Genomic DNA, 143,529 nt, shown 5'->3' with positions numbered 1-143,529 from the left:
GAACAGCTGCCGGTCCAACCCTAATCCGCCAGCTCTCCTCAGCAGCGCGCATGCTGGTTCCCTCCAGCCAACATCAGTGTGGTACAGCAGTCTCTGCACCGCCTTTAGTCGGAAAGCAGCCATCCTGCTCTCCAGTTCCACCAGGCCCTGTCCTCCTTCGTGGACGGTCATGTACAAAACTGCTGCCTTCAGCCAGTGATGTCCCGACCAAAGAAGTCCACCAGCTTGCGTTGCAGGTCTGCAAGCAGACCGGCGGGGGTTGAGGACAGCCAGTTTATGCCACAAGGAAGATGCCACCAGGTTGTTGATTATCAGCACCCTCCCTCTATATGACACTTGGGACAGGAGCCACCTCCACCTGGCCAGTCTTGACACCACTGCCTGTGACAGCCCCTCCCAGTTCTTGCTGACCCACCTCTCCGAGCCCAGGTACACCCCCAACACTTTAAGCCCTTCACAACCCCACTGCAAACCCCCTGGAAGCAGAGGAGGAGCCCTATCCCCCATGCCCCACATAACAGAGCTTTGCTCTTTCCCCAGTTACCTTAGCTGATGAAGCTCCCTCGTACACCTTCAGACTGGTCTCTAGTTCCTGCATATCTTGCCCATCCCTGACCATCACAGAAACATCATCTGCATATGCTGAGACTGCTATTCCTGTCACCACATCCATGCCTGTCCAGCACACTCCCCGCAGTCTCCTGCGTAGCAGTCCTAAAAAGGCTCAATGGCTAGTGTGTACAGCTGCCCAGATAGAGGGCATCCTTGTCTAATCCCCGTCTCACCCAGACTGGCCTACTGAGCCCCCTCCCACCTTAACCATACATGACGCCCCAGCATACAACAGCTTCACACAGGTCACAAAACTCTTCCCAAACCCAAACACAGACATCACATTAAACAGATACTCATGATCCACTCTATCAAAAGCCTTCTCTTGATCTAAAGAGACCAGTCCAAAGTTCACATTAGAACCTCTCGACAAGTCCAACATGTCCCTAATCAAGAACAAGTTGTCCGTGATTGAGCGTCCCGGTACACAATATGTCTGGTCCTTGTGTATTATAGAGTCCAGATGGGACTTCAGTCTGTTAGAGAGGACCTTGGCAAAAATCTTGTAGTCCGCACAGAGTAATGCCACAGGCCTCCAGTTCTTAAGTTCACACAAGTCCCCTTTTTTGGGCAGGAGAGTCAGAGCCGCCCGACGGCAGCTCATCGGCAACTCTCCTACCCCGACGCATTCACGCAACACGCAAAGAAATCCTGTCCAATTGTTCCCCAGAATTTTTGTAAAATTCCACTGGAAGTCCATCGACCCCGGGTGCACGACCGGGGGACATCTGGGTTACTGCCTCTGCCAGTTCATGTGACAACAGAGGAATGTCCATTTCATCCCTCTGTGCCCGAGAGAGCTTAGGGAGTCCTTCGAACAAGACCTGAGCACACATAGGATCACACATTTCTGCCCTATACAATTCAGTATAAAACTCCACAGTCCGCTCCCGCATCTCCCCCACCACAGAGGTCACCCTCCCATCAGACAGCCGTAGACAATGCATACCCTTGGCTTCACTGCTCTGTCTTTCCAAACCAAAGAAGAAGGAGCTGGGAGCATCCATCTCCTTGAGCATGGAGAACCTAGCTCTTACAAGTGCTCCCTTTGCTTTAACCTGGAAAAAACTGCCCAGGTCCCTACGTGGTCGGCTAAGTTAGCCTGGAGGCCTACATTGCCTTGCCCCACCATCTCTACCTCCATCTCACTAATACACCGCTCTAGTTCCCCCAATACTCTCCTAGCCTCTGAGGATGAGAGAGCTGTGTACTGTTGACAGAAAAGCCGAATTTGCACTTTCCCCACATCCCACCATTGACTCAGAGACTCATACTCCTCTCTTCGCTGCCCCCATCTTTCCCAAAAGTCTGGAAACCTGAGCAAAAGGTGGCATCTTGTAAGAGCTTTACATTGAACTTCCAATAAGATGCCTGCCGGGGCCCTGGTGAAATAGACAGCCGAGCCATGGTTATGTGGTGATCCGAAAACCCCACTGGGAGAATGGTAGCACCCAGCAGCCTATTGCTCTGATTCCTGGACATGTAAAAACGATCAAGTCGAGCTGCACTCACCCTAGCCCCAAAAACCTTCACCCACGTATACTGTCTTGTGTTTGGATGTTTAGTTCTCCAAACATCCACTAGGTCAAACTGATTAAAGATGTCCCTTAACACTCCCACTGACACTGAATGAGGCTCTTCCCCATTTCTGTCTTTTGTAAAATCCATTGTACAGTTCCAGTCACCTCCGATCACCAGCGTCTCCTCAGGCGCTACTTGTGAAGTTCCTGTCTAAGACTCCCAAATAGAACCCCTCTTTCTCTCCCTGTGTTAGGCGCATACACATTTATAAAGACAAAAACCATGTTGTTAATTTCTGCTTTAACAACAAGCAACCTACCCCTACACACCTCCTTTGAGGAGCAAATTTTTACAGCCAGACCCGGTGCAAAAGGACTGCCACCCCTGCACTAAGATTTGTCCCATGGCTCAACACACTTGCCCCTTTCCACCAGAGCCCCCAATCAACTTCATTCACCACATCACTATGAGTCTCCTGCAGAAACAACACCTGTACTTTTTTTTGTTTTACATATTCACCCAACACACTCCTCTTTCCCGCATCTCTGGCGCCATTTATATTGAGCGAGCCTACCCGAAGAGTCTCCATAAGAAGTGGGAGAAAAGCCAGCAGAGAAATAGACCAATAGCAAAGCTCAAAAAGCCCCAGTGTCAGTAAGAAATTAAACATTTAAACAGTGTCTGAAGGTAAACCTTTACGCACTATTGTGACCCACTTCCTCAACCTAAACCGTTTCCTGGGTGAGAGGGCACCATGCCCCTCATTTCTCATAGCATGTTGTACTGATCTTACAAACTTTCTAGGATCAGGAAAAAAAAGTCTCAAGATTAACTTTTTTCCCCTTAGTCTCATTCAGGAACCTTGTCAGTTCTCTCAACGTGTACTTAGACCCCTCTGGTTGACTGGCTGTCAGCTCCGGGCCAATTGAAGAGGAGTCTGAAAAAAATAACTCCTCATCCTCTTCCTCAGACTCACTTTCCTCCTCTTCTCTATCTCCCACCCTGACCACCTGCCCTTTCTCTCTGTTTAGGGCCTCACCCACAGCAACAGGCAACATTTCCATGGTACCTTTATCCACATCCTTTTTCCTTTTCCTCTTGACACCCTCCTCCTCCCCCTAATCTCTTACACTTCCCCACTATACTCTCCTCATCCACTAGAATAACCTGACTAGACGCAGTATCATCTGCACCACCCTCTATAGCATGACTAGGGCCAGCCTCAGCTACACCACCCTCCATAGCATGACTAGGGCCAGCCTCAGCTACACCACCCTCCATAGCATGACTAGGCCCAGCATCATCTGCACCACCCTCCATAGCATGTCTAGGCCCAGCCTCAGCTACCCCACCATCTCTAGTCTGACTAGACCCAGCCACTGCTTCTCCACCATCTCTAGCCTGACTAGCCCCTGCCTCATCTACACCACCATCTCTAGCCTGACTAGACCCAGCCTCATCTACACCACCATCTCTAGACTGACTAGGCCCAGCCTCTGCTGTCTGCATCTCCTTACCCCCTGCATTTTGACCTCGATTTCCCCACTTGCACCCTCACTCCGTCTATGGCCTTTATGTGGGCACGCAAAGCTCTTGTGCCCCAAATCCCCACATTCAAAACACCGTAGACTATCTGTGCTGGCAAAACCTGCATAGAGCCCCTCCCCATGCCTCACTTTGAAATGCACATTTAGCTGTTGTTCATTATTGTTCAGAAACATAAACACTTGCCTCCTGAACGAAACAACGTGCTTAACGGCATCTGCCTGAAAACCTGCTGACAGTACACGGAAACCGCTAGCAAACTTACCAAAACGACTCAGCTCTTTCCTAATTTGATCGTCCGTAATAAACGGAGGCAAATTTGCCACTACAACTCTTGTTGAAGGGGTAGAGAGAGGTGAAATTGACACCAACACATCTCTTACAAATATTCCGCTAGCAATTAGCCTACCGACCAAATTTGCCCTTTTCATGAACACAACCACAGCTTTGTTCATTCTAGAAGCAGAATGTATAAACTCAGCTCCTACCTGTTCGCCGACCGCGAGCAGAACCTCCTCCACCTTAACTCCGTTCTCAGGAACACACCTGAATCCATGCTGTATCGACAGCGTCTCGTCCGCGCTAGGCTGAGAAGCCATTGCGCACACTACACCTTCCACCCCCCCCGGAAAGTTACTCTGTCCTCTTCCACCCTAACTTTGAAAAAAAAACTTTGGATACCGCTAAAAACAAATATTGCATTAACCCTCCACCATAGAAAATAACATGTAAAGAAAAGAATCAAGAAAGTTAGTTAGGATAGAGCTTTCCACACCAAACACTCAAACTCCAAAAACACCCAGCATGCACCGAGAGAGAGAGAGAGAGAGAGAGGGAGAGAGAAAGAGAGAGAGAGAGAGAGAAAGAGAGAGCGAAAGGTTCCAGGGAAACAGGAGAGATATGTGAGGTTGTCTGAATTCCCCTCACATCCTCTCATCTCCACACAGCCCCATTCAGCAGGCAGCAGGCATGCAGTGGCTGGGATTTGGGTTAAGAGGGCCTGGTGGGGAGCAACAGTGAATTCCAATTACCACTCACTCCCCTCCTCCCTCCTCCCCTTGATGCGCTGCTTAACCACTGTTCACAGCAGACAAACACATCACATTAAGAGAGCTACCACTCAGATAATGAATATACACACCAACTGAAGAGTTGTGAATACAACAGCATGGAAGTCCATGTCAGTGGAAACGTAGAGAGTAGTGAGGCTGAGGGTGGAGAATCAACGCTCCCAGTGGCGGAGTTGGAGCACAGAGTGTACAAAACAGTTAGAGGTGTGTCATTGCTGTAGTGTACAGAAAGGCTATGCTAGTGCACTGTATTTATGAAAGGTCGTGGCCCAGTGGCCTTCTAATCCTACAATACCATATACCAGTGGAAAGTTGCCCTAAGAAATTGTCCAAGACTCCAGCCACCCTAGTCATAGACTGTTCTCTCTGCTACGGCACGGCAAGCGTTACCGTAGCGCCAAGTCTAGGTCCAAGAGGCTTCTAAACATCTTCTACCCCCAAGCCATAAGACTGCTGAACATCGAATCAAATGTCTATCCAGACTATTTGCATTGCCCCCCCTCTTTTACACCTCTGCTACTCTCTGTTGTTATCATCTATCATCACTTTAATAACTCTACCTACATGTACATATTACCTCAACTAACCGGTGCCCCCGCACATTACCGTACCAGGACCCCCTGTACATAGTCTCGCTATTGTTATTTTACTGCTGCTCTTTAATTACTTGTTATTTTATTTCTTATTCTTATCCGTATTTTTATTTTTTTACTGCATTGTTGGTTAGGGACTCGTAAGTATTTCACTGTAACCTGTTCTATTCGGCACATGTGACTAATAACATTTCAGTTGATTTGATTGGAAGGTTTAGGTGAGATTGTATAATTAAGCCTCCAAATCAGCAAATTGAACTTTGAACTTTGTATGTTTTTGACTTTTTCTGTGTGCTTTGTATATATAATACTGTATAATAGAGGATGTCCAAACTCAATAAAGTCAATAAATAGTCAACTTTAACCTGTAAGTATGGCGGGAGATTATGTGTGTGTAAATGTGGGCATGTTTAACTATACTTATGGGGACCAGAAGTCCCTACAAGTATAGTAAACGAACAAAAAGCTAACCAACTGGGGACATTTTGTTAGTCCCCACTAGGTCAAATGCTATTTCTATGGGGTTTAGTGTTGAGGTTACAATTAGTGTTAGGGTTACAATTAGGTTTAGGGTTAAGTTTAGAGTTATGGTTAAGGTTAGGTTTTGGGGTTAAGGTTAGGGTTAAGGTTAGAGTAAGAGTTAGAGGTTAGGGAAAATAGGATTTTGAATGGGATTGAATTGTGTGTCCCCACAAGGTTAGTTGTACAAGACTGTGTGTGTGTGTGTATGCCAGGAGTGCCCGATCCACAGCTGGAGAAGAGTCTATCCCCATGAAAAGCAGCATTGTGGAGGGGTCCATCTTCTCAAGAGACTTCAATAAATGCAAATGTGTTTGTGTTGCTGACTCTGTCCATTGTGAGCACCACCACAATCAGTCTCTCTGTTCAGGCCTCAGAGGGTTGAAGACTGCATTTCCAAACAACATCCAAAGGGAAGTACAAATGTGTCTCTCTGTGTCCCACTCATGTAGAGCAGTGGATGGAGAATTCTGACGTTACCAGGGAATCATTTATTAAAGTAGACTACTTTGTTATCAATGCTCTACTGAACCCACCTGCACAAAGCAGCACATTGCAAACACAGTTGGTGACCTACAACAGTCATCCTGAATATGGTCATGACACAGAGCAGAGGGAGAATTACTGAGGTGCTTTATGGGACGATAGATCCACAGCCATGTTAACTGATGCCATTCCTTTGATCGTATCTAGTCAGCAGCTTAGAACATGGTGAAAGACACAGAGACAGAGACAGAGAGTGAGAGACACAGAGACAGAGACAGAGAGACACAGAGACAGAGAGCAAGCGACACAGAGACAGAGACAGGAAGCAAGAGACACAGAGACATAAGCAGAGCGAGAGACATAGAGACAGAGACAGGAAGCAAGAGAGACAGAGACAGAGAGTGAGAGACACAGAGACAAAGACATAGACAGAGAGTGAGAGACACAGACATAGACAGAGAGTGAGAGACACAGAGACAGAGCGAGAGACACAGAGACAGAGACAGGAAGCAAGAGACACAGAGACAGAGAGACACAGAGACAGAGAGCGAGAGAAACTCCTGGCCCATGGGGTTGTGTATGTCTCTGTGCTTTGACTCCAGGGAAATTGGGGCTCCAAGCTGTGTGACTCCTGGCTCTGACTCAGATGGTCTGGCGTGGGGATTTCCGCAGCGAGCCTGTCCAGGGTCGATAGCTACATCCTCCCACTCACTAAGGCCCAGTGGGGGGTAGGGAGAGAGAGATGGAGAGAAAGAGAGAGAGAGAGAGAGAGAGAGAGAGAGAGAGAAAGGAGGTCTGAATGACTGACTGAGAACCATGCTGTGTTAGACTGTGAACTCCACTCCACAAACACAGCCTCAGGACAGTGGTGCATGAAAAAAAACAGAGAAGGGAGTGATTTTCCAGCAGACCGATTCAAATCTGCCACAGCTCAGCCGTGACTAATGCCCCACTCAGGGCTTCTGCCTGTGACTGCGCCCGAATACCACGGAAATAACTCAAAATCTATGTTTGAGAAGCAATGCAGCGCTAAGATCTACTTAGATTTTTGTGTTGTGGCAAATCTTCTTTGAACACTTTGTTGGTCTAAGGTCTGAGCAGCAACAGTATTGGTTCTCTCTATATCCAGCCCTCTGTCATCTCCCTGTCTCTCTGCCTGGCTCCTGACTCCACCGATAAGGGCTTCACTGACATGCTTTATAGGTGCTTAATGCTTACAGCTCCCTCACCTAGAGGGGTCAGGGAAAGACGCTGCACACTGCACCGAAAGCTCTGAAAAAAGAATGAATTGGAAACAGATTTTAATAGAAACCGAGAGCAGATTAAAAATGATTATGGCAGAGGGGATAAGAGCACGTCCTATAAAGCTGATGATTATCCATCTTTAGTTCTGTTGACGATAATGGCAGGCGTCCGCAAACAGGAAGGCAAAGACAGCACCAATATGTGTGGCTGTATGTTGTTGACTAATGTTCCCAACTGACTAATGAGCACAGTACTGTTGTGTGTTCAAACGATAAAACAGTCAAGTATAGCAAAGTGCATCATTCCTTACTCACAGTACACTAAGACGGATGCCTAGTCAACAGTGGGAACAGGAACACCACTTCCAAATACCCTAAGTTCCCCTAGCGTGTTTAATGCAGGGTGGGGTACAATTAAGGAGCTAAAATAAGCGAAGGAGTAAACCGACCTATACAGAGCTATAGTGTGGTTGAGACCCCACAGGAGCAGCAGGAAGGAGAGCTGGAGGGTGGTTACAACTGCCATACCATCGATGGGAAATCACAGCAATTATCAAGATGACGTTGCAACATCAGCTCAATTAGGACTCTAAACTCACAACCAAACAGTCATTTACGGTACCCTCCATCTGTCATGTATTTCACCTCTCTCTACTTTCTCTCTCTCTCTCTGTCTCTCCAGGCAGTGACTTATTCTAAGCACCATGTTTCAAGGCATGTGAAAAGGACTGCTGTTTTGATCCTCACCATTTCTACCTGACCCAGTCTGAAAGTCTGTGTTTTAAGAGAATTATGAGAGTTACAGTTGGTCTTGTGCTCTTCTGTTGTTTTTACAGCCAGGTCACGTCTCTCTCTCTCTACTTTTAGACCGAGACTGATAATAGACGTTTTTCCTGGGCTCACATTAATGGCCCCTGGGCAGACAGAACAGACAGCCCACTGTTGGGATGGCAGGACCGTCGCTGCACCCATCAAGCACCGCGTCTGTCCTCCTCTTACACCCTACACCATTCCCACAGAGCAGACGCCATCACATGACCTCACTGGGAGGCTACCTCATCACAATTACCCTAGGTAACCACAATCAGGTCACTGCATGGGCAATGCCTGGCCTTGCTCTTATCTTCCTAGAACAGACTGACTTGCTCACAGGTCCCAGTGGTCACAGCACTGGGGAATGTCTCACCTTCACACCTCAAAATGGTGCCTCCCTCCCAGCTAAAGAGCACACCAAAACAATGCTGCTCAGCATAGCTTCCACTTAAAGCTGGACTCCTTAATGGTGAAGCAGCCACCTCCGTTTGCAATATTACAACAACAAAGACATTCCTGCAAACTGTTTTCCCAGAAGAGCACAATATGTACTGCATGTTTTACCATGCTGGGCAACTCTCCTCAGTTCGCAAACAAAATCAATAACAACGGTGGTGGGGCAGCCAGGGGCGCTGTTTCCCCCTACTGCAGATTCCATCTTTAAGTATTGCATGTCAAAATCAACTAAATTCAAACAAAGTCCTTTAGCGACATTGTTTGGGGTTGATCTGTAACAGCCTGTGGCAGCTGTACCCAAATAATGGAAGCCTTTTTGTAGGTTGTGCCCCTTGACCCATGGAAAACTTCCAAGGTAAGTCAAAAAGCAATATTTTTGACCTTGTATTTACTAAAATAAAGTATTACTGAATTATGAAAGCTATCCGTTTGCGATTTCAGCACCACAGCTGGGCCAGTCAGTCAGTCAGTCAGTCAGAATGCTGTCTCTGACTGTGATTACAAAGACACTGATTACTACCCATTTATACAGAGATAAAACATTGGCTCCTTCACAACTCCAATCAGCAACCTCATTTCCTACTCACTCTAAAATGGTGCTTATGCTTGGCCAATTGGAGTAAAATATGGTGCCCCCACATAACATTGTTTCAGGCATTTCTTTGTTGTAACACATTTCACATGACTGTATGTTTGTTTATTCCATGTGTAACTCTGTGTTGTTGTATGTGTCGAACTGCTTTGCTTTATCTTGGCCAGGTCGCAGTTGTAAATGAGAACCTGTTCTCAACTAGCCTACCTGGTTAAATAAAGGTGAAGTAAAAAATATAAAAATTCCTCAATCCTATAACACCACCACAAGCCCATGAGACCCCAGGCCTCAAAACGTCACTCACAATAATTTACACAACATCCATCACAACTGCACTGAGCAGTATAGCCACAAACAACAGGTCTGGCTGCCCCATGCCACCGTGGAGGACAGTCTTTCATGATCCATCCAGGATCAGGGTGGGTTGGCAGTAATCATAACTAATCCTGTGAGGCAAGCCAGTGGGCATTTAGCCAGCATGGCAGAACAGAGCAGAACTATAGCTGGACTGACAAAGGAACAGCTCTTGTTAAGACTGACTGGATGGGCAAGGTAGGTTTGGCTTTGTGAAATGCCCATGGGGACATGGGTTGGGATCATGTATACAGGCTTAACATAACCACTTCAGGTTTTTTTTAACGGGCCGCCTAAGTCCAAACAGTCAAAGTATATATATATATATACTGAACAAAAATATAAACGCAACATGTAAAGTGTTGGTCCCATGTTTCATGAGCTGAAATAAAAGATCCCAGAAATGTTCCATACGCACACAAAGCTTATTTCTCTCAAATTCTATTCACAAATTTGTTAACATCCCCGTTAATGAGCATTTCTCATTTGCCAAGATAATCTATACACCTGACAGATGTGACATATCAAGAAGCTGATTTAATAGCATGATTTTTACACAGGTGCACCTTGGGCTAGGGACAATAAAAGGCCAATCTAAAATGTGAAGTTTTGTCGCACAATGCCACAGATGTCTGAAGTTTTAAGGGAGCATGCAATTGGCATGCTGACTGCAGGAATGTCCACCAGAGAGGTTGCCAGAGAATTTAATGTTTAATTCTCTACCATAAGCCGCCTCCAACGTCGTTTTAAAGAATTTGGCAGTACGCCCCAACCGTCCTCACAACCGCTGACAAAGTGTAGCCACGCCAGCCCAGGACCTGCACATCCGGCTTCTTCAACTGCGGGTTCGTCTGAGACCAGCCACCTGAATAGCTGATGAAACTGAAGAGTATATCTGTCTGTAATAAAGCCCTTTTGTGGGGAAAAACAAATTCTGCTTGGCTGGGCCTGGCTCCCCAGTGGGTAGGCCTATGCCCTCCCAGGCCCATGCATGTCTGCCCAGTCATGCGCCCTTGCACAGTCATGTGAAATACATAGATTAGGGGCTGATGAATTTATTTAAATGGTCTGATTTCCTTATATGAACTGTAACTCGGTAAAATCGTTGAAATTGTTGAATGTTGCGTTTATATTTTTGTTCAGTATTTATACAAAATAATACTTTTCGGGATGGTAAAACATTTTCAGTGTAAAATTCAATGACTAAAACCAGATATAATGTCTGTAAAAAAAGATAATAGACCTATATATCTTAAATAAGGTCATCTTTGAGAACTAACAATAATCTAAATGAAAAACTAGACAGTTGGAATTTCCTAAAATGTCATGGCATTTGGGCCCCCATTGATTTTGTTATAATGTTTGAGTCACTCAGATAGCATAAGAACACAGCATACGCCATGACAAAATGTGAAGAAATGCAGGAAACTAGCTTTAAACTGGTAAAAATGGCTCTCCACCCCATGGCAAAATGATGTCTCTGCAGTCAAGAGAGCCTCTAAAATGTTCAGTCGGAGATCGTGCCATTGACCACGCCCACCACCTAAGCCCGATTTTGATTCAGAAAAAAATTGTGCACTCCATCTCTACAGCTGGGCAGAGTGCAGCCAAGTCTAAGGGAGGATAGGATATATTTCCACAGAGCCAGTTTAATCCTGGAGTGAAGGGCTGGGACTGGGGGTGAGGGTGGGTTTTGGGTGTAATGCCACCATGGGAGTGGGTCAGGACAGAAATGTCCAGGGTCTCCTAATCCTATTATCAATGGAGCTATCAGCAACGACAGCTGGAGACAAAACTGTTTCTGTTTGCGTGATGAGGAGCCCACCTAAAGAAGAACCATAGTGTTTTTTTCTCTTTTTAATATACAGGGCAACAGGTGTCTGGGGCTTAGTCGGCCTGAGTGTGGAGGACGTCTTTGATGCCATTAAAGAAATGTACTGACAGAGGAAATGTTTCCACTCTCCTGCGCGATCAATAAAAAGCCATTTGGCAAAAAGCAGAGAATCATTGAACATACATAATGACCAGCTGGCTGCAACCACTCACAGAGAGTTCACAGAGATCTTCTTGAGCATTGATAAGGACAGCAGAAAACCAAAATATATAAAAAAAATGCATGAGAGGATGGCTGCAATGTAAGTCTATAAGGGTGGTTGGTTTCAATGCATAAGACCCAAATACCCAGGGGGATTCCTGCTTTACACTCAGTGAAGCTGTCTGGGGAGCAGGGAGTAAGCAAATAAACAAACATCAAATCAATACATGAGAGAGAGAAAGAGATGGAGGATGACTAAGTGGGGGGGGAGAGAGAGAGAGAGAGAGAGAGAGAGAGAGAGAGAGAGAGAGAGACGGAGGACGACTAAGTGGGGGGGGGGGGGGGGGGGGAGAGACCAATACACCCTGTTGGACTAAGCCCTACTATATGCACTGGATAATATGGATAATGTGTGAGAGGGGGAAACTGAGGGAAAGAGAAAGAGTGAGATCAGTCTTATGGACTGAAAGAAAGGGAGAGGTCTTATAAGGACTGAGTAATGTGCTGTAGCTCTGCTCATTTGTGACCCCCATCCCTTCCAAAAAAAACATACTGCCCTCCAGTAAAGCCTTGTTGAGGTATTGAGGGGAAATAGAACAATCAAGCCCAATCACTATGCAGAGTATAGGTCTGCTCCGATAGGGACGTCGATCATTGCCAACGTGCCTGCTTGATCTCAATCAGCAATCAATCAATTTTGATATTTTGGTCATTAATTAGTAGTTTGACCAATCAGATCAGGTCTGAAAACGAGTTGATATGAAAAGATCTGATGTGATTGGTCAAAAGAACAATTTGTGGAAAAATATCAGAATTGGGCTGCCTGTGTAAATGTGACAGGTTAAAGGACATATTCATAGCCTGTCATACATTGGAAAGTATTAGTAAGTTCATAGTATGTGAGGATCTTAAAACATCTAAGGTTAAAATATGCATTCAGTATTAGTTGATAGAGATTGATAACATTCATATAATTGTGTTAAAGTTCAAATCTGTCAAAGGGTACGAATTGTGAGAGTAATGTGTAAACGTTATATTGATTACTTTATTTTGTGGTGCCTAAAAGTGTTAATCTGTGATCTACGAAATGCTTGTAATCTATGAGCCGGAGATCGATTGCTCTGGTCTCCACCCATATTCCTGGGGAAATTCGCGGTCTTTTTCTCATTGAACTAAATATTGACTTGAGAATACAACACCGTATCACTCTCGTGATTATTTTCTCCCCTGTTTTCAGGGGCGTAACATAAACATGTATATTTGACCACATCTGTACACTGAAAGTTGATTACATGTAATACACTAACTTAAAATAGAATGTGTAGTTTTATTTCTTATTATTTGAACTTTGTACTGGACCACTGACTTTGGTCTGAACCAAACTCGGTGGGTTACCTGCAAGGCTGCTGCAGACAGATATTAATGTGTTGGGTTCTGGCTTGAGTTCAACATGGCCTCTAATTTGTAACAATTCCCTCCTATGCAGTTTCCTGAACTGAGATGACACCTGTGTAAGCAGCATAAGGTAACATGACCTGTTTAATTAGGTCCTTGACTCTGACACCCTCCACTGTAACTCACCTGAGTGGAACAACTATGTACCACAAGAAATGGCCCTCTAATGCTCCATACAGGTATCTTCCATATGGCATAAGGTATAACAAGTAAATATATGTGTGTACAGTATTTGTTGGTCTACACATCATCAATACGTCATTACTTTTGCCGGACATATTTGTGCAGGTGTAGACTGCTTTGGTAACACACACAATAAGCACCTGCCATTATTATGCCCTGTTAGACCATTGCAAACATGGGGGACAGAAAACACAGACCTAACGTTTCAAGGTGCTGGTGTGGGTGTGGACGACAGGCTCAGTCGGTTATAGTGGGCTACTACCTGTCTAACTTTGGCCCGATGTACTAGTAGAGTACCTGTCCACCATCAGTCCCTGTCGTGCAAAGACGTCACCACGAACCCAATTAGAAGAAATAGTCTACAAATATGACATGCACGCATCTCTTCGAATAGGACAAACACAGGCTAATATAATATGTTAAATCAAGAAAAACCCCTGTCCAATGCTAACTTGGAAAACTTACTTGCATCGAGTCGTTGTTAGCCATCTGGTGTCTTGTGTATCACACAGGCTACCACAGCGGTGGGATGACAAATTCTTCAATGTAGCTAATGAATTCTTGATTATCAAATCATTTTAGTGATCTACGACACCATCAAATCAGTTCCTGTCCGTTTGGAGTTATTTGCAGTCAAAGAGCAGGCCAACATTGGCGAATACCCTCAGCACTTTAAAACGACAGTGAACTGTACGGAGAGTTAACGGGCGCCTGTCTCTGCCCAGATGAGCGAGAGCATCGACAAAATAAACGTTGTAGGCCTCTCATTCTCTTCTTTAGTCCATGTTCCAAAAGAGCAAGAAGTTACGTATCACCGTGTCCACCTTTCAACTATGTTGTGTAGTTTGAAGGCTGACGTTGACTGGTTCATCTGACATTCTACCCCATGTAATTGGAGAACATGACAGCTACAGAAATAATACTAAATGGACATAATTCAATTGTTCACTCACTCTCGAAAATCTACATTATTATTAGGCTATTATTTCCACGCATTGCATCGTCAAGCCTATAATCGGTTTATGAACAAGAACCGTTATGTCTACATAACATAGCCTCCCGCTTACGTAGCCTACCGCTCACCTTATCCTTTCCAGTTTAAATCCAGGCGAAATATCTATAAACCACAAAAAAATACCTGACATTTTGTTACTGTGAGAAAAATGAATGCTATCCTACGCCACTCCTCCCTTGCTGAGAGCTCTTTTGTGCGCGCCTGGTCGTCAATCAACAGTATAAAAACGGTCTGATGCTCGTTGCTCGTGGGGGCAACTAACCAGTGAGGGTAGCTGAGCGCAAGTGAGGGGCGCGCGTCGTATTGGTCATGTGATCTTTACAATTGCAATAAACTTGTTGGCGATAAATCACAATTTTGTGCCTTTGGTAATTTCATAGAGCGAGCCCTCCTTCACCACTTGGCACATCTAAAAACGACTTATCGGTGATATCGCCTTATTCATATGGGCCGAGTATGCTTACCTTACCATTCATTGTTCATTTGTCGTAGTGGAACTAAATGGATTGAGAAAGACTTAATGGTATGGATTTAATATTGTACAGGGTAGGCTAAGCGACTCTTTTCCGACTCTGGCTATCACTGAATGAGACTAGCGAAGCCTAGTGGTTAGCTGGCCAAACTGTAGATCAAACTACATGACATTTCGTCTCTGAAAGGTTGCAACCTAGAATCAGGGGTAGACGTAACATAGTAAACGAAAATCCGTGACTCAAATTACTATGATATGTTACATTATGTGTGGGTGTCCAACATCCATTTCGTATGATATGCTACGAATTACCATTCGTATGTTATGTTACGAATTGCAATTTGGCCAATATGTTACAAATTTTAAATATGTATGATATGTTACAAATTCCAATTTGTTGTCACTAAAGTTAGCTAGGTGGAAAATGCTAACATTAGCTAGGCTAGGGTTTAAGGTTAGGAGTTAGGTTAAAGGACAAAGTAGTTGCAAAGTAGTAAGTAGTTGCAAAGTTGCTAAAATGCTACAGTTGTCTGTGATGAGATTTGAATACACAACCTTTGGATTGCTAGACATTTGCATTATACACCCACCGATCCACCTTCCTTTTATTGTTGCCTTTAGTAACCTTCGGTCTTATATAACCATACCAAATGTAACATATCATATACTTTTAGCCTAGTGGTTAGAGCGTTGGGCCAGTAACCAAAAGGTTGCTGGATCGAATCCCAGAGCCGACAATGGCAAAATCTGTTGTTCTGCCCGAGTAAGGCAGTTAACCCACTGTTCCCCGGGCGCTGAAGACGTGGATGTCGATTAAGGCAGCCCCCCGCACCTCTCTGATTCAGAGAGGTTGGATTAAATACAGAAGACACATTTCAGTTGAAGGCATTCAGTTGTACAACTGACTAGGTATCCCCCTTTCCCTAATTTAAGTGTTCTGTTTACTATGTTACTTCTAGTATGAGGAAACCTGAACATGGTACATTGTGAGAGGCAACCGATCACATATAGCCTACTTCAGTGGAGGAAACCCCTCTGTCTAGACAAGAAGCACAACATGGCATCGGTCTTTCACAGTAGGTTATGCTGTCAGCATTTCAATGCGTTTGTTGCCATTGCCAACCTAGTTACAAAATAGCAAAAAATAGAAAGAGCTAGTTGAAAGTCATTTTATTTCTAAATGGTTATATTAACGTACTTAACAATGATACATGTATCAGACACAAGCCTAAAAAATATCTTAAATAGTAAATTACTATACAGTAGGCCTATCACAGTCTACAAACACTACTCAAATATAAACCACCTTAATAGCAAAAGTTTAATAATCAAATCCTTTTAGCAAAATTGATCAAGAGTCGATGACTGAGGTGGAAAATAATATTAGATTTTCCAAACTCTGATTAGGCCTATAATGTACTTAATAGTATGCCTCTGGTGATTATTTGAACTATAAATGTTTGATGATGGACAGTCATGTCTATACAGATGTAGGATCTTCATTTGAGAAAAGAATCCTGCGGCAACAGGAAATGTGAATTATTATGCGGATTATAATTAAGGGAAAATCTAAGTGGAAAAGTGGAAATGTCAAACCTCAGAAGTCTTTATAAACCTCAAAAACACTACATGCTTTAAATGTCCTGCATAGCAGGAAAGTTCTCCTGCAACAGGGTGATTCAATTAAGACCCTACACCTGTAGCTACTGTCTGGAATAGATTATTGCATATCATTGCATGTCGTACTAGGAATACAGTACTACAGCTACTTGATTTCTTTCTTTTCTAAAAATGTATTGGTGCAGTAAATGCATTGTATCCATAGCATTCATCTTCACATAGTATCATTTGGGATGTATTTATGAACTGTTGTCCAACATCCAGCACACTCCCCACCCACCTCTAACCACAGGCATAGTTTGATTGGGTCAGGATTGCATCATGGGGTTCACCTTGTCCCCGACACAGCTGTTTACACAACATTAGCGAGCCCATTCAATCCGACCCACGGGTAGTTTGAGTTTGTTTTGGGTGGGGAAAAATAGTTTTTTGAAAAAGTCTAAAACCAAATCAAAACTGTGTAGAAATGATAATGGATGTACATGTATAGGCTCTTCACTCTGTCCAGCTTGATAACAGTAATTGAAACAAATGCTAGACAGCGACAAATTCAAATATTTTTGGACAGTGGACTATTTTTTTTGCAAGAAAATAATACATTTTTAATGCGTCCCTCCGGACGCGGTGAAGATCGAATGCGGCCCACGGGCAAAATGAGTTGGACACCCCTGGTTTAAAGAACTGAATGCATTACATAAATATCCTTTTCACAAACGCTGCATTCAAACTGAAATAAGCTGTCATACACAGCATCACATACATTTATAATATCACCATGTGGATACATACATATATACTTTTTAAAATATTAGCCTACCTGTCAAAATAGTTTAATAGATGTGCTTGCACAATACTAACATTTTATATCCCACTGTACTGATAATGGATAGAAGACAGATTACATGGGGTTACAGTATTTGTTTACAGTAGTACTAACAGTAGTACTAACTCAACCATTAGGTGTCAGTGTTCATCTACCTCTATTTACAAATGGAACTAAAAGAAGACATACAGTATACTAGCCTTTAATAATTAATGCAAATAAAAAAATAATGGACACTACATATACCTGTATAGATGATAAAATTAGAACCAATTTGCATAAATAAACTAAAATTCTCATTAAGTCTAAACTAAATGATGTGCAACTGATATTACTAATATTGCACAATTCACCATACATTTCTGATTGCACATAACAGTAGAATTATATAAAAATTGCTTTAAATTTGACATCCCGACTGACACCCTACCCAGCTATTGTGCAGCCTTCCCAAGTAGGATGTACATACATGACATACTATAGTAGACCTGCCACCAAGGTAGTACAAGCAGGAATCAAAACTGCTGCGTATTCAGAACTCCAAAACAGACACCGGTGGCTCATAGTTTAAATCAATTTGTTGATAAATCAACTGTTTACATGGAGATAGATGAAGGATATTCATTTGACAAATGTAGCTTTGTTTGAGGCTTCAGGAACCTAGTTTCCCCCTCCTTTGAGACATTATGGCATTTGTCATACACAGCACTTCTTTAGTACAATGTTAAAGTCCTTCCAACACTTCATATCCAGTTTCCCATCTCACAACATTGCCTCGTCACTACTGCAAATAACTCCCTCTCCTGGGGCGTTTAATAAATGGCAATGTATGTTGATGTAATTCTCTGAACAGTTAGTTACATTTTTATCAGTGCTCTGAGTGTTGTGCTCTCTCTGTGTGGTAGTGTCGCTGCCTCAGACTTCTGTTTCTCTCCTATCATGACATCATTTGTAACCTCGGGAAACCCATTGAATAAAGGCCGACCCAAGAAATGAGGTTATAGCTTTGGAATGCAGGGTGAGACCCCCCACCACCACTACTGTGTGAAAGGCAGAGCAGAACAAGGACGTCCTTCTCTCACCCTCCCTCTTTTCCTGTGTGATTGACAGCCCAATTATTTTGAGACATTGCGCTCTCCTTAAAAGGGTGTTCTTCTACAGACAAAGGATTGTGTCAATTCAAAGCAGTCAATTTGGTCCAGACCATAGCTAGCAGCAGTATTTTCTCCACAAACAAAACAGCTTCTCTGAGGATTTGAAGCTGATGATAATTTAACACAACCAAATCTAATCTAGTCCCACTTACCTGTAACATTTAAATTAATCAACAAGTGTACTATCATAACTATCGCTCAGAATAAGGTTCATACTGTACAGTTAATCAAATTTGGATTTACACATAGTATTTTATCTCTCTCTCATATATATTATAGTATACCTACAGTGCCTTGCGAAACTATTCGGCCCCCTTGAACTTTGCGACCTTTTGCCACATTTCAGGCTTCAAACATAAAGATATAAAACTATTTTTTTGTGAAGAATCAACAACAAGTGGGACACAATCATGAAGTGGAACGACATTTATTGGATATTTCAAACTTTTTTAACAAATCAAAAATGGAAAAATTGGGCGTGCAGAATTATTCAGCCCCTTTAATTTTAGTGCAGCAAACTCTCCAGAAGTTCAGTGAGGATCTCTGAATGACCCAATGTTGACCTAAATGACTAATGATGATAAATACAATCCACCTGTGTGTAATCAAGTCTCCGTATAAATGCACCTGCACTGTGATAGTCTCAGAGGTCCGTTAAAAGTGCAGAGAGCATCATGAAGAACAAGGAACACACCAGGCAGGTCCGGGATACTGTTGTGAAGAAGTTTAAAGCCGGATTTGGATACAAAAAGATTTCCCAAGCTTTAAACATCCCAAGGAGCACTGTGCAAGCGATAATATTGAAATGGAAGGAGTATCAGACCACTGCAAATCTACCAAGACCTGGCCGTCCCTCTAAACTTTCAGCTCATACAAGGAGAAGACTGATCAGAGATGCAGCCAAGAGGCCCATGATCACTCTGGATGAACTGCAGAGATCTACAGCTGAGGTGGGACACTCTGTCCATAGGACAACAATCAGTCGTATATTGCACAAATCTGGCCTTTATGGAAGAGTGGCAAGAAGAAAGCCATTTCTTAAAGATATCCATAAAAAGTGTTGTTTAAAGTTTGCCACAAGCCACCTGGGAGACACACCAAACATGTGGAAGAAGGTGCTCTGGTCAGATGAAACCAAAATTGAACTTTTTGGCAACAATGCAAAACGTTATGTTTGGCATAAAAGCAACACAGCTCATCACCCTGAACACACCATCCCCACTGTCAAACATGGTGGTGGCAGCATCATGGTTTGGGCCTGCTTTTCTTCAGAAGGGACAGGGAAGATGGTTAAAATTGATGGGAAGATGGATGGAGCCAAATACAGGACCATTCTGGAAGAAAACCTGATGGGGTCTGCAAAAGACCTGAGACTGGGACGGAGATTTGTCTTCCAACAAGACAATGATCCAAAACATAAAGCAAAATCTACAATGGAATGGTTCAAAAATAAACATATCCAGGTGTTAGAATGGCCAAGTCAAAGTCCAGACCTGAATCCAATCGAGAATCTGTGGAAAGAACTGAAAACTGCTGTTCACAAATGCTCTCCATCCAACCTCACTGAGCTCGAGCTGTTTTGCAAGGAGGAATGGGAAAAAATGTCAGTGCAAAACTGATAGAGACATACCCCAAGCAACTTACAGCTGTAATTGCAGCAAAAGGTGGCGCTACAAAGTATTAACTTAAGGGGGCTGAATAATTTCGCACGCCCAATTTTTCAGTTTTTGATTTGTTAAAAAAGTTTGAAATATCCAATAAATGTCGTTCCACTTCATGATTGTGTCCCACTTGTTGTTGATTCTTCACAAAAAAATAGTTATATCTTTATGTTTGAAGCCTGAAATGTGGCAAAAGGTCGCAAAGTTCAAGGGGGCCGAATACTTTCGCAAGGCACTGTATGTGTATTATTAAAGTATATTAGTTGCAGTACCAATGGGGGATGTGCCATTCTTAGTTCTCCACTGATGAGTAATAATATATACCATTCTCTGAAGATTAGTTTGACAATAGAGTGAATGTGGATTTCTATGTAGATATGAAGTTAGAATGTATAGCATGCTCTTTTTGTGAGATGGTGTGGTTTGATCAGTGTACAGTGTACCTCGCTGTTATTTTGGCCCATGTCATGAATTTATAGTGTGGAGATGTAGTGCCAACTTGTGTCGTGTGAATACAGTATGCAGTGCATAGATATGACAGTGATGAGTGGTGTGTCATCCTCCTTCCCTGGCTTTCAGTGCTGTGTCTCCAGCTCCACCACGGTCCAGTCTCCCTGGGGGGAGCTGCCCTGGCTGTCTGGGGAGTAGCTGCTGACAGAGGTGACAGTGGCAGAGGGGGGACTGAGCGGGGACAGCAGGTAGGGCCACATGCTGCTCTCCAGGGGGCTCAGGGTGCCCCCACTGCCCACAGGCAGCAGGAACAGAGGGGGGCAGCCCCTGTCTCCAGACATCAGCAGGGTTTGGTTGATAAGCTGCTGGACGATGTCCACCTTCTTGCTCCAGTCCAGATCCGTTGGAGGAATGGGACGCGGCCCCTGCTGGCGTGAGTCTGGCCAAGTCTGCTTGGATGTCCACTTCTCCTGCTGCATCCTTGTTTCCCTCTCTCTGTTCTGCTCTCTTTCCTCACTCTCGTCCTCGCTGGTTTCCATGGCCTCATAGATGGTGCATAGCCCAGAGGATGGGGAGAGCATGACTGCAGACGGACTCCTCAACTGCTGCTGCTGTTGTTGTTTCTGCTGCTGTCTGAGCTGTTGTTTGAGTTGTTGCTCCAGCTCTAGCTGCCACTGCAGTACCTGGCGGCGGTGTCTGTGCTCCTGCTGCTGCTGCTGGAGTTGGAGCTGGAGGAGCTCCCGACGCTGCCTCTCCAGCCGCATCTGCTGCTCCTGCCTCAGACACTCCTCCTCCAGCCACTGCCTCTTCTGCCTCTCCTGCTCTCTCAGGTGCTTCTGGTGCTGTTCCAGCCTGCACAGCTGACCGTTGGCTACAGCTGCAGACTGGAAGGACCTGGAGGTGGTGTCGGTGGGTCTCCTGTTGCACTGCTGCTCTGCGAGGTAGTGGGCGTTCACTACGAGATGAGGAAGCTGGATGTGGTCCTCTTCCTGTAGGCCCATGGTTGGCTCATCCCCCCGTAGGCCCATGGTTGGCGCATCCCGATTCTTCTCCTCCAGTAGGCCCACGGGTGGCTCGCTCTGCTTCTGTTGTGACTGGTGGGACTCCTCGGTCTCCGCTTCGTCACTCTTGGGCCCTCCTGCCAGACAGTCAAGATAACTTGGGATGTGCGTTAGAGACGCATGCACCAAAAAGGAGGGGTAGGACAGAATCCAGGGCCAGAGGATTCAAGGAGAAGAATCAAAAGGAGTGGAGGGAAGACGCAAAGCAAAATGAGGGAAGTGCTGAGGGATTGACGTCTTTACACAAAGAAATAAAGTAAACAAAAACCTGTTTCGATCGAGTTGAAAAAGGACAAATAAATGAAGTTTGACCACAGTTTACTATTCTGTTAGGTGTGTTATAATACTTAGATGAGCCAATACATAAGTCTTTGTATTCTGTTATTTTTGAGTATACATTTGTGATGTGGGAGGACATACCAAATTCTTACTGATCAGACCGTCACATCGAATCTTTGTGGTCTGGCTTCAAATGTCCCCGAGGGTAATAGCGACTGAGTAGTGGAAAACGAGTGGAGGATGGCATGCATCCTGGACTCATCCTAAATCCTCCCTTATCTTATTGGAACATGTAATGACTCATTATTAACATGACATCTGTCTAATTGGAGTACTTGCCAACATCTATGACCTAATCTAATACATATTACATAACCCATCTACTATATAGAAACAGTATTACAGTCAAATGAGGTCTAGAGTTTGCTCTCAAATAATTTGGAACAAAGGTTATGAAGATGATATTGAGTTGAGGTTTCACTATAATTGTTCAATTGTGGAGACACTTCATGGATTTATCAACAGCTACTACAGTACATGTCTATACATTTAATATGATACGACATTTCACAGTTCTAAAATCCTCGGAAACCCAGAACTAAAATCTCACGTAATTGCGTCAGAGTTTAGGTAATTTAGATAAATTTGCAACCCATTCATACAATGTAATAAATTGGTGCGCAACATTGTTGGAAATCATTTTGTTTTAAGTCTTTGCCCTCAAGATGCTGGCCTGATACTCAGAATAACTATATGTAGTAGAGGTCGATCGGAATGGCCGATTAATTAGGGCCGATTTCAAGTTTTCATAACAATCGGATTTTACACTTTTTTATTTTTACACCTTTCTTTATTATTTATTTAACTAGGCAAGTCAGTTAAGAACATATTCTTATTTTCAATGACGGCCTAGGAACGAACGGTGGGTTAACTGCCTCGTTCAGGGGCAGAAAGACAGATTTTCACCTTGTCAGCTCAGGGGATCCAATCTTGCAACCTTACAGTTATAACTAGTCCAAAGCAATAACGACCTGCCTCTTCTCTCTCGTTGCACTCAACAAGGAGACTGCCTGTTACGCAAATGCAGTAAACCAAGGTAAGTTGCTAGCTAGCATTAAACTTATCTTATAAAAAACAATCATAATCACTAGTTAACTACACATGGTTGATGATATTACTAGATATTATGTAGCGTGTCCTGTGTTGCATATAATCTGACTGAGCATACAAGTATCTAAGTATCTGACTGAGCGGTGGTAGGCAGAAGCAGGCTCGTAAACATTCATTCAAACAGCACTTTCGTGCGTTTTGCCAGCAGCTCTTCGTTGTGCGTCAAGCATTGCGCTGTTTATGACTTCAAACCTATCAACTCCCGAGATGAGGCTAATGTGACCGAAGTGAAATGGCTAGCTGGTTAGCGTGCTCTAATAGCGTTTCAAACTTCACTCGCTTTGAGCCTGTGGTTGATTCCCTTGCTCTGCATGGGTAACGCTGCTTCGATGTGGTGGCTGTTGTCGTTGTGTTGCTGGTTCGAGCCCAGGGAGAGGGAAGGAAGCTCTACTGTTACACTGGCAATACTAAAGTGCCTATAAGAATATCCAATAGTCAAAGGTTAATGAAATACAAATGGTATAAAGGGAAATAGTCCTATAATAACTACAACCTAAAACTCCTTAACTGGGAATATTGAAGACTCATATTAAAAGGAACCACCAGCTTGTCTTCCTGAGCAAGGAACTGAAACGCTTTCTTACATAGCACATATTGCACTTTTACGTTCTTCTCCAACACTTTGTTTTTGTATTATTTAAACCAAATTGAACATGTTTCATTATCTACTTGAGGCTAAATACATTTTATTGATGTATTATATTAAGTTAAAATAAGTGTTAATTCAGTATTGTTGTAATTGTCATTATTACAAATACATTTAAAATATAAAATCGTCCGATTGCTCGGTATCGGCGTTTTTGGTCCTCCAATAATCGGTATTGGTGTTGAAAAATCATAATCGGTTGACCTCTAATATGTAGCCCTAATATGGGATAAAGATCACATGACTAGGAGCAATTAATCTCCTTTGGCTCTATGGTCTGGCATTTAACCACCATCAATCCAAAAATGAATTGACACATTTAAAAATGTCCCAGCGAAATATCCCCACAAAGGCTAGATTTTGATAACAAGAGAATTAACATGAAAGACCTGACAAGCCGGGGATTAGGCAAAGAAAATGGGGAACAAGGGATTAACCATTTTACTTAAGAACTAAATCATAAACTACTCTGATAAAGTTTTTGACCAACCAGATAGTTTCTTCATATGTGTGGTGTCACCACATACACCTGACTGTTTTGAAAAGCATTCTATCCCACATTTTTTTTAAAAATCAACTCAGCCAACACAAGGATGCCCCTGGGACCTGCTCGGCTAATTACCAAAAACATGCACCTCAACATTGACCATGCCTTACTCAAGGGCAGCCATGGCCCCAACAGACACATACAGTACTATACATGCAACAGAGCGTTCCCAAAGCAACATCATGAGACGCCTGTATGTTCATGATAGGCCTACTGGGCAAAACACCAAATCTGGCATTTATTTTATTTTAGGAAGACCATAATGGTGAAGGTAGGAGAGAAGGAACAAGGGATGCTCTGATTTCAGGACTGACAAACATAGGGATCCAAGGGCTTTCCTTGTCTGGGTTGAGCAGGAGCAGGCAGATCTCTCATCCGCTTCTTCTTAACCACCACATTCAGGTGGGTGTGGGGTAATGCCAGTGTGTGTGTGTGTGTGTGTTGGGTGGAGCATTCGGGAGGATACAGGCAGGTTTGAGCTTCACGTCGCAGAGGAAGAGGATTTAAAACCTTCAGGACATACAGTAAAGGGACCCAGGAGGAGGAGTCTTCCCTGGTGTCTGTTTGGGGACTACCACCTACCAAGGACATTTACAAATGTGGTGTTGGTCTGCGTTGAATCCATGGAGGTCAGAGAGAAACATATACATGCTGGAAAACAGGGTATGGGACACCAGGTGGATTGCCTCCTAACCAAAATTCCATTGCGCATCAACACCATTCCACAGATAAAACGTCACTTCCTGATGGGAAGTGATTCCCATGGTGAGGACAGTGATGTCATTGAAATACATAAAACTGACAATTGAGACATGCTACGCTAATGGGAAATAACAAGAAACAGGAACGTGCCTTGCAATGATGTTTAATGGAATTTTGAAAAACCTACTTAGCGTGAACCATTCATTTATGAACAACCCTACTGTATAATGGTTTAATCAGATACAATTTCAATGTTAGTACATGCAAGTTGGAATATGCAATATCACTAAAAGCGTTTTCAGTGAGAAAAGCATTCTAAAATGCAGAGGAACGCACGGTTTTTCCCCCAGAAATAGTTGTTAGTTGGTTCTGAAGCACAAACGATCAACTAAGAGGCATGAACACTTAAAACAGATGCCTCAAAAAACACCGTACACGACAACTTTACTTGCCATGGTAATCTATGCAGGGAGAGGCAAACTTCCTGTAGCGCAAATTAAAACGAGACAAACTTCAAATTGAACACTCCCATACCGACCTCAACAAAACTATAAGGTGAGGAAAGCCATGTTTAAATATCTAGTCTTTATTCAATACTAAAATGGTGTTGAAAACAAGACAAACTTGTAAAAAAAAAAAAAGAAGAGTAGGATATCTCTACGGTGCAGGATCAAATGGAGCGTGTACATAGGGGAGGGAGAACCGGGTTCCAACAAAACAAGTACAAAAACAAAAGAACTGACATTTGTTTGGTAAAAACAATAGGATAAATACACATGTAGGTAGAGTCCATTCTCCTTTTCTTATAAGAGCTTTGTCCCAACGGACCAGTCAGTCAATGCCCCCTCAGGGGTTACGGAGTACGCAGTGTTACTTAAAAAGAACATTCTAATAGAAAATGGTAGCTAGTGTACATATAAAGTAGTGCCATACATTCATAACCATAATAGTAGTATGAAAGAGGGAGGCTTCACTGATCTACAGTCTTTTTCATTCCCCTTGCCTTTTGTTTCCTACCATCATTTGCTTGTTTTTCTAAACCATCTAACCCACCTCGAGAGAAAAACTAAGAACAACAAGGGGGAGGGGTGCGAGGGAGAAGGTGCATTCCAGGGGTAGGGACTTATACGTTACCTGCCAGAAAGCTATCAGTCTTATCGCATATAGCAGAGTAGTAGGGTGGCTGGCCCTCGCTGGCCTCCCCGGCATGCTGGGGCCCCAGGCGGAGGGTGTCCTCCAGGGTGTTGACCTCCAGGTCGTCAGCATCCATCTTCCCCCCCAGCATGTAGTGGTGCTGGTCCCCAGGCTGGCCCAGGGGCAGCAGGTCTACAGGGCCTCCCAGCAGCTCCTCTGACTGGGCGGCCGCTGCTGGCAGGGTCAGCTCCTTGATGAGAGAGGGTCCTTGGCCTCCTCGGGCAACTGGTCCTCGTTCTCCAGGGAGAAGATGCCGGGACTCTTACCGCAGCTCTCGGCAGTGGAGTGGGCGTTGGAGTTGGACATGGTGCAGTCGAAGCCGTAAGACGCCACAGAGTTGGCAGACTGGGGTGTGCCGCCACCCCCGTCCTCCTCCTCTCCTCCGGCCGGCGCCTCCACCACCTCCTCATCCTCTTCCAGGGCAGGCAGGATACGGGCGGAGGGTGGACTGTCGAACTCAGCGCTGTCATCCATGGTGACGGGGACATCTGGGTCATTGATCTGCATCTCACCCTCCATGTCGCTGGCCTCGTCTCCAGAGGTGGAGGGGGAGGAGGGGGCAGAGGCAGGGGCAGTAGGAGGGCCTGTTCCCAGGACCTCGTCAGCAGGGAGCGTCTCAGCCTCCTCCTCCTCGTCACCTCGCTCCAGATGGATGCCCAAGTCCTGTTCCAGGTCAGGTTGCACATTGGATGGCACGGGAGTCTGCTGCTTGTCAGAGCGTGACTCCACCCCGGAGCTGCTGTCATAGTCACGGAGCTCCTCGGGAGTGCTGGTTTCACTGCTGCTGTGGACGGCCAGGGCCGTGCCACTCAGGGTGCTGGACTGAGACATGCCCACAGCAGGGGGGCCTGGGGGGGCAGAGGCCTCCACTGGGGAAGAGCTCTCCATCTCCTCGGGGGCAGTCTGGGGCTCTGAGGGCTGCTCTGACTGGAGCATCAGAGAGGGGGCACTGAGATCCAACCAGGCCTGGGCAGAGGACTGGGTGGGCGTCTCAGGGCCGTCAGCCCCGTGGTCAGACAGGGGGCTGGAGGCGGTGTGGGGGGAGGAGAGGTGGGGCTGGGCCCAGGGGTCAGTGAAGGGGTTTGTCTGACCCCAGGCTGAGGAAGGTGGGACGGTCGAACGGTTGAGGTTATCCAAACGGTCCTCCTCTGTGTAGTCATCCTCATCTGCATTCCCACAGCTCTCCAGTCCACTCTCCGTCACCCCTTCGCTGGGCATCTCCACATCATCATCCTCCTCATCCTCTTGCTGACACACGTTCTGGTGGTCCACTGCCCGCTCTGAGCTCACATCCATATCATCAACTCGCTCCTCATCGTTGGACAGGGTCTCCACATTGGGGGAGCCCATGAAGGCCCCTTCTCCATCGGAGCCCTTGAGGCTGGAGTCTACCAGGACGTCGGAGCTCTGGGTACCCTGTAGCAGGCCCGTATGCTGGGTGCTGCTAATCTCTGATGACCCCTGCAGGCGGCTGCTCACATCCTCAGAGTCCATCCCTGACAAACGGTCATCCCCATGCTGACAAACGGTCATCCCCATGCCAACCGGTGGAACCACTGAAGCCTGCAGGTTTGGCCTCCTCTGAGGGCTGAGAGCTACTCATGTCAAACAGTGATGTCGGCTTGCACACTTTCCTATCCTCATATTCCTCTTCATCTTCCTCCTCATCGATGGACAGGGTCTCCACATTGGGGGAGCCCATGAAGGCCCCTTCTCCCTCTGAGCCCTTGAGGCCAGAGTCTACCAGGACTGTCCTCTCCTCTTCCTCCTCATCATCATCTCCGTTGATCTCCTCACCCTGCAGCAGGCCCGTATGCTGGGTGCTACTAATCTCTGATGACCCCTGCAGGCGGCTGCTCACATCCTCAGAGTCCATCCCTGACAAACGGTCATCCCCATGCCAACCGGTGGAACCACTGAAGCCTGCAGGTTTGGCCTCCTCTGAGGGCTGAGAGCTACTCATGTCAAACAGTGATGTCGGCTTGCACACTTTCCTATCCTCATATTCCTCTTCATCTTCCTCCTCATCGTTGGACAGGAACCACTGAAGCCTGCAGGTTTGGCCTCCTCTGAGGGCTGAGAGCTACTCATGTCAAACAGTGATGTCGCTTGCACACTTTCCTATCCTCATATCCCTCTTCATCTTCCTCCTCTCCACATTGGGGGAGCCGGATGAAGGCCCATGAAGGCCCCTTCTCCATCGGAGCCCTTGAGGCTGGAGTCTACCAGGGCGTCGGAGCTCTGGGTACCTTGCAGCAGGCCCATATGCTGGGTGCTACTAATCTCTGATGACCCCTGCAGGCGACTGCTCACATCCTCAGAGTCCATCCCTGACAAGACGTCATCCCCATGCCAACCGGTGGCACCACCGAAGCCTGCAGGATTGGTCTCCTCTGAGGGCTGAGAGCTACTCATGTCCAACAGTAATGTCGGCTTGCCCACTGTCCTCTCCTCTTCCTCCTCATCATCATCATCTTCGTTGATCTCCTCATCTGCCTTCTCCACTGCCTCTTCCTGGTCCTGAGAGGGAGAGACCAGGACCTCTGAGGTGAACTCATCCATGGGCTGAGACATTATGCTGAATGCAGGAGGGGCTGAAGAGGAGGGCATGAGAAGGTCCTCCTGCTGCTCATCTGGCTGGACCTTCACCTCCTCCTGGACAGGGCTCTGTGGAGCCATGGCAGACTGGTTCTGGGCCCAGGAGTCTGACTGGAATATCACCTCCTCCTGGACCGGGCTCTGTGGAGCCATGGCAGACTGGTTCTGGGCCCAGCAGTCTGCCTGGAATATCACCTCCTCCTGGACCGGGCTTTGTGGAGCCATGGCAGACTGGTTCTGGGCCCAGCAGTCTGCCTGGAATATCACCTCCTCCTGGACCGGGCTCTGTGGAGCCATGGCAGACTGGTTCTGGGAACTGGGTTCTGGCTGGACGTGCATGTCCAGCAGAGCAGAGGCATTCTGGGGCTCCCTGACCGGGGACATGGGCCCAATGGGGGAGCATGGAGGAGACATGACCGTGGTGCCCAGGGGAGACACGGTGTCTGCTGGCTCTTCCAGGAGGACCAGGTCCAGCTGAGCTGACAGCTGAGAGATAAAGGCCTCTGGGGCCTCTTCTGGCTGGCTGGCCTGAGGGGGCACCGTCTCCTTCTCCTCTGGGACTGCAGCCACCACTGCTTCTTCCGAGGTTGCTATGGAGACCACAGCAGCCAAGGCAGCTGCAGATATGGTGGCAGCAACAGCGGCGTCCTGGGTCTGACCCTCTTTAGTCGCGGGCTCTGCCGCCATCGTGGGCTTGGGGCCACGCTTCACTGCCATGGGAGTGTTGCTGCCCACAGTCTTCTTAGGGGTGGAAGCCTTCCCTGCTGGCTTGCTACTAGGGGTCTTGGGGCCAGCACTGACATCCTTTGAAGGCGTGGGCTTGCTTGGCGTCTTCTTGGTGTCTGCGGCCTTGCTGCTGGCAGCTGGCTTCTTGGGGGTGGAGTCTGGCTTGGATGCGGAGGCTGATTTGGGAGTCTCAGGTTTGGTGGTCTTGGCTGGTGAGGTGCGAGTGAGAGGAGCCGCTGCAGGCTTCTTGGTGGCTGATTTGGTAACATCTGGAGGAAGAGTATAACAAGTAGATGTTTGTGAAGAGGAAAAGGACAAGGGTTGGATGGAAACTTAATTATGATGAACAAATGATCTAATATAGATATATTTTGAAAAATGTAACAGTGTAATGCTAGTAATAAAAAGTTTAAACCTTTGTAATTAAAAAAGAAATTGAACCAAAACTGATGTCCCCTCTTACCTTTCTTGATGGGAGTTGCGGTTTTTGAGGGCTGTGATGTTGGGATCCGTCCAGCAGAGGGTGTTGTAGAGCCGGCTTTGGCAGAGGCTGGTCTGGGAGTGGTGGAGGTGGTTTTAGCCGTGGGGGTGCCAGGCTTGGCTGTGGATGTGGAGCTCTTGGCTGTGCTGGCTGTGGCTGGCCTGGCTGCAGCAGAGGCAGGGCGAGATCCTGGAGCAGCAGTGGCAGGCCTGAGGGAGAACAGGAGAGCGGTGGGGTCAGAATCACTGAGAACGGATTTCAAACCAGGGGGGTCATCTACCAGACACCATGAACCAGTATTTCTGTAGAGGTGATAAAATATTGAAATGGAGACATGACTGCGAGGGCTATATATTTAAATACAAATAAAGTGACAAACACCAATGTTTAAACAGACTCTTTTGCGTCGTCAAGCGAACGTTGGTCCCTCGAGTTCCACATGCTGGTAACCCCTGGGCCATAAATCACAGAGCAAGAGGCCCTGTCGACTGTATTCACAAGTCATTCTGTTAGTCACTTCTACAGCCCTGCCAGACACTAGACTTCCTCAGGAACACAGCACAGACAGGTCATAAACCAAGTGACGACGGAGAAAACACAACAAGAACATGAGAGGACGAAGAGGAGTCAACTTCCATTCACTCCACATCTCTTCAATGCCTGGAGTGGCTGGCCCCGACAGGGCACTAATACAGTAACTCACCCAGTCAACCCAGCAACCCCCTCCCCACATCACCCTGAGGCATCTGAAGCAGTGCAGTCTGGGAGAAGAGTCACACCACACATACAGAGTGGAGCCCCCCCAACTGCCAAGCCCACCCCCATCCTCCTCCCTGCTACATCCAGCCCACCTCTCCTGACATGAGGGTAATGTGCACTCTGGTCAAGTAGCTTCCACGTCAGGCCAGTGCAAAGTAGCCGACATGCAGTGACACAGTCGTGAGATCTCGTTAGCCTACGCTGCACTGCACCACCGCCTCTAAATAAAGAACAGAGTTAGCATCGGCGGCGGGGAGAGGGAAGATCGCTGCGGTCATGTTCATCTTTAATTCAGATGGAGCACTGAAATAACTTGCTCAAATCCCTGTTGGAACTATGGATGGTGTTAAAAGCATATTTCATTGTACAAGAGCAAACGCCGGCAGGTTTTTACACGGTAAGGAAACCCAGAGTGCCACACACACCCTGTCAAGTGTAGGCCTGATGGAACACACACCCTGTCAAGTGTAGGCCTGATGGAACACACAGCCTGTCAAGTGTAGGCCTGATGGAACACACAGCCTGTCAAGTGTAGGCCTGATGGAACACACAGCCTGTCAAGTGTAGGCCTGATGGAACACACACCCTGTCAAGTGTAGGCCTGATGGAACACACACCCTGTCAAGTGTAGGCCTGATGGAACACACACCCTGTCAAGTGTAGGCCTGATGGAACACACACCCTGTCAAGTGTAGGCCTGATGGAACACAGCCTGTCAGGCCTGATGGAACACACAGCCTGTCAAGTGTAGGCCTGATGGAACACACACCCTGTCAAGTGTAGGCCTGATGGAACACACACCCTGTCAAGTGTAGGCCTGATGGAACACACAGCCTGTCAAGTGTAGGCCTGATGGAACACACACCCTGTCAAGTGTAGGCCTGATGGAACACACAGCCTGTCAAGTATATGCCTGATGGAACACACAGCCTGTCTGGTAACATCTAGCCACGACATGACGTCCACTGGACACTAGCAATGGATTACAGCCATGCACAGCTTCCTTCCATGTACAGTATGAGTTGTCATAGGTAGAGAATGAAGAGCGGTGAAGAGGGAGGGAAGCAGCTGATGACCCTGTACAGTATGAGTTGTCATACATAGGTAGAGAATGAAGAGTGGTGAAGAGGGAGGGAAGCAGCTGATGACCCTGTACAGTATGAGTTGTCATACATAGGTAGAGAATGAAGAGCGGTGAAGAGGGAGGGAAGCAGCTGATGACCCTGTACAGTATGAGTTGTCATAGGTAGAGAATGAAGAGTGGTGAAGAGGGAGGGAAGCAGCTGATGACCCTGTACAGTATGAGTTGTCTTAGGTAGAGAATGAAGAGTGGTGAAGAGGGAGGGAAGCAGCCGATGACCCTGTACAGTATGAGTTGTCATACATAGGTAGAGAATGAAGAGCGGTGAAGAGGGAGGGAAGCAGCTGATGACCCTGTACAGTATGAGTTGTCATAGGTAGAGAATGAAGAGTGGTGAAGAGGGAGGGAAGCAGCTGATGACCCTGTTGTACCAAAACAAGAGACTGCCTGTTATTACTCTAACGATGAGAGGGATTACAAGCTCATGTTAATGAATTTGTTTGGTGTGGTGACGTCTAGACTAAGGCTTCTTATGAAGCATAAACAGGCTAGGTCATGGTACAAAAAGGCCATTGTTTCTATCCAGAGTTGCATCACAAAAACTGGCCCTTTCCTCTAATAAAATGCATGATAACCTAGTCCAGGAGAAGAGCTTTTAATTGGCTGGCCCTTCAGCTGATTAACTCCGAGCGAGCAGAACGTGACATTCACTGTGGTTTCCTCAGGTATCAATCTGACAGGTCTAGACGTAAGTGAGGACACACTAAAAAGAAAAGTAACGTGGTAAAATTCTAAGTTTAGGAGATTTGTAAAAAGTGTGTGCTAACAGAAAAGAATGGAATTAAAGATTAGAAAATAATTACAGGACAAACTGAATAGAGGGTAGAGAGAATGCAGGAGAGATGATGACAGAGTATTTATCTTAATCTGTGTGACGAAAGGAATATGGCTAATCCAAAATGACTCCGTTTAGGTAGGGAAGCAAGGCAGATTAGCGGGCTATCGTCAAAGGCAGTAGGAGAGAGGGAGCGAGAAAACGCTCATCCAATTACACGTCATTAACCTTCTATCACTGCAGCTTCTCAAATCGGTCCGGTCGCTGTTGTAGGAGCCAGTACGGCCGTTATAGAATAATGGGGCATGGCCGAACAATAATAAACAGACAGACAGGATGTGGTACAAAATTAATACATGCTTCTCGGCAGTTAGGCACAATGAAAAGGCTCCACTGAGGCATTACAGTGCAATGATACTTGAATTGTTATAAGCTTTTTTATTTTTTTCCCGTATTCTCTAATTAAGTTCACTGTCACCCAAATGACTGAGGCAGCGTTGATCATGTTAGACTCCTGATCAGAGTCTAATAGCTTGCACACAATGAAGGAAAATTGCTGTGCATCGTTTCTCAAACTTGCCAACGGCCTTGCCATTGGGAACATCATCACAAATTGGGGTTAAAGAAAAATGTAGGGATAAAGCATAGAAATTCACTGAAGCTTAAAAAATGAGCGCAGAGACAATTAAAGTCCACCAAAGTCGCCTGGGGTTTTTGAAATATAGCATTTTAGTTTCATTACGGATTCTGGAACTTTACGGATGTGGAGCGTTAACATAAAAAGGTTGTGTGCCTTCGGGTGGCAAATCAAAGTGGGGCTACGATTAAGTCAATGAGATGCATAAGCAAGGCTAGTGCCTCCCCTGCAGCAGAGCAAACAGCAGAGAGCCAGCTACCATGGGGACGGACCTCCTCCCGGGGAGACAGCTGGCATATTATAGATGATGCCATTTTATTTCAGCAGAAAGACTGGGAGGGACACTTTACCCTGGTTAAAAGGAGGAGACTACCTCCAGGACATCCACACAGGGCTTCAGAGATATGGGAACCCCACATAAATCTCACTCTAACCCAGGAACAAAAAGGTATCAGTCCTTTGCTTGCAATTTCCCAGAGAAATTCACCAGGTAGTTAGTTGCCTTGGAGCTAGAGAGACCCTTATACTGCCGCAGCAGCACTCAAGAGGGGCTTTGAGCGAAAGGATAAGACATTACACAGGGTGCCGCCTTAACCTGATGAACCAGTTATAGCTGGCTTCTTGGTTGGTTCTGCTTGAGGGAAATAGCATTTAAAAATAACAATATATCAAAAGGACAGTCAACCTACTGAAGATGGAGCTGAGGTGTCGAGTAACAGTCAAATGGTTTCCATCTCCTAGCAGTAGAGGGACAAAGAGGAAACCAGTGAGAGAACAAAGAGCAGGTAGAGCCTGCTGGGTGGGTGACGATGCAGGTCCCTGTATGACTGTGGTGAAGCAGAAGCCTATAGAACCACTGCCTTCCCAGAGAGTCCTCTGCAACATCCATCACGTCTGCCATACATCTAGAGCATGAGCTCACACACACACTTTAGGTGATTAGGTCTGCTGTTGCACCTCCCATAAAACCATGGCGTCACAGAGTGGTCTGCCTGTCACACCCACAGCCCAGCAGGAGAGGAGATTTACAGCCTGCACAACTGGCCTGCTTCATATTGTACACGACTGGCAGCCTACTGCTCTATTACAGTTTAGTACAGCAGGACAAGGGAGAGAGAACCACCACCCATGTCCTCTTCTCCTAGCCTTTCATGGCTTCCTCCAAATTCATAGAACACCAACGCTCCTTACTCAATACAGGCCCAACAATGCACTGTTTATGGGGTCCTGTATAGTGTGCATGGGGTCCTGTATAGTGTGCATGGGGTCCTGTATAGTGTGCATGGGGTCCTGTATAATGTGCATGGGGTCCTGTATAGTGTGCATGGGGTCCTGTATAGTGTGCATGGGGTCCTGTATAGTGTGCATGGGGTCCTGTATAATGTGCATTGGGTCCTGTATGGTGTGCATGGGGTCCTGTATAGTGTGCATGGGGTCCTGTATAGTGTGCATGGGGTCCTGTATAGTGTGCATGGGGTCCTGTATAGTGTGCATGGGGTCCTGTATAGTGTGCATGGGGTCCTGTATAATGTGCATGGGGTCCTGTATAGTGTGCATGGGGTCCTGTATAGTGTGTATGGGGTCCTGTATAATGTGCATTGGGTCCTTCTCCCTCTCACACATCCTTTGCTGTTCTATTTAGATCCCCCACCCCCTCACTGCGTTCACTCATCTCCATATGCCCTCCTAGCAGTGACGAGGCTCAGCAGGGACATATGACTTATTCATCTGTGTAGCATCCATCCTCCTCAGCCCTTTAGGCTGCAACATGTTCAGCTACATACTCTACTGAAGCCATGACATGCAACATGTTCAGCTACATACTCTACTGAAGCCATGACGTGCAACATGTTCAGCTACATACTCTACTCCTGACGTGCAACATGTTCAGCAGCTACTATATACTGAAGCCATGACGTGCAACATGTTCAGCTACATACTCTACTGAAGCCATGACGTGCAACATGTTCAGCTACATACTCTACTGAAGCCATGACGTGCAACATGTCCTGTTCAGCTACATGTTCACTCTACTGAAGCCATGACGTGCAACATGTTCAGCTACATACTCTACTGAAGCCATGACGTGCAGACATGTTCAGCTACATACTCTACTGAAGCCATGACGTCAACATGTTCAGCTACATACTCTACACTGAAGCCATGACGTGCAACATGTTCAGCTACATACTCTACTGAAGCCATGACGTGCAACATGTTCAGCTACATACTCTACTGAAGCCATGACGTGAGACATGTTCAGCTACATACTCTACTGAAGCCATGACGTGCAACATGTTCAGCTACATACTCTACTGAAGCCATGACGTGCAACATGTTCAGCTACATACTACTACTGAAGCCATGACGTGCAACATGTTCAGCTACATACTCTACTGAAGACGTGCAACATGTTCAGCTACATACTCTACCGTGCAACATGTTCAGCTACATACTCTACTGAAGCCATGACGTGCAACATGTTCAGCTGACAGCTACATACTCTACTCCATGTTCAGCTACATACTCTACTGAAGCCATGCCGTGCAACATGTTCAGCTACATACTCTACTGAAGCCATGACGTGCAACATGTTCAGCTACATACTCTACTGAAGCCATGACGTGCAACATGTTCAGCTACATACTCTACTGAAGCCATGACGTGCAACATGTTCAGCTACATACTCTACTGAAGCCATGACGTGCAACATGTTCAGCTACATACTCTACTGAGCCATGACGTGCAACATGTTCAGCTACATACTCTACTGAAGCCATGACGTGCAACATGTTCAGCTACATACTCTACTGAAGCCAGCGTGCAACATGTTCAGCTACATACTCTACTGAAGCCATGACGTGCAACATGTTCAGCTACATACTCTACTGAAGCCATGACGTGCAACATGTTCAGCTACATACTCTACTGAAGCCATGACGTGCAACATGTTCAGCTACATACTCTACTGAAGCCATGACGTGAGACATGTTCAGCTACATACTCTACTGAAGCCATGACGTGCAACATGTTCAGCTACATACTACACTGAAGCCATGACGTGCAACATGTTCAGCTACATACTCTACTGAAGCCATGACGTGCAACATGTTCAGCTGAAGTCATAACATGTTCAGCTACATACTCTACTGAAGCCATGACGTGCAACATGTTCAGCTACATACTCTACTGAAGCCATGACGTGAGACATGTTCAGCTACATACTCTACTGAAGCCATGACGTGCAACATGTTCAGCTACATACTACACTGAAGCCATGACGTGCAACATGTTCAGCTACATACTCTACTGAAGCCATGACGTGCAACATGTTCAGCTACATACTACACTCCCAGTCATACTGGTTAAATACCAGAGGTCGACCGATTAATCGGAATGTCCGATTAATTAGGGCCGATTTCAAGTTTTCATAACAATCAGAAATTGTTATTTTTGGGCGCCGATTTCTTTTTTTTTTATACCTTTATTTAACTTGGCAAGTCAGTTAGGAACACATTATTTTCAATGACGGCCTAGGAACGGTGGGTTAACTGCCTTGTTCAGGGGGAGAACGTCAGATTTTCACCTTGTCAGCTCAGGAGATCCATTCTTGCAACCGTAAAGTTAACTAGTCCAACGCTCTAACCATTGCACTCCACGAGGAGCCTGCCTGTTACGCAGTAGAAGCCAAGGTAAATTGCGAGCTAGCATTAAACTCGCCTTATAAAAAACAATCACTAGTTATAACTACTAATCCAGTTTAGCAGGCAATATTAACCAGGTGAAATTGTCTCATTTCTCTTGCATTCATTGCACACAGAGTCAGGATATATGCAACAATTTGGGCCGCCTGGCTCATTGCGAACTAATTTGCCAGAATTTTACGTAATTCTGACATAATTTGACACATTTTGCCAGCAGCTCTTCGCAAGCACAGCACTGTTTATGACTTCAAGCCTAAGCCTAATGGCTGGTGTAACCAATGTGAAATGGCTAGCTAGTTAGCTGGGTGTGCGCTAATGCCGCTTCAAAGGTCACTCCCTTTTAGATTTGGAGTGGTTATTCCCCTTGCGCTGCCAGGGCCGCGGCTTTTGTGGAGCGATGGGTAACGCTGCTTTGAGTGTGGCTGTTGTCGATGTGTTCCTGGTTCGAGCCCAGGTAGGGGCGAGGAGAGGGATGGAAGCTATACTGTTACACTGGCAATAAGAGCATCCAATAGTCAAAGGTATATGAAATACAAATGGTAGAGAGAGAAATAGTCCTATAAATACTATATTAACTACAACTTAAAACCTCTTACCTAGGAATATTGAAGTCTCATGTTAAAAGGAACCACCAACTTTCAAATATTCTCATGTTCTGAGCAAGGAACTCAAATGTTAGCTTTATTACATGGCACATATTTTACATGGCACACATTTTTACATGGCACATATTGCATATTGGCACATATTACTTTCTTCTCCAACACTTTGTTTTTGCATTATTTAAACCAAATTGAACATGTTTCATAATTTATTTGAGGCTAAATTGATTTTATTGATGTTTTATATTAAGTTAAAATAAGTGTTAATTCAATATTATTGTAATTGTCATTATTACAAAATACATAAATGGGAAAAAAAATAGTCCGATTAAATCTGTATCGGCTTTTTTGGTCCTCCAATAATCGGTATCGGTGTTGAAAAATCATAATCGGTCGACCTCTACCATCAAATAACAATGTATTTGTCAGCGTACAGCAGGTATAAAAGGTGCAGTGAAATGCTTGTGCTAGCTTCCTCAACGCAGTACATTAATCAATAACAGTCAAGTCAAAAACAACAGAAGTAATAAATAAAATATAAAAAAGATTTAAAAAATAACACATTAGACTGTAAAGTTGGCTAGGTGCTAGCAACAGGGCAACGATCATTGGCGCCATTTTGTTGTTGGACTACATGCACACATACAGCGTGCTGATCAACATACACAGCCTCCCAGCAATACAGGCCTGCACAGCATATACGACACTAGCATACGCATGCAAGCAAACCTTCACCCAATGAGCAATGACAGGCACTGCATGATGTCATCTCAACTATTCTCAAAACACACATACCTTCCCCCACACCACCCACTGTGTCCAACACCACATAATGACTTCTTTTTCAGCATACACTAAATCAGACCCAAAGGTTTCCTGTCACAAGCTGTAGATCTAACATTATACAGGCAATCAGTATCAAACAGCAGACACGCACAGAGAGTACCAACAGCCCTACAACAGTGTTGGCTTGAGCAAATGTGTGCACACCTCATCACACAGCACACATCGCGGCCAAATAGTGTTCACACCTCTACCACACCCACCAACCAGGAAGTAGTGACAGGTATTAAGTGCTACTGTAAAAGGAGCGGTGGAATACTGAGAAATCGTGTGCTGCTGCAGACTATTCATTTCACACACATATTTTCAGCTGCCACCGACAAAGTCTTGAGGTTGAACTTCAGAATCAATCTGAGATGTGTCACCAGCAGACTGGATCTAGTGTTTGGAGGGGGGTCAGAGCAGTGAGACTAAAACAGAACAAAAAGCATAACAGTTTCAGGACAAACAGAACAGACCGGACTTGATAAATGTCAACGGAACCAAAACAGCCATGATGCATAGGGCTTTTACAATTATTATATAATTGTGTAACCGACAATTAGGAGCAATATCCAGGAACAAAATAATCATCATAATCGTCATTTTAGGCGAAGGGTGATTCAAGTTCATATTCAAGTACACACGGAGTGTAGAAAACATCAGGAACACCCCTTCCTTTTGCGCTAAGAACAGCCTCAATTCGTCAGGCATGGACTGTGGAAAGCTTTCCGCAGGGATGCTGGCCTGTCTTGCCCATTCACCCTCTGAATGGGACACACACACAATCCATGTCTCAATCATATCAAGACTTAAGAATCCATCTTTAACCGGTCTCCTCCCTTTCATCTACACAGATTGAAAGGGAGGAGACAGGCGACCTCAATAAGGGACCACAGCTTTCACCTGGACAGTGTCATGGAAAGGTGTTCCTAATGTTTTGTACCAGATAGTTGACCCAATAGCAGTTTGTTATTTTTACATGAATTGGGTAAAGTTGGTAGCTTAATCATTTTACGAGCAAAACAGCATGGTTGGGAGAGACGTTCCAAGAGGTCAAAACCAGATTCCCATATTTATAACTATTAAAATGGACACCATGTTAATGCCTTTGAGCATTTAATTTATCCATTCATGATGAGAATTTGGAATCTTGTGCATAGCATTGTTTAAAATTCAGAAAATTCTATGAATTGCTATTGGTCAACATTGCACATGGGGAGCTATTATCGCTGCCATGGAACGCAGGGTCATGTAGATGCATCATAATAATATGCAGAAACTTCAATGTCCAAACGTTTCAAATATATGTCTCAGTTAAAAACCATTTGTTTGTGAGACGGGAGTGTCACCAAAGCAGTGTCATATTCATTAAGTATCTCGTAGGACATTTTCAAAAATGCATTACAAGCTCATAACATTTTTATAAAAAAATAATTCACAATTAAGACAACCATGGCCATTTGCATGACATTTAGCCTACTGATTATTCTATAATTGTTACAGCCATAATGATGTGATTCAGTCAAATTAGATTTAGGCCATTTGTAGCTGTAGGATCGTAAAAAAAAAAGATATATATTGGCATTCAAATCTTTTCTGTCTGATAACAAAATCTCCTAAAGAGTGAACATTAATAAATTGAGGGACAAAATGAGTATTGTGTGTGAGAGTCAGCGGTCTCAGTGAGCAGGGAGACAGGCGGTGTCTGATATGCCAGAACGTATCCACTCTGCACTCATACACTCATCTGATACAGACATGCATTAAAAAGAGGGAGCAGGAAGGGCTAAATCTAATTACAGCAGAGATTTATGACCCTGTCACAGTCTGTTACCCCTCCAGTGCAGGCTGGCTGGGTACACAACGCTCACTGCACCCATCAGCCTCCAAGCCATCTCCCTCAGCCATATGTTGCACAACGCAAAGTTCACTGTTGTGTTCCGTAATGCATGGATTAAATTCCTCACTTACCTCATAGTTTAACTTCACCAGAGATTGTCGCACTCGCAAAAAAAAAGAAGCTAAAATCGCTATCTGTTGACTGGTATGTACTCGCTAGATCCTGTTAAGATTGTTGGAAGGGGAGCTATGAAAAGTAAGGAACTATGAAAGTAAGAGACCACAGTTCCCTTGGTACACAAACAACACAGAAGGGGAAAGGGGGGGGGTTGGGCAGGGGGAGTGAGGGCCTATTCAAAGAACAGCCAGACACCTTAGGACATCCCTGGTCATCCCCCCTCTTCACAGACAAAAGGCTTGTTGAGCCACCTCGCCGCAGCCCATGACTCTCTGGTGTTGCTCCCTGGGGTTACGCGTGTCTCTGCTGGAACGCCACACAGCGTGACTCAGGTACTGTCTGGGCCTAATCTGACCTGATTCTACTCACTGCCAAACAGAGGTCCAAAACAGCCTGGTCCGTCTCCTGGAGTTGGTTATTATTTATTCTGAGGGGTGCAGACTAATCTCTGGATGCGATTTGCAAACCCAAAACAGCGCTGCGATACCTGGCTCAGAGTGACTGCTGGCCTACTTCCGAGGACTTCTTAAAGCCCCTCTCTGTGTAGGGACATTGTGCCTGTTCCTCCAGAGTGTTTTAACCAGTCCCTTTCAGCCGGCAACATTCCCAAACGAAGCAACTGGTTTCTCAGTCGCAACTGGAGCGTTACACTGAATTTATTAGAACAATTCATTACTGCTGCTGTAGTTGCACATGTATTGCACAGTGAATTGACGTCGGCATCAAACAAAAGGCTGCCCAGCTAGGTAGACAGATAATCAGCTTTTGCCTGGAGGAAGCTTGAAGTGAGGACCAATTACTGCCTACTAATGTTGTTATCTACACACTCACAGTCTCTCCCCAGGGGAGGGGCTACGAGCTCTACACCAATGGTTGGCCTACCTGGTTGTCTTGGAAACAGGGGGCCTATCAGGCTTGGGAGCAGCGGCAGTGCTGGGCTTGGTGGTAGCTGCAGAGACAGGCCGGGGAGCTGGGGAGATGAGATATGGGAAGGTGAGGAAGAGAGGGAAGGACAAAGAGATAGATATACAACATGAGTAAGATTATTTCACTTGAAAGACGCAGCCAATGATTTACGTCATAACATTTATTTCATGAGGAACCAGGCCAATGTATTTCTATATTTATTGCAGTCATTCCAGCGTGTTATACATCTTCAGCTGAATAAATCTAGATGTGCTGTATGCCAACATTCACAGTACAATGTCATACTTTGCCTCAGGGAAAATGTACATTTGCTGTGTACAGAAGACAATTGGCAACTGATTACAAATGCAAGGCTTCACGTACCTTCCAGTGAGTGAAAATGACTGGTTCTAAATGTTACCTGTGGGCTTCTTAGCAGCGGTGGTGGTGGCTTTGACACCATTAGTTGGCGTGGCAGGTGTCTTCTTTGCTGCTGTTCCTGTGGTGGCCTTCACCCCATTGGTGGCAGCAGGAGCCGAGGCAGGGCGGGTGGTGCCCGCTGGCTTCTTCTCACCAACCTTGGCGGTGGTCTTAGTGGTAGGGGCAACGGCTGTGCCTACGGGCCTCTTGGGCGTAGTCTTCTCTGGGGCTCCAGTGGTGGTCTTCTTGGCCACTCCGTTGGCATGTGGCTTGGAAACCCCATTGGTCAGTCGGCTCTGGGCGGTGTTGGGTCGAGACCCTGGTCCGGTCGTGGTCTTAATTGTGGTGGTGGTCCCAGGCTTCGTCTTAGCAGCGGGGGCCTTGGTCTTGGCTTTTGGGTCTGCTGCAGCCTTGCTGTTCCCCGTCTTGGTGGGGGCCACCTGGGCTGGCTCTGGTTGAGGCTCACCCTGCCCCATCTCTCCCTGCTGGCCAACTCCCTCAGTCTGTGGTGCCGGCGCAGCCTGGTTAGGCTCCTCTCCCATCGCAACTGACTCGTTTACCGGATCGGCATCCAGTGCTTCCATTGGCTCCATCGCTGCCGTGGCAACCCCATCCGGTTTCATCTCCCCTCAGTCCTGGCTGTCCGTCTCTACAGAGGAGGGCTGGAGAGCTTGAGACTGAAGATGGTAACTGCACTCAGGCGATGGTGGAGTCTGATCTGGCAAAGAGAAGAGAATAGTATCGTCAGGCTGTAACAAGACTGGACATGCATGACACTGAGCCTTCATATCAGCAGACAGGCCACAGAGGGATCAGATAAAGACTTTCCTACAGACAGATATACAGACAAACACTACATACAGCGTACGCCAAAATATTGTTTTGAATGTAGAGAAAACATGTTTAAGGTCAATGATCCTAACAGATTAGGAGCAGACAGAACAGGGTGTGCCATTCTGCAGCGAGCTTCATTGCTAAACAACCCTGGAGGGAACTCACACACACACACACACACACACACACGATACGTGTGACAATATATTCTGGGGGAAGAGATAGGGGACAACTATATAAAAATTTAAAAAGTAGACACATTCTGTTCGAAGTACAAACTCAAGGCAAAACAGAGCTAGCAAATCTTGTTTTTAAACATTAACAAGCCAGAGAATGCACATGAGTGTATTATATCCTAGGTCTACTTACAGAAGCAGCATCAGACCCACTAGTTTGGAAGACAAGCCATCCTTTAACTGAAGCGAGGGGAAATCGCAAAAATCCCTTCCACTCCTAACAAACAGAGTCGGAAGGAGCTCTCTCTACAACATGCTCTAGTTCATCAGACAAGACCGCAAAGCTAAGGAACCACACGCCACTCAGATGTGGTGAACCAAACCACTCACAAGGAGATGTAAAGGAAAAGACATGCATGTCAACAATGCCATAAGACCTGACTAGCAGGCAGTCGCACTGGGGAAGTAGCATAAACACAGATGCTTTGCCGTCAGGGTGGAGAGGTTAGACCTGATGTGTGGAGCAGAGGCCTAATAACAGGGAGACGTAAAGAGTCAGTAGTCTGACAGGACAGGAGACTTGGCTCCACGGTGAAGCAACACCGAGGTAGAGAAAGTGGCTTGGCCTGAGGAGCATGGGAACAGGAGGGGATACAGTCTGCAAAGCTTGGAACGACTCTAGAAGGCCTCTCTCCACTTCCTCTCAGCCCCTCTCTCCCCCATACCCATATCTGCTGCTCCCCCTCCTTTCTCCAGGAGAGTCAGTCTTTATACTGTCAGCTTCCTGGAACCACACCCCACACAGCCCCCATTTCTCTCTGCTCTCATCTCTTACTCATCCTCTAAAACTAAATACATTACTGTGCTTTCCTTCGTTCCCCTGCCAAACCTCCCATTTTCTCCTTTTCCTCAACTTCCCCCACCCTCGCACTCGCTCTACCCCTCTGTTCTCTGTTTGCGTTCGCACAGATGGCCTGAGCAGCTGAGCAAGGCCAGAGGGTAAGAGAGAGAGAGAGGGAGAGAGATAAAAAGCCCTCGGGGAGAAGTCCATACCGCAAGTAGCGCACACACACACACACACAGTGGCAGTGAGCGGGGGAGGAGAGAGCCCTGCCAGAGCACACAGGGCAATCAGATTAATTGAGTGACACACCAGTCACATTTGGAGTGAGGTGTCTGTTGGATGCAAGTGAAAGCAACAGCAACCGTGCAACCGTGCCCAACAGAGATGCTCTGTTCAAGAACCAGGTCCTCACACCATGCTGCTCTGCCTAGAACAGAGCTCTACACTAACATCAGACGCCTGCCCTTTCTCCAACCCTTCAAAAAGAAAACCAACAACAAAATCCAACTCCAGATTGACACCAGGGACTCACATGTCAATAGCCCTGACAACTCAACTAGGAAAAAAATCAAGTCAAATCCAATCGGTGCCTTGCTCCCTCTACCTCCCCATCCTGTGTTTTGAACGGTTCCATTCCTGCAGTTTCTGAACAGCTCTGCTCTGTTGTGGTGATAAATCTCCAGCCCTCAGCCAGAGGAACACTGCTCTGCTCTTTTTCCTCCAGTTGGGAAATTACACAGCTCTAGTCTAAGGCCCTCGCCCCGTCTACATCACCCTATGTAGTAAGGAACATACAACTACGCCCAATGATACATGTGTTGGCACTGGCAATATTTTGACACTTTGGACAACCCTGCAATGTTGTAGTTGTCTTTGGTGAAATATTTTTGGATGGTCTTTGCAGTCATATGCTTGATTAGAGATGGATGGCGTTAGGATTCCCTGTTCATAAAACATCTCAAGCTGATTCTCCACAGATGGTAGTGTGTTTGAAATACATTGTTCATTGGAGTGGGATATCAGAAGCTGTCGGCTGCTAAACGGCTAGAGGATGTGAGTTGCAGCCTAGATAGAAGATGACAAGGGTCAACCAGCTGCATCACAACCCCAAGGACGCTCGCCACCCCCCAAGAGGAGAGGAACAACTTCCTGTCCATGTTGTCTGGAGAACTCATTGTTATTTAGGGAAGCAATAAAGAGAGGAAGAGGAGTACAGACATATTTGTTGTTACTATCATGTAGAGTTGCATGTTTTTATTTATACATTGTTAGCTTAGGTTCAGAAAGATAAATAAGTTAGCGTTTTTTTTATTTTAAATGTCCTTTGGACAGTGATGGTTTCGATATCTTCCCAAACAGCGGCTCCATCTTATCAAACTGCATCTCACATAACATTCTCGACAACCCTCACCGATGAGCAACACAGATACAGAGAACACACACACGTCATTAAAATACTACGCATACACACCACCAAGGGCAGGGGTTCACGGTCATGTCAAGGAGAAACCAAACAATAGGATGAACGTGCACACACACACACACACACCGTTATCTCATTACTGTTAATCAATCATAGACAAGACGCTTAATGCCCTTCGGCAGCTGATGACAGAACACCAGCTGGGCATAGTATGATCATCCTCCAAGAGCCATATTCAATGTAAACTAACCTGCCTCCGTGTGTCTCACACACCGCAGACACATACAGGCCTATACTGATATCTGGCAGGCCTCCAACAGCACTGGGAGATCCCAGCTTTTCTGATTGTCTAGACATGTGTTTGAGGAGCCCTCAGAATTTTTTATTTAACTAGGCAAGTCAGTTAAGGACAAATTCTTATTTACAAATGACAGCCTACACCGGCCAAACCCGGACGACGCTGGGCCAATTGTGCACCGCTATATGGGACTCCCAATCAGGTCATGAACATATTCTAACGGTAATCATCACTTTGACATTTAAAAAAACTGTGCAGGCTCTGTGTGTACACCTATACAAGCATTTGCATGTGTATGGCTGTGTTTTGGGGCATTAGGTCAATTTGTTTGATAAAACGGTCAACAAAAACCTATTGGCGTAAATGATACATGTTCCAATTCCCAATGAAAGTCCCCAGCAGGAGTGGGTGGGCTAAACGCTAACTTAATGTCATCTCTCCTGGTGGCCAGTGTGTGCATGTCTAATCAGGGCCTCCCTTTGCCAGGAACAAAAGCCTGGCTACTGAAAATCACAGCGGTCAACGGCACTTATGAATAGCTAGCAATGGCAACCGCCACCGCAATAGTAGTACACTGCTGTGTGTACATACATTCTCTGTGCCTGCATGTCCCCCAGGGTCAGCTGTAAATAGCCGTCAATGGGAGGATTGTAGCGGAAGGAAGCCGGGGCAAGCGAACAGGAGATCAGTTTGGTGTGCTTCTCCTAACCTTCCCTTAATGCCTGAATGATAGAATTGATAACCCTGGCACCAGAGAGAGGATTCAAGAGTTAACGGTCGGGAGTCTGGTTTGAAGAGGCCAGTTTAACGGCCTCTGAACCCATCAACACACATTCATCACCACATGCTGCCAACACTGGGATCCGGTGTCTTTACTCCTCGGCCAGTGTTAAGACGCCCTGGTGCCTGTGTTGACAGAACATCTCTCAGTTTAATGTTGAGACTGTGTGGCGTCTTCATCTAGAAACCACTGCTCTTATTCAACACCTCTGAAGTAAGTTCCACAAGGTTTATGTTCCACGCAAACATGTTCATTTCAGTTAAAAGATTTGAAATTAACATTCCAATAGGTTACAGTGAACATTAATGTTTGAGGCACCACGCGCTGGCATAGAGCCAGAGGTCAACTCTAAAACAGACACCCTGCAGCATTCCATTATTCCTCTGAGGGAGGACAGGCATACACACCAGACATGGTGCGTTGAGGATCAGAACACATGAAACATTCTGTTGAACGATGCAGCATCGAGTCCACAAGCAAGTCTGGGGAATTGAAACAGCTGAACAGTCGCAGCTGAAACCAGAATGGGTGGTACTACCAGTCTTAGACAAGATACACAAAGAATAAAAGGTTAGACCCATGGCAACAACTTCATTTGGGGTTGGTGCAGATGGTTCCGATACAAAAGAAGAGAAGGGAAACAGAGGAGTGCTAGAGGGCGCTACAGAGGGCCCAAAACAGAAACTAACAGCACCGCCTCCAAAAGCTACAACCCCCCCCCATTAATACGCTCCATCATGTATCATCTCAGAGGGAAATCTTGGCACTAAACCCTGAACAGCTGCTGTGCCTTACTAATATCATTCATTTCAAAGTACAATTAATACATTGTAGAGAATGACAAATCTGCAAGTGTGATTAAAAGTCATTCAGGATATTACAATAGATCCCATCCAAAAATACATGCTTTCCAAGGCTTCAAGAGACGTCATGAGCATCATCATCATCATAAAAGCATTACATAACACCATACCCATCATCATAGTCCCTTTCAGCGACTACCGTACACACCAGTTCATCTCTCCACTCAATCAGCAGGATGCTTTCCCTGCATGGTACCGTCCCTCTCTCTGCTTTAACAGAAACCATTATACACTTCTGTAGCCTTGGGGCGGCTATCTACAAGAACCCAAGAGACTGAGGGACTGATTGTTGCGGTGCGCAGCCCAGCTAAGAAAGGAGAGCACAAAACACACATGACACTGTCCCAGCTGAGTCAGTGTGCTGCCTTCATCACCCTGACACTAATCGCGGCTCGCACATTCCCAAACAGGCCCGGCCAAAGGTCCGGAAGCCACCCCATGCCCCACACACAAACAAACCTTTCCAAACAAAGTTGACTCCTCTCCACGGAATTCCTTCCCTGGACACGATGTAGGAGGGAGACGAGATGGGATTGTGAGGCCCTTCTCGGACGGTGACGTCAGGACATGCCCGACAAAATGAGGCTGTGGACACAACTCCCCAGACAGGATCCAAATCTGCTGCTTGTAGGCTATAGCCTACAATGCACCATGGTTTCAACCTTATCATTTCTATTGACAACTCAATGGTCTTGGTAACAGACATTGGACAAAGTAAACTCAGTTCAGGAATATGCTTTTCTCTTGTTCACTGGTCTGCTGCCTGTGTCAGTCAAGGCAACATCTTGTGTGACAGACACCTGAATCACAGAACCATGTGACGTGACAGACTAATCCCTGTGCTCTAAAAAAGTTCAGTAGGAGCCAATAGCAGATTTAGAGTCTGTACCGCTATGGCACGACTGGTAGAGACTTCAAATGAGAGAAGGGTACTATCTACATCACATGCCTTTGCTTCCGGACCTATCAAGTGATTATGCTGGTCCCAAACACACACACTACCCACACTTTACCAGCGTGCGTCACCCATCTCCCAGCCTCAGGAGACTCGCCCCCCCGGGGACAGGGAGATTAACACATGACAGAGCTTGTTAACCCTGAACAAAGAGATTTGCTAATCCTGTACGATCAGGCCGACTGTCCTCCAACGCCGGCCCAGAGACTACCCACAGAGAGAGAGAGCGCCCAGGACAGAGGCCTAGTGTGTCCCAGAAACCAAACAAAAAGACCTGGCTCCATCACAACAATGGAGAGACGGAGCCGACAACAAACAAGGTCCCAACAGCGCACGGTCTACCTACAGTAGACCACTGAGAGGAACAGCGGGGTGGGGGTGATCTTGACCATGCAGATATTGATCGTGGGGGAGAAAGTGAGGATGTGGGCTACTCAGACGGTGAGAAGCGTCAGTGCATTAGAGAGGCAGACAGGGACCTGTTCCACTAATGGGGTCCCTTGCCTGGGGGTTACCCACCAGTGAGACTGGTGTGGAGGGACTGAAGGAGAGGGTAATGTGTCACTTGAAGAGCAGGTCCTTCTCCATAAATGGGCAGTGTCCCCACTGACAGACTCCACTCAGGGGGTAAATGACATTAGGCCAGATAGAGCCATCTGGTGGGTTGGATCGATGACACCAGACAGGACGAGAGGAACAGGGCAGGCATCTGGATGGGACAGCAAAACATACCCTTGAGGCTCCAGCTCTCTAGCAGCCACTCACTACTGGAACTGACTCTGGCCATAAGAGGATTATGTCCTCCTGTTTGAAGCAGAGCAGGCACGTTCCAGATGGAATCTGATCCCTCACAGGTTGTCAACACCACCAGGGCTAACCGGGGCTTTTCAACAAAATAACAGCTGGGCTAACACCACATAAAACTCTACCTAGCCTTTACCCAGAAATTGACATGGCATTTGGGCCTTGGGTCAAAAGGCTTCTTAAATAGAAATTACAGGACAATAGCATTTCAAATGACTCAAAACATCTGACAAATCTCCCCCTGGACAACTCTCATAAATGTAGGCATAATTCTATCATCGGGAACTTTTGGCATCCATATCATGCCAGACTGGCCCATGGTGTAGACAGGCTGCATTGGGCATTTACTTTTGTCATGCACAAAGTAGATATCCTAACAGACTTGCCAAAACTATAGTTTGTTTACAAGAAATTTGTGGAGTGGTTGAAAAATGAGTTTGAATGACTCCAACCTAAGTGTATGTAAACTTCTGACTTCTGTAATTGATTGGACGTGATTTGGAAAGGCACACCTGTCTATATAAAGGTCAGAGCAAAAACCAGAGGAATTGTCCATTGAGGTCCGAGACAGGATTGTGTCGAGGCACAGATCTGCAGAAGGGTACCAGAAAATGTCTGAAGCATTGAAGGTCCAAGAACAGTGGCCTCAATCATTCTTAATAAATAGAGAAAGTTTGGAACCACCAAACTGAGCAATCGGGAGAGAAGGGCCTTGGTCAGGAAGAACCCAATGGTCGCTTTGACAGAGTTCCAGATTTACTCTGTGGAGATGGTTGCACTTCTGGAAGGTTCTCCCATCTCTGCAGCACTCCACCAATCACGCTGTTATGGTAGAGTGGCCAGACAGAAGCCACTCCTCAGTAAAAGGCACGACAGCCCGCTTGGAGTTTGGCAGAAGGCACCTAAAGGACACTCAGACCATGTGAAACAAGATTATCTGGTCTGATCAAACCAAGATTGAAATCTTTGGACTGAACGCCAAGCGTCACGTCTGGAGGAAACCTGGGACCATCCCTATGGTGAAGCATGGTGGTGGCAGCATCATGCTCTGGGGAAAACCTGGGACCATCCCTATGGTGAAGCATGGTGGTGGCAGCAGCATGCCGTGGGGATGTTTCTCAGCGGCAGGGACTGGGAGACTTGTTAGTATCGAGGGAAAGATGGAGCAAAGTACAGAGAGATCCTTGATGAAAACATGCTACAGAGCTCTCAGGACCTCAGACTGGGGCGAAGGTTCACCTTCCAACAGGACAACAACCCTAAACACACAGCCTTGAACTAGATCGAACATTTCTTTGAGACACCTGAAAATAGCTGTGCAGCAATGCTCCCTATCCAACCTGAGAGCTTGAGAGGATCTGCAGAGAAGAATGGGAGAAACTACCCAAATACAGGTGTGCCTAGCTTGTAGCGTCATACCCAAGACTAGAGGTAGTAATCGCTGCCAAAGGTGCTTCAACAAAGTACAGAGTAAAGGGTCTGAATACTTATGTAAATGTGATATTTAATAAATTAGCAAACATTTCTATAAACCCGTTTTGTTTCTCATTATGGGATATTGTGTGTAGATTGGGGGGGGGGGGAGAGAATAACGATTTAATCCATATTAGAATAAGGCTGTTAAAAAAAGTGGGAAAAGTCAAGGAGTCTGAATACTTTCCTAATGCACTGTGTCAGCTACAGGTGGCAGAATGATGCTCAATCACAAGAAACTAGTGATGCACCGATGACATTTCTGACCGATATCCAATATTTTCCTTGCCAAAAGAAAAAGATACTTAAAATGTTCGCAGCCTTAAGCATTCTAGTACAGTTAAATAGTTAACACACACAGGGGTCTAAGGCACTGCATCTCAGTGCAAGAGGCGTCACTACAGTCCCTGGTTCAAATCCAGGCTATAATCGCACAATTGGCCCAGCATCGTCCGGGTTTGGACGGGGTAGGCCGTCATTGTAAATAAGAATGTGTTCTTAACCGACATGCCTAGTTAAATAAAAGGTTACACACACCAAAAAGTTATTTTGTTTGTTGGCATTTACGTAAGTCCCGATTACCAGTAAAACATCTTTCACTAACTTGCTGTGCTGTTTCGTTGTTCAGTTTCATTCTCAACCAGGATTCCTATGGAACGCTGTTTAGGTCTTTGCATGCCAAAAAAGATGCGTCAAATAACACTATTTAACGTGTCAAATAAGCTTGTTGACCCATCAGGACCTGAATATGACTGCACGTCACATAATTTAACGTGTTAATACATTTTTTACGTAATTATTACACTATCACTCATATTTCACAACGATTCATCGATACGTATGCTACGATGCTGGTAAAGTTGTTTCGCACACATACAGTGCTGGCATTAAAAAAGCTAGCTAACTCATGGATGCAAACATGTTCTTCCCAAAAACATTGCAAAATGACAAACTATATAGCTAGGTGACATCATCTAAAATAACCCTAATTTATAAGACAGTTCTTATTTGATTAATGGGGGTCCGACCCATCTATGTGAAGCTAGCCACAATAAGGATTAGCCACAAGTGGACTTTGTGTTAGCCTTTGAAATAAGTGTCATTGACAGCCATGCAAATGAATACAAATAGTAGAATTACGCCGTTATTGAACAGATCGTGCTAATGTTGGAATGTTATATAAATTCAACAAAAGACCACGTTAATTTGACAAAAATCTGTTGAAATCACACTGGATGGATTATACTTTAGAATTGCATTGGGAGCATACTTATTTCACTGTACAGCCTTACCCCATGTCATTGATTCACAATCCATAGGTATCAGTCTACCCAGTGACACCCAGAGAATATTAGCGTCGTAGCTCTTATTGTGGGACTCTGAAACAACTGAATTGAGCCACATTCATTGTCAACCTGTGTGTATTGAACACTATTTCTGTGGTAAAACAATACTGCGTGGAAGTTTGAGTCTGATAACTGAGGACGACTTTGGGAAAAAGTATCTTGGGTGTTGAGTAGACTGATACCCCAATCCTTAGGTAAAGCTGTACAGTGCAACATGAATGTCAATACACACAATAGGCTGACTGGGGAGGTGATTTCTCACAGTCCCGCGATAAGAGATACAATGCTAACATTTGCGTAAACTCTTCACAATTGTGTTCTGTAGGTGTCTCCGAGTAGACTGACAACCTATTTCATTGATTCACATTCCAACCTTGTTTAACATTATGTAGTCTAAATATGGCATGATTACACCAATTGTAACCTCATGCATCACTTTCAAAATAGGTACTTTTATTTTGAAGGCAAACCACAAATTCTGCCATTGTGCCTAATCCATATTGTGGCTAGCTTCACAACACATAACCCGGTCCGGTCTAGCCTCACTAGCCAGATGAAGCTAGCTGGCCGTTAGATAACCCCGTTGCCCAAAGCTAACGTTAAGTAGCTGGCTAGCTATTTATTTTCATGAACTGAAGTTCAATATGCGAACAAGTGGCTACCTAGCTAATACTTACAAGGATTCCTAAATCATTGCTAAGAACAATGAAAATGACTGCAGTTTCTAATGGTCATTGTTTTCAGGCTAACTACCCCAGAAGTTGCGGTCTAACAAATAATGCTTTATTACCAACTTGTAAACACATCGTTCATGGCCGGTATACTTTCTTGTTCAGCTTTGACAGCGCTACTGATAGTAGTGGTGGTGCTTGGTTTGCACGTGCAAATTCAGAACACACAACATTCTATAATAGAACTGTGTTATTTGACCTGCAAAGACCCAAATGGCGTTCCATATTATGTCATGAAGCTAATACCAGTGACGCTATTACGGTGTAACTCCGATAGGGCAACATCTGAAAAATTGCGCAATTGGTAGTGTGTCCCGGTGCTCGACCAGTCAGTGAAAGCCAACATCACCCACGACAGAGAACAGTTGATTGTCAAGGGCAATGAATTCCATTATAATGGATTTGGCCTTTGAGTTTACTCTTTCAAATGACTGCTCGATCCACAGCAGACATTGTGGGCTAGGTTAGGAATAATGTGTTGTGCAACATTTTATGTGGCGTCATTACGTCATGTACCTACATTATATAGGTATGCACGTCAGCTTTGACACCGATTTTGCACATCGGGCCGATACCGATGTTGACACTTTCAACTAATATCGTCCGATTCTGATAGGTTTACCTATATATCATGCATCCCTTCTAGAAACCAGCAAGCCTTTAGTTTCTGACAGTATTAAAGATCATTTCCATGTCGAGTAGACGTTATGCCATATCGCAGCCAGTCAGCAACCACAGCAATCCAGGCAAAATTGTGAAAGTGGTGAGGGAGGCATAGCAACAGGGTTCTGAACCATGTCCATTATCCAGCCTCCCACTGGAAGAATTCAGAGCCTCAACACAGAAAATTAATGACTGCAGCTGCTGGCATATATACCCTCAAAACTGCGCAGCAACTGTCAGGACTGACAACTGTGATACCACTGAGGCAGTTATCTTGGCTGGACCAATGTCCGTAGCAGAATTATTGTGACGACAATTGCAAACAATGGAGTGGCACTACAGAAACCACTACTACAGTCCCAAGTCTGTGATTAAAATAATCTCACAACTTTATTCATAAGCGATGGTGACAGAAAGTGCCAAAGGTCATACAGTTCAAGCTGAACTGTTCAGCCCACTGAGCAATAAAAGCACTAGAGACAGCGTCCAAGATGGCCGATTCATGGACCGCCAATATCCAAGTTGCACCCAGTTTAATCTGACTTCTATGTGGGGCCGTCTATGGGAATTGTCTTTCTGGGCCGGACATCAGTTAAACTGCAGTACCGACTAGAGGTCGACCGATTATGATTTTTCAACGCCGATAACTATTGGAGGACAAAACAAGCTGATACCGATTAATCGGAAGATTTTTAGAAATGTTTTTAGAAATGTGTGTATATATATATATACACATTTTTGTAATAATGACAATTGCAACAATACTGAATGAACAATGAACACTTTTATTTTAACTTAATATAATACATGTGGGCTTTTGGATGGGTGTTCTTAAGGTGATTCCACAGGTTGGTGGTATTTTTTTGATTTAGCCATTGCTGACCCCATGCTTACATCTTTATCTCAAATAAGACACCTTGCTTTCCCTGGTGCCAATTCCATGTAATAGTCCCACACTGGTGCTCTGCTTTTCTCTGCCATCTGTAAAACACACACACAGCTCTGAAGTGACAATGATACTGAAGAATCTGCTTAGGAGACAAATACTCAACTGTTTGAATAAAAATAGAGTTTAAGTTACCTGTGATGAATGTTGAAAACAAAAACTAATTTCTATATGCAGGAAATCCTATTTTAATAAAGGACATGGTAAGATTTTACTACCAAAGTGCGAGTCATAATTCCCATGACACCTAGCAAAATCTGAAAAGCGGTTCCGTCATTCACTTATTCCATAGGATATTTTTTAGATTCACTTAAAATAAGGTCTGTGTTTTGTGTAGGCTTACACCACCTTTCCAATTTTATAACTGTGTAGATATCCATAGGACAAGGTAACTCTGATCAATATTGGCTAAATATAAGCGAAGTTCATTTTTTTTGTAGAATGGATTTATGAAAATATTTTGACAAATGTTACCTTATCCTAGTGAGATTTACACGGGTATCAAAACACCAAGGTGGTTTAAGCACGAAACACAGACCTTATTTGAAGTAGATCAAGACATTCTCTATGGAAGACATGAACGGTAAAATAACGAAGGAACCCCTTTCAAGTTCAGCCGCAAGTTATTACAGGAATTATAACACGTCGACTATCTCTCTCTAAACCATATACCTTTGACTATTACCAACCTACTGCTGCCTACCACCCCTCAATCAGACTGCTCTATCAAATCATAGACTTACCGTAACTATAATAAACACACAGAAATACGAGCCTTCGGTCAAATCCGGAAACTGTCACCTCGAAAACAAAACATTTATTCCGTTCCGTATTTTATCTAACGGGTGGCATCCATGAGTCTAAATATTCCTGTTACATTCCACAACCTTCAATGTTATGTCATAATTACGTAACATTCTGGCATATTAGTTCGCAAAGAGCCAGGCGGCCCAAACGGTTGCATATACCCTGACTCTGCGTGCAATGAACGCAAGAGAAGTGACACAATTTCACCTGGTTAATATTGCCTGCTAACCCGCATTTCTTTCAGCTAAATATACAGGTTTAAAAATATATACTTGTGTATTGATTTGAAGAAAGGCATTGATGTTTATGATTAAGTACACATTGGCGCAACAGTCGTTGATTGATTGTTTTTTATAAGATAACTTTAATGCTAGCTAGCAACTTACCTTGGCTTACTGCATTCGCGTTACAGGCAGGCTCCTCGTGAGGCAGGTGGTTAGAGCATTGGACTAGTTAATCATAAGGTTGAAATATTGGATCCCCCGAGCTGACAAGGTACGAATCTGTCATTCTGCCTCGTTCCTAGGCCGTCATTGAAAATAAGAATGTATTCTTAACTGACTTGCCTAGTTAAATAAAGATTCAATAAAGATGTAAATAAAAATAAAAATTAATTTAAAAATCGGCACCCAAAAATACCGATTTCCGATTGTTATGAAAACTTGAAATCGGCCCTAATTAATCGGCCATTCCGATTAATCGGTCGACCTCTAGTACCGACGCAAGACTGTAGGTGCAGTCGAAAGCGTGCTTCCAGACCGGAACCCTGGCCCTTGGTTCAACCTGAGGGGGATCTGGTGAGTAGGAGACCAGTCCAGGGCAGGCAGATGACACACAAATTTGGATATTTACAGATAGGGACGTCACTGAATCAACCTATTATTAAGCATACTACGCCCGAGGGCAAGCCGAGGCACAAATTACTGTAGGCATCTCCCTGACAGCCCATGGCATAGGTCAGAGGAAGGGCAGAGCAAAGAACTGTAGGTCATAAAATCACCCCAGTATGAATTCCTCATGGAATTGCATCTCTTCAAATCGCAGACATCTAAGCCCTCCTTTGGCCAACTGTTTCAGCAGGCTTACTAAAACATGTGCATGGCATTATAGGAGAGACTTAAAATAGGTGTGACAGACAATGTAAAAACCAAAATGCCAGCGGAGACATATGAGAGGAGGAGGAATCCGTTTTCAGCCTATTGTGAAAGTGGCAAGGGGAATTTGGTACCAAATGTCACAATGCTGAAACATTGGTTGAAAGTACAAAGATAACACTTTTGCTAAAACAAGATAAAGGATATTGAACACAAAAAAAAAAAATTGGTTTTATCATTAGATTCATAGACATGACGGATATATATATTTTTTTTTTATGTAACAAGCCAGCAGCACTTGGGTAAAACAGGATCTGCCTTTAATTTCACATGAATGCATCAGTCCCATGTCTGAGCGTGTCTCCATCCCGCTGCCTCATTCATTTGCTTGCTTTGTGAGTCAGCCATCGCTCATTAATGCACCAGAGGGTTGACTAGCATGTTGGAGCCTCTCTAAACCAGACAAGGCCATGCCTGAAAAGTGCTCACATTAATCACCCTGGGATGCAATTTATTCCAGAGTGGCATCAATACCTCATGGCAGATCATTGCAGAATATTGACCTACCCATGCCCACTACCCCACCCTATAAGGCTCATTGTCATCCGAACATCAGGGGCAGAGGTTAGGCCTGTGGGCCATCTATAATGATTAACTGTAACTGTATATGGTACCTGCACGTTGAGGGTTTTGGAGACTAACGTTATTCACCCTTGTTATTTTGGAGAGAAGAGTGTCGTCTAGTTGCATAACATTAACACAAGCAAAAAATAGCTCCGAGTTAATTGCCTGAAGCCACAATGTTAGCCTATATGATACAGTTTGAACCAATTGTTTTATTGCATTGAGAGTACAGTACTTGTAATGACTCACTTCTAATAATCCTGAGAATTGGGGGAGCCTTCAAAGACCTCTCAACCTCGATTTACGCCATCCTACAAAAGTAGCCTATGCCACGTTCGCTGATTAATGCAAAAGATAACAGAATTAGCCTAAATTATCCAACACGTCGCCTGGGGGGCAAAGAACGAAGCAGTTCTCACTGAGAGCACTTGGCCGCACAGAACAATAGGCTTCAACCATGAAGGATGAAGAGCCTGAGAGAACTAAAGTTAATATAATGAAGTGAATACGTCGAATTGCTTTTGAAAAGGCAAATAATCCACATGATTACACACCGATCCCTTCACAAAAGGAAGGCTGTTATTTTAGCCAGCTCATTCGTCGGTTAGCTAAATAGCTGGTGATCAATTTCAGCCACCACGCAGGGCTGCCACCGCCCCATCACCCCCCTCCCAATTGCAATCGAATTCCGAATCTAAAACATCCTCTTTAGGGTTTGAGCCGCTCACTGGCAGAAGGAAAATGCAACGATTCCCTTGCTCATATTCTCGTTCTTGTGCGACCCAACAGACTCGCGTGGATAGTTCTGCTAGCAAGTAGCCTATTTAGTTAGCTAGCATTTCAACAAGGCTTATTTGTATGGCGCGGTTTCCAATTCAAGTTGACGTTTATGTCATGAATCTTGCCCTCGAGGCATAACTGGGCGATTTCCGCTACATGAGCCAGCTGCAAAGTCAAATTTGCCTTATTTTAAACAATCACGAAAACACAAAAGCGTGCTTTTTGGTCTTAAATTAAAGTTGGGCATTAGGGTTAGCAGCGTGGTTAAGATTAGGTTTAAAATCAGATTTTATGACTGTGGTTGTGCCAACTAGTGACCACTCTGCAGACCTGCCTCCAGAACAAGATCCATGACGAAAAACGCTAACCTGCGTTTGCAATAGGAAATCATGAATTGCACTTACAATGTCGACAAAGACATTCACCCACTATATGATTTTTCACCCATTCTACCCAGACCATCTACCAAACACTAAATAGAAAAATCTAATATTTTAGGAGACGAAAACATTTGTTAAAGCATCACATCGTAACTTGCATTTTATATTTGTGATTTAAGTGTAAGTTTAGTTGCACAGCTAGCTAACATGCTAACGCTCAACCAGTCTCTACACTTACCAACGCAGTGTAGCTAGCTATAGCTTGATCTCCAGCTACGCCCGTGTTTGACAATATCCTCCGACTCCTTTCAATATCCTCGAATACAAAGTGTAACAAATTACAAAATGAAACCGAACAAGATGTGAAACAAGCCAAAATACAGCAGCCAGATTACAACGAAACTTCTATCGACCGCAGTTTCCAGAAGTGATGCGCGTCCCTTCCAAAGAAAGGAAAAGCGATTTGCAGTCCACGCACACACTCTCTACTGGCCAGGATGGATGGACAGGCAGAGAGGGTTTTACCACGGCATTGCGCGCGGGGGTGAAATTGAAAGGGATGAATAGCCAAGTAACTCGACTTTCTCCATCTCACGACCAATCACTACCCCGGCTGGGATTTATTCAAATGAGGAATGATGTCATCTCTCAAATCACCCTACTTTCTTTCTTCCCATCCTTCCCAAGTTGCACTGGTTGTCTCCCCCTACCAGTTTCCCGCGTCCCCTCCCTCCATGCCGACTCCACGCTCATCCTGCACACACCTCCTGCAGTTTCTTTTCAACGGCGCATTCTCTCCACACAATGGTGGCATGTTCGAGTTCTCCATTGGTTCTGGACCACTGGATGCTGAGATTTCAGCCACAAAGGGTACCACAGCATAGTCTGTCATATTTGGATTTTCTATAGGTCTACTGCCATTTAGTTACTACCATATTATTCTAATATGGTAATGAAACAAACATCTTTATTAGTTGTACAAAGACTAAAAATGTCCTGCTGCACATACATAATGAATATTGATTACACTCATGCTAAAATGTGTCAAAGTTGAAGAATCAGGTAATATAATCATATCCATAAACATCTTCAGAGATATTGATAACACTAGGTTTATTGCAGTGGCACATTCTTAATTGTAAGGACAAGATATCTAATTGGTTGCAGACAAGCCCCCACACTGACAAGACCAAACATGTTTGACCTGTCAAAGAGGCTGTCGGGAGAATCACCAGTGCATAAAAACACCATTTTTGTCAGATTGTAACAGAGTCAGAGACATGGTGGAATCAAAGGAGGCAGAAACAAGATGAAGAGGGAATAGAAACAGAAGTTAAAGAGCTGCCACTGTCTGTACAGTGTTTTCCCCCCAGACACAATTGTCTCCCTCGACTGATTGGGGGCGTTTTTTCATAGGCTTTGTCTGTGTGTGCCGCTCCTGTCTTCACACCAGACTTCTGAGACAGTCTCGGTGGGCATGCTGCCTGTCCTTCTGCACTGCTGTTGTTCAGCTCTCCCTGTGAAGCCAGAGCTGTCTACATGAGCCAGGCTTTTGTGCCAGGGTCTGCACTGGCTAGGCAGCATTGTGCTTCACATTGTGTCAACTTCGGCTCTCACCCTATGGAATTCATCAGAACACACTTCCCCAGGATGTTTACCTCGGTGAACAGTGCTTAATGGTGCGCTGACCTGTGTGGTTGTGTTGTGGTTACATTGTCACTAGGCAATGTAAAGTAGCCTCGCGCTGCTACGTATTTGTTGATATGCTAAGATTGATATCGCTTGTTTTGTATTCTATCATGCAATAACCCCAACTCCCTGCAGCCTCTCTCTCAAAATTATCAGCAAAGGTAAACCCTCTGGCCCACACCTACACAATTAGTTACACATGCTTGACTAACATGACTTTCAATAAACACACAAACAGACCAAAGCAGACAGAAATGTAGTGAAGGAAATGTATTGTGAAGGAAAGGAAGCAGAAACATAGCAAACACACCAAAAACAGAGGTACCCTCACACACACAAGAACTATGACGCACAGTAAAGAGAGGGAGAGGAAAAACAGAGAAAGGCAAGGAAAAGAGGGTGGGAGTCTGGGGGTCCTATACTAGGTTCGGCCTGCCAGAGATGGACATATTGGCTTGGTGAAACAGGCACAACAAAGAGAGGACGTTTTCTTTCCACCCAGGCTGTGGTGCGCTGCAGTGGAGACAGGAAGGGGCAGGGCAGTGTACTCGCCACCTAGTTCCCCTGTTATTTATCTCATTGTTGTTTCCCCTTGGCCAGCAGCCCAGCTGGGGCAACGCAGCACAAAAGAACTGGCGCACAGTCAGTGAAACAAAGCCAAGCCTCTGGATGTTGTTGCGCTAACTTTGACAAGGAATACACACTAACACCTGCGAGCAGACACACACACACACACACGCTTGAGTGCTGTTCTCATATCAGTCAAATCACACAAAGGAGGAAAGAGGTATTGTGCAAAAAAATTTTTTTTTTTCTGAAATGGACTTAGAATATAAATGGACTTAGAATATCTAGGATGTAAATATTACAACACATGGTAGCCTGTTCATCATTACATGCCTCTGAATACCATGTTCACAAGTTAGCGCACGCCAGCAGTGCACCTGCTTCTGTCCTGTGTGAGCATGGGCTCCCAGGAGAACAGAACGTGCCAACACGGCATTACATTAACATGCTGCATACTAACACACATGAAGAACATGTAACACGCATACATCACCGACTATAGACAATTATAACCTTATCTCACTGCGACATGAACGTTTATGTTAAAACAAAATGTCATAATAGAACATTTCAGATAAACAAAGATTGCTGTATCATACAGCTGCATTATGCACACAGCCTAGTAAAATCCACATCTCATGTTATCACCTAGTTTCACTCTAAACACTAAAATAGAGGAGGCCTCGTGTCTCATGCTTTAGAGGACTTTCTGTTTAATTGGAATTGTTACCCTGAAACCTGATGATGTCCATGCAGGCCAGTTTCTGGTTGATGGGTTTAGTGGAAGTGCTTCCCAGCCCTTTCTTGCTGCATTCTGCCGTTAATAATGCATGCTGCTACTAAGGGAATCGGACAGGGGCCCCTCTCCTCTATACCACTCAGACGAAGCTACATTAAGAGCACTGACTGTGCAGATCTCCGCACTGATCTTCCCTCCCCATCTTGACATGTACTTTTCAATTATGTGCATTTATCTAGACTCACTTCGGCCATGCATCTCCTTTCACTTATCTTTTTTCGATGTGCAATTGTACTGGCGTGTGGTACATTTTGGCCCCTTAAAAACAAGCTACTTTGAACTATTTACCTCTCATCCCCTTTGTTTCGGTTTTCTCTTCTTTCTTTATGGTCTCAGACAGCTATTGATTTTCTTTGACTTGCTGGCTGGTGGAGGTTATGTAGTCAGACAAGAGGCTCCTTTCTCCCTCTAGTGGTGCTATCATACCACCACAGTCACACTGTACTGGGCAGGCCCTGGCATGAAGATGAGAAGCAATGATGATCTGATCAAGTACAATTCACCATGAATCCATATACATAGAAAACTGTCTTTAAGCAAGTTTGTTACATTACCCTTTAAAAGTTCATAACAGGTCGAGCACTCAACCGACATAACTGACAAAGGGAAAGTGTTGTTCTGCCTCATTGACCATGAAGAGGACTAAATGTAAAATGTCCTTGACGAGAGAGAGCAGAAAAGTGACAACATGGACCACATCACCAGAAAATAGGACTCTGCTTGGTAGAAATAAACAGTACGCTTTCAATAGTTTTAATTGGAGGTGGTTTACTGGTATTAGCCAGAGAGGTGGCACAGATATGCAATGTACTGAAAAAAAAAGGGCAAAAAACGAGAACAGCTTTAAAAATAAATATGTACAAGCAAGATTCTCATCCAAAATGTAGATGTTGAGCAATTTGGCCATACTAAAATTATTAGTATCAGTCTAACCAACCATAACAGAGTAAAACAATGAGAAATACATCAGAAATTATCACGTTAGCAGAGTATAAAACACATGTAGTTAAGAAATACACTAAAAACAACAATCCTTACAAGTAATCGTCTACGCCACTGTGCTGCATGCCATGAGACATTTAGCACTGGTTCTAGTTCTGTCATCATGGCTCATCGTACATGCGTACCTGATCATCTCAAGCAAGATAAATGTACTAAGTAAAAACATTCAAAGAATGGGAAGGAGAAGAAAAAAGTACATTTCTAGTCATCAACACTTACTTGAATAAATCACTTTTGAAAACATGTAATGGAAAAACACCTTCACCAGAAACAGTACATTCTGAGTACACATCAATGATTTCTCTATTTGTCCTATACTGACAACTCTTCCCTTCCTTTTGATCGCTTACGAATCTTGTGCAATGAGTCCTTTTTTCCCCTAATGAATATCACTATAAGCTTTCATAACATTTCATACAATTAAATGACATTATCACTTCAAAAGGTTTTTCAAATAAAACCGATACAATATGATAATTCAGTCCCTTTCCTTCAGTGAATCATGATTTGGACCACATACTGGTTTGCAGAATTAATTTGCCTGGAGAAAGATTCAATACATTAACACTGAATTCAATATAACAATGTCAGATATATCTCATAAAATAATATTTTACTGGCCTTGTATTTCAGTCAGGTGCAACAGTCATCCAACAAAATAATTAATAAGGGTGGTTAAAACATTTAGCATCGTTTAAAATTAAAATGTGTCTTTTCCTCAGCAATATGGAGTCTGTACAGTGCACTATAAAACCCACTATAGCGGTCTTGCAGTACATTGGTGTTCAGGTCAGGGTCACCTGTCTCTTTACACCAAAGGCTTCATACATATTGATGACTAACTACGGCCGTCCTTGAACATGTCGTCATCCCATCCAGAGGAGGAGAGGGGAATAAAGGACCAAAGAGTGAGTAGCCTTCCCTAAAAATACAGTACATAACGGTGTGCACGTTTCAGCCTGTCTGTTAGTGCGTGTCTCTGTCATAAACATGATTCAGAGGACAATCATAATGTTCAGGGCCCCCAGGCACAGTAAAAGCACAATTAAACCATTGCCGTCCCTCAGTCATAGGGTCATGCAGACCCAATTCAACAAAGGCTTATCAACAATATAAATCAAAATTGCACCATAAATACAATTCCTATTTAGTAAAACATATTCAGATATACAGTACGTTGTGCAAAATCAGTTCTCTCGGAAAGGACAGCTAGCTATATTGTTGTATTACAGTCATGAATTAGCTAGCAGAATGTGCTAGCCATATAAATGTAACTTGTTAGCTATGAAAACCCAATGAACTGGTATATTAAATATTAATGTGCGATCTACAGCCACATCCTACAGAGGACAGTGTAGTCTAAGGTCCGATCACCAAGAAGACATCCTCCCACTGGAGGATCTGAAATAGAGAAATAACCAATCTATGTCAATGGAATTGAGATTACTTCAAAGACAAAAACATCAAACCTTGAATGACGCACACACAAACACTCACTCTCTCTTCAGTCACAGCAGCAGAAGAATGAACAGGAGGATGCCTCTGGGCCACGGAACTTTCCAGAGCAAGGTGTATCAGTACACTCTGCTATGAAAGCATGCAGGTCTGTGATGTGCATCGGCTCCTGGGTTTGGGCCTGTAGAGAGACAGAGTGCTTCGATAAAAATGACTGTAAAGAATCCTCTTCCATCCTACTTCCGGTACATTGCACCCTTTCTCCATATGGCACTCATCAACACTTCATCTTTTATTTTAACGTCAGTAAATCATCTGTCCTGCATTTCTCCATTCACTCCTTCCACCCACCATACCTCATCCTCCCCTTCTATCAGTCCCCTCATCCTTCATCCCTCCCCTCCCACAGTACCATGATGGCATCGTAGGCTCCGGTGATGAGCGCAATGAAGAGGGAGAGCACCATGTAGATGAAGAGGGAGATGAAGGTGTAGAGGTAGACCTGGCTGAACACCCACACCAGCGTGCCACTCTTCTGCATCTCAGCAAACGTCACAAACATATCGTCCCCGTTGATCAGAGAAAACAGGCACTCTGACACCATGGACAGAGAGCGGAACTGCAGGGACAGAGGATGAGTTGGTGTATTAGAACACATGTATATTTTTTATGAATAATAAAAATACACAAATACATGTGTGCATCCTGTCCATGACCAAATACCTTGGTATGGTAAGGACCCAGCACGATCCAGCCACAGAAGCAATAACCCAGGTATATGGCAGCTACACAGAGGCAGAAGCGGATTACATTAGGGAAGGCAGCCCGCAGCGTCACAATCAGGATCTGAAAATGAGGAAGAGAGAAAATTTAAGACAAATTTACACATGGGAAAAAAGAAAAAAAGTGGGAAGTGACACAAAACCTCCCCAGAAAGCCATTCAACTTAAATGTCAATGTGTGCATTTGTGTGAGACTGATTATGTCACTCACATTGTACTTCTGGAAGAAACTGAGGTAGCGGAGGACTCCCACCCACACCAGCAGAGTGGAGGTACCGAGCAGAATCCCACACACATCATACAACGACATGTTCTGAAGGACAGAGTCATTTAAATGATTTTAATAATGATATTATTTGCTCTGTCTAATTCTAAAAGGTGGGGGGACTGGCGCAGGCCTGGAAAGATGTGAAACTAAAAGCAATGCATTGTTCTGTATTACCTTGGACTCTATGCCAATCTTGATGAAGCTGCCGGTGATGGTGAGCAGGTCACTGATGATGAGCAGGATGAACCAGCCGTTAATGAACTCCATCCTGTCTGCCCAGCACACACTGTGATTCAGTCTGTGTCTGAAGAACTGGACATACTCCTGTCAGAAACACAGAGACGGGACAGACAAATGAACAGAATAAACCAGCGGTTCCCAAACTAGGTGTCACGACCCTATGTGGGGGTCGCCTGATATGGCCTTGCTGTCCCCAGTCCACCTAGTCGCGCTGCTGCTCCAGTTTCAACCGTTCTGCCTGCGGTTAAGGAACCCTGACCTGTTCACCTGACGTGCTACCTTGTTCCGGACCTGCTGTGTTCGACTGTCGAGCTACCACACCTACTGTCTCCAACTCAGAATGATCAGCTATGAAAAGCCAACTGACATTTACGCCGGAGGTGCTGGCCTGTTGCACCCTCTACAACCACTGATTATTATTATTTGACCCTGCTGGTCATCTATGAACATCTTGGCCATGTACGGTTATAATCTCCACCTGGCACAGCCAGAAGAGGACTGGCCACACCTCAGAGCCTGGTTCCTCTCTAGGTTCCTGCATTTCAAGGGAGTTTTTCCTAGCCACTGTGCTTCTACATCTGCATTGCTTGCTGTTTGGGCTTTTAGGCTGGGTTTCTGTATAGCTCTTTGTGACATCGGCTGATGTAAAAAGGGCTTTATAAATACATTTGATTGATTGATATGAAAATGGGGTCGCAAGCTGACACCTACTCATTTAAAGTTTTTACTTAATTTTTTTCATTGTAGAATAGTGAAGACATCAAAATGATGAAATAACACATATGGAATCATGTAGTAACCAAAAAAACAAAACAAAAAGTGTTAAATCAAAATATATTTTAGATTTGAAACACTCTTGGCATTCTCTCAAGCAGCTTCATGAGGTAGTGATAAGAGAATTATGTTCTCCAGGTACATCACCCAATCTAATTATATTACTCTCAGTCTGCAAACCAGAATTTGTAAGATCCTGGTCGAATGAAACAGACGGAGACCCAGCTAAATAGACAAAAAGGTTTATTCACGGAACGTTCTGAAGTCAAGAATACCTGGATTTCATTTCAATTAACAGCTGTGCCTTGTTAAAAGTTCATTTGTGGAATTTCTTTCCTTCTTATTGCGTTTGAGCCAATCAGTTGTGTTGTGACAAGGTAGGGTGGTATACAGAAGATAACCCTATTTGGTAAAAGACCAAGTCCATATTATGGCAAGAACAGATCAAATAAGCAAAGAAAAACAGTCCATTACTTAAGACATGAAGGTCAGTCAATGTGGAAAATTTCAAGAACTTTAAACATTTCTTCAAGTGCAGTCGCAAAAACCATCAAGCGCTATGATGAAACTGGCTCTCATTCAGACCGCCACAGGAAAATACCAAGTTACCTCTGCTGCAGAGGATAAATTCATTAGAGTGAACTGCACCTTAAATTGCAGCCCAAATAAATGCTTCACATAGGTCAAGTAAGAGAAATCAAGAGAAATCAACAGTTCAGTGTAGACTCCATGAAATCAGACCTTCATGGTCGAATTGCTGCAAAGAAACCACTACTGAAGGACATGAATAAGAAGAAGAGACTTGCTTGGGCCAAGAAACGAGCAATGAACATTAGACCGGTGGAAATCTGTCCTTTGGTCTGAGGAGAACAAATTTTAGATTTTTGGTTCCAACCGCCGTGTCTTTGTGAGACGCAGAGTAGGTGAACGGATGATCTCCGCATGTGTGGTTCCAACCGTGAAGCATGGAGGAAGTGGTGTGGGGGTGCTTTGCTGGTGACACCTTCTGATTTATTTAGAATTCAAGGCACACTTAACCAGCATGGCTCCACAGCATTATGCAGCGATACGCCATTCCATATGGTTTGCGCTTAGTGGGACTATCATTTGTTTGTTAGTCTTGTGAAATCAATAGATTAGGGCCAAATTAATTTAAATTGACTGATTTCCTTCTATGAATTATGGGTCATATGTTTTAAATTGTTGCATTTATATTTTTGTTCATGTAAATTACATTGTCAGCCTTGGTCTTACATGTTGTAGGATGACTCCTCTGAGGATGGAGCGACCACACAGCAGCAGGGACAGCAGACACACTATGGCCACCAGCACGTCAAAAGCCTCCCGTGCATAGTTCTCCGCTATAGGAGGAAGAAGAAAGGAGGGTTGTTTGAATGAATTAAGTCAGGGAGTGAAGGGAAGGAGGAGGCAAACAGCTAGTAAGGAACAGCAGGAAAGAAGTGAATCAATCTCAAGCAGTACCCCCCCCCATCCTCGCTCTCTCACCATGTCCCCACACGTTGGGGTCTTTGCACTTCTTGATGGAGGCATGGTTGAGCAGGCTGATCTTCACTCTGCCGCTGTGAGCCTTGTTATCCAGGACAACCTGACAGCAGCCACAATACACACACACTGTATACGTAGCTACAACACAAATCCTGGCTTTATAACAGCTGTCTAAGGTAACGTGGGCTGTGATTGTTAGTTCTCAAAGATTCTTATTTCTAAATATATTGCGCCATCCTATATTTTCTACATACATTATCTGTATTTAGTCGCTTAAGTTTACACTGAAAACATTTTAAAACATTTGTGGAGGCCACAATTTAAATGCATATAGGGGAAACTGGGCTGTTCAAGGGAAATTAGTAGGTCATCTCACCATAATAGCAAAGGTGTAGCAGTCAGGGATCTCATTGTTGATGATGGTCTGGATGTTTATGGCCTTCAGCTGGAACTGAATGGTCACATTGATCAGCCTGGAGACCAAGAAGAAGAAGACGCGAGACAAGATCCAGTAAGAGGAATGCATGTAATCTCAATAGAGAAGTGATATTACCCAGTAATGTTCCATGTTGATATGTAATGCATTACATAAGCAATATATTAACATAAGGACTGACAAAATGACAAAAATGGGATTTAAAACCCTATGAGGAATTGCATGCTAGAATAAAAGGGGGAGAGGGAGCAAGGGACACCATTGTGTGTCTCACTTGTGAAACTGGAGAGTGAAGTTCTTGTAGTTACTGTAATCAGGAGAAGGAGGGTCTGGTAGTGGGTCCACACCAATGCAATCTGAAAAAGGCCGAAGGATGGAATAAAAGCAAGTTGAGAGAGAGTAGGAACAAAAACAGAAATCCAGGAGATTTATTTCCAGAAGCATCTACAGAGTATTCCAAACATTAGGAACACCTTCCTAATATTGTGTTGCGCGCACCCCCCCCCCCCCCTCCCCCCAGTTGTGTCACATTGGCTGGATGCCCATTGGGTGGACCATTCTTGATACACACGTGTTGCAGTTCTTGACACAAACGGTGTCATTTGGCACCTACTACCATACCCCGTTCAAAGGCCCTTAAATATTTTGTCTTGCCCATTCACCCTCTGAATGGCTCACATACACAATCCATGTCTCCTCCCCTTCATCTACACTGATTGAAGTGGATTAAACAAGTAGCATCAATAAGGGAACATAGCTTCACCTGGATTCCCCTGGTCAGTCTACGTCATGGAATTAGCAGGTCTTCCTAATATTTTGTACACTCAATGTACATTTGACACTTGCAAGTATTCTGTTATTCACTTTTTTTCCCCAAAGCCAATGGAAAATACTTTCACAACTTCAACATTTTGAAATACTAGGTTATCTTAACTACTTCTGTTTAGTTGCCAACCTTGACTCAACCACTTTTGATAATATTTCAAACAATGGTCCGTTGCCAAAACACAATTTTTTTTTTTTTTTTAAACTGTGCCAATTAACCATCTTTGTGAAATCAGCAGGTGAATCGAACAGAAGACGTCCATTTGGCCAGCTCTCTATTATTTTGCTGATGTTAGTGGAAATAGCACTTATATGGTTGATGCTTTTATGGACAGGATCTATTCTCAGCACTGAAAGTAGGGCACGGTTAGAGGGCAACTCTTGACATATGTGGAGCTTTGAGTCAATAACAGTTACTTCCTGACAGGCCAAAGACAACTGGCAGTGGATTTTTTTTAAAACAAGACCAACAGACTGATGTCAAATACATGGAGGTGGAATTTGATAGACAACTTAATGAACAGAAAAAGGAGAATGCGGCCAGGGTACCGGTAATAACTTTGGGGTCGATGTCAAAGGTGTCGTTGATGGGGTCGATGATGCCCCTCTTGTAGTACCGCTGGCACAGAGAGAGGGCACTCTCATTCACACCCTCACCCCACACATATGCATACCGCCCCACTGATGTCTGTGGTAGAGCCAGGAACTGAGGAAAAGAAAATAGAAAGGATGATATATGGAATAGGTAACATACAGTTATACTAATAGCAAGACATCATATAGACAGACAAGGAAGACAAAATAATTTAATAACAAGGCATTACATAGAACAACATGAGAGGGTTGAGAAGTCACTCATCTGCCGGTCTCTGATTAGTGTTGCGTACTGAGATACAAGTACCTGATCTACAGCATAATAAATATGGCTATAGAGTTCACTCTGTGTGTGGATTGCCATTGAAGAGCCATCCCGGTAGTCTTTAAGGAAAAGGTGTTTGAAGGATGCTGTGTTCTCTTCCTTGAATGTCACCACCATCTGGTTACTCAAGCCAAACAGGACTAACTAGAGAAGGGAGTGACAGGGGATTAAGGGTTAAAACACTGAAAATCAACAGAAGACCCATCATGAATACCAATTCTTCAGTTCAGTAAAGGCCCACCTGTACAGTGACAATGAGTATCTTGAGCAGCTGCAGGACTAGTTTAAAGGGCTTGCGGCCTTTGGCGTGGTACTTGTCACAGGGGCTCATGAAAAAGTACTTGAGCTTCCTCCGCAGTGCCTCCTCCTCCTGCGGTTGCCTGAGCTCTGAGCCTACCAGACCGGTGACCCGGGGGTTCCCGCCACTGAGGTCATCGGACCTGTAGCTGCTCACAGGTGAGAACAGCTCATCCTTCTCTGAGAGAGAATCAATGACAGACATGAGTTTCTACATACAACATAGGGAAGGCATATTTGAAAAGAGCACTCATAAGCTTGATATTGCTGCTGAAAAAGAGGAAGTGGGAAAGAGATGTGGTACTGTAATGTTACTATAATTATATAATTCAAGCATGCATTGGATCAGTAGGTATGATATAGCCCATTCAATAAAAAAATAGAGAACCCTTGACTTTTTCCACATTGTTATGTTAGCCTTATTCTAAAATTGCTAGGTTCTCTCCCCCCCCCCAATCTACCCAAAATAACCCATAATGACAAAGCAAAAACAAGTTGACATTTTGTAAATGTATTAAAACAAAAAAAATGAAATAGCAAATTTACATAAGTATTCAGACCCCTTACTCCGTACTTTGTTGATACACCTTCGGCAGCAATTACATCTTTGAGTCATCTTGGGTATGACGCTACAAGCTTGGCACACCTGTATTTGTTCCGAAGCCACACCTGCGTTGTCTTGGCCGTGTGCTTGGGGTCGTTGTCCTTTTGACAATGACTCCAAGTCTGAGGTCTGGATCAGGTTTTCATCAAGGGATTTCTCTGTACTTTGCACCATTCATCTTCACTCAATCCGGACTAGTCTCCCAGTCCCTGACGCTAAAAAACATCCCCACAGCATGATGCTGCCACCATCACCATGCTTCACCGTAGGGAGGTCCCATGTTTCCTCCAGACATGACACTTGGCATTCAGGCCAAAGAGTTCAATCTTGGTTTCATCAGACCAGAAAATCTTGTTTCTCATGGTCAGAGTCATTTAGGTGCCTTTTGGCAAACTCCAAGTGGGCTGTCATGTGCCTTTTACTGAGGCGTGGCTTTTGTCTGGCCACTCTAACATAAATGCCTGATTGGTGGAGTGCTGCAGAGATGGTTGTCCTTCTGGAAGATTCTCCCATCTCAACAGAGGAACTCTGGAGCTCTGTCAGCTCTGCTCTCCCTGACCAAGTCCCTTCTCCCCCAATTGCTCAGTTTGGCTGGGCGGCCAGCTCTAGTAAGAGAGCTGGCCGTTAATTCTCAATTTAAGAATGATGGAGGCCACTGTGTTCTTGGGGACCTTCAATGCTGCAGAAATGTTTTGGTACCCTTCCCCAGATCTGTGCCTTGACACAAACCTGTCGCAGAGCTGTACGGACAATTCCTTTGGCCTCATTGCTTGATTTTTGCTCTGACATTAACTGCCAACTGTAGGACCTTATATAGACAGGTGTGTGCCTTTCCAAATCATGTCCAATCAATTGAATTTACCATAGAAGGACTCAGATCAAGTTGTAGAAATATGTTAAGGATGATCAACGGAAACAGGATGCACCTGAGCTCAATTTCAAGTCTCATAGCAAAAGGTTTGAATAGTTATGTAAATAAGGTTGTTTTTTTAATTAACTGAAATACCTATATTGGTTCATCTGACCAGTCTCATCATTGATTTGATTTAGGGCTACTTATTTAGGCATTTTAAGGATTTTCCGTGTAGTTGTCTAATGATGGTTAGGCATGTTAACCTGTTTTCTTGAATCTCTATGATCAATAAATGTTTTTCTTGAGTGTACTTTTAACAGAGCTGAGATATACCTCAGTGCATTCACCCAATTACTTACAGCCTGCCACCTATCAAGTTGTTTCAGATCAACACAAGTGCCTAGGAAGGAGGGGGTAGGGTTTCTTCTGGACAGGACATGGCCCAACTATAGTGTAGGTGTGTTGTAACTTGCTAAATAATGACTAACAAACACCGAGCATGAAAAACATTAGGACTGAGCAGATAAAAGTTATGATCCATTATTGACGTCACTTTTTAAATCCACTTCAAAATCAGTATAGATGGGCTACCCAGACCCCTATTTTTATGCTGCTGCTACTCTGTTTATAATCTATGCATAGTCACTTTAACTACCTACATATTACCTCAATTAGCCCGACTAACCGGTGCCCCTGCACATTGTACCGTTACCCCCTGTATATAGTCTCGCTTGTCATTTTACTGCTGCTGTTGAATTATTTGTTAATTTTTTTACTTAACACTTTTATTTTTTACTTCTTAAAGCATTGTTGGTTAAGGGCTTGTAAGTAAGCATTTCACTTTGTCTACACTGGTTGTCTCATCACCTACATCTCAAATCAAATGTTATTTGTCACGTGCCAAATACAGGTTAAAGAAGGATTTTTAAGCCTTGAGACATGGATTATATTTGTGACATTGAGGGTGAATGGGCAAAACAAAAGATATAAGATCCTTTTAAACCACGTTATAGTAGTAGGTGCACCGGTTTGTGTGTCAAGAACTGCAACGCTGCTGGGTTTTTCTAAGCTCAACAGTTTCCCTTGTGCATCAAAAATGGTCCACCACCCAAAGGACATCCAGTCAACTTGACAACTATGGGAAGCATTGGAGTCAAAATGTTCCAGCATCCCTGTGGAACAATTGACACCTTGTAGAGTCCATGCCCCAACTAATTGAGACTGTTCCGAGGGCAGAAGCAGGTGTAAATGAATGAGGAAGGTGTTCCTAATGTTTTGTACACTCAGTGTATATTGCTAAGAATGAGAAAGTAGGGTGACTCTCCTAGCAGGTCTGGAACCCAGGTCTCCATTACCAATGATGAAAGTCCTAACCACTGTCCCAATAATGATATATCTTGGGCATGTGCTTAATGGGGAAGTATAGTTAGACCAATAGGCCCTGTCCAGAAGAAACCCTAACCCCTCCATCTAGCATGTATATAGATTAAACAACTTGATAGGCTTAAGCAATAGGGCGAATGCAATTTGAAGTAAATATCACCTCTGTTAAAAGTACTCGAGAAAATCTATTTTATTGATCATAGTGATTCAGGATTATCAGTAAAAACAGGTTAACATGCCCCACCAACATTAAACCACTACACAGAAAGCCCTGTAAATGATCAGCCGATGTCCTGACAACTGATACAGAAATGTTCTTGCAACATTCCCATGACACTCGTCTAGAACATTAACTTATGTTCAGACAACATGGCAACCATGTTCTGAGTATGTTTGGTGGGACAATGATGGAATATTCTAATAACCCTCTGAAAACTGGACACAACCATTTGTATTTTATTTAACTAGGCAAGTCGGTTAAGAACACATGTTTATTTTACAATGACGGCCTACCCCGGCCAAACCCTAACCTAACCCGGATGACGCTGGGCCAATTGTGCACCGCCCTATGGGACTCCCAATCACCGCAGGTTGTGATACAGGCCGGGATCGAATCAAGGTCCATAATGACGCCTCTAGCAATAAAAGCAAATAGGCATTGCAAGGGATACAGTTATGGAAACATGGTACTTCACTTCCATATCAATAAATAATTTTCCAAAAAAGTTCAATTAATACACCTTTATAGGGTTCCCACACAGCCATATTTCCATGTTAAAGTGCTTGTTTACGACCGAGGTAAAGTTGGTTTATATTCGGACATTCGCCAAAAGCTATTTAAAATGGTAAAAATCAATAACTAATTCATTGTCACAGAAACATAAAAATAGATATGGTTTATTCTATACGTAATTTTACAACCTTTGTTTTGATGGAAACAAAATCTTTCAAATGCAATTTAAAGCTATATAAATCAATAACTAATTCACCATTTGTCACAGAACCATCAAACTAGGTATGATTTATTCTATAAATGTCTAGCATACTTTTACAACTTTATTTTTTTAGTAAAAATTCCAGTTTGGATTTGATAGAGGTCATGTAGTCCATCTAGAGTGTGTGTGGTTAAAGTCATAACGAGTCTGTTATACCCTATTAGAAGGGGCCTGGCAGAATGTTCTGCATCTTCAGTCATCTTAAATTAAATTACATTGAAAAAACTACAGGATGAAGGGGTCAGGGCTAACTAACAAAGACAGGTGGATGGATCAAGAAGACCAGGACATTCCACAGTGGAGATAAGGAAAACTAAGAGTGAACCGTAACGTTCACTACCGTTAAAAAGTTTGGGGGTCAGAAATGTCCTTGTTTTAGTTAAAATAACAAATTGATCATAAATACAGTATAGAAATTGTTAATGTTGTAAATGACTATTGTAGCTGGAAAAGGCAGATTCTTTTTATGGAATATCTACATCGGCATACAGATGCCCATTATCAGCTACCATCACCCCTGTGTTCCAATGGCACGTTGTGTTAGCTAATCCAAGATTATCATTTTTAAAAGGCTAATTTATCATTAGAAAACCCTTTTGCAATTATGTTAGCACAGCTGAAAACTGTTGCCCTGATTAAAGAAGCAATAAAACTGTCCTTTCTTAGACTAGTTGAGTATCTGGAGCATCACCATTTGTGGGTTCGATTACAGACTCAAAATGGCCAGAAACAAAGTACTTTCTTCTGAAACTCGTCAGTCTATTCTTGTTCAGAGAAATTAAGGCTATTCCATGCGAGAAATTGCCAAGAAACTAGATCTCGTACAACGCTGTGTACTACTCAATTCACAGAACAGCGCAACCTGGTTCTACCCAGAATAGAAAGAGGAGTGGGAGGCCTGCTGCACAACTGAGCAAGAGCACAAGTACTTTTGAGTGTCTAGTTTGAGAAACAGGTGCCTCACAAGTCCTCAACTGGCAGCTTCATTAAATAGTACCCGTAAAACACAAATCTCAATCGTGAAAAGGCGACTCTGGGATGCTGGCCTTCTAGGCAGAGTTGCAAAGATAAAGCCATAACAAACAAAAGCACTAATATAAGAAGTGGACAGTACATGTTTTGTTTTTGGGCTAAATGTATACATTATGATTTGCCTCTGAACTGTATGTGAACCCTCTGCAATCTACTGGCACTAACCATTAAAACTAGGACTTCAACCAGGCTGTGCCTATGCTATTTGCTCCCTCTCTTCCAAACTGCTAGCACAAAAATGTGTTTGTTTTTTCCCCACAAAAGATCATGAACACAAATATCAGCTGGCCCAAATCAGCTCTACATAATTCAGCAGGGAAGTGTGCAACTACCACACATTATTTATACTTTAAAATACATATTTTATGTCAATGGATGTGGATGAAAGAACTCTGCCATTGTTTTAATGTCCTTGTTTAATATTTTTTTCTTTACCTCCAACTCTAAATATCCAAGTGAGCCTATGAGGAACTTGTAGATCAGATTTACCATTATACCCATTGATCAAACGTATAACAGACAGACACTGCTCAAAATGAGTTGTTTGTGATATCTACACTCAGTTGCCAGGTTCACCACCCTATTCATGAAAATAAATTGCTCCTACATACACCAAGTCCCATGGTCTTGGCTTGCTAGACAATAAAGCATGCAGAGAAGTATTCAGGTATTCTGTTACTGTTTGTTTGAACTTTAGAATGTGCAAAATGACAGTCTGTGATCGTCTTTTGTAACTCAGAAAAGTTCAAAAACTTGTACAGACTAATAAACTCCAACTGATCCAACGGATCAACTCAGAATACCTAAGAGTGATTTAAACTATTTTGAAAAAGCAATTAAGGGAATAAACTGGAATGATCTCTTGTCCTATACAGACGTGGAAGCTGATAGTCAGGTTTTTCTATCCACAATCCAGACTACAATAAATGGCTTCCTAAAGAAAGTCAAATCCAAACCTAGCCAAAAGAGCACTCTTCCTTGGCTAAATGGAGAAATCTGGAAATTGATGAAAGAACGAGATTATGCTCTAAAAATAGCTCTAAAATCTAAATTAGAGCATGACAGATGTAGGTTTACCATGTTGAGAAATAAGGTGATGAAAGAAATCAGACAGGCCAAGGCAAACTTTTTTATTAACATAATTGGTGAAGCAAAGGGAAATTCTAAATTGATATGGGAGAATCTAAAAAAGTTAACAGGGTAAGACCATGGTAACATTGCAAAAAGACTAGAAATCATGGTGAATAACAATCTAACACAGGATGCAGTCGAAATAGCAACAGCCTTCAATTCCTACTTTATTGACTCTGTCAGGGTACTGACACAGAACCCCTCCACTGGTTTCTTGGGCTCAGTGCTAGTAAATGACACTCAACCTGTCTTCATCATAAGGGAGGTTTGAGTCAAAGGTGAACAAGGTGATTAGCTCACTAAAGAACTCTAAAGCCAAAGATGTGTTTGGGATGGACTCTACCCTTCTTAAAAACTACAAAGAGTCACTCATTGGCCCCATTACTAAGGTCACCAACACATCTATTGGTCTCGGTGTGTTTCCAAGGCTATGGAAGTCGGCCATAATAACGGCCATCTTTAAATCAGGCGACCCTGCTGACGTGAGTAACTACAGGCCCATTAGTATACTACCTGTGGTGTCAAAGGTTGTTGAAAAGTGTGTAGCAGAACAACTGATTGCCCACCTCAACAACAGCCCCTTCACATTACACTCCATGCAGTTTGGCTTCAGAGCGAAACACTCCACAGAAACGGCCAACTGCTTTCTTCTGGAAAATGTGAAGTCCAAGATGGACAAAGGGGGTGCTGTTGGGGCTGTATTTCTGGACCTAAGGAAGGCTTTTGATACTGTTAACCATGAGATTCTCATCACAAAATTGTCCAAGTTCAACTTTTCCCCTGATGCCTTGAGATGGATGAAATCATACCTTGAAGGCAGAACACAGTGTGTCAGAGTGAGCAATGAGATGTCGCCCACTCGTAGCTATGATGTGGGCGTGCCCCAAGGGTCAATACTGGGGCCCCTCCTGTTCAGCCTGTACATTAATGATCTGCCTTCTGTCTGTACTGGGTCTGAAGTTCAAATGTATGCAGATGATACAGTGATATATGTGCATGCAAAGAGCAAACAACAAGCTGCACAAGAACTCACTACTGTAATGGTCCAGGTTACAAAGTGGCTCAGTGACTCGTGTTTGCATCTCAATGTGAAAAAAACTGTTTGCATGTTCTTCACAAAGAGGGCAACAGATGCTACTGAGCCAGATGTCTATGTGTCAGGGGAGAAGCTCCAGGTGGTATCCGATTTTAAGTACCTTGGCATCATACTTGATTCCAACCTCTCTTTTAAAAAGCATGTGAAAAAGGTAATTCAAATAACCAAATTCAACCTAGCTAATTTCCGATTTATACGAAATTGTTTGACTACAGAGATATCAAAACTGTACTTCGAATCTATGATACTCCCCCACTTAACATACTGCTTGACTAGTTGGGCCCAAGCTTGCTGTACAACATTAAAACCTATTCAGTCTGTCTACAAACAGGCTCTCAAAGTGCTTGATAGGAAGCCCAATAGCCATCATCATTGTCACATCCTTAGAAAGCATGAGCTCTTGAGTTGGGAAAATCTTGTGCAATACACCGACGCATGTCTTGTATTCAAGATCCTTAATGGCCTGGCTCCCCCTCCACTCAATATTTTTGTTAAACAGAAAACCCAGACATATGGCAGCAGATCCACAAGCTCTGCCATGAGAGGTGACTGTATAGTTCCCCTAAGGAAAAGCACCTTTAGTAAATCTGCATTCTCTGTGAGAGCTTCCCATGTCTGGAATACACTGCCATCAGACACACATAACTGCACCACATATCACACTTTCACAAAATGCTTGAAGACCTGGCTAATGGTCAATCAGATTTGTGAACATAGTCCCTAGCTGTGTGTTGCCGCTTTCCATGTTGTCTGTAGCTTGTGAGGTGTGGAAACACTGTTGCTTTTATGAATTTTGTCTTGCTGCTTTTTGTTCTATGTTGCTCTGTCTGTATGCCATGTCTTGCTTGTCCTATGTTGCTATGTCTTGCTTGTTCTATGTTACTATTGTCTATATTGTAATTGTTTTTAATAACCTGCCCAGGGACTGCTGTTGAAAATTAGCCGGCTGGCTAAAACCGGCACTTTTACTGAAACGTTGATTAATGTGCACTGTCCCTGTAAAAATAAAAAATAAACTCAACTCAAACTCAACTGTACTTAATAACTTGAACAGTCTCTCTCCTTTCCCAGTTTCATCAATTGTTTTGAATTCACGCTGTTCCAGATGCAAAGGTAGTTGTACCTAATAAAGTGACCACTGACTCTATAGACTTTCCGTAATGTGTTCTGGGAATATTAAACATTTGCATGTAAGTGTTCAACAGCTGAATCTATTACCTCAGGAGATGGTACCATTCAGCTTGTCTGGGTATGACAAAGGACTTGAACAAAGCCAAAATAGAAAATGATTGGAAGGGGCCTCTTAGCTGTTAAATTAGAGACATATAAATAAGTGAATTTTGTGCCTTGTAACTACTTTAAAATGTGGAATTGTTGCACTAAAAATGCAACCATCGATTTGGCATAAAATGTAAGATTGTACAACTTTATGTAAACAATGTTTACATAGTCTAACTTTATATAGAAATAATTGTACTTGAAATGAACATTTCTTTAAAGTTATTGCAAATAAACGCATATTTTCACTTTTCCGCAACAATCACTGAATTAGTTATTGATTTCTTCATCTTTAAATGCAATATTTTAGATTTGATGTATTTCTATCAAATCAAAACTGGAATTTCTATTCAAAGCAAAGGTTGAAAAGTATACTAGACATTTATAGACTAAATCAAACCTAGTATGATGATTATGTCATAATCAGTGAAAACGTTATTGATTTTTTACATTTGTAACATTTCTTTTGGAGAATGTCTGTTGAATGTAAAACCAATTTTACCTCGGTTTGTTTACGGAAGTCGGAGGCGACTACCTGTGCTAATTAGCTATCTGCGTCTCCCAACACATGTGTGGGAACAAGGACGCCACAAACGTGTTGTAACTGAAAAATACTGCCGGCTGCAACTGTTAAAAACAGGATACAGTAAGTGTATATTTGGAATTTGTTAAATTATTTTGGTGATATGAAAGTAGAAAGCTTAATGTTTCTAGAACCGTACCACAATTGAGGATCGATTCACGTTTAGATTGATTATTTGGCTGCCAGAGTCAATTCGCCTCTGAAAATAACATTTAGTATATTCTTGGGCGAGGTACGATACAGCAATGGAAGCATTATTGACATACAATTAGCCTATTATGATCATATTGCGATGCTAGGCACTCACAGATGACATGCAGTCTTCCCATTTAACACTATACAACAAATACATTATCCTTATGAAATGTGTTATTTTATACACCTTTAGGTTTACCAAACTCGGCCCTCGGGACCCCAATGGGTGCATGTTTTGCTTCTTCCCTTAACAGTACAGAGCTGATATAAATCATCAATAACCAAAACGTGCACCCCTTGGGGTCCCGAGGACCGAGTTTGGTAAATGCTGGTTAACTTTAAAAATGAGGCTTAGACTGATAAATTGAAGTACATGACCAACCTGTACCGTCTTGGATGCAGTTACAGTTCGATGATGCCATGGCGATGCTTTGCAGGACATGAATGAATTCCTACGAATAATACAATTTAAGAAATTAATAGAAATATTCGTTTAGGACTGTCAGAAAGCTAAACATTGAGGAAACAAATTACAAGAGAATAGGGACGCTGCGCTCCACAATCACAAAGTCGCAGCTTCTAATAGTCACATGACAATCACCATGTGATATGCCTTCATGGTCATTGGTCTCAAAATATCTAATTCGTGATAGCGTTTGTGGCCCCACCCATTGCATTGATAGTCAAACGATCAAAGCTAAACTGCGTTCAGTACAACGGAAACCGTGTCATAATGAACGACCAGTTGAAAAACGGCGAGGGGTTATGGGTTCAAAATGTATCCGCTGCCCTTTAAATGTCACTAATTTCTTTCAAGCTACACTCCGGCACAACCACCGTAAGGAACAAATGTACGTCACACTCTGTTCAAAAACGTACAAGGAAGTCTAGGGAAAACGTGTAGATAGCGTTTTCTAAATTACTCAAATGTATGTGTTAAGTTCAAATTGTTGAACGTAGCAAACACATTGAACACACCCCTGGATTCATCGATTTTCTACATATGATCACCTGATCTTTAGAATTACTCGGCAAGTCTTAATATCAGTTAATCGCTAAAATGCTTAAACACGGTGATAAACAGTAAAAGTATTTCAAACATGTCTAGATAGAAACAAATAAAGGTGTAAAAATGAAACTACACCTACAAACCTGTCAGGACATTTTTGCCAACATAATGCTCTATGGAAATGACCACTGATAACTTTCAAATATTTTGAATAATAGTTTAAAATATAATTTGTTTAGGGAACACAATGCCAGTCTTTAATTGCACCATGTTGAACTCAGTTGGAGGGTAAACCATTGCACATATTGATGTATTATACTGCAGCCCATATCGTCAATGTGTTGGTCCTTTGTGTGATTCCGAAATGTCTTGGGATATCAAAAACAAAAGCGATGACATTCACATACATCCTATGCAGTCTTGAGAGATGGTTTAAGATACACTGTCAATGAGAATGTCAAAGTCATTAGATAAGGGTTGACTGACAAGAAACACAAGAAACATAGACCTTTATAAACGTCATCTCATATGGACCCTTCTTGGACCAAATAAATACAATAGCTCAGAATTGGGATTAACATTATAATCATTCATTCATATTTACTCTCTCATGTGGTGATATAGACATCCTGTTTCACTTCTCAATATACTGTATATTCACAACTCAACTACTCATATGCAGACTTGCCTACAGACCAATCATTCACTCAGTCCATATCTCACATTACTGGCTCGTTAACTCACCAGAGCATATTGAGACCTAATAGTGATAATGATGATCAACTTCATCATTCTCTTATTCTATCATGTGTACACCAACACTCTCTCCTCTATCTGCTATCCAGGGCCTTGTCTCTGGCTATCACAGCTTCATCAAACTTGATCATGAGCGTGGTGCCCTTGTGCCAGTGGGCTGTGACCTTGGCAGGGAAGCCACTGTGTGTGAGAATGGCCTCTACGATGCCAGCGGTGAATGCAGCACAGTTTAGTGTGCTGTTCTCCTTGGGCACAGAGATGTAAGCGTTGATCAGTGGCTCCTTCTCTATGATGTAGTAGGTCTTGTCATCATCGTTGGCCTGCTCCAGCTTGTCTGCCTCCTTACCGAACATGGCTTTCCATACTGACACCTATATGAAGCAAATTGAAAATTATAGACATGTACTTATGCATGGGCATAATGACAAGTAATTACACCATATCAGACTGTTACATATGAACTTATCTACCTTGAGCCCATGCAAGCACGTACCTTGACGAAGAGCAGTATGTTAAGCACCTTAGTCTCCCTCTTCCCATTCTTCTCCCTCAGCACCAGCACGTCCAGCATACTGGCGCCAACGCTCTGACCCATGTCTGCCAAGCGTTGCTGCAGCTCGGACACAGAGTACACGCGGCTCTGGCAATACTGCACCATCTCAGAGAAGAGCAGTGCAAAGGCACTCACACTGACTTCAGTCTTGGGACGGGTTAGAGGCCGTTCCAGGATGTTTGACTTTCCTCTCGTGAACCGAGTGTCCATTTTCTGAAAGAGAATGATCTGTAAATAGAAGTAAAATAGCCTGAAGTGATAATATGCTAGCCATGTCAATTCCAAATCAACCCCTCACCACTACCCAAGGCAGGTGAAGATCTGAGAGGATTAGCTATAGCTATAGATAGATAACACTTTCAACCAGGATCTTCAACCACAATGTTTAGCTATCCGTCTTTTAACAAGTTAGTATTTTTTGTTGTTGTTGATCTTAACAAGTGCCTATGGTGGTAGTATGGCTCACACCTCTCGAATTCGTCACAGCTCGCTGTGTAGTTACGTGCCTCGCGCGTAAATCAGGTGAAAGGGCCTATGGGGGTTGTTTTGGGATTCAGGTCGCCGCGCCTCAAGAGGGCCAGCTTCGGCGCATGTGCGGGCTGTGGCAATCTTTACCTGCAGTACATATGCAAAGAGATTAGCCAACGACGATTCCGTGAATTAGGAGGAGCTAACTGCGTTGAAGAAACAACAAAGTGGCTGCTAGTGCAGACGAAAGGGGAAGATAAAATATATTGGATGCTAGCGTAACTAGCCAGCTAATGTAGCTGCTAGCTAGTGCAAATTTAGTTAATATTGTCAAGCAAGCTAGCGAACTCACTCGACGACAGAAAGGCCAGAACTCAGTCATTCAGAATGTTAACAAGCTAACATTAAACATATTTATTTATTTATATAGTTAATTATTCTTATACAAGGACCTAAAACCACTTACCGTGCTTCAATGTTTTTAGCCTGCTGTTGTGTTGGTGACTTCCTGTTCTGGTCACGTGTCTTGTTCTAGTAAAGCACTGATCTGTGAACAGCAGTGCATGTGCTCATCTGACACATACCTGTTTCCACATGTGTAATCTAAATTACATGCTTTGAAAAAGATGCATGGTTAAAACAAATATTCCTGTTAAATGATGCATGGGAATTTCCTTTGTGAGTTCTTGCTGTGTATTTCTAGGGCCATTTGGAAAAGGAACAAGTACATGCTTGCATTCTCATGCGTCACATACCTTTCAGTGATTTAAAAGATACTGTTACCTAAACACGAAATACAATATGATGCTGCTGTACAATACTTTTTAACAGAATTGTGTTTAATATTGAGATATTATGAAACAACAGTCTATACAAAGTACTCGAGGAGAAGAGGAAAATAAATTGCAGACCTAAAGGTTGTACTTGTGACAGTGGTGTAATGCAATAATGTAAAAAATGAAACGTTTAAATTCAGAAAGACCTTGAGCCATAAGGACAAACACACATGTACACACACACTTACCTAACAGTTGCCAATTTCCCACACCATGTCCCTCAAATGACTCAAATGAACCAGCACCGTATCTGTTTGTACAGTGGTTGCATAATCCACTTGATGTGTTTTCCTTCCTATAAATGTTTCAAGGTAGGCGATGCAATGCATAATACATGTCAGGAGCACAGGGCGTCGAAGACTCAATGATTTCTCCAATGGAACCGCACTGGAAATGGTGTCTGACCCTTCTTGTGGTCTTGGTCAGTGCTCACACTGATACCAAAGGTAACTCAATCTGTTTGTGTTCACATTTTTTAATTTATTTAGAGATCGTGAGCAGTCAAACTCTTTTCGAGAGAGAGAAAGAAAGTCAGCAAGGAAATGCATTACAGCTACTTAGAGGAAGAAGTTGCAAGAAAATGCTATTTTAGGAAATATAGGGTGCAGTTATTAATACACAGTACAAAACAGTATGTAGTTTCCGTTTATAGAAAAGCGATGCTGAATATTATCAAATGTAAACAAGTGTGTTTTCTGATTTCAGTCACATCCTCCCAGCATATGGATGACTTCATCAGAGTGTTGGAGCAGGTAGAATACAGAAACCCTGGACTGGAGCCTGTAAATGTGTTGAGAGGCCTGCGCAGGGCAACTGGTCTCAGAGATGAGTTCATGCAGCACTTCTTGGGCACTATCAGGGAGGACAGCACCTCAGAGGCACCAGTTATGGACTCCAATCTCTCAGATTTAATTGGCAGAGCTGTGCGCCATCAGGTGACAGAGAGAGGTAGAGAGGAAGGGGTTGTCCTTACTGCTGATGGCACCACGGTTGCTATGAGCCCAGTCCTTCTGGGTATTGAAGCTGGGCTAGTGTCTAAGACGAGGTGTCAAGTCCGTGGCCTGTACCCCCTCACTCTGGCTAGGAACTTGGGTCTGTCCTTCCAGCACTTCAATAGCTCTCTCCTCTCCCAACGCCTGGGCCCTGATGGCTGCTGGGATGACGTGACCTCGCCTCAGGTCTTCACCCTCTCCGATAAGCCCTCCCTCGCCACTGATGCCCTGGTTAACGGCGGTATGGATGGTGTGATTCTAGGGATGGAGGTCTCAGCTCAGTCCCAGCGTCCTCTCAAGCTGAGCAGCCTACTGAGGATGTACTACTGTCATCGTCTTGAGGGGGAAGGACTGGACACTGCTCCTCGTCTGATCAGCCGCCTACGCAGGGAGAACTTCAGAGAACTGGCCAGGCCCCCCCTTCTGCAGAGGCAGGTGGTGAGATCCCTGGTCCTACAGAGGAGACTGATCGACCACTCTACGATGTTGTCACAGGAAAAGGAAGAGCTGACAGCTGTGGTGAGGGAAGGAATAAAGGAGTTTGTCCACAGATACATGGGTAAGTAAACCCCACTGCAGAGGGAGACAGTGGAGATACAGAGGGTTACTGTAGTGCAGGGAAAGCTAAAAAGGATAGGTCAACATTTATTGGAATAATTTTGACTTTGATCCAAGAAAGAACAAATAGTAACAATAATTGAGACATGGTGTTATTGTTGAAAAAATGAGTGGATAAACATGTTAAAACTCAATATCTCTCTGGATCCCCCCACTTCTAGACTGTCCAGCTATTATCCCACGGTGTCAGTGGGGGGCTGCACCATACCGGGGCACCCCCACCCCCCTGTCCCTCCCCCTCTCGTTCATGTACATCCACCACACATACCAGCCTGGCCAGCCTTGTCTCACCTTTCAGCAGTGTTCTGCAGACATGAGGTCCATGCAACGCTTTCACCAGGATGACCGGGGCTGGGACGATATTGGATACAGGTATGTGTAGTACACATGTCTTAGGATATACAGTGCCTTCAGAAAGTATTAATAACCCTTGACTTAGGTGATTGAGTCCAGGTGAGTCCAATAATCGCTGATGCGCGTGATGGGGGGGAGGCAGGTGTGCGTAATGATGGTGGCAGGAGTGTGTAATGCTGGGGAGCCTGGTGCCTTCGAGCGCCAGGGAGGGGGAGCAGGAGCAGCCGTGACACTAAGAGCTTTGCACACCTGGATTGTACAATATTTGCACATCATTATTTTTTAAAAATCTTCAAGCTCTGTCAAGTTGGTTGTTGATCATTGCTAGACAGTCATTTCTTTTTTTTGGAATATTTTATTTTTGCATTTTCCAATTAAGAACATTCAAAACAAAAGTGAAAAGATATTAGACAACGATAGGACAAAGTGACAGAAACAGACGAGCGTAACAAAAATAAATTATTATTATTATTATTATATAAACAAACATACAATAAGAAAAAAATAATAACGAGACATTGGATCACCTGCCGTAGGCTACATATTATACATTGCGTGTGAAACATTGTGAGGATTCTATATAGATTCAATCAATGATATGTGGGGGGAGATTCTCCATATAGTCAATAAAAGGTTGCCAAATTCTGTAAAATGTCTTTAAATTATTCCTCAAGCAGTAAGTGATTTTCTCCAAAGGGATACAACTATTAACTTCCGATAGCCACATTGCAACTGGCAGGGAGGAATCCAATTTCCATTTCAAGGCAATACATTTCTTGGCAATCGCTAGCAATATTTCTGTTAGCTTTATAGTATGGCTTTGCCTAAGATTTGTGTTAGTAAAGTTACCCAGTAGACAGACCTCCGGGTCTAAAGGGAATGCAACCCCGTGAATTGAGGATATGGTATCGCATACCCCCTGCCAGAAACCGTGTAGATTTGAACACTGCCAAGTGGAATGGAGGAATGTTCCTTCATCTGAGCCACATCTAAAACATAGGGAGGAGATATCTGGGTTGAACTTGTGCAGTCTAGATGGGGTGATATAGAGCTGATGGAGGAAATTAAACTGGATCAGTCTGTAGACAGTCATTTTTAAGTAATGACATCGCTTTTCAAGCTAATTTAAGTCAAAACTGTAACTAGGTCACTCAGGAACATTCAGTGTCATCTTGGAAAGCAACTCGAGTGTATATTTGGCCTTGTGTTTTAGGTTATTATCCAGCTGAATGGTGAATTTGTCTCCCAGTGTCTCAGTAGTCTATCAGGAGACTGAACCAGGTTTTCCTCTAGGATCTATTCCATTACTTTTTATCCTAAAAAACTCCTCAGTCCTTGCCAATGACAAGCATACCCATAATATGATGCAACCACCGACCATACTTGAAAATATGAAGAGTATTACTCAGTAATGTGTTGTGTTGGATTTGCCCCAAACATAACGCTTTGTTTTCAGGACATTAAGTACATTTACTTTTTTTTTTCACATTTTTGGAAGCCTTATTGCAAACAGGATGCATGTTTTCTAATATTTTTTATTCTGTACAAGCTTCCTTCTTTTCACACTGTCATTTATTTTAGTATTGTGGAGTAACTACAATGTTGTTGATCCATCCTCAGTTTTCTCCTATCACAGCCATTAAACTCTGCAACTGTTTTAAAATCACCATTGGCCTCATGGTGAAATCCCTGAATGGTTTCCTTCCTCTCTGGCAACTAATTTAAGAAGGACGCCTGTATCTTTGTAATGACTGGGGGTATTGACACACCATCCAAAGTGTATTAATAAATCAAATCAAATCAAATTTATTTATATAGCCCTTCGTACATCAGCTGATATCTCAAAGTGCTGTACAGAAACCCAGCCTAAAACCCCAAACAGCAAGCAATGCAGGTGTAGAAGCACGGTGGCTAGGAAAAACTCCCTAGAAAGGCCAAAACCTAGGAAGAAACCTAGAGAGGAACCAGGCTATGTGGGGTGGCCAGTCCTCTTCTGGCTGTGCCAGGTGGAGATTATAACAGAACATGGCCAAGATGTTCAAATGTTCATAAATGACCAGCATGGTCGTATAATAATAAGGCAGAACAGTTGAAACTGGAGCAGCAGCACGGTCAGGTGGACTGGGGACAGTAAGGAGTCATCATGTCAGGTAGTCCTGGGGCATGGTCCTAGGGCTCAGGTCCTCCGAAAGAGAGAATTAGAGAGAGCATATGTGGGGTGGCCAGTCCTCTTCTGGCTGTGCTGGGTGGAGATTATAACAGAACATGGCCAAGATGTTAAAATGTTCATAAATGACCAGCATGGTCGAATAATAATAAGGCAGAACAGTTGAAACTGGAGCAGCAGCACGGCCAGATGGACTGGGGACAGCAAGGAGTCATCATGTCAGGTAGTCCTGGGGCATGGTCCTAGGGCTCAGGTCAGTTGAAACTGGAGCAGCAGCACGGCCAGGTGGACTGGGGACAGCAAGGAGTCATCATGTCAGGTAGTCCTGGGGCATGGTCCTAGGGCTCAGGTACTCCGAGAGAGAGAAAGAAAGAGAGAAGGAGAGAATTAGAGAACGCACACTTAGATTCACAGATTGTTTTATCCATCTACCAATAGATGCCCTTCTTTGCGAGGCATTGGAAAACCTCCCTGGTGTTTGTGGTTGAATCTGTTTTTGAAATTCACTGCTCGACTGAGGGACCTTATACAGTAGATAATTGTATGTTTATGCCGGGTTACAGAGATGAGGTAGTCATTCAAAAATATGTTAAAACTTCTTCGGAATCGGTGTCCTGTCCATGGGATGGCTGAGCTAACGTACAGTAGGCTAATGCGATTAGCATGAGGTTGTAAGTAACAAGAACATTTCCCAGGACATAGACATACCTGATATTGGCAGAAAGCTTAAATTCTTGTTAATCTAACTGCACTGTCCAATTTACAGTAGCTATTACAGTGAAATAATACTATGCTATTGTTTGAGGAGAGTGCACAATTTTGAACATGAAAAGTTATTAATAAACAAATTAGGCACATTTGGGCAGTCTTGATACAACATTTTGAACAGAAATACCATGGTTCATTGGATCAGTCTAAAACTTTGCACATACACCTCTGCCATCTAGTGGCCAAAATCTAAATTTCACCTTGGCTGGAATAATACATTATGGCCTTTCTCTTGCATTTCGAAGATGATGGTACAAAAACTTTTTTTTTTCATTGTATTATCTTTTACCAGATCTATTGTGTTATGTTATCCTACATCCCTTTCACATTTCCACAAACTTCAAAGTGTTTCCTTTCAAATGGTACAAAGAATATATGCATATCTTTGCTTTGAATTTTTCGGCAAAAATTGGGAAAAAGGGGCGGATCCTTTTAAACACTATTATTGCACACGGAGCGAGTCCATGCACCTTATTATATGACTTGTTAAGTAAATTTTTACTCCTGAATTTATTTAGGCTTGCCATAACAAAGGGGTTTAATACTTATTGACTCAAGACATTTCAGCCTTTCATTATTAATGAATTTGAGAAAATGCCTAAAAACATAATTTCACTTTGACATTATAGGGTATTGTGTGTAGTGACACAAAATCTAAATTTAAGAAATGTAAAATTCAGGCTGTAACACGACAATGTGAAAAAAGTAAAGGGATGTGAATACTTTCTGAAGGCGCTGTACAGTTGGACACTACACAGCCTCCCCGTAAACCACAATGCTTATGTAATGTGTCAAGTTTGAGTATACAGTATGTGTGTGTGTCGCTCTCATAATTAGGAGTTAGAAATTAGCCACTGTCCAATGTTTCTGGGAATTGTTGTTTACCAAGCAAGATGTGACTTGATGATGAATCACTCATGATGAATGACTCATCCCTTGCCGATGTTTGCCTCCAGCTTTGTGGCAGGCTCTGACGGGTACCTCTATGAAGGGCGTGGGTGGCACTGGCAAGGGGCCCACACTAAGGGCTATAACTCCAAGGGCTACGGGGTGTCATTCATCGGTGACTACACCTCCAGATTACCATCACAACAGACCATGGAACTGGTGAGAGATCGTCTGGCATCCTGTGCTGTGGGAGGCGGGCGACTGGTCGGCAACTTCACCCTGTATGGCCACAGACAGCTGGTTAAGACTTCCTGTCCTGGAGACGCCTTCTACTCAGAGATCACAGGCTGGGAGCACTTTGGGGTAAGAGAGTGTGTGCAGTATGTACAGATGTAGAATCTTAATTTGATCACCCTATTGGAGGATAACTTTCCTGCAATGCAGGACATTTAACATTTGTAGTGTATTTGAGGTTTACAAATGCTTCTGAAGTTTGCAATTTCCACTTTGAAATCTTAGACTTGATTTTTCATTGCAAAAAAATGTATCAACCCGTAAAAAAATATTCATTAATTATAATCCACATAATAATTCAAATTTCCTGTTGCTGCTGGATTATTTTCCTGCTGGAGCAAACTGACTCAAATTAAGAGCCTACATCTGTGTGTATATGTATATGTGGGGATTATAAGGCTGTTATTAACAATGAATAGGCCTATGTGTTTTTGTTATTTCATGTCTAATGGTCTTATCTCTCCACAAACTTACTTTCATTCTTTCCATTTTCCCCAGGAGGTTCAAAACTGAAGATATGGTGAAAAGTGGAGTGATTAATCTTGACCAGTATCACAGAATAAATATTTCATATCTAAAATGCCAGTGTTGCCTTTTTTTTTATCAACAAATGTTATATATGACTTTCTGATAGCTGGTCTGATAGAGCTGATCTGAATAGGTCAGGAAATTATGTTGTCAGTTTTGCGTCGGCACCAATCAGTCAATTGACAGCTTTTATTATGAATCATTACGTACACCTGGTCATCTTGGTGAGACACCCGCAGGGAGTGGGGTCACGGCCAGGGGCACCATTGTACAGCGCACCTGGAGCAGTTAGGATTAAGTGCCTTGCTCAAGGGCACAGCAACAGACAATTTCACCTTATCTGTGCTGGTATTTGAACCAGCAACCTCTTACTGGCCCAACGCTCTAACCCTGCCCCTTTGTGCATAATACACAAATTGATGCAGTTTGTGATATGAGAAATTCTATAGTTCAGTTCATGGGCTGAAAGCTAGGTCTTCATAAGTCTACATTGTCATAGGTTTAGTACATAATCTGATTGTTGGTCACAGGCAGCTCACTAGTGTCACCTACTGTAAAATGTAAAAAAATAAATGTAAAAGACAAACAAAGATTTACACATTTTAGTACACTATTTGTGATATTGTTCTGTTTATCATGTTGAATCATAAATACCAAAAAATACTAGTGCATAACATCAAACACACATTTTACCATTGCACTTTTCCAGTGCAATGCAATCAACTTGAATTTGACAGCAGAAGTTGAACTTGAACGTTTGCTCTAAACTCTTTCCCACTGTCCAACACTGCGATCAAGCTATCCGTGGTCAAGCTATCAGCATTATACCGTATTGTCAGTGTAGTGGCGCATATAAATTGAAACATGGATTTGAGAGGGATAGCATGAACGCAGTTCTGAATCGACGTCACTCACGTAGCCTTGGCGTGCCTGCAGGCAAATAACATGGAGTCGAGCGGGTTCATGGAAAAAAATGTAGCACCGATGTGACAAAATTATAGCAACACACTCTACATGCATTCATGGACTGAGGATATCCGTAGCTTTGTTCCATATGAAGCATGGAGAACGGTGCGTAAACAACTCCTTTCCTCAGACCTCAAGCCAGGCCGTTTTCCGTGAGTACATAATATCGGGCGTTATTACATTATAAACATTTTTTCACATATTTATATAATGCTTGCTACATCCATCCACAATGCCCTTGCAGGTAGATATATTCCCCCCCCCCACCTTGATGTGTTAGCTACTTGCATTTGCGTTTATTTTTAGCTAACACGCGAGACAGGGCCTGAATAAAAGTATACTTTTGTACGTGGCCATTTGGGAAATATGTTATATTCTCACAATATCACCAGACATTGTGAAAATGGGTCAGATATTCCCAAAATTGCAATGGGCTGAACCTGTGACGCCACTGCGCGATGCTTGTTACCATCTCTTGCGTTTACGATTTGTCAAATTCATCAAGGTCTTGGTGTGATATTGTGGCTCACTGACAATGCAGCATTTGAAGCAGAAAATCAAGTGGCCAACCCAGACCCCCAAATTAGTGACATGATTTTCCAATTACTTTAAATTGGTTGTTTTGTGTGCATCAGAACACCTTTTATGGAGTGCTGCTTATCTCTCTGTTATGACAGTATTATGGAAGTGTACCCCATGTGTGTGTGTGTGTGTTGTTTGTGTATATGAAAACAGTGGAAGAGAACACCACACAATGTAGACTATAGTGGTCAGTAGTGGGACGCCACACTGTGCTCTGGGGACCATGGAGCTAGAGGGGGACTCTCTTTCTCCCAGGGATTCCTTCACCTCAGTGAGCAGCTATGGGCCACCACCCTCATTCTCAGCACAGGACACCGCAACACACAACCTCCTAAATCACACCTTACAGGTAAAGATAATCCTTTCATGGTCGACCACCACATTCTGCATTTGCTGAAACATAGGCTTTTACATAAGTGAAAATCACAGACTTCAGAATCAATGTCAGTTGCATTCAGTATGCTGCCTCTTGCTGTGAGATTGCATCAATGTCATCAACAGGTTTCAGACGAGCTCACCTTCAGTGGGAGCCCATGGTCCAGTGGTGACAATGGGGACTTTGAGAGGACCGGAGGCCCCTTATCCCAGGTGGAATCAGGGAGGAGTGCACAGAGGAGCATCAGGCCCTCAGCCTTTCCCTCCTCCCTGACCTGGGACTCTGACTCTGAGAAAGAGACACTAGACGGTAGTTACCACACTGGTTTATTACGGAGCTTTGTATGAACACAATATGAATCATTCTATTGCATTTTTAAGTGTGTCCCATCCATGTCAGTGGTGTAGTTTATGGGCTTTCCTAAATGTGATGCTATCAGTTAAACTTGTTGCTATCAACCACAGCTATATTTGTTGACACTTCCGGGAATGTTTCAATGTTCCTCCATCTGCTTGTAGTCAAAACTGTGTCTCTTACTAGGAATGACTACTGTAAATCTTTGCCTGTGAATTTACCTGTGGGTGGCCGACATGTGAAGTGACGTTCCTGTTGTTGTCTGTTTTGTGGTTTGCGCTGTCTGTCAGAGGAGGAGCTACAGCACTTTTCTAACCCTCATGGTCTGGCCGCTCACAGCCCAGGATCCCCCTCCTCTGGACTCAGGTGAGATGGAGGAATAGAAGGGCAGCCGGCAGGAAGATAGTTACAGTTGATGTCAGAAGTTTACATACACCTTAGCCAAATACATTTAAACTCAGATTTTCACAATTCCTGACATTCAATCCTAGTAAAACTTCCCTGTCTTAGGTCAGTTAGGATCACCACTTTATTTTAAGAATTGGAATGTCAGAATAATAGTAGAAAGAAGGATTTATTTCAGCTTTTATGTCTTTCATCACATTCCCAGTGGGTCAGAAGTGTACATACACTCAATTAGTATTTGGTAGCATAGCCTTTAAATTGTCTAACTTGGGTCAAACGTTTTGGGTAGCCTTCCACAAGCTTCCCACAATAAGTTGGGGGAATTTTGGACCATTCCTCCTGACAGAGCTGGTGTAACTGCGTCAGGTTTTTAGGCCTCCTTGCTTGCACAGTTCTGCCCACAAATTTTCTATAGGATTGAGGTCATGGCTTTGTGATGGCCACTCCAATACCTTGACTTTGTTGTCCTTAAGCCATTCTGCCACAACTTTGGAAGTATGCTTGGGGTCATTGTCCATATGGAAGACCCATTTGTGACCAAGCTTTAACTTCCTGACTAATGTCTTGAGACGTTGCTTCAATATATCCACATCATTTTATTTCCTCATGATTACATTTATTTTGTGAAGTGCACCAGTCCTTCCTGCAGCAAAGCACCCCCACAACATGATGCTGCCACGGTTGGGATGATGTTCTTCGGCTTGCAAGCCTCCCCCTTTTTCCTCCAAACATTACGATGGTCAATATGCCCAAACAATAGAGGTTGACCGATTCATCGGAATGGCCGATTAATTAGGGCCGATTTCAAGTTTTCATAACAATCGGAAATCTGTATTTTTGGACAACGATTTTGACGATTATTATTATTATTATTTTTTTACACCTTTATTTAATCTTTATTTAACTAGGCAAGTCAGTTAAGAACAACAATTCTTATTTTCAATGACGACCTAGGAACGGTGGGTTAACTGCCTCGTTCAGGGGCAGAACGACAGATTTTCACCTTGTCAGCTCGGGGGATCCAATCTTGCAACCTTACAGTTAACCAGTCCTTGTGGAGACTGCCTGTTATCTTATAAAAACAATCAATCAATCTTGATCACTATTTAACTACACATTGTTGATGATATTACTAGATATTATCTAGCGTCTCCTGCGTTGCATATAATCTGACTGAGCATACAAGTATCTAACTATCTGACTGAGCGGTGGTAGGCAGAAGTAGGCGCGTAAACATTCATTCAAACAGCACTTTCGTGCGTTTTGCCAGCAGCTCTTCGTTGTGCGTCAAGCATTGCGCTGTTTATGACTTCAAGCCTATCAACTCTCGAGATGAGGCTGGTGTAACCGAAGTGAAATGGCTAGCTGGTTAGCGCGCGCTAATAGCGTTTCAAACGTCACTCGCTCTGAGCCTGTGGTTGTTTCCCTTGCTCTGCATGGGTAATTCTGCTTCGAGGGTGGCTGTTGTCGGTGTGTTCCTGTTTCGAGCCCACGTAGGGGCGAGGAGAGGGACGGAAGCTATACTGTTACACTGGCAATACTAAAGTGCCTATGAGAACATCCAATAGTCAAAGGTTAATGAAATAGTCCTATAATTCCTATAATAACTACAACTTAAAACTTCTTACCTGGGAATATTGAAGACTCATGTTAAAAGGAACCACCAGATTTCATATGTTCTCATGTTCTGAGCAAGGAACTTAAACGTTAGCTTTCTTACATGGCACTTTTACTTTCTTCTCCAACACTTTGTTTTTGCATTATTTAAACCAAATTGAACATGTTTCATTATTTATTTGAGGCTAAATTGATTTTATTGATGTATTATATTAAGTTAAAATAAGGTTTCATTCAGTATTGTTGTAATTGTCATTATTACAAATAAAAATATTTTAAAAATCAGCCGATTAATCGGTATCGGCTTTTTTGGTCCTCCAATAATCGGTATCGGCGCTGAAAAATCATAATCGGTCGACCTCAAACAGTTCTATTTTTGTTTCATTAGACCAGAGGACATTTCTCAAAAAAGTACGATCTTTGTCCCCATGTGCAGTTGCAAATCGTAGTCTGGCTTTTTTATGGCGGTTTTGGAGCAGTGGCTTCTTCCTTGCTGAGCGGCCTTTCAGGGTATGTCGATATAGGACTCGTTTTACTGTGGATATAGATACTTTTGTACCTGTTTCCTCCAGCATCTTCACAAGGTCCTTTGCTGTTGTTCTGGGATTGATTTGCACTTTTCGCACCAAAGTACCTTCATCTCTAGGAGACAGAATGCGTCTTCTTCCTGAGCGGTATGACGGCTGTGGGGTCCCATGGTGTTTATACTTGCATACTATTGTTTGTACAGATGAATGTGGTACAGTCAGGCATTTGAAAATTGCTCCCAAGGATGAACCAGACTTGTGGTCTACAATTTTTTTTCTGAGGTCTTGGCTGATTTCTTTTGATTTTCCCATGATGTCAAGCAGAGGCACTGAGTTTGAAGGTAGGCCTTGAAATACATCCACAGGTACACCCCCAATTGACCCAAATTATGTCAATTAGCCTATCAGAAGCTTCTAAAGCCATGACATAATTTTGGGGAATTTTCCAAGCTGTTTAAAGGCACAGTCAATTTAGTCAATTCTGACCCACTGGAATTGTGATACAGTGAATTATAAGTGAAATAATCTGTCTGTGAACAATTGTTGGAAAAATGACTTGTGTCATGCACAAAGTAGATGTCCTAACCGACTTGCCAAAACTATAGTTTGTTAACAAGTAATTTGTGGAGTGGTTGAAAAACGAGTTTTAATGACTCCAACCTAAGTGTATGTAATCTTCCGACTTCCACTGTATGAGTGATAGGACACGACACTACAAGGCAGACAGACAGTAAACCAGAGAGGTCAAATAAAGTGACAATCGGACACACTAACAGGTTAGGCGGACACATGGTCAGATAGACAGATAGGGACTCATTGCTCTGTCTGACCCACTCATACAACTGTCTCTTTCTGTATAATTTTGTCCAGACCTGACAGTGAGGATCACCAAGCACCTGAACAATTGCAGCACGTACCCACTGAGACAAACCTACTCAGCCATGTGGAGGAGCGGGACCAAGACAAGCCTAACACACACAGAGAGGGCCAACATAGTTCAAAAGAATATAAGCATGATGGGGAGCAAGGTTAAACACCAGATAAAACATAGTTTATTTTCAAAATAACTCCTTTTCTAATTTCCTTTTGTCTCTTAACCATCCACAGTGGGAGATGACAGAGTCTGGAATATATCGGAGAAAGCTGAACTGTTTCAGTCCAAAGTGACATCAAAGGAGGGGTGCAAAATTGAAGAGGAAAGAGAGGAAGAGGATCTGACAGGGAAGGACAAGGAACCTGAGCGGGATGTGTACACCTTTCCTGGAGACTCAGACACAGAGAGCCCCCCACCAGCACCCTGGGCACACTGCACCTTCATCCAGCGTCGGAAGAAGAAAAGGGCCCTGCTCAGGCCCTTCTCTGGCCAGGGCTCCTGGGAACGCACATCAACAGGAGCTGGGATGAAGGCATGGGGTGCTTCCTCAAGAGCAAAGAGCTTGGGGCCAGTGAAGGTGAGTGGAGGGGCCTATGACTTTAAGGAGGACTTGGAAAAGGCAACAGAGGAACTGGAGAAGGTAGAAGAGGAAAAGGGTGGTGAAGAAGGAGGAGGAGAGGGAGAGCTTGGTGAAGAGATTTTCACATGTGTGGAATGTAGCATTTACTTCAAGAAGCAGGTCTACCTGCAGGATCACATGCAAGAGCACAGTCAGAGCAGGCCGGGGGCTGGCAGGAGGGAGCGTGGAGTGAAGGGCGCACGATTTCGGTGCGTGGAGTGTGGATGGAACCTGTCAAACAGGCTGGCTCTGGCGGACCACAACAGACGACACCAGGAGTCTCGTCAGAAGATCCTGGAGGAGATTGGGAAGCTGAGTGACAGTGGGAAAGGAGAGACTACGCAGGGTGAGCCGAGCAAGGTGACCAAACCTGCAAGCCCAGTCCTAGAACCATTTGTAGCTCCAGTCACGACTCCAACTCTAGTCCCATTCACAGAGCCAGTCCCAGCTCCATTCACAGAGCCAGATCCAGCTCCATTCACAGAGCCAGATCCAGCTCCATTCACAGAGCCAGATCCAGCTCCATTCACAGAGCCAGATCCAGCTCCATTCACAGAGCCAGATCCAGTCCCAGTTCCAGTCCGGGCCCCAGTCAAAGCTCGAGCCAAAACCCCAGTCAAAGCAAAGGTCAAAGGCCCAGCCAATCGTCGCTATCTCTGCCTCAAGTGTGACTTCAGTACACGCACCTCACAGGCATTGGCCAACCACGCCAAGACCCACAACAGAAAACCTACTGGTCTGCAGCGAGCCTCTCCACGCTTTCAGCCAAAGCTCACTCCTATGGAGCCGTCTGTGTCACCTGGATCTGCCTCTGGCCTGACCTCCATCTCTCTCACTTGTGATCAGTGTGCCTTCCAGGCCTCCAGTCAAACTGTTCTAAAGGAGCACCAACACGTGGCTCACCCTGCGCAGACCTCCATCTGTGGGGAAGGGCCTGAAGAGATTAACAGTCCAGGGTCCAGAATTGATGCCTCCTCTCCACCATGTTCTGATAAGCTTTCTAAGCCTGTCTCTCCACCAGAGGGCCAAAGCCAGTCAAAGGCCAGTAAGTCTTCCTCTAGTTGGATCTCTGCTATGGAGGACAGTGACACACAGCCCCAACCATCAAACACTGCTACAGCTCCCCAGCGTAGAGAGTTAGCCTTTAAGACCATCGGGAACAAGAGGGCAAATAGGAGAGGGAAGGCGGGGACAGAACTCCTCCGGCCAAATCCCAGACTGGACAGCGGTCCACCTGAGACCGATGATGCACAAAGACAGCGCCAGAGCCCTGACCTGGCAGCCGATATGAACCAAAAAGAGACTGAATCACTTGTTGGATCCAAACCGCTCACCAGGGCTCGATCCCTCCGAGGTGAGACTAAGCTGCAGAACCTATCCCCTCAAGCCTTCTCGAAACAGTTGAAAGAAGCCAATACCTTAGACTTTCTTTAGAGTCTCACCTATTAAACTGCTCTCATGCTAATTCTGAGACAAACCTTTCATCATTAATGATCTGATACACTAGAGCAGTGGTTCCCAACTCCAGTCCTCATGTACCCCCAACAGCACACTTTTTTGTTGTAGCCCCGGACAAATAACACCTTATAAGGGCCTGATAATTAGTTGACAAGTTGAATCAGGTGTGCTTGTCTGGAGCTCCAATAAACATGTGTACTGTTGGGGGTACTTGTGGACTGGGGTTGGGAACCACTGCACTAGAGAATGGCCACACTATATGCATATCCATAAGCAAAAATATTCTACTGTCCAGAATATTTTGGACTCCTGAGGCTACTCCGAATTCCAATTCAATATTTTCTCTCTTTATTTTCAACTTGGACCTGCATAGTTGGGTAACCTGTGATATTTGTCCTTCAACATTGAAATTATATTCACCTAGAATGCATAACTTGTGCTTCATTCATGTGTACTGTTGGACAGTGCTATCAAATAATATCATAATATCACAAGCAGATCAGTCACTGGGTTGGCCGTAACTGAAAATGCTCAGCAGTCCCTGCCTGGCCCATAACTGAACCTGGGTTGCCCGTTGCTTCCCTTCCATGCCCTGTGGAGGTGCCTGCCCCGGCAATGCAGCTGAAACTCATTTTCTTAGCTAGCCTGCGGGGGGCAGCAGAGTGCCTGGGGCTGACTGAGGGCCAGCAGGCCCAGCTAAGACACACGCTGTCCCCTGTCCTCAATGAGCCCAACCGCTTTGACCCCCAACTCTCCTCTCTTACCTTGGTCGTTGGGAGGGAGGCAAGGCGATGGGTGAGTGACAGGCTGAGTTGTGAAGTAGCCACCTGGCATGCAGTGATGCATGGCTCCCCTCACCAAATACAATATAGTCAGCCTTATCTTCCTTGCGCTCTCCCCAAATCAATATAAAGGCTCAGTTGCTAGGTGAGTAGATGTCTGTTTCTAATTTCACCCCATTGCATCTTATCACTGTTCTTCATGTTACGTCTGTTTGAATGGCCTCTGTAGTGTTTGTTCCATCACTGCCCTGAAGGGTCTCTGTATATGATGCCTATTCTTGATGTGCCATTATATCACGTGGTAAATTGACGTGATATAAAGTTATCTCATCTGCTGTTGAAGATTGTTTGAGCCAGTTGCTGACACAGCAAAAACCCAGCGGCACATTGGCTCTCCAGGACTGGGATTGAACACTTCTCTATTATAATACTGTGTAATAAATGGCTCTCAGCTCAGCCTCATACTATATCCCTTTCCTTCCTGCGCTAGATGACTCCTCTCTAAAACAACAGAGCCTCACAGCCTCAAGCTCTACAGAAGGGAAGCCCGTGAAGGAAGAGGACGGGGAGACAAAGGTTGCTTTTGAAAAGAAGAGTAACAAGGTTTTTGCTGCTGAAAATGACGATGATGATGACAACGATGATCATGACGAAGAAGAGGAAGAGGAGAATATCCGGCGTTTCCTAGAGGAGGGCATATCAGATGAGGATTATGAGGAGATTGATGAGGAAACAGGGACCCTGAAGAGCGTGGAGAGGAAATGCCCCTACTGCCCTGATCGCTTCCACAACGGCATCGGGCTGGCCAATCATGTGAGGGGCCACCTCAACCGAGTGGGCGTCAGCTACAACGTGCGCCACTTCATATCCCCTGAGGAGGTCAATGCCATTGAGAAGAAGTTCTCCTACCAGAAGAAGAAGAAAAAGGGTATCTGGAATCTTTGTTATTACATTGTTAGGACCTTGTCTGGTGTATGATGCGGTATATTTGTGATAAACTATAATGTAACAAAGTAACAAGTATCAGTCAGGGTAGAGGATGTGTACAACTTCCAAGTCGGTCTGTAAACTGCTAACGTTTTATGTGCCCTTCTCTCTCTCCAGTTGCCAACTTTGACCCGGATACGTTCAGTGTGATGCGCTGTGAGTTCTGCAGTGCTGGCTTTGACACCCGGGCTGGCCTGTCCAGCCACGCCAGGGCACACCTGCGGGACTTTGGGATTACTAACTGGGAGGTGACTGTCTCGCCTATCCATATCCTCCGGGAGCTCTTCTCCAGCCGCCCAGACCTGGTCCTCCCCACAGCCCCCCCACGCAGCCCAGCCTCAGACGAGGAGGAGGAAGACCTGGAGACGGAGGAGGAAGAACCAGGGGGAGGGGAGGGGAGTGAAGAGGCAACAGGTGCAACAGTCTCCAACCTACTGCCATCGTCGCCTTCTCAGCCTTGGAAGAAAGACCACAGCGTTGGTGAGCCTGAAGGTGTGTGTGTACCTGGTGTGTGTACTGTAGGATGCCTTTTTGAGCTGGCGTGGTGGTTTATGAATACAACACACTGTGGTCTGACTGTGTTATAGGTTGTTGGTAGATTACATGATGGTTGATCAGCGTGAATAAGACTTCCAAAGAAATGTCTCTGTGCTGAATATGGTAACTAATGGTAACGGCAGTGGCAATGCAATGCACAAGGGATATTGAATGATGAAAACGATTCTGTGCAATAGTTTTGCAACTATTTTGTATTATGGAACTACTCTCCTGATGTGGCACTTTGCCTGTTGGTGTTGTAATATCAGTCCCTAGTTGTGAGACTTGTGTGATGTAGCAGATTTCTTGTCTATGATGAACTGCAGTATTTGGGACAAAGTGTTACTGTACATCGAGCATATTAGAGGGAGATGTGGTGCTCAGCGCGTTTGTCCCAGCCTCTGCTCGATTGGTCACGCCTTAGTTTAGCGGTGCATGTGTACGGGGGCAAAATGGCTGCTTCCACCTCCCTGCAGACACAAACAATAGCGGAAAAACTGTCTGGCTTTCGCTGCTGGGAGTCCGATGCACCGCAGCTACTGACCGGTGAGTACCACGCACCGTAACGCCGGTGCCCTTTAAACATTCATCGGCTTCATTGTTGCACGTCGCGTCGTAGCCCGTATTGTTTGCTGTACGTCAAAATTGTCTCAAGACACATTATCCGTAAAAAAAATCAAATAATATTAGACCATTTAAAATCACTGTCGCGCGCTAAAGGTGAGATAGACAAAGTCAAGGCATTGGCTACAAATGTGTCATTCTTGTCATTGTTCGAGTTGCTTGTATCACTGTAGCTACGCGCGCAGGAATGTGTTTTGCAACATTTGATGTGGACTGTCATTTTCTGTGTGATATATTTTGTGCGTCTCGGATGACGTTCACTATTTCCAATACTGCAGGATTTCTAAAATTACCTACAGTTCCCAAATCCTCGCCATTTTACTTTCCTTTGATTTCTTGAATGTGGTCGCTCTGGTGTCATTCTTTATGAATGCATTGCCTCATGCTTATAATACAGGAATAACGGACTACAAATCTGTAGTCGTATCAAAACTTATTTTGATCTTAAAAATACATTTAAGTGTCACTTTATTAAGTGTCAGGTTACTTGATGTTACTGTAGGCCTACTACTGCTATATAATGAAAACTGAAGTCCGGATTTTGTAACTTTGTTACTTTTAATAGTTTTATCAAATCAAGGTATCATTTTGCTGCAGTGATCACATTTTTGATGCTGCAAATAAAGCGAGAAAAATCAAAGGTGTCATTTGCTCTGCGAGCACCCTGAGACGAGATCAACTGACAAGCGCAGAGCCGCCCACCGGACAAAAAGCATTGTCTACTCACGTCGCTTATGATTTACCGTTTTGTCGCAGAAAATTGTAGTTTTGTCCCAGAAATACACAATCGCAATGAAAGGCATGTGTCTGTTACGAAATGTACAACAACAGGAAAACGAAGAGTGTTTTGCCATTATCACAGGTCTACACACTTGAAGAAGTGATTTATTTGACAGACTATGTCTGAAGCGACAATAATTGATGAGCGCTGCAAATTGCAGTTATTTGAATGAATATCGTTTTATTATCATTATTAGCTGCTCCATTGTAAAGGTTTTATGTCTTTTTTGTTATTCATAAAGAAACATAACACATTGTATTATTTAAAAACGATTTAATTTGCCTATGCATACACTATATATACAAAGTATGTGGACACCCCTTCAAGTTAGTGGATTCGGTTATTACAGCCACACCCATGTCAGGCAGGTGTATAAAACCGAGCCCAAAGCCATGCAATCCCCCTACAAACATTGGCATTAGAATGGCCTTACTGAAGAGCGCAGTGACTTGGCACCGTCATAGGATGCCACCTTTCCAACATTTCAGTTCGTCAAATTTCTGCCCTGCTGGAGTTGCCCCGGTCAACTGTAAGTGCTGTTATTGTGAAGTGGAAACGTCTAGGAGCAATGACGGCTCAGCCACGAAGTGGTAGGCCACACAAGCTCACAGAACGGGGACACCAAATGCTGAAGCGCGTAGCGCATAAAAAATGTCTGTCCTTGGTTGCAACACTCACTACTAATTTCCAAACTGCCTCTGGAAGCAACGTCAGCACAATAACTGTTCTCTGGGAGTTTCATGAAATGGGTTTCCATGGCCGAGTAGCCGCACACAAGCCTAAGATCACCATGCAAAATGCCAATCGTTGGCTGGAGTTTTGTAATGCTCGCCTCCATTGGACTCTGGAGGAGTGGAAACGCGTTCTCTGGAGTGATGAATCACGCTTCTCCATCTGGCAGTCCGACGTTCGAATCTGGGCTTGGCGGATGCCAGGATAACGCTACCTGCCCCAGTGCATATTGCCAATTGTAAAGTTTGGTGGAGGAGGAATAATGGTCTGGGGCTGTTTTTCATGGTTCAGGCTAGACCCCTTAGTTCCAGTGAAGGGAAATCTTAACGTTACAGCATACAATGACATTCTAGACAATTCTGTACTTCCAACTTTGTGGCAACAGTTTGGGTAAGGCCCTTTCCTGTTTCAGCATGACAATGCTCCTGTTCACAAAAGGGGGTCCATACAGAAATGGTTTGTCGAGATCGGTGTGGAAGAACTTGACTGGCCTGCACAGAGCCCTGACCTCAACTCCATCGAGCACCTTTGGGATGAATTGAAACGCAGACTGCGAGCAAGGCCCAATCGCCCAACAATTAGTCCCCACAGCAATGTTCCAACATCTAGTGGAAAGCCTTCCCAGAAGAGTGGAGGCTGTTATATCAGCAAAGGGGCGACCAACTCCATATTAATGCCCATGATTTTGGAATGAGATGTTTGACGAGCAGGTGTCCATATACTTTTCGTCATGTTGTGTATTTTCATGTGTTACTAGTTACCAAAATGAGTACTTATGTAATTTTCCTGGTGACATTAGGCTCCATGTTTAATTCACATCCTCCCAGGTTAATGACTCTTTAATGAATGACTCATTCATTTGGTTGTGTATTGTGTTTCAGGCGGGGAGGAGGAAGAGCAGATGCCAGCACTGGACAGCTTGACCTCCAGCCCAGGGAGGAAGGGTCTGTTTTCCCTGGACCCAGAGAGCCTCTCCCCGAGGGATGAAGCTGACATCAAGGGTGAGACTGAACAACATGGGGCAAGATGAGATGAGACATAAAGCTCCCCTGTGATCTGGAGGCTTTGTTAGGTGGCAGACAGATGTGGCTGAGGTTACCACAGCCCCTAGCTGAGAATTTTCAACACGATATGTACATCACAGTCAGTCAGTTTTACATGGCAGGAGAGTAAAAATTCCAGCCAGATTAACCTAATGTTTTTTGGCAAACTCCAAGGTCTTCTGATAATGCTAGTCCTGTGCATAACGACATCCCTGTGTTTTTCGAGACATTACAAGAGCTTGACAGGTGCTGAGCACAAGAACAAGAACTGATTTGATGAATTGATGCTTAAGCAAAGTGCTACGCATATATTTTATATGAATGGCTTAAATTGATCAAGTTTCACAGTGAATACTTTTGTTTATAGGCTATGTTTTGTGCCAATGAATTGATGTTGAACATCGCCAAATGCGCCAGTTTAATTAAATGTGCAATAAAAAAACATTGTGCCTAGGCTTATTTCATTCAACCGTGGCTGTTGATGTAAGCAATAGGTTGCAAACAGGGCTTCCCTGATTCCCCACTGAGCTAAACTTTTTGGGAATTGGCAAGTTCACTTTCTCATCCATAGACGCATCTCAAGTGCAAGAGCACTGTTCAACAGCTCACATCAGCAGGATGGGAGGCCTTGTCATTAGGACAGTCTACCGTCGATCCCTAAAATAATGATTATGATCACACTTCCGTAATTTAAACATGGGGACACCTTTACATTTGGCCGCCAAGCATGAGTTATCAGTGTAGCCTTTATCGTCTAGACATGATGTTGACATATCTTCACGCTTAGAATAAAACCCTCCAGGCTTCCATCATAAGAGTCAATTGAATGAAAACAAATGAAGAATTAAAGGCTGCAAGATGTTAAAATGTATACCGTGCGAATTGTCCTCTGGAATAATTAAAATGCTGGTGTATTAATTACATAACCAGCGTCTCTGCTAATACTAGTCCCGTCTGAATAGGGCTATAATGTGACCTTTGTCAAATTGTGCTGCATAATTCACTGTTTTCCAATGGAGTATGAAGTTAGCGACTTCAAACATGCACTGCCACTCGATACTTAAAAATGTTTAATTTTTGAAACATTTACTTTGTACCTGTGCTTGTCCAGATTGTTATACAGCTGTCCGAGGGAGTTGTATCAGTAGTTTTTGATGACAATTGCATTCTATGCATCTCCTGCCAAAACAAAAACAATCGTCCTTCAACGATGGGGCTGTTCCTTCTTCATTAGCAAACAACGGTGTAGGTCACTTAAAATGCTGTTTGTATCAAAAACTACGGATTGCAGCAAACTCATTGCCACTCAACTCGATTGTATCATGGAGTTGAGAATTCTCAGCTACACAGCCTCCTGCTCTTTTTGTCACCGTCCGTTAATTGAAGTGCTATAAATGATGTAATAATACATACACCAGTGCTGAACTATGACTGAAATAAAATATGCAAAGGGAAATTTTTCCATATATTCCATATTTTGCTGTGTGCTGGTCAGCTGCATCTCTTCCCTCTCACTGTTGTCCTCTCTATTTTAGTGTCCAACCTGTTAAAGTGTGAGGTGTGCAGTGCCCCCTTCGAGACGAGGCGGGGCCTATCTAGTCACGCCCGTTCCCACCTGCGCCAGCTGGGCATCGGCATGTCGGAGAGCAGCGGGGCACCCATCGACCTCCTCTACCAGATCACCAAGGAGCGTGGTCTGGATGGGCACTTCCCCCCCTCCCCTCCCCCGCCCCCCCGTCGCCAAGAAGCCCCTTCCCGTCCTGCCAACCCCACGGAAAGAGGAGAGATATCAAGACACCGACATGGACGAGAAACCCATCCCTCTCTCCATTCCCTCCCCTGTGGCCTCCCATCCCCCCTCCTCCCTCATCAGGGCCTGCTCCCCTTCTCCTGTGGTGAGGAAGGCCCCCATCTCTTCTCTGCTGCCTGTGTCATCCCCCCTACGCTGTCTGGACCATAAGCCTGGAGGGGTGAAGAGCACCACCTCTAACCTCTCTGCCAAACCCTTCTGGGCTCCACAGGAGACTGATGCCCCACTCAACCTCAGTAAGTGTGTCATCCATCCCCAACTGATTAATGCACAAGTTGTAAAGGTGTCTGAAGTAAAACATTTCCTCATACCCCATTTTCCTCGTCTGTGCAGCATTGGAGGTGGACCCCAACAAGGACATAGTGTGCCAGCTGTGTGGCGCCTGGTTCGAGACGCGGAAGGGCCTGTCCAGCCATGCCCGAGCCCACCTGCGTCACTTTGGGGTGGAGTACTCGGAGTCCAAAGGTTCCCCCATAGACCTCCTCAACCAGCTCATTCACACTGATGACTTCAAGCACAGAGCCAGCGCCCTGCAGCCTGAGGGGCCCCAAGGGCTCAGGGGCCTCACAGCCAGCCTCTCCTTCCCCAAACGCTCCCTCCTCACCACCTCCTCCACACCTCTCCTCTACAAGGTCACTACGATGGGGGGCGGATCTGGGTCCAAAGCTACCTCTTCCTCAGCTTCCTCAATGTTTGGCCCGCCCTCCAAACGTCCCAAGTCCTCCAAATTACAGGTCTTCCGTTTGAGTGGCGGGGAACTCACGCCCATCCCCCACAGTGAGTGTCTGTCATATGATGGAAACTAAACTCATTCTCCATTCAATGCAATACAGCATCAGTGACTTGTTGATGTACAGTTTCGTGAGGTGCTTATTTTAAGTTGATCTTCATCTCTACTCTCCATCTCTCCTGCAGGTGAACCAGTGAAGGAGATCGGCTGTGAGTTCTGTGGGGAGTACTTTGAGAACCGTAAAGGTCTCTCCAGTCACGCGCGTTCCCACCTGCGCCAGATGGGCATCACAGAGTGGACAGTCAATGGTTCCCCCATAGACACCCTGCGAGAGCTGATCACACGTCGAGGTCTACCATGCGCCCTGCCCCTCAAGCCCCTAAAATCTCCCCCTCCATCCCCCGGACCCCCTCGCTCCCCCTTGTCCTCCGCTGCCTCGCCCAGCCTCCTGAGTCGCCTCCCTTTTGCCTTCGCCCACCCACCCAGCCACCAGTCCACAGTGCGTAAGATGGGCTCAGCTCCACCGGCCTCCCCTAGCCTGATAGTCAAGCTGAAGCCTGAGCCTATGCAGCTGGAAGTCACCATGCCAGGAGCGGTGGGGGGAGCAGCGGGATACTCCTCTGAGCCACTGAATTGCAGCTGGAGCAGCTCCGACAATATGCTCCCTCTTAACTTGGGTGAGTCCAAGTTGAAAGACCGTCTTGTAATTATTAAGGTAATATCCATACTGAAGTGATGCCTTGTTTTTATTCTCTACTGTCTCTTTTTGCATCTCTCTGTCTCCCCCTCCCTCTGTTCCTCCCACAGTCACAGCCCATGAAGTAGAGCCCACTCGGGACATCCGCTGTGAGTTCTGTGGGGAGTACTTTGAGAACCGTAAAGGTCTCTCCAGCCACGCCCGTTCCCACCTGCGCCAGATGGGCATCACAGAGTGGACAGTCAACGGCTCCCCCATAGACACCCTGAGAGAACTCATGCACAAGAATGGGGGCACCTCGTCCCCAGCCCCGGGGCTGAAGAAGGAGACCAGCCAGGGGTCCAGCCCCACCTGGGAAGGCCTGGTAGGGGGCCTGGGTTACCAGTCGCCCAAGTTCTCCCGCAAATCCCCCCTCAACCTGCTGCACTCTGGCTCCCGGCTTCATAAGCACGGCCTGGGGGCGGTGGGCCTCTCTTCCACCCCTCCCGCTGGGAAGTTTTTTGCGGTGTCCCTGCTGGGTAAAAGACCCATGTCGGAGGAGGGCCGTCCAGTTGAGAGGTCACCATCCCACCCCCAGTCCTTTTCGCCCCTGCCACATGACCTCTCCATCAAAGGGAAGTCCTCTCCAGACAAGAATGCCGGAGGGCACCTGGGTAAGCCATGACCTTACTAAAGATCCTCAGAAGAGTTGCAGTCATCCTTTAACTTGCTGACTGTCTTTTAGTACAGACTCATTGCATTTAGCAGAGAATGACACATATGTTATATACATTTAATTTTATGAAACATTGATGAAATGTCTCTAACTTAAGCCTAGCTCTGACTGACAACACCCCTCCTTTGCCTTCTCTCACCCCCTGACCCCCTCCCCAGATTCCAGCTGTGAGCTGTGTGGGTTCTACTTTGAGAACCGCAAGGCGCTGGCTAGCCATGCGCGGGCCCACCTGCGGCAGTTTGGCGTAACAGAGTGGTGTGTGAACGGTTCGCCCATCGAGACGCTGAGTGCCTGGATGCGCAGCCGGCCCCACACGGTGGTGGAGATGCACCGCAGCTACATGCAGGGATCCAACCGCTCCACCTCCAAGAAGGTCAGGGAGGAATTGATTTATTTAGTAGTTTTTATCTAATGGTGATAGATGATAGTAAAAGGACTATGCTACTCACAATACTTGCAGTGAGATTTATCTCGAAAGTTCCATTTTTCCAATGTCCATGCGAAGGCAGCAATTATTTATATTGACTTAGAGTAAACAGTGTGACATTGTGCACACAATGCACAATCAAGCTGCAATATTGCAAAGTCGTTTTTTATTAGTGCCGACCTCGTCCATTTAAGTCGTGGGTTTCGGACCGCTATGAGGCCTGTCGGCACAGTTTTAGGGCTGTTTAGACCATTGACATGACAACCCATATCGTTAAAGGTCAGGTGAATTGTTTACCATAATGCTTTAGCTCTCTCAAACTAACAACACCTGCCAGGAGATGGGCTTTTAAAGGTCAAAAGATGGAATTGGCCTCAGCCACCACCAGACATTTTGTGATTTAAATCCATCACTCAGATCTGCTATCATGTAGCTCCAACACAAAGATTTTCATATCAGCATATTTCCTCTGTGGGGGACACAACAGGTTTAGGTATTGACTTAATAGTTGCTATGGTAACCAGAGCACCAGGTGACATAGATCCTTCATATTCAGATGAATTATGTTCTAGAAAATAGAGTTGCCCATCCCTCCTGAATTAGCATAGTGTATTTGTGTCACCATTACTCCCTCTGTGATGAGTTGACACACATAAAGACTAGAAGATTACTCTGTCATGTCCTTCTATTAGAGTACATTGAGACAGCTATTTTAATGAGAAGCACTCATCCCTCTCCTTTATGTTGCAGAAAAGCAGCTCGTCTCTCTCCCCATCGTCCGACTCTGACCTCCTCCCCCCCATGCCCTCCCAGAAGCATTCCTCCTCCTCCCAGTGGGCGGCTCTGGGGCTGGCCCAGGCCAGACGGGTAGGCCGGGAGCTCACCCTGGCATCACCCCGGGCAGCAGAGGGTGATGCAGGTCTCACTCCCCCCTCCCGACCCAGCCACAGCAGCCACAGTCCCGCCCGACATTCCAACACCCTTCCTCCCCACACACAGGTGGCCCGCAGTGAGCTCAACGTGCGCCTGCCCAGAGGTGAGTGTGACACACAAACACACACAACTATTCGCCATACACACATACCTGTCCATCTCATGCTCAGCCTGGTGTTCTCTCCTCATGTCCAGGCTTTGAGCGGCGACCTCTTAAACACCCCTCCCACTCAGAGGGAGGAGAGAGGGACAGTGGCACCCCCAAGCCCCCTCGCACCGGTACCATTCCTGCCCTGGTGCCCAAACCCCCTTCCACCCCCCTGGTAAAAGTGGTGGGAAAGATCTACTCCCTCAGGTGCCGGTGAGTTTCTCTGGGGAATTGTGCAGTACTGAACTCATCGCTTAATCTCAAAGTATGCCATATTCCCAATATAGTGCACTCCTTTATAGCCCTTGTCAGAAGTTATGCTCTATTATGGGAATAGGGAGGCACTTGAGATTTGGAAGTTGTGTGAATGAGTGCTTTTAGTCTGTCGGCCCAGGGGCCATAAAAACGTTCACGATAATTATAATCTGTTGATTTATTAAAGCAACATTTTTAAATGATCCATGTACCGTTCCTGTCTCCCTCCTGTGGTTGTATGATGTGTGAGTACAGTGTGCTCTCTGCCTCTCTCCGCCAGGTTCTGTGAGGTGGAGTTCCAGGGTCCTCTCTCTGTGCAGGAGGACTGGATCCGCCACCTCCAGCAGCACATCCTCAACCTCAACTACAACAAGCCTGCTCCCTCTACCACAGATCCCCCAGCCCAAGACCACAACCCAACCCCAACCTCAACCTCAGTCCCAGCCACTACCTCCAGCTTCACCACAACTCCTGCCCCCACCTCAACCTCACCCTCCATCCACACCCACACCACAGCTCCTACTGTTCCCCCTCCTTGCAGCCCCTCTCCTCCCCCAATGGCTGAGTCTGCTCCAATTGTCACTGCCACTCCAATGGCAACAGCCTCAGCAGAGTCCACCCTCACCCCGATCCTGATCCCCACCCTGTCCTTGTAACCCCCAGGTCCATAACAATCCACACATTCTTCTAACCATCTTGTTCTGCCACGTCTTTGCCATGCCTTGTTTCCATCCACTTGTTCCTTCGGCCTCAACACTGGGGACCTGTTGTTGAAGTGTTTTGAAGAGAAGCTTTCCCCCAACGAGCTCTCTCAACCCCCAGCCTCTCCTAGGAAGCTCTGCAGATGGTTACAAAGCCCCATTGCCATGGGAACCCAAGCTCTCCTGACCAGAGTGGGTGATTGCAACTGTCTAGGGCTTCGGGGTCTGCTGTTTCTTCTTTGTTTGGACTTGTTTGAGCTGAATGTTCAGTTTGTAACGTGGACAGTTACACTTCCTGCCGCTCAGTGGTTAACCGAGAGGTTAACTTAAAACCATATTGAACTTTGACCTATCTCCCTGCTCTAAACAGTGCTTTACAAAGACCTGATAGGCTCCGCCCATTTATATTTGAAGCACTTAAGAGGAGCACACTCATGGCTCCTGCTTTACTTCCCTCAGCAACATTTTAAAAGGAGTTTAAATCATGTTTTTGTATTCATGCTTAGTCTATGGTACAGACTTAAAAAAGCCCATTTACACGTTATTTTGATAAGACAATTTTAACGTAGACAATGTCACCTAGCACTTAACTAAATGCCCCATTGATTAGGGCAGTGATGATGAGGAAAAGGCCCCTTTCAGAGAAAAGGTAGGACCCTGTAGAGGAAGCAGCACCTTGAAGGGACGTCCCATTCACCTTAGTGTTAGGCTGACAGGTGCAGTCACACAGTAACTTAATGTTTTCTGAATGTAGTTAAAGGGATAGTTCACCCAAATTACATATTGGTTTCCTGACCCTGTAAGCAGTCTATGGACAAGGTATCACAGCAATCCATGCTGTGGTTTAGTTTCATTGGCACCCTTTCCAAATTTTGTGGCACAAATCCAATTTAAGTAATGGCTATATGATATTATCATTTTTCTAACATCATGTCCAAATCATTCGGAAAATGTCTAAAAGCACAACAAAGTCACTTATATATAAATGCTGATATCGGTCCCATGGGATTTGTGCCACAAATGCTAAAACGTTATCATTTGAAAACAGTGCCAGGGAAACTAAACCAGGATTGCTGTCATACCTTATCTATAGACTGTTTACAGGGTAAGGAAACCAATGTGTCATTTGGGTGAACTATCCCCTTTAATGCACTTATTATTTTAGATGACTGTGCCATATTAAATTAGGCTGGTCATTATGTTATTCCATAGTTTAATGTCCCCAACACTGTTTAGCTAACTGCATTTAAGCTCTTGATGAAACTCCTCTATTCTTTCGATGAAAGGGTCCATAGAAGTATTGACGGTCGCTATTTCAAGTTTCAATGCGGACACACATACAAATGTTGCCATTTCTTTTTTGCCTTGTCAATGAAACCCAAAACCTTGGTTGTTATTTATTACACATTTGAATGTGGTGAACTAGGTTGTTTTTTAGGCTCAATTAGAACATTGGAATGTTTGAAATTAGGCCAGTGACACTTTTATCTAAGTGCATAAGCTATGTGTGTTTGTTAGTTTGTGTGTGTGTATTTTTGCACAAGAGGTGCATGTGTATGTCTTTCAATGACTTTTAAATGCTAGACAGAGGTCAACAGTAGCTAACACACAGGACCTCTCCGTAGCTACAAATCTAGCTAATCATGGGATCTGGTCTATTTTTCAGTCTGATCAGGACTTGACTGCATCTGCCATTCTCCTAAGGATGTGCCAAAGAGTGTGTTTACTCCCTGGTCTCACCTCTGTAAGCTGTTTACATGGGACCTGTTCATAGGGAGGAGCTCTGCACAGCTACGGAGCAACCAAGGCTCCTCATTGGACGTGGGACATGTATCGGTGTACATCTGGATCCAGTGTCTCCCAGTATGTGAACCACAGAGTTGACTGACTGTTGCAGTGACATACATAAGCGGCCTTGGCTTCATGGAACTGTTACACTACTGCATTATTGCACCCAGTACACGGACGCCCACAGAGGTTGCTATCTGTCAGAGCTCTGTGAAGTATTGGTGCCCTTAAATCCAGACGCATTACGTATGGCCTCTGGTGGAACAGCTTCTAAACTGGGGCGACGCTGTCGCTCCAGCGTGTCTTCACATTGCTTCAGGTAAGTGTTTATATTTCCTGCAAAGTAAAGCAATAACTGAAGAGTCCATACAGAAATTAACTTTTCAAGTTTGTTCAAGCATTAAACTATGTTGAAAACATGACTGTTTGACCCTAACAATCCCCCATACCTTTTATGGAATATAGATACGTATATATAACTACATGTACTTATGAAACTGTTGATGCTATTAGAGCTATTAACAGTTCTATTAACAGCTAGTTACAAAACAAATGGATCTTGATTCCTTTTATCGTGATTTAGTTTCAACCTTCTATGACATGTCTTTTTATTGCTCTGTGCATTTGTGTATTTGCAGTCCAGGAGGTGAAACCTTGATGAGTATTTTTTATTTTATTGGTGCTCATGAGAATGGGATAGTGGGGATGGGGAGTGACTGAAGACAGGAGAAAATGAGTGATTGTTGTGTCCTAAGATCAGAGGACTCTAAATACTTCAGTCTTTAAAGGGGACCACTTTTGCACGTTCAGATTTTCCTCCACCAGTGAGTGTTCACACCGTGATAGGGTTAGCCTCTGGCAGGTTTGTGACTGTGTTACTGTGTAAGATGAGTTTCCGCTGGTGTTACAACTAAGTCCCCTTTAAGATTGCCTGTGTGTACCCCTCAGCTGGTATGACTGGCTGCAGAGGGTTGGTGTGTGTGTGAATGAGTGTGTGGAGAGCTAAGACCATGATCTGATGATGATAATAAAAAATATTGAAGAATTGTACTGTACACAAAGGGTTGAGGTTCATGTGAATCAGCTCCTGAACAAACATTAAATGTGATTTCAAACTCAGCCACTTTTGAATTGAGTCTTCTTAAATGCTTTATCATGTTAATTCAATGTCTGTCCTACAAAAATGCTTTAAAGGGAATGAATGTTGGATAACACTTTACTAACATGTATTGGGCCAGCAGGAGGAGCTAGAAGACAGGTTCTGTACTCCATAGTCATCCTGGAGAGGCTCTCTATATGTTGAATATCAAGAAGTTGCTTTTACAATACAAGATCAACAGAACAGCACAGAAAAAACATCCAATACAGAAACAATTATAAAATAGGTCAAGAAAGAAAATGTTATGTATGATTTGGGACACATTGTCAAACGCTCCCTAAAACACTTCTGTGTGCAGGCCTTTCTAATCGACCTGGCCCGGGTATCCTGGAAGGACATTGACCTCATCCCGTCAGTTGAGGATGCCTGGTCATTCTTTAAAAGTAACTTCCTCACCATTTTAGATAAGCATGCTCCGTTCAAAAAATGCAGAACCAAGAACAGATACAGCCCTTGGTTCACTCCAGACCTGACTGCCCTCGACCAGCACAAAAACATCCTGTGGCGGACTGCAATAGCATCGAATAGCCCCCGTGATATGCAACTGTTCAGGGAAGTCAGGAACCAATACACGCAGTCAGTCAGGAAAGCTAAGGCCAGCTTCTTCAGGCAGAAGTTTGCATCCTGTAGCTCCAACTCCAAAAAGTTCTGGGACACTGTGAAGTCCATGGAGAACAAGAGCACCTCCTCCCAGCTGCCCACTGCACTGAGGCTAGGTAACACGGTCTCCACTGATAAATCCACGATTATCGAAAGCTTCAATAAGCACTTCTCAACGGCTGGCCATGCCTTCCGCCTGGCTACTCCAACCTCGGCCAACAGCTCCGCCCCCGCAGCTCCTCGCCCAAGCCTCTCCAGGTTCTCCTTTACCCAAATCCAGATAGCAGATGTTCTGAAAGAGCTGCAAAACCTAGACCCGTACAAATCAGCTGGGCTTGACAATCTGGACCCTCTATTTCTGAAACTATCTGCCGCCATTGTCGCAACCCCTATTACCAGCCTGTTCAACCTCTCTTTCATATCGTCTGAGATCCCCAAGGATTGGAAAGCTGCCGCAGTCATCCCCTCTTCAAAGGGGGAGACACCCTGGACCCAAACTGCTATAGACCTATATCCATCCTGCCCTGCCTATCTAAGGTCTTCGAAAGCCAAGTCAACAAACAGGTCACTGACCATCTCGAATCCCACCGTACCTTCTCCGCTGTGCAATCTGGTTTCCGAGCCGGTCACGGGTGCACCTCAGCCACGCTCAAGGTACTAAACGATATCATTACCGCCATCGATAAAAGACAGTACTGTGCAGCCGTCTTCATCGACCTCGCCAAGGCTTTCGACTCTGTCAATCACCATATTCTTATCGGCAGACTCAATAGCCTCGGTTTCTCGGATGACTGCCTTGCCTGGTTCACCAATTACTTTGCAGACAGAGTTCAGTGTGTCAAATCGGAGGGCATGCTGTCCGGTCCTCTGGCAGTCTCTATGGGGTGCCACAGAGTTCAATTCTCGGGCCGACTCTTTTCTCTGTATATATCAATGATGTTGCTCTTGCTGCGGGCGATTCCCTGATCCACCTCTACGCAGACGACACCATTCTATATACTTTCGGCCCGTCATTGGACACTGTGCTATCTAACCTCCAAACGAGCTTCAATGCCATACAGCACTCCTTCCGTGGCCTCCAACTGCTCTTAAACGCGAGTAAAACCAAATGCATGCTTTTCAACCGATCGCTGCCTGCACCCGCATGCCCGACTAGCATCACCACCCTGGATGGTTCCGACCTTGAATATGTGGACATCTATAAGTACCTAGGTGTCTGGCTAGACTGCAAACTCTCCTTCTAGACTCACATCAAACATCTCCAATCGAAAATCAAATCAAGAGTCGGCTTTCTATTCCGCAACAAAGCCTCCTTCACTCACGCCGCCAAGCTTACCCTAGTAAAACTGACTATCCTACCGATCCTCGATTTCGGCGATGTCATCTACAAAATGGCTTCCAACACTCTACTCAGCAAACTGGATGCAGTCTATCATAGTGCCATCCGTTTTGTCACCAAAGCACCTTATACCACCCACCACTGCGACTTGTATGCTCTAGTCGGCTGGCCCTCGCTACATATTCGTCGCCAGACCCACTGGCTCCAGGTCATCTACAAGTCCATGCTAGGTAAAGCTCCGCCTTATCTCAGTTCACTGGTCACGATGGCAACACCCATCCGTAGCACACGCTCCAGCAGGTGTATCTCACGGATCATCCCTAAAGCCAACACCTCATTTGGCCGCCTTTCGTTCCAGTACTCTGCTGCCTGTGACTGGAACGAACTGCAAAAATCGCTGAAGTTGAGACTTTTATCTCCCTCACCAACTTCAAACATCAGCTATCCGAGCAGCTAACCGATCGCTGCAGCTGTACATAGTCTATTGGTAAATAGCCCACCCATTTTCACCTACCTCATTCCCATACTGTTTTTATACTGTTTTTTATTTATTTATTTATTTACTTTTCTGCTCTTTTGCACACCAATATCTCTACCTGTACATGACCATCTGATCATTTATCACCCCAGTGTTAATCTGCAAAATTGTATTATTCTCCTACCTCCTCATGCCTTTTGCACACATTGTATATAGACTGCCCATTTTTTTTCTACTGTATTATTGACTTGTTAATTGTTTATTCCATGTGTAACTCTGTGTTGTCTGTTCACACTGCTATGCTTTATCTTGGCCAGGTCGCAGTTGCAAATGAGAACTTGTTCTCAACTAGCCTACCTGGTTAAATAAAGGTGAAATTAAAAAATTAAAAAAACATTTATCAGGCTTGACTACCCCAATTTATAATGCTGAGATTCTGCACAACTGTCATAATCAATCAAGGGGGTGGGGGGGAATTATGTGGAATTAACTATTTAAAAGACAACAAAACATTAGTGAACTAATTCTTGCTTCCTGAAACCCAGGGAGCCACTTCCTAGATCAATTCCTATTAACCTACATTGTGACCCAATGTATTCAAGTCAATAAGCTAATGTAGCTACCTAATCAATGAGATGAATAATGAGTTACAATAGAATGACTGTACAATTGTTGAAAGCACTTAAATTGGCTTTGACTGCAAATCCATCTTAATTGGACACATTAAAAGTAGAAACCAAAAACCAGCAGTATCACGGCTCAGGGTAAGACCCAGATGCAGACACAGGAGGTGGATAGTACAGTCGTGGCCAAAAGTTTTGAGAATGACACAAATATTAATTTCCACAAAGTTTGCTGCTTCAGTGTCTTTAGATATTTTTGTCAGATGTTACTATGGCATACTGAAGTATAATTACAAGCATTTCATAAATGTCAAAGGCTTATATTGACAATTACATGAAGTCAATATTTGCAGTGTTGACCCTTCTTTTTCAACACCTCTGAAATCCGCCCTGGCATGCTGTCAATTAACTTCTGGGCCACACTGATGGCAGCCCATTCTTGCATAATCAGTGCTTGTGGTTTGTCAGAATTTGTGGGGTTTTGTTTGCACCCGTTTCTTGAGGATTGACCACAAGTTCTCAATGGGATTATGGTCTGGGGAGTTTCCTGGCCATGGACCCAAAATATTGATGTTTTGTTCCCCGAGCCACTTAGTTATCACTTTTGCCTTATGGCAAGTTGCTCCATCATGCTGGAAAAGGCATTGTTCGTCACCAAACTGTACCTGGATGGTTGGGAGAAATTGCTCTCGGAGGATGTGTTGGTACCATTCTTTATTCATGGCTGTGTTCTTAGGCAAAATTGTGAGTGAGCCCACTACCTTGGCTGAGAAGCAACCCCACACATGAATGGTCTCAGGATGCTTTACTGTTTGCATGACACAGGACTGATGGTAGCGCTCACCTTGTCTTCTCCAGACAAGCCTTTTTCCGGATGCCCCAAACAATCGGAAAAGGGATTGACGAGGAGGAGTAGTAGGAAGGATCGGGGGACCAATGCGCAGTGTGGTAAGTGTCCATATTGTTTTAATAAGAATAATGAACACTGAACAAAACAATAAACGACAACGTGAAATAACTTAACCGAAACAGTTCCGTGTGGAACAAACATTGACGCGGAAAATAATCACTCACAACTCAAAAGTGAAACCAGGCTACCTAAGTATGGTTCTCAATCAGGGACAACGATTGACAGCTGCCTCTGATTGAGAACCATAACAGGCCAAACACAGGAATCCCAAATTATAGAAAAAGGAACATAGACTGCCCACCCCAACTCACACCCTGACCATACTAAAACAAAGACAAAACAAAGGAACTCAGGTCAGAACGTGACACTGCCTAGAGTTCAGGCGCTTGGTGGTGCTGAGATATTCCAGGTTCTTATAGTCAGTCCACAATAAGAATGGCTGTTCCGCCCCCTCCAACCAGTGCCTCCACTCCTCCAACGCCATCTTGACTGCAAGGAGTTCTCAATTTCCCACATCATAGTTCCTCTCAGCAAGGGTAAGACGATGGAAGAGAAAAGTGCAGGGGTGCAGCTTTTGGTCCTCCAAAAGGTTTTGAAGTAACTCATTGTGTCTTCCAATGGTGGCTCCTTGGGAGGAGACAGCGTTGCGGAGCTGGTCCGAATCTGTTGGGTCAGTCATGGCCAGTTCGTACTATCACGGCTCAGGCTAAGACCCAGATGCAGACACAGGAGGCAGATAGTACGAGTGTCAGAGTTTATTATAGTACAAGAGACAGGCAAAAGGTAAGTCAAGGCAGGCAAAGAGTTGTGATCCAAATCAGAGTCAGGCAGGTACAGGAAGGCAGGCAATCGGTAGGTCAAGGCAGGCAAAGAGTCGTAATCCAAATCATTGTCAGGCAGGTACAGGACGGCAAGCAGGATCAGGACAGGCAGAAAGGTCAGAACTGGGAAGACTAGGGAAAACAAAGACTTAGAGCATAGGAAACACGGGAACACGCTGGTAGGACTTGACGGGACAAGACAAACTGGCAACAGACAAAAAGAAATGAACGCCGCAGCCCGTCTGGTGTTCAACCTTCCCAAGTTCTCTCACGTCACCCCGCTCCTCCGCTCTCTCCACTGGCTTCCAGTTGAAGCTCGCATCTGCTACAAGACCATGGTGCTTGCCTACGGAGCTGTGAGGGGAACGGCACCTCAGTACCTCCAGGCTCTGATCAGGCCCTACACCCAAACAAGGGCACTGCGTTCATCCACCTCTGGCCTGCTCGCCTCCCTACCACTGAGGAAGTACAGTTCCCGCTCAGCCCAGTCAAAACTGTTCGCTGCTCTGGCCCCCCAATGGTGGAACAAACTCCCTCACGACGCCAGGACAGCGGAGTCAATCACCACCTTCCGGAGACACCTGAAACCCCACCTCTTTAAGGAATACCTAGGATAGGATAAAGTAATCCTTCTCACCCCCCCCTCCCCCCTTAAAAGACCTAGATGCACTATTGTAAAGTGGCTGTTCCACTGGATGTCATAAGGTGAAAGCACCAATTTGTAAGTCGCTCTGGATAAGAGCGTCTGCTAAATGACTTAAATGTAATGTAATGTAATGTATAAATACACAGGGGATAATGGGGGAAGATGGGAGATGGAGACAAGCACAAAGACAGGTGAGACAGATCAGGGTGTGACAAGCAGACACTCGGCCCCCTCATGTGTAACGGTTTTCTTCCGTTGAAGGAGAGGAGAACCAAAATGCAGCGTGGTTAGTGTTCAACATGTTCAATAAGGACAATAAACGTGAACACTACAAAATACAAAATAACAAATATGAAAAAAAAACGAAACAGTCCTATCTGGTGCATAGACACAAAGACAGAAGACAACTACCCACAAAACCCAACACAAAACAGGCTACCTAAATATGGTTCCCAATCAGAGACAATGACAAACACCTGCCTCTGATTGAGAACCATATCAGGCCAAACAACAAACCCAACATAGAAACACAAAACAAGAACCCCACTCCACCATAGTCTTTGTCCACTTTAGTGTCTTCCTAGGAATGGCGACCCTCGCCACCAACCTTGGACTGGCAACCCTACTAAAGGGCCCAACTGGACTAAACAAACTCCTCCGGACTGAGGGGCAGCTCCGGACTGAGGGGTAGCTCAGGACTGAGGGGCAGCTCAGGACTGAGGGGTAGCTCAGGTCTGAGGGTTTAGCTCAGTACCGAGGGGTAGCTCAGGACCGAGGGGTAGCTCAGGACTGAAGGGTAGTTCAGGACCGAGGGGTAGCTCAGGCTGGTTGACGGCTCTGGCAGCTTCTGGCTGACTGACGGCTCTGGCAGATCCTTGCTGAATGGCGGCTCTGGCAGATCCTGGCTGAATGGCGGCTCTGGCGGATCTTGGCTGACTGTAGGCTCCGGCGGAACCTGGCAGACTGGCGGCTCTGGCAGATCCTGGCAGACTGGCGGCTCTGGCGGCTCCTGGCAGACTGGCGGCTCTGGCGGATCCTGGCAGACTGGAGGCTCTGGCGGCTCCTTGCAGACTGGCGGCTCTGGCGGCTCCTTGCAGACTGGCGGCTCTGGCAGCTCCTTGCAGACTGGTGGCTCTGGACAGGCGGGAGACTCTAGCAGCTCTGGACAGGCGGGAGACTCTAGCAGCTCTGGGCAGGCGGGAGCACCTGTAGACAAAGGACGGAGAGACAGCCTGGTGCGGGGGGCTGCCACTGGAGGGCTGGTGCGTGGAGGTGGCACTGGATGGACTGGACCGTGAAGGCGTACTGGAGATCTTAAGAGCAGGGCTGGCACCATCCGCCATGGCTGGATCTTCACCCTAGCCCGGCAGATGTGGGGAGCTGGGATGTAGCGCACCAGGCTAAGCACGCGTACTGGGGACACCGTGCATTCCACCGCATAACACGGTGCCTGACCAGTACAACGCCCGCCACGGTTAGCACAGCTAGGAGCACTGTAGCGCTGAGCTGGCACAGGACGTGCAGGGCTAGGGAGTTGCACAGGAGGCCTGGTGCGTGACGCTGGCACAGTCGTTACCAGACGGCTAGAACGCACCTCAGGACGAGTGCCGTGCATACTGCGCCAAACCGACAGCTCTCTCTCTTCACTCTCCTCCAATTTGTCCAATAACTCCTCCACACTCTCAGACGCACACCTCAACTTCACCAACTGCTCTGATTCCATCCTTGGCTCCTCACGGTAAACAGGGGGAGTTGGCTCAGGACTCCTAACTCTGCCACACTCTCCTTGTCCCACCCCCAAGACATTTTTGGGGCTGTCTCTCGGGCTTCCATCCACGCCGCCGTGCTGCCTCCTCATACCAGCGCCTCTCCACCCTCGCTGCCTCCAGCTCTTCTTTAGGGCGGCGATAATCTCCTGGCTGTGCCCAGGGTCCTTTCCCGTCTAGGATCTCCTCCCAAGTCCATTTCTCTAAATAGTGCTGCCTCTCCTGCTGCTGCTGCTGCTGACAATGACAAACACCTGCCTCTGATTGAGAACCATATCAGGCCAAACAACAAACCCAACATAGAAACACAAAACATAGAATGCCCACTCAGCTCACGTCCTGACCAACACTAAAACAAAGAAAACACAAAAGAACTATGGTCAGAACGTGACATCATGGAACAAGTTTGACATCCTGCTGTAGGTTTTATTGGTTTCTGACTTCTCCTTCTGGAATCCTAGCAGAGGTAGATCCTCATATGGTGAATAACTTTGTATCACACAGTAGATGTCTATGTCTATCGAGACAAGTAGATGTCTAGCGAGACAAGATGGCCCCGAAGAGGATGGCTGACATTTTACATGCTCCTGACCAATTATTCGTTTTTTTTGTGTTGTTTGTAACTTATTTTGTACATAATGCTACCATTTCGTATGACCGAAAATAACTTCTGGACATCATAACAGCAATTACTCACCACGAACTGGAAGAAGCTTTTTCCTTTAACCTCTAATGGATCGGCCCCTTTTTTGTACCATCATCTTTGAAATGCAAGAGAAAGGCCATAATGTATTATTCCAGCCCAGGTGCAATTTATATTTTAGCCACTAGATGGCAGCAGTGTATGTGCAAAGTTTTATACTGATCCAATGAACCATTGCATTTCTGTTCAAAATGTTGTATCAAGACTGCCCAAATGTGCCTAATTTGTTTATTAAAACTTTTCATGTTCAAAACTGTACACTCTCCTCAAACAATAACATAGTAGCTACTGTAGTGCAGTTAGATTAACAAGAATTTAAGCTTTCTGCCAATATCAGATATGTCTATGTCCTGGGGAAATGTTCTTGTTACTTACAATCTCATGCTAATCGCATTAGCCTATGTTAGCTCAACCGTCCCGCAGGGGACCCACAAATCCTGAAGAAGTTTAACGAGTCCGACGACTATTGCTTTCCAAGGAACAGGCCCAAATCCCAGTCATTTGCGTGAAGAAAAGACAGAGGAAAAGAGGACGCAGATCGGGCTTCCTTCTGAGAATCCGTAGGCGGGCGAGTCAACTCCCACCGCCTTCCGTTTTAATTGCTAACATGCAATCATTGGAAAGTTTAATTGATGACCTACAATTACGATTATCCTATCAACGGGACATTAAGAACTGTAATATCTTATGTTTCACTGAGTCATGGCTGAACGATGACAGATAATATAGACCTGCCCGGGATTTTCAATGCACCGGCAGAACAGAGATGCTCCGTCTGGTAAGACGAGGGCTGGGGGGGGTGTCTTTTTGTCAATAACAGCTGGTGTGCGATGTCTAATATTAAAGAAGTCTCGAGGTATTGCTTGCCTGAGGTAGAGTACCTTATGATAAGCTGTAGACCACAATATCTACCAAGCGAGTTCTCATCTATATTATTCGTTGCCCTCTATTTACCACAGACCAATGCTGGCACTAAGACCGCACTCAAGCAACTCTATAAGTCCATAAGCAAACAAGAAAATGCCCATCCAGAAGCGGCGCTCCTAGTGGCTGGGAACTTTAATGCATGCAAACTTAAATCAGTTTTACAACATTTTTACCAGCATGTCACATGTGCAACCAGAGGGAAAACAACTCTAGTCCACCTTTTCTCCACACACAGAGATGCATACAAAGACCTCCACCGCCTTCCATTTGGCAAATCTGACCATAATTCTATCCTCCTGATTCCTGCTAACAAACAAAAACTAAAGCAGGAAGTACCAATGACTCGCTCGATATGGAAGTGGTCAGATGGTGCGGGTGCTACGCTACAGGACTGTTCTGCTAGCACAGACTGAAATATGTTCTGGGATTTATCCAATGGCATTGAGGAGTATACCACCTCAGTGGAGTGCATCGAAGACATTGTCCCCACAGTGACCGTACGCACATATCCCAACCAGAAGCCATGGATTACAGGCAACATCCGTATCGAGCTAAAGGCTAGAGCTGACACTTTCAATGAGCGGGACACTAATCCAGACGCTTATAAGAAATTCCACTATGCCCTCAGACGAACCATCAAACAAGCAAAGCGTCAATACAGGATTAAGATTGAATCCTACTACACCGGCTCTGACGCTCGTCGGATGTGGCATGGCTTGAAAACGGACTACAAAGGGAAACCCAGACGCAAGCTTCCCAGTGACACGAGCCTACCAGACAAGCTAAATGCCTTTTATGCTCGCTTCGAGGCAAGCAACACTGGATCATGCATGAGAGAACCAGCTGTTCTGGATGACTGTGTGATAATGCTCCCGGTAGCCAATGTGAGCAAGACCTTTAAACAGGTCAACATTTACAAAGTCGCGGGGCCAGATGGATTACCAGGACGTACACTCAAAGCATTTGCGGACCAACTGGCAAGTGTCTTCACTGACATTTTCAACCTCTCCCTGACTGAGTCTGTAATACCTACATGTTTCAAACAGACCACCATTGTCCTTGTGACCAAGGAAGTGAAGGTAACCTGCCTAAATGATTACCGCCCCATAGCACTCACTTTGGTAGCCATGAAGTGCTTTGAAAGGCTGGTCATGGTGCCCATCAATACCATTCTCCCGGATACCCTCGACACATTCCAATTCGCATACCGCCCCAACAGATCCACATATGACGCAATCTCAATCGCACTACACACTGCCCTTTCCCACCTGGACAAAAGGAACACCTATGTGAGAATGCTGTTCATTGATTGACTACAGTTCAGCATTCAACACCATAGTGTCCACGAAGCTCATCACTAAGCTAAGGACCCTGGGACTAAACACCTCCCTCTGCAACTGGATCCTGGACTTCCTGACGAGCCACCACAGGTGGTAAAGGTAGGCAACAACATGTCTGCCATGCTGATCCTCAACACTGGGGCCCCTCAGTGGTGTGTACTTAGTCCCCTCCTGTACTCCCTGTGCACCCACAACTGCATGGCCAAACACGACTCCAACACCATCATTATGTTTGCTGACGACACAACAGTGGTCTGATCACCGACAATGATGAGACAGAGAACTTTCAGTGTGGTGCCAGGACAACAACCTCTCCCTCAACAGGCCCCCATTAACATCAACAGGGCCATAGTGGAGCGGGTCAGAGTTTCAAGTTCCTTGGTGTCCACATCACCAACAAACTATTCCAAATATATATATATATATATTTCATCTTTATTTAACCAGATAGGCTAGTTGAGAAGTAGTTCTCATTTACAACTGCGACCTGGCTAGGATAAAGCAAAGCAGTTCAACACAAACAACAACACAGAGTTACACATGAATGTGCAAGTAGAGATACTGGGATGCAAAGGAGCAGTAACAGTATGGGGATGAGGTAGTTGGAGATTGGCTATGTACAGGTGCAGTGATCTGGTGCTTAAAGTTAGTGAGGGAGATATGAGTCTCCAGCTTCTGTGACTTTTGCAATTCGTCCCAGTCATTGGCAGCAGAGAACTGGAAGGAAAGGCGGTCAAAGGAGGAATTGGCTTTGGGGGTGACCAGTGAATTATACTTGCTGAAGCGCGTGCTACGGGTAGGTGCTTCTATGGTGACCAGTGAGCTGAGATAAGGCAGGGCTTTACCTAGCAGAGACTTATAGATGACCTGGAGCCAGTGGGTTTGAATATGAAGTGAGGGCCAGCCAACGAGAGCATACAGGTCGCAGTGGTGGGTAGTATATGGGGCTTTGGTGACAAAACGGATGGCACTGTGATAGACTGCATACAATTTGTTGAGTAGAGCATTGGAGGCTATTTTGTAAATGATATCGCCGAAGTCAAGGATCGGTAGCATAGTCAGTTTTACGAGGGTATGTTTGGCACCATGAGTGAAGGATGCTTTGTTGCGAAATAGGAAGCTGATTCTAGATTTAATTTTGGATTGGATATGCTTAATGTAAGTCTGGAAGGAGAGTTTACAGTCTAACCAGTCACCTAGGTATTTGTAGTTGTCCACATTTTCTAAATCAGAACAGTCCAGATTAGTGATGCTAGACAGGCGGGTGGGTGCGGGCATTTAGTTTTACTTGCGTTTAAGAGCAGTTGGAGGCCACGGAAGGAGAGTTGTATGCCATTGAAGCTCGTCTAGAGGTTATGGTCCAAACACACCAAGACAGTCGTGAAGAGGGCAGTACAAAACCTTTTCCTCTCAAGAGACTGAAAAGATTTGGCATGGGTCCCCATGGGTCCCCAAGTTCTACAGCTACACAATCGAGAGCATCCTGACCGGTTGCATCACCGCCTGGTGTGGCAACTGCTCGGCATCTGACCGTAAGGCGTTACAAAGGGTAGTGCTTCCTGCCATCCAGGACCTATAGACTAGGCGGTGTCAGAGGAAAGCCCATAAAATTGTCAGACTCCAGTCACCCAAGTCATAGACTGTTTTCTCTGCTACTGCACTGCAAGCGATACCGGAGCGCCTAGTCTAGGACCAAAAGGCTCCTTAACAGCTTCTACCCCCAAGCCATAAGACTGCTGAACAATTAATCAAATGGCAACTAGACTATTACATTGACCCCCCCCCCCCCATTTGTTTTGTACACTGCTGCTACTCGCTGATAATTATCTGCATAGTCACTTCACCGTTACCCACATGTACAAATTACTTCAACTAACCTGTGCCCCCGCACACTGACTCGGTACCGGTACCCCCTGTATTTAACCTCGTTATTGTTATGTTATTGTGTTACTTTTTATGATTTTTAACTAGTTTTCTTGGTAAATATTTCCTTAACTCTTCTTGAACTGCACTGTTGGTTAAGGGCTTGTAAGTAAACATTTGTTGTCTACACTTGTTGTGTAACAACAAGTCTACACTTGTTGTATTCGGCGCATGTGAGAAATCAAGTTTGATTTGATTTGATATCAACTGCTGGGGTTACTGTGGTGACAGATGGAAAGTGGTGCTGAAAGTGGTGGACATCACAAACTTGTAGCTACTGTCCATTGTTGGTTACTATTGGCCATGTTTTATGGTGTGTGAACAAGTACTTAAATCTCAACCCTCTGGTTTCCCTCCCAGTATCTTAGATAGTTTGTTGGCAGATGGTTTTCCGTGATTATAATAACATCTTCATAGAGTTTATTATTTTGTCAAGATGAATTTAGTCATGAAAAACTAAACATTTAGTAAGGATGGAAAGCATTTTTATACATACTTGGGTTTTATTTACATTAAATATTGCTTTGGCTCCCATTTTTTGGTGACACTCGTGTCAACTTTCCTTTCAAATTTCTGTGTTGAGGGATGTGTTTTTCCACCAGATGTAGTGTGAAACCCTGACAGATGGAACCCATGGGATGTGGACTGGAGATGTTTCAGAGGAAAATAAAAGGGTCACTAACCCTGCAATGAATATAATGGGTTCAACCAAACAAAGAAGCAGCCAAAACAGCAAGGTGGTGTAACAACAACCAGGAATATTGTTCTACGTTCTGTGGAGACAGGATGGGTAAACAACAGGACTCAGCCACCCGCACAAACAGATGATGACACTAAGGTCAGGGGCCTTCCTTTGTACTGTGGGAGATGCAGTACCAACCTGACCAATCAACCAATTTGTAAACATTCTTGTAACATTCTTGTAAACAAGGAAATTATCTAACATTTTGTAAATGTTCACTTTTGAATAAATATATTACAGGATGAAATTAGTCGGTTGACACATAGTAGAGAAAACATTTGTATACATGATACATAAACAACACAATGAATACTTCAACTTGCTAAATGCGATCAGATTTATTTTAGATTCATTCCTGGATACGTTTCATATCCAGGATGGGTAAACAACAGGGCTATCCAGCCACCCGCACAAACAGATGGCGACTAAGGTCAGGGGCCTTGCTTTGAATTGTTGGAGATGCAGTACCAACCTGATCAATCAATCTGACTGACACCCATAGACTACATGAAGTCACTGTATCTGTCAGACAGATTACTCTATACTTGACTCCACACCTTACTCATAAATATGTCTTCTATAGTATTTATCAAAAATTCAGCATTTTTGTAAACAAAGAATTATATAACATTTTGTAAATGTTGAAACATACAGAAACATATTACATGATGTCATTTGTGAGTTGACACATAGTAAAGAACAGTTTTGTAGGCATGATACTACATAAACAACTAAATAAATTATTAATCATACCAAATGTGTAAAAAGACCATGTGATCAGACTTATTTTTAGATTAATTCCTGTTTCCATGTTTCATAGAGCATCTCCCAGAAAATGACAAATGCATTCTGTGTTGGTGCAGAAAGCAGCATTCCCAGCTAGCACATTTGGTTCCTTTGAAGTTGTGGGGACGTATGTTTTTGGTTTCACATTGATTGTGGGAACGAAGCCATAGGTTTCCTGACCTGTAAACCGGAACGTTTTTTAAAATCTTCTGAGAACAGAAGTTACAATTTTGCCTGTTCCGGGAACGTTTCTTTAGGTTGCAGGGAGGTTCTGAGAATGTTTTACTCTGGTTCCTTGAAAATGTATGCTCTCACTACTGTAAGTCGCTTTGGATAAGTGTGTCTGCTAAATGTAAAATTAAAAGTTTTCCTGAGAGGTTTTATTAACACTCTGAGAAAGGAAATTATACGTTATTTGGAGTTTTTTTTTCAATAACACTGCTATCTTATTATGGATGAACTTTTCTGAATTCCAAGCACAGATAGGACATACAGAAATTCATTTCCTTATACATTAATCATTCAAACACATTTTTTGTTGTGAGACAGCATCTGTGAAATTCAAACCTATAATCTTCTGTTTTCTATCCATGGACTTAGTCCTCTGGGCCACTAGCATGGAGCTAGCATGTCATGTTGTTTTATGCATTAAAAGCTGTTAATTTTTGTCTATTTAAACAGACCCCATTTCAAACGAAACAAGCACTCATTAAGATCAGGTGTGACCAATTAGTGGCCAATTGCATTTCGCTACACCCGCAAAAACATTTGCTAAATATGTGTATGTAACCAATAAAATTTGATTTGATTAGATTTTTTATTTAATTTAACAAGTTAGAGGACAAGATAGAGTTTTGTTGATGCAGAGAATGGAATGTATATGTTTTTAAATAACATTCTTAGAACATTCTCTGAATGTTAGCAAAGTTTTCTTTCAGTTTTTATGGAAAGTTTCCTTAACATTCTCGGAACAGTTTGAGAACATGACTTTAAATAGAACCATGAGAAAACCTTTCGGAAACGTTATGCTAAAGAATTGAAATTCCCACAGAAGAATGTTGTTTCTTTACATTCTCTGAACTATTGAGAACATTCCCAACGTAAAACCAGTTGGAGAACATTCCTGGAACATTACCAAAATTGAAATAAAATGTTTAACATTTTTGGAAATGTTCTGTTAAAGTAATTAAATACCAAGAAAATAACATTTTTTTCTTTGTCAAGTTCCTTAAATGTGCTGAGATTGTTCCTAAGTCAAGCAACTATCCTGCACCATTACCCGAAAGCTCCGGCAAGGTTGTATGGAAAATAACTTTTGGACAGCCACACTCTCACCAAGCTCTAAGAAATGGTTCTCAGAACGTTGTGTGCAAGCTGGGTTGTCCTCATGTGTACTTTCCCATTGACTGGACAGAACAAAGCTATGCTTGAACCAAGCCATGTGAATATAGCCCTATTATGTTTGAGGACATCTGAGATGTTACAGCCTATTTACTGTGAATGGAGGAACTGCAGAAAACTGATACCATCTCAAACTCCGATAAGAGATGTGAATTATTTGAAAGGCAGAACATAAGAAAAGACAATCTGCTAGGTACATTTGAAGCAGAAACTATAAAGGCCTAGCCTATGCCATTGCACTCGACTGCTACCTGCTACCTACACGAGGTCTGCTTGTGACTCTATTTTGTCCCTTGTTAAAATAGCTAACCCTATCAGTGAACTGAATGCACAGCAGATTGTCTGAGGTCGCTATCTGTTTGCACATGTCAGAGGCAGTGTTTTTATAACTGTACACAATTCATTAAATATGGCCTATAATTCCCACTTTAAGCTAACCATGTAAACTCGGCAAAAAAAGAAACGTCCTCTCACTGTCAACTGTGTTAATTTTCAGCAAACTTAACGTGTAAATATTTGTATGAGCATAACAAGATTCAACAACTCAGACATAAACTGAACAAGTTCCACAGACATGTGACTAACAGAAATAGAATAATGTGTCCCAGAACAAAGGGGGGTCAAAATCAAAAGTAACAGTCAGTATCTGGCTTGGCCACCTCCTGCATTAAGTACTGCAGTGCATCTCTTCCTCATGTACTGCACCAGATTTGCCAGTACTTGCTGTGAGATGTTACTCCACTCTTCCACCAAGGCACCTGCAAGTTCCCTGATATTTCTGGGGAGAATGGCCCTAACCCTCACCCTCCGATCCAGTGTTACGCCCCTGAAAACAGGGGAGAAATAATCACGAGAGTGATACGGTGTTGTATTCTCAAGTCAACATTTAGTTCAATGAGAAAAGACCGCAAATTTCCCCAGGAATATGGGTGGAGACCAGAGCAATCGATCTCCGGCTCATAGATTAAGAGCATTTCGTAGATCACAGATTAACACTTTTAGGCACTACAAAATAAAGTAATCAATATAACGTTTACACATTACTCTCACAATTCGTACCCTTTGACAGATTTTAACTTTAACACAATTATATGAATGTTATCAATCTCTATCAACTAATACTGAATGCATCTTTTTAACCTTAGATGTTTTAAGATCCTCACATACTATGAATTTACTAATACTTTTTAATGTATAACAGGCTATGAATATTTCCTTTAACCTGTCACACTCTCCCCGACAAAATAAATGTTGTCCCAACATTACCAACATTGTCTTCTTCAACAGTTCGTATGCACTGGACCTAGAAAATCCTCTTCTGTAAGGTAGTACTTGAGCAGAGGTCAAGGGTCACAGTTCAAATATAACTAACAAGTTATATTCACAGTCCATATCTGTTTACCAGCTATATAACATCAGCAGTATTTTCTCATACTATTGATCAACAGTCCATCAATTTTAAATGTCGCTCTGGATAAGAGCGTCTGCTAAATGACTTAAATGTAATGTAATGTTAAATGATCTATATGCATAGTCTGCAAATTGTCTCTTTTGACAGTCTGTGAAATCAGATAGTAGTCCATGGTCAAACATGTCAACTCTGTAGCCTCATGTTTGCTGAAGCCCATACATGTAAGGTGGCTGAAAGTAACATTGTTGTAGTGATGGCAGCCATGGAACCAGTCCTGGTGCAGAGTAGACAGGGAACAACTGTGGCAGTGGCTGTATACTGTAGCAGGAAGGGATGCCAAGCTGATCATAGGTGATACGTCTTGGAGGGTGTCTCTCTCTTTGTGGCAGCTGGTAGGCTGGTTCCTCAGGTTCAGCAGCATCAGTATATGAAGGAAAGGCACTTGGTGGACGATCATCAGGCAAATTTTCAGCAGGCAAGTTACTCTCCTCAGCAGGCAGGTCTTTAACTGTTGTTGTCTCCTCCAGCCGCTTTTCAACAAGAGGCTGTGCTGGTAGCGTATCAGGGACTGGCACTGCAACTGTCTGTTTCACTGTTGGGGGCCTGTGTTCCCACTCTCTCGCTGGTTCAGCATTCCTTTCCTCAGGTACTGTAGGAGATGTGGGAACCTGTAGCGGCTCATGATGAAGGTCATATTCATCCCCACTGTCTTCATCAGAATCTAGAGTCTGTGATGCAGGCTGGTGTCTCCTCGTTTTCTGACTTTTGTCCACTTTGGTCATTTCTGGTTGTGTCTCAAAAGGTAAGTAGTCACAGGACATGAGCAGATTTCTGTGCAGGACCCTGGAGCGTCCCCTACCCTTTTCTGGTCTCAATTCATAAATCGGCAGGTCTGAACCCATTTGTCTCACCACTGTGTGAATTGTATCTTCCCAATAGTTACGGAGTTTTCCTGGTCCTCCTCTTGGTGTCAGGTTTTTAATCAGAACTCGCTCGCCAGGCTGTAGCACTGAACTCCTAACTTTAGTGTCATAGTACTTCTTACTTCTTTCAGCGGCTTTCTGAGCATTTTCATTTGCAATGGCGTATGCTTCTTCCATCCCTCGTTTCCAGTTCTCCACGTATTCTCGCTGGTTACTGGAACCTGCCTCTGTGCACAATCCAAAGAGCATATCAACTGGAAGCCTGGGTGATCTCCCAAACAGAAGATAAAATGGTGAATAGCCAGTCACTTCGCAACGGGTGCAGTTATAGGCATAAACCAGTTTGTTCAGAGACTCCAATTTGACTTTTGTGTCTCAGTTAGTGTCTTTAACATTTGCAACAATGTTCTGTTCATGCGTTCCGCTTGACCGTTTCCCATCGGGTGATAGGGTGTTGTCCTGGACCCCGCCATGCCACTGAGTTTCTTTAACTGATGGAACAACTGATTTTCAAATTCTCCCCCTTGGTCATGGTGGATGCGGGACGGGAACCCAAACTTCAGGGCAAAATCATTGAAGATGAGATTTGCAGCAGTTTTACCTGACTTTGATGTGGTGGCGTAGGCTTGAGTGAAACGTGTAAAATGATCAACAATCACGAGGATGTACTCATATCCTCCTTTGCATCTGTCGAGATGAAGGAAGTCTATACATACCAGTTCAAATGGCTGTGTTGTCACAATGTTTGTCAGAGGAGCTCTTGTTGCATGGGCTGGCCTTTTCTGCTTGACACAGCTACAAGTTTTAGTCACATAGTGCTCGATGTCAGATTGCATATATGGCCAGAAGAAGCGGTCACGTACTAGTGATACAGTGCGGTCAGTACCTTGGTGTCCCATGTTATTGTGCAACTCTTCCATCACTTTACCTTTGTACTGCTCTGGTAGAACTAACTGCTTGCGGGCTGTAGTGATTCTGTACAAAATGCCATCACTGTCTATTGTCAATTTGTCCCATTCTCTGAATAGGCATTTTGTCTTTGGACTGAATTTCTTTTGCTCTTTAACTGGCGGTTTGGAACCCGACAGTTTGAAATTGAGCACAGGACGGATGACCGGATCAGATTCTTGTGCTTCTCTTATCCCATCTTTTGGGATCGAGCTGGTTGTTGCAGTGGTTATCTCACCTTCAGCTGATACTGACATAGATGCAGCTGAAAATGACCAAGGTACAACAGCCTCTTTCTGTAACTCAACTGCTTGTATCGTGGCGGCGATGGTGTCTGGTGGAAGCTCCTCAGAACATTCTCTCATCAGTGACTCTACATCCAGTGGCATCCTTGACAAAGCATCTGCATCACCGTTCTCTCTGCCTGGCCTGTACTTTATTGTAAAGTGGCCATTTGATTTGATTTGATTTGATTTTGATTTAAAGTGGAAATCAGCCAAGTCTGCAACCCACCTGGAAGTGGTTGCGTTCAGTTTTGCAGTAGACAGAATGTAGCAGAGCGGGTTGTTATCGCTGTATACAGTGAAGGTCGGAGCATAGTACAAATAGTCATGGAACTTATCAGTGATTGCCCATTTTAGAGCTAGAAATTCTAGCTTGCTCGAGTGGTAGTGATAGTTCTTTTCAGCTGCTGTTAAGGTTCGAGAGCCATAAGCAATGACCCTAAGCTTCCCCTCTTGCTTTTGATAAAGAACTGCTCCCAAGCCTTGGTGTGATGCATCAGTGTGTACAACAAATGGCTGAGTGAAATCAGGGAAACCTAAAACTGGTGGGTGAAGCAAACACTCAATCAGCTGTTCAAGTGCCTGTTGATGCTGGCCAGTCCACAGGATTGGCTTGTTTGAGGGCACCACATGACTTACTTTCTTTGTTTTTGTTTTCCGTGGGTGGTCAGGTAATTTCTCTGAATCTGCTTTCAGGAGGTCATACAGGCAGCTGGCACTCCTAGAAAAGTCTTTGATGTACTGTCTGTAGTAAGTGAGTAAACCAAGCATTTTTCTGAGCTGGCCCACAGTCTCTGGTCTGATTTCTTTCAATGCTCTTACTGCTTCAAAATCGGCTGGGTCAACTCGGCTGCCCTCTGCAGACACTATTCTGCCCAAATAACGGACCTGGGGTTTAAAGAGATCACACTTACTTGGTTTGAGTTTAATGCCATACTCTCTGAGACGCTGCAAAACTTTTCGCACATCATTCACATGGCTGTTGAATGTTTTACTGAAAACTAGCGTGTCGTCCAGATAAGGAATGCAGATGTTATCCCGGAGCCCTTCCAAACACTCCTCCATACACCGCTGAAAAGCTGCAGGAGCGTTCATGAGGCCGAATGGCATACGTATCCACTCATAGAGTCCCCATGGTGTCACAAATGCTGTCAGTGGTCTGCTTTCTTCAGAGATGAACCCCTGGTGATACGCTTTCCCCTGATCTAAGAGGGAGAACCAGGAATTACCACCTAAACTGTCCATGATGTCTTGGACCCGAGGGATGGGCTGGCGGTCGGGATGTGTCTTTCTGTTCAGGTCTCTGTAATCTATACACAACCGGAGGGTCCCGTCCTTCTTACGAACACACACGACAGGTGAAGAATATGAAGAGTTTGACTTCCTAACCCAGCCCTGGACTATGAGGTCATAAATGTAACCCTTCATCTCCTGATACAGTGGCCTGGGCACTGACATGTATGTGCGCTTTACTGGTTCAGAGTCCTTTAGAGAAATAGTCATTTTCAATCGTTCAATGCAGCCAATGTCATTGTCTGATCTGGAGAAGGAGTGACACTCTTCTCTAAGCATTTGCCTAACAACCTCTCTCTGCTCTTCGGTTAGGTGAGTTAAAACTACTGGTGGATCCCACTGTTCAGTAGCAGTACATGGGGTTCGAACGCTGGTGTGATTCACTGTGGCTGAGGTGACAGTTTTTTCAAAGACTTGGGCAGGTAACACAGTCATAATGGTTTGTACTGTACCGATGATTGTGCGTCCTAGCAGGGCAATGTCGTGGTCAGTGGGGTTAGAGACATCAAGCAGGATAACTGGAAAAACACCTTTACTGACTCTGACTAGTGTGTCAAAGAACTCAAGGTCGTCTGGCCACTGCGGGTTCAGGTCTGGCTGGAAAAGCATTGTCATGTCATCTTTGAAAGGCTGGGAAGCTACACGGCACTCAATCTGAATGCTACTGTGTTTTGGTACAGCAACCTTCTCTTTCTTGGTTTTCACTGCGTATTCATCTGTCTGTTCTGCGCTAACAGCCTGTATAAAAGCCCTCACCTTGTTTCTTTTGAGGCTTGGGAAAGCTGTTTTTACTGTACTGTATCGTTTAGTCTTTTCGGTCATTGTCAGGATGTGCTCGATAACATTGAAACCTATGATGGGATGAGATAGGTGACAGCCTTTCATTACCAGCACTGGGATGATCAGTTCCTTTGTTTGGTCAATTTCAGAGGCTAGCCGAAAAGTTGTTTCAATCCATCCCAGGTACGGCATTTCAGTCCCATTTGCTGCAGTCAACCTTAGATCATCAGGTGAGTCCAGGATTTCTGAAACATCTCTCAGCCTTGCGTTTGGGAGAGATTCCTCTTTCCATCGTTCATCAATGACCGATACCTGAGATCCTGTGTCCCATAGAGCTTGGAGGTGGTGGCGATTCAGGTGACACTCAATAAGGCACCGTCTGCCGACTAGCGAGGTGACCTTACGGGGGTGGCAACCTTGAGCTAGGGATGGTAAGGAGTGGGCATTTTCCTCTGTGCAGGAAAACCAATCACTGGTAGAGTCACTTTTCAGGTGAGTGCATTTTTCCTTATGTTTAGTCCAATGTTGGTTTTGACATACTTTGGAACAGTACAGTGTCTCTTTACATGATGAACATTGTTTCAGGTTCTCAAATGACTCTTCTCTGGCACAATTTGCACATTTCTGGGACTTTTTGGTAGCTACGGTTAACACTCGTCCCTCAGCGGTAACCCGTTTCCGTTTAAAGGGGCCTCCCTTGATGGTCTGGCTCCCCGGATTTTACATCCAGCTTGAAAATGTTCTCCACTCCCACATCGGAAGCAGTGTGTGCAGCGTGCATCTGTTCTGGCCTGCTGGCAGACAAAACACCTCCTTGGAGCTTGAGCAGAGTGGTTGGTATACCGGTTAGGTGCATATTGATGCTGTGCAGGGTCAAGTGCTTGGGACCGACTGTAGTTGCTGTAATACTGCTGCTGGGAAACAGGTGGCTGGGGGTCCCTATCTGGCCTCCTAACTGGGGGTGGGGCATAGGCACAAGGCTGTGACTGAAACATAGGCTGCTGTAATGTCTCCTTAATCTGAGCAATCTCTGCACTGAGACCTTTTAGAGAAGCTACACCTGTCTTAAGTTCAGCTAACTCTGTTAACAGTTCTGCGGATATCGTAGCTTTGGCTTCCTTCACAGGACACTTTGCAGATGGCATATCCTCTAACTGGACTACACTTACAGTTGTAGCAGGCTGTGGGGCATTAAACCGCTTTTTGTTTCGTCTTTCTCTCTCATTAGCACAAGCAATGTTAAGCTTCTCTAGCAAAACCTCATCTGATGTTTCGCTCTCTAGCAGGAGAGGCTGCATGTCTATCCTGATACTGTCACTCTGGAGACCCGTAAGGACTGTGTGAAAACACATGCTCTGGACTAGAGCAGGGTCATACTTAAGCCCTGATTCTGACTCCTGGGATGCAAACAGTACTTTTTGCCTCAAATCTAAAACTCACATCAGGAAGCTTTGAGGGGTCTCCTTGCTATGCTGTGCTTCTGAAGCTAGCTGTTTGTAAAGCTCTGTTGCACTCTTCTCTTGGAAGTGGGAACGCAGGATACATCTAAGTGTGGGAAGAGTTAGCTGGGGTTTACCTTCCAAGTAGCTGCGTAGCTGTGAGCCTGGAGAAATAGCCCTGACTACTGCGTCTACTATTTCTACCTCAGGATATCCTCTGTTAAATCCATTTCCAATCTGATGGGCAAGGCTGGAAAAAATCAGTTTTTCTTTCTGGCCCGGTTCACCTATCTGACCAGAAATTTTAAACTCTTTGCGCCAGTATGAGCTGGGCTGTGCATTGGGTGAGAGCGGCACGCTCCCCTGAAGATTGGCATGGTGTTGGGGCTGACGCAGAGAATCACTGGCTTTGGCTGCAGTAATCTGCTCAGTTCCCACCCCTTGTTGTGGGGTTACAGTTCTCAGTTCCTCTATTCTGTGATGTGTTCCAGCTGGTTCAATATCATGGTCAACTTGCCCTGTTTTGTTATCTCTGCCACTGATCATCTCTGTCATTTCGTCTCTAAGTAGCAACAATTCCGACATGCCGCCATCTTCTAACTCTGTGACTTCCTCTCTTTCAAGGAACATCATAATGCGAGTCATTAATGCTATGCGGGATTTGTCTTTAACATCTCTTCTCTGTTCGCCTGATATTTCAAGGAAATCACATATCTCTAGTAATTTGTCTTTAGTCAGGGTGTGTAATTCTCCTACTACCTCTTCCTGTAGTTCTTCCAAGGCGCTTGTCATGTTGACAGAACAGGAGGAACTTTTACTGTGCAGGAGTTGACTCTGAATTAGATGGTCCTTACTGTCTCTGATGGTCGATCAATGGCCTCAGTTGACACGTACTTAACCACTAACTTCCAACTTCCCTCGAACAGCAACACTTTCCTCACTGCAGCCTGCCTGAGTTGTTATGTGGAGATTTAGCTGGCTCGGAATTCAGCGACCAGGGTGTGGAAACTGGACATCTGAGCAGCAATCTCAGCGGAGCCTCCAAAAATGTTACGCCCCTGAAAACAGGGGAGAAATAATCACGAGAGTGATACGGTGTTGTATTCTCAAGTCAACATTTAGTTCAATGAGAAAAGACCGCAAATTTCCCCAGGAATATGGGTGGAGACCAGAGCAATCGATCTCCGGCTCATAGATTAAGAGCATTTCGTAGATCACAGATTAACACTTTTAGGCACTACAAAATAAAGTAATCAATATAACGTTTACACATTACTCTCACAATTCGTACCCTTTGACAGATTTTAACTTTAACACAATTATATGAATGTTATCAATCTCTATCAACTAATACTGAATGCATCTTTTTAACCTTAGATGTTTTAAGATCCTCACATACTATGAATTTACTAATACTTTTTAATGTATAACAGGCTATGAATATTTCCTTTAACCTGTCACACCAGCAGGTCCCAGACGTGCTCAATGGGATTGAAATCTGGGCTCTTCGCTGGCCATGGCAGAACACTGACATTCCTGTCTTGCAGGAAATCTCACCCAGAATGAGTAGTATGGCTGGTGGCATTTTCATGCTGGGGGTCATTTCAGGATGAGCCTGCAGGAAGGGTACCACATGAGGGAGGAGGATGTCTTCCCTGTAACGCACAGTGTTGAGATTGCCTGCAATGACAACAAGCTCAGTCCGATGATGCTGTGACACACCGCCCAAGACCATGACGGACCCTCCACCTCCAAATTGATCCCGCTCCAGAGTACAGGCCTTAGTGTAACGCTCATTCCTTCAACGATAAGCGCGAATCCGACCATCACCCCTGGTGAGACAACACCGCGACTTGTCTGTGAAGAGCACTTTTTGCCAGTCCTGTCTGGTCCAGCGACGGTGGGTTTGTGCCCATAGGCAATGTTGTTGCAGGTGATGTTTGGTGAGGACCTGCCTTACAACAGGCCTACAAGCCCTCAGTCCAGCCTCTCTCACCCTATTGCGGAGTGTCTGAGCACTGATGGAGGGATTGTGCGTTCCTGGTGTAACTCAAGCAGTTGTTGTTGCCATCCTGTACCTGTCCCGCAGGTGTGATGTTCGGATGTGCAGGTGTTGTTACACGTGGTCTTCCACTGCGACGACGATCAGCTGTCCGTCCTGCCTCCTTGTAGCGCTGTCTTAGGCGGAAATGGAGGAAAACTCGCCTCCCTGCGGACCTGGCATCCTTTCACTCCCTCCTCTCTACATTTTCCTCTTCTGTCTCTGCTGCTAAAGCCACTTTCTACCACTCTAAATTCCAAGCATCTGCCTCTAACCCTAGGAAGCTCTTTGCCACCTTCTCCTCCCTCCTGAATCCTCCTCCCCCTCCCCCCCTCCTCCCTCTCTGCAGATGACTTCGTCAACCATTTTGAAAAGAAGGTCGACGACATCCGATCCTCGTTTGCTAAGTCAAACGACACCGCTGGTTCTGCTCACACTGCCCTACCCTGTGCTCTGACCTCTTTCTCCCCTCTCTCTCCAGATGAAATCTCGCGTCTTGTGACGGCCGGCCGCCCAACAACCTGCCCGCTTGACCCTATCCCCTCCTCTCTTCTCCAGACCATTTCCGGAGACCTTCTCCCTTACCTCACCTCGCTCATCAACTCATCCCTGACCGCTGGCTACGTCCCTTCCGTCTTCAAGAGAGCGAGAGTTGCACCCCTTCTGAAAAAACCTACACTCGATCCCTCCGATGTCAACAACTACAGACCAGTATCCCTTCTTCCTTTTCTCTCCAAAACTCTTGAACGTGCCGTCCTTGGCCAGCTCTCCCGCTATCTCTCTCAGAATGACCTTCTTGATCCAAATCAGTCAGGTTTCAAGACTAGTCATTCAACTGAGACTGCTCTTCTCTGTATCACGGAGGCGCTCCGCACTGCTAAAGCTAACTCTCTCTCCTCTGCTCTCATCCTTCTAGACCTATCGGCTGCCTTCGATACTGTGAACCATCAGATCCTCCTCTCCACCCTCTCCGAGTTGGGCATCTCCGGCGCGGCCCTCGCTTGGATTGCGTCCTACCTGACAGGTCGCTCCTACCAGGTGGCGTGGCGAGAATCTGTCTCCTCACCACGTGCTCTCACCACTGGTGTCCCCCAGGGCTCTGTTCTAGGCCCTCTCCTATTCTCGCTATACACCAAGTCACTTGGCTCTGTCATAACCTCACATGGTCTCTCCTATCATTGCTATGCAGACGACACACAATTAATCTTCTCCTTTCCCCCTTCTGACGACCAGGTGGCGAATCGCATCTCTGCATGTCTGGCAGACATATCAGTGTGGATGACGGATCATCACCTCAAGCTGAACCTCGGCAAGACGGAGCTGCTCTTCCTCCCGGGGAAGGACGGCCTGTTCCATGATCTCGCCATCACGGTTGACAACTCCATTGTGTCCTCCTCCCAGAGCACTAAGAACCTTGGCGTGATCCTGGACAACACCCTGTCGTTCTCAAATAACATCAAGGCGGTGGCCCGTTCCTGTAGGTTCATGCTCTACAACATCCGCAGAGTACAACCCTGCCTCACACAGGAAGCGGCGCAGGTCCTAATCCAGGCACTTGTCATCTCCCGTCTGGATTACTGCAACTCGCTGTTGGCTGGGCTCCCTGCCTGTGCCATTAAACCCCTACAGCTCATCCAGAACGCCGCAGCCCGTCTGGTGTTCAACCTTCCCAAGTTCTCTCACGTCACCCCGCTCCTCCGCTCTCTCCACTGGCTTCCAGTTGAAGCTCGCATCCGCTACAAGACCATGGTGCTTGCCTACGGAGCTGTGAGGGGAACGGCACCTCAGTACCTCCAGGCTCTGATCAGGCCCTACACCCAAACAAGGGCACTGCGTTCATCCACCTCTGGCCTGCTCGCCTCCCTACCACTGAGGAAGTACAGTTCCCGCTCAGCCCAGTCAAAACTGTTCGCTGCTCTGGCCCCCCAATGGTGGAACAAACTCCCTCACGACGCCAGGACAGCGGAGTCAATCACCACCTTCCGGAGACACCTGAAACCCCACCTCTTTAAGGAATACCTAGGATAGGATAAAGTAATCCTTCTCCCCCCCCCTCTTAAAAGATTTAGATGCACTATTGTAAAGTGGCAGTTCCACTGGATGTCATAAGGTGAACGCACCAATTTGTAAGTCGCTCTGGATAAGAGCGTCTGCTAAATGACTTAAATGTAATGTAAATGTCTCACAGTATGGACATTGCAATTTATAGCCCTGGCCACATCTGCAGTCCTCATGCCTCCTTGCAGCATGCCTAAGGCACATGCATGCAGATGCACATGGACCCTGGGCATCTTTCTTTTGGTGTTTTTCAGAGTCAGTAGAAAGGCATTTTTAGTGTCCTAAGTTTTCATAACTGTGACCTTAATTGCCTATCATCTGTAAACTGTTAGTGTCTTAGCGACCGTTCCACAGGTGCATGTTCATTATTTGTTCATGGTTCATTGAACATGCAAGGAAACAGTGTTTAAACCCTTTACAATGAAGATCTGTGAAGCTATTTGGATTTTTACGAATTATCTTTGAAAGACAGGGTCCTGAAAAAGGGACATTTCTTTTTTTGCTGAGTTTAGATGAAATAGAGCTTTCTATGTAATTATTATACCCTCCTGAGTATCAAGACACAAGGCGAGACCCAGATGCAGACACAGGAGGCAGATGGTTGGAGTCTTACAATAATAATCCAGAGGGGTAGGCAAGAGAATGGTCGTGGACAGGCAAAAGGTCAAAACCAGATCAGAGTCCAGGAGGTACAGAGTGGCAGACAGGCTTGTGGTCAAGGCAGGCAGAATGGTCAGGCAGGCGGGTACAGAGTCCAGAAACAGGCAGAAACCGGGAGGACTAGAAAAAGAGAATAGCAAAAGGAGTACGGGAAAAACACGCTGATTGATTTAGATGATTTGCCACAGAGAGACAGGAAACACAGGGATTTTAAAAAATTTTTTTTTTACCTTTATTTAACCAGGTAAGTCAGTTAAGAACAAATTCTTATTTTCAATGACGGCCTAGGAACAGTGGGTTAACTGCCTGTTCAGGGGCAGAACAACAGATTTGTACCATGTCAGCTCGGGGGTTTGAACTTGCAATCTACTAGTCCACTAAATACACTGGGGAAAATAAGCGACGCCTGGAGGGGGTGGAGACAATCACAGGAAAAGGTGAAACAGAGGGGGGATTTTTAAATTTAATTTACACAACACAACTGTGTTTGGGGTGGAAAAAAACATATTACCAAGAAAGATTGTTATTTATATTTTATTGTAAATGCAAAATTGTCTTCTGTTGTGGTCATTAGGAAGTAAATATTTAAAAAATCTACATTACAGTCAATGGCTATAGTAGGTGAAATACATAGTTGCGGCATGAGGGTGTCTACTACAGAGGACATTTCTTGATAAGCTCTTATTTAGTTATTATTTAATGTGACAAAATTATTACAGAGTCCTGACAACTCATTTAACTATTCCTGAGATATTCACTTACTAGAAACAATTTGAGTATCAAACTCAAAAAATGATAATGAATAATTACACACTTCTTTTAGAATGTCCATAAAATGTGAACATTTTGACTGCAGACATAGCGAGATACAGTTGTCAAGGTCACACCCCCACATATGTGATATAATTTAAATGCCCAGAATTCCAGAGTCCTCTCAAAGGGACAACAGGACTTAATATAGTGGCTTGTATGGCCTTCGAGATACGGACCAAGAACTGATGTCCACTAGAGAAGACAAAAATGATTTGCTGGGTCTCAGCTGGATCTGGGGTTGTATGATGGGTGTCATTGGATAAGCTGGTCTCTGGTGACTTCTCTCACACGCAAGTCATCAGACATTTGATACCAGACATGTTTTAATCCACAGTGATTTATTAGTTTCTTGACTTGGCTGCAGGTGTATTTTCAGCTCTCTCTGCTATGACTGCAGATCCTCTGAGATAGTTGCCAGATAGACCTATTTATCAAGTCTTTTTATATCGTTATTGAGTTGTTTAAAAAATATATACTTGGATTGATTTTGGGAACATCTGCATCAATGAAATGTTCCTGAGTTATCAGAATCCAAATCTCAGACGAGTATACAGTTGTTTACTAGATCCCTTTTTGTATGATGACTTACCTAGCTTTTGTGTAATCTTTCTTATAATATTATTGGAATGACTAATAATGACAGTAGATGCAGAAAGAGTACTGCTTCAATAAACCTCTGGTCAAACTAGTCTAAATTGAGCTATTTTCCTCTGACTGGCTTTACCCAGAGACTATACATTTAGCTTTAAAATTAAAGTTAAGACATTGTAATAATACAACATTATTGAACACTTGATCTATCTAGCTATTCAACAAGTTGTTTTTGTATTAAATATTACAGCCATTTTGAAGGAATAATCTCCTCATCCTCGGTCCCATTTTCTCGCACGCAACAGTTAAACCAAGGTTCAGGGGGATTAATATGTCTATACTGATAATCCAAATGTTTCGATAAATGAATCAGTTTCAGGACACGCTTCGTGCCTTGGGACCTTCTTACCTTGATCCTCAGCCTCACGAAGACATTTGTTTCTAATCCGAAGAGCAAAGATTTTCCATTGTAATTTCAAACAACCAAGAGGAGTGAGGGAAAAACAGGAAACGCATGTGTCTTTGACCGGACATCACAGATCTTAGGACCCCTGGGGCACTGCTTGGGTTCCCAACTGGACCTATTGTTGAGTACCATGACCAGAGAGAGGCTGGCATACGGTACAAAGAAACACTAACAACATTGGTTCCACATCAACAGAGAAAAAAATGTATAGTGGTGAATTTCACAAGATGTCAAATGTGCAATCTACAAAGAGACATAGCTTGGAATTAATTATTCTCAACTAATGTTGAGCTATACTTTATAATTACACCTGTCACTTAAACAAGAGAAAACAAAACAAAAATCCAGTCTGTTCTAAAACCCTCTATAATTCATCTCTCTTGTGTCGTTGAGGTTTTCTCTTACCGATTGTATAACATTCCTTAAAGATGATAATCATCCAAGGAACGGCTCAGTGGGATTCCTCAACATGGTACTTCATAAGGTAACGAAGACACTATGTTCTTGAGGTCAAAGGGTCTGGGAACACGGTCTCTCCCGTGCTGAGTCTACTAACCAATGCATGTCAGCACTAGTATTGGAATCTGACATGGAATGAAGTTCTGGACTGAAGTTAGCTCTCCCTTCATGTCTGTGCTTTCTTACCATTCTCGCAGCTCTAAGCTCGTGAATGATTTTGTATAATGGACAAATATCCCTGTATTCCTGTAAGTACCTCTCCTCTTTCATCCTTTTCTCCATAATGAATATCAGACTCCTCCAAATGCCAGACAGCCTTCACACTGCATTCCTGAGGAATCAAGGAACACAGATGCATGTCGGAGGAGGCATGATAAATTGAATGAATTCTCTTGCATGAGCAAATCAGACACTAACATAAACATTTGTATCTGAAGAGTGTTACACAGGTATATAAGACTTGGTGTAGTTGGGGCCAGGTCAAGGTCATGTTATGTCTTACTGTTGTGTCTGTTCATCATGTTTTTTCCCAAAAATAATCTAAACAATTGCTGAGAACACCATCAACAATATGACATGAATAGGGTCAAAAGTGTAGAGTGAACAAGTAGACTTAGTATGATTGATGTTGCCTCCCTTGTATACCGAACAAAAACATAAACACAACACACAAGCCGGATGTGGAGGTCCTGGTCAGGAGTGGTTACATGTGGTCTGCGGTTGTAAGGCTGGTTGGACGTTCTGGCAAATTCTCTAAAACAACGTTGGAGGCTGCTTATGGTAGAACAATTAAGATTGAATTATCTGGCAAAAGCTCTGGTGGACATTCCTGCAGTCAACATGCCAATTGCATGCTCCCTCAAAACTTGAGACATATGTGGCATTGTGTTGTGTGACAAAACTACACCCTTTAGAGTGGCCTTTTATTGTCCCCAGCACAAGGTGCACCTGTGTAATGATCATGCTGTTTAATCAACTTCTTGATATGCCACAACTTTCAAGTGGATTGATTATCTTGGCAAAGGAGAAATGCTCACTAACAGGGATGTAAAAAATAAGCTTTCTGTGCGAATGGAAAATGTATTCTCATGAAACATGCGACCAACCCTTTACATGTTGCATTTATAATTTTGTTCAGTATATTATGTCAGCATAAGATTTAAACTTGCACCAGAACACACCCTTGTGCCAGTACCACTTGTTTGAACTATTTTTCAAGAGAGAAAGTAACTTGTTCACCATGTGTGTGTGCAGATGTGAAGGATGTCCGAGAGATGGTTTTAATTAAGCGATTAGAAGGCTGTGGAAAACCATGAGGGATTTCCAGTCCTTCTCTTGGCAACATTTTGGGAGAGAGTCTTACAGAGTTTCCCCTTTGCTCATATCGGCTAATGAAACCTACCAAGCATTTAATGATTATAGAATGAATATCATGAAATTATTTTCAAGCAATCTCAGCCAACGTTCATGTATCATAATATTATGTGTGGTTCATTGGTACAGCTTGGAAAAGCTGAGATATTGTCACATATCGGCAACAAGCATCAAACATGCTGTCTCTGGAAAATATGTCCAATGAAATACTCTGTAATAGCAATTTGCCGAGCAGTGATTGAAACCTCATCTTAGACGTAGAAACTCTGCAACTCAAAATCTCTACCAGTCCCCCTTGCCTTGCCACACTTATCTCAATAATTTGTTGACAGAGACCTACAGCGTAGCGTTGGCGTGAAGAAGTTCAGCCGTGAGCCAGTTTGGCAGTGGTGTCTCCAGAGGCCCAGTGAGAGCATTCAACAGACATGATTATGTGAGTGGGCTGTCCGACAAGGCTTCTAAACAGAGAGAGTGTGAAGATGAAACCTTCAGAATCTGTTTGTCTCTTTGATGCGGTCCACCTCCAGACAGTCCCAGAAGAGAAGGCCTGCTCTTTGTCACACGCTAAAACTCCACACTGTCAGCCTGAGCCTGTATGTGTTTCTCTCTCACAGGATGTCTAGCTCTCTTCTCCTCGGCATCTTCTCCAACTGAAGGTGTACTTGACATCTCTGGCGTGTTGTCTAACTGGACACACAAAACAAATATTTATTAGCCTCCAACCTCTTATCCTCTGCTTGAGCCAAGACACCCATTCAGTCTGAAAGACACGCAAAAACAACACGTTTGCCTGGAGTTCAGGACAGCAAGTTCACTGGCAAGATAACTCACCATTAAATGGAAACAGGCTGTCCACTCCCCGGGACATAGCACAAGGACGCAAGGCCTTGTCTTCAACTTTTCCCCCAAAACACCCAGCCAGGCACCAAGTGGAGGGAAGGGGAAGGGGATCTAACATCGCAGTCATGACCTAGCTGCACCCCTCTTCTCTCTCTCTCTCTCTCTCTCTCTCTCTCTCTCTCTCTCTCTCTCTCTTTCAGGAAAAAGTGTTTATGCTGGCCACAAGCTGGGCCTGTGACTTATGCTGAAAACACTACATTCTGTTTAGAGAAAAACACGCTGAGGAGTTTTTTTGTCTCAAGAGAGCACATTTGTTTGGAGAGGATAGTCTCATGTCTAAACAAACCTGACAGAGAAACAGCATCCACCTCAGTAAATTGTTGCTCATCGCTTCTTCACTTTGTTGAATTTAGCAGGTTATAGTATACATTATCTCCTGAGAGATCCTCTGACATTAGTTTAGGTATGAGAGCTTTCTTTGCTTATGCAAATTAAAATAGATTATGGAAAATGTTGGCCAAACATGATTGCGTAGTCCTTTAAAAAAAAAAAAAATGTTTTTCATGGAAAAGAACGTCCAAAAAAGTAACTGAAAATATGTTGAAATATCCCATCAATTTCACATGAATTGCAGTTCACTGATTATTATGTAACCCTTTAGGGAAAGACAGCAACCAAGGGACTAATAGTGAAGCAAATTCTTTTGTATTCCCACTATCAAAATGAACTGGCCTCTTCCAAGATGCAAAGTGGTTTAAAACATCTGGTTGGGAGAGAAAACCCCGAAAGACCAGCTTTTTTCTGGGGCCAAGTCTGTGATCAATCCAGCGGAACATTAGAGCAACACATTAGTGTCTGAAATGTGGTTTTATGGTTCAGTAATTGTCACTTG

The 143,529-nt window shown here is 44.5% G+C and overlaps 6 protein-coding genes across 11 annotated transcripts in view; 2 read left to right on the top strand and 4 right to left on the bottom strand.

Moving 5' to 3' along the window:
- LOC115110586 (serine/threonine-protein kinase N1-like) overlaps nt 1–14,661 on the bottom strand; it is a 42,686-nt gene extending 28,025 nt beyond the window's left edge. Inside the window, exon 1 of the mRNA XM_029636374.2 lies at nt 13,944–14,661. Coding sequence (XP_029492234.1) covers nt 13,944–13,967 — 24 coding nt within the window. The 5' untranslated portion in view covers nt 13,968–14,661. The remainder of the gene's footprint in view (nt 1–13,943) is intronic.
- A 10,564-nt stretch (nt 14,662–25,225) lies between these two features.
- LOC115110584 (uncharacterized) lies at nt 25,226–58,347 on the bottom strand. Its single transcript, XM_065006742.1, is given in 8 exon segments — nt 25,226–26,473; nt 26,476–27,799; nt 27,801–28,341; nt 28,431–29,865; nt 30,060–30,286; nt 41,420–41,507; nt 41,865–42,581; nt 57,924–58,347. Coding segments are annotated over 7 exon segments (4,509 nt in total). The 5' UTR covers nt 42,487–42,581; nt 57,924–58,347; the 3' UTR covers nt 25,226–26,201.
- Nucleotides 58,348–61,488: 3,141 nt separating this feature from the next.
- On the bottom strand, nt 61,489–79,796 carry LOC115110580 (mucolipin-1-like). Its single transcript, XM_029636356.2, has 14 exons — nt 78,777–79,796; nt 69,189–69,424; nt 68,930–69,091; nt 68,578–68,734; nt 67,478–67,559; nt 67,144–67,240; nt 66,768–66,867; nt 66,516–66,622; nt 64,422–64,571; nt 64,191–64,292; nt 63,921–64,043; nt 63,610–63,816; nt 63,240–63,378; nt 61,489–63,143 (listed from the first exon to the last, which is right to left on the bottom strand). Exons 1-13 carry the CDS (start codon nt 78,814–78,816, stop codon nt 63,247–63,249), a joined length of 1,695 nt encoding a protein of 564 aa, XP_029492216.1. The 5' UTR covers nt 78,817–79,796; the 3' UTR covers nt 61,489–63,143; nt 63,240–63,246.
- On the top strand, nt 78,178–88,677 carry LOC115110582 (N-acetylmuramoyl-L-alanine amidase-like). 2 transcript variants are annotated; one of them, XM_029636358.2, is made up of 6 exons: nt 78,178–78,262; nt 82,328–82,462; nt 82,722–83,567; nt 83,788–83,998; nt 87,872–88,166; nt 88,596–88,677. In XM_029636358.2, exons 2-6 carry the CDS (start codon nt 82,351–82,353, stop codon nt 88,608–88,610), a joined length of 1,479 nt encoding a protein of 492 aa, XP_029492218.1. In that variant the 5' UTR covers nt 78,178–78,262; nt 82,328–82,350; the 3' UTR covers nt 88,611–88,677. The 2 variants fall into 2 exon arrangements, with proteins under 2 accessions (XP_029492218.1, XP_029492219.1); XM_029636359.2 differs by lacking the exon at nt 78,178–78,262 and having other exon boundaries at nt 82,140–82,462.
- LOC115110583 (trafficking protein particle complex subunit 5-like) lies at nt 79,896–81,743 on the bottom strand. Of its 5 annotated transcripts, none has more exons than XM_029636363.2 (4): nt 81,647–81,741; nt 81,181–81,327; nt 80,653–80,940; nt 79,896–80,530 (listed from the first exon to the last, which is right to left on the bottom strand). In XM_029636363.2, exons 3-4 carry the CDS (start codon nt 80,920–80,922, stop codon nt 80,234–80,236), a joined length of 567 nt encoding a protein of 188 aa, XP_029492223.1. In that variant the 5' UTR covers nt 80,923–80,940; nt 81,181–81,327; nt 81,647–81,741; the 3' UTR covers nt 79,896–80,233. The 5 variants fall into 5 exon arrangements, with proteins under 5 accessions (XP_029492223.1, XP_029492220.1, XP_029492224.1 ...); XM_029636360.2 differs by having other exon boundaries at nt 80,653–80,925; XM_029636364.2 differs by having other exon boundaries at nt 80,653–80,925; nt 81,219–81,327.
- An 825-nt stretch (nt 88,678–89,502) lies between the features above and the next one.
- LOC115110579 (protein Wiz-like) lies at nt 89,503–111,212 on the top strand. Its single transcript, XM_065006589.1, is given in 18 exon segments — nt 89,503–89,743; nt 90,327–90,522; nt 90,675–90,858; nt 91,194–91,269; nt 94,323–94,480; nt 94,560–96,299; nt 97,676–98,113; nt 98,290–98,664; nt 101,728–101,847; nt 103,425–103,600; nt 103,602–103,935; nt 104,033–104,476; nt 104,615–105,106; nt 105,237–105,779; nt 106,000–106,214; nt 107,019–107,304; nt 107,397–107,562; nt 107,885–111,212. Coding segments are annotated over 17 exon segments (6,249 nt in total). The 5' UTR covers nt 89,503–89,743; nt 90,327–90,396; the 3' UTR covers nt 108,261–111,212.
- Nucleotides 111,213–143,529: the final 32,317 nt, after the last annotated feature.

This window comes from Oncorhynchus nerka, linkage group LG21 (genome assembly GCF_034236695.1).
Source record: "Oncorhynchus nerka isolate Pitt River linkage group LG21, Oner_Uvic_2.0, whole genome shotgun sequence".
Lineage (NCBI taxonomy): Eukaryota > Metazoa > Chordata > Actinopteri > Salmoniformes > Salmonidae > Oncorhynchus > Oncorhynchus nerka.
Note: the sequence above shows the minus strand (reverse complement) of the source record. Positions and strands in the feature narration are given on the sequence as shown.

What these genes read in the sequence shown, in the direction of transcription:
- LOC115110580 (XM_029636356.2), bottom strand. Translation starts at nt 78,816, where the DNA reads ATGGCATCATCGAACTGTAACTGCATCCAAGACGGTACAG. An exon ending in CTGCATCCAAGACGGTACAG is followed by an intron (nt 69,425 to 78,776) that starts GTTGGTCATGTA and finishes ATTCTCTCTCAG; the next exon opens with AGAAGGATGAGCTGTTCTCA. An exon ending in GCTACACCTTTGCTATTATG is followed by an intron (nt 66,868 to 67,143) that starts GTGAGATGACCT and finishes GGCTGCTGTCAG; the next exon opens with GTTGTCCTGGATAACAAGGC.
- LOC115110583 (XM_029636365.2), bottom strand. Translation starts at nt 80,922, where the DNA reads ATGGACACTCGGTTCACGAGAGGAAAGTCAAACATCCTGGAACGGCCT. An exon ending in ACATACTGCTCTTCGTCAAG is followed by an intron (nt 80,531 to 80,652) that starts GTACGTGCTTGC and finishes TGCTTCATATAG; the next exon opens with GTGTCAGTATGGAAAGCCAT.
- LOC115110582 (XM_029636358.2), top strand. Translation starts at nt 82,351, where the DNA reads ATGTCAGGAGCACAGGGCGTCGAAGACTCAATGATTTCTCCAATGGAA. An exon ending in TGCTCACACTGATACCAAAG is followed by an intron (nt 82,463 to 82,721) that starts GTAACTCAATCT and finishes TTCTGATTTCAG; the next exon opens with TCACATCCTCCCAGCATATG. An exon ending in GTTTGTCCACAGATACATGG is followed by an intron (nt 83,568 to 83,787) that starts GTAAGTAAACCC and finishes CCCCACTTCTAG; the next exon opens with ACTGTCCAGCTATTATCCCA.